Source organism: Astatotilapia calliptera, chromosome 10 (assembly GCF_900246225.1).
Source record: "Astatotilapia calliptera chromosome 10, fAstCal1.2, whole genome shotgun sequence".
NCBI lineage: Eukaryota > Metazoa > Chordata > Actinopteri > Cichliformes > Cichlidae > Astatotilapia > Astatotilapia calliptera.
The window spans coordinates 31,945,503-32,089,681 of record NC_039311.1 but is presented as its reverse complement, the minus strand read 5'-3'; the positions used below and the strand labels follow the sequence as shown (position 1 = coordinate 32,089,681).

The 144,179-nt window shown below is 42.0% G+C and overlaps 2 protein-coding genes across 12 annotated transcripts in view; one reads left to right on the top strand and one right to left on the bottom strand.

Moving 5' to 3' along the window:
- The window catches only part of nipal4 (NIPA like domain containing 4), a 14,073-nt gene extending 176 nt beyond the window's left edge, over positions 1-13,897 (top strand). Inside the window, exons 1-11 of one of the 3 annotated variants that reach the window (XM_026181286.1) lie at positions 1-57; positions 3,976-4,074; positions 6,360-6,497; positions 8,717-8,773; positions 9,651-9,741; positions 9,862-10,022; positions 10,617-10,784; positions 11,155-11,234; positions 11,860-12,072; positions 12,990-13,203; positions 13,694-13,897. The exon at positions 1-57 is cut by the window's left edge and continues 176 nt beyond it. In XM_026181286.1, coding sequence (XP_026037071.1) covers positions 18-57; positions 3,976-4,074; positions 6,360-6,497; positions 8,717-8,773; positions 9,651-9,741; positions 9,862-10,022; positions 10,617-10,784; positions 11,155-11,234; positions 11,860-12,072; positions 12,990-13,181 — 1,239 coding nt within the window. In that variant the 5' untranslated portion in view covers positions 1-17 and the 3' untranslated portion in view covers positions 13,182-13,203; positions 13,694-13,897. Of the gene's footprint in view, positions 58-3,975; positions 4,075-6,359; positions 6,498-8,716; positions 8,774-9,650; positions 9,742-9,861; positions 10,023-10,616; positions 10,785-11,154; positions 11,235-11,859; positions 12,073-12,989 lie in introns of all 3 variants that reach the window. The other 2 variants (XM_026181285.1, XM_026181287.1) reach the window with 2 other exon arrangements.
- A 23,247-nt stretch (positions 13,898-37,144) lies between these two features.
- Positions 37,145-143,278, bottom strand: LOC113030115 (glutamate receptor 1-like). Of its 9 annotated transcripts, none has more exons than XM_026181255.1 (18): positions 142,980-143,277; positions 134,110-134,244; positions 97,927-98,166; positions 83,628-83,812; positions 77,356-77,409; positions 76,760-76,918; positions 71,832-71,999; positions 71,194-71,298; positions 69,951-70,061; positions 69,362-69,568; positions 65,824-66,039; positions 65,434-65,554; positions 65,195-65,336; positions 57,381-57,579; positions 57,023-57,270; positions 50,514-50,628; positions 43,560-43,694; positions 37,145-38,014 (listed from the first exon to the last, which is right to left on the bottom strand). In XM_026181255.1, exons 1-18 carry the CDS (start codon positions 143,071-143,073, stop codon positions 37,802-37,804), a joined length of 2,847 nt encoding a protein of 948 aa, XP_026037040.1. In that variant the 5' UTR covers positions 143,074-143,277; the 3' UTR covers positions 37,145-37,801. The 9 variants fall into 9 exon arrangements, 8 of the variants coding, with proteins under 8 accessions (XP_026037040.1, XP_026037041.1, XP_026037047.1 ...); XM_026181256.1 differs by lacking the exon at positions 50,514-50,628 and adding an exon at positions 48,624-48,738; XM_026181262.1 differs by lacking the exon at positions 142,980-143,277 and adding an exon at positions 138,506-138,577.
- Positions 143,279-144,179: the final 901 nt, after the last annotated feature.

Sequence of the window (144,179 nt, the reverse complement as noted above, 5' to 3'; positions counted from 1 at the left end):
CTCAACAAAGCAGCACGATGCGAGATGTTCACCTGAGCAATGAGACGTGCACAAACGGTAAGAAGTCAGAAAGGTGTGTGTGTGTGTGTGTGTCCGGAAAACTGCTCCTTCTCCTCAGCCTGATGGACAGGGGCGTTTCCACGAGTGTTTGCTCTGTGTGTGAGAGAGACAGCGGGAGAGAGAGATTGACAAATAGTTGATCAAAAATAAATCCAGCGTGTAAACTTGCTGTGGAGCTCAGTTGTAGTTTAGCTGTCATCATCTCTGGTGTTCTGTCACAATTCTGAGGAGCTTGAGAAGAACAGCCACAGATATATTGAAGTTTCTTGAAGATTGTTCTCCTCTCCTCTGAGGAGCTTCTTCACTTACACTGGGACAGCACTATCATCTGTTATGTAGCAGGTTAATCAGAGAAACTCAGTGTTCTCCAAACACGACATCCCAGTGTACCTCAGACCCAGCCACACCCTCAGACCAGAACTGGTGGTGTATCCTGTAGGGCTGCCACGATTTGTCGACTAGTCACGATTACGTCGACTATCAAAACCGTCGACGACTGATTTAATATTCGACGCGTCGTTTGAAGCTTTGTAAGATCCCAAAAGACGCAGGAATAAGTAGCAGGATTTAAGAGTGTAATAACGGACTGAAACAGAAGATGGCAGCACTGCATGTACAAGGATGCCAGCTGCTGTTAAACCCCGAATAAGAAGAAGCTGTGTCCCAGAATTCATAGCGCGGCCCAGCGCAGTTTCCAACAATGGCGGCAGCTAGTTAGTTTTAATATTACTCGTATTATTCTTTCTGGGTCACAAAATAAACGTTTAACGTGTTTTCAGGCGAGAATGTAGCTGTGTAAACCTCAAATATCTGCTCAGTTTATCAGGACACCACATATTTTCAAAAGCGCTCCGACGTTTTCGGAGACGTCTGTTACCCACTAGCTCGATAGCTAGCCGGGGGCTAGGCTAACTAGAGCCGTGAGAACACCGGACCGGCAGATCGTTTTCAAACCCACCGCCGTCTTTCACTACTCAGGTTAAACATGATATATGAGTCACTTAGATAACTTACAAATGTTATTGTTTGGCTTTTTTTCAGTATTTTATTTGTTCCTGAGTAAACCGGTGAGTTTATTAAACTTCACCGAAACAATCTGCACATTTAATTAAAATTTAATAAACTATCATCTTGTCTTTATTTTTAGTTAGCACAGACCTTAAACACTTCAAGCTGTAAGCTAGTGATGGTTATATAAGAGCAGATACATGCTGGTGCAATAAGCTGTACATTTTAAGTACAATGGATGATGATCTGATTAGTCGACTATCAAAATAATCGTTTGTGGCAGCAATAGTATCCTGTGCAGCGCAGCAAGGAGCGCTCAGACCTCTACAGAAGCCAAACACTTCATAAACACATGGGAGAACCTAGAAGAGCCACCTCGGCTGTACATCTAAAGGTCAAAGGTCACTCTACGAGGATGTTCACATTTTGGACAGAGAAGACAGGCGGTTTTGAGATGCCTCCCAGACGCCTTAACGCCCACTCACATCCTGGCTCAAGTGTTCTCAATAAGTCACATGACAGAGTGAGGCAAGGTCTCACAATAGTTTCACCTGAAACCTCTGCTGACAATGACCCACACCCATTTTCACACATTGAATCATTTGATGAATCACTCTTAAGGGTCAACTCCCACTCAGGCTTAAGTCCCTGGGACTCTGCTCCATTTGGTTTCAGAACTGAAGAAGCTTCTGGGATGAAGCATCTCCAACAAACTTAAAGAATCTGATCGCTTTTCTTTCCCGGCTCCTTGGATTAGTGACCTGGAGATACTCGGTCACAGATATATTTGAAGGCAATAACTGACATTATCAACACTGCAGGAACACACTTTGTGTGTTAGCTGGGTAATAATCGGCACACAAACAAGCAGCAGTTGTACTTCTGTTTGTTTTCTATGCTTCAGCTCAGCTTAGTTCCCATCATCATGTTCAGCTTGAGTCATGGAGGCTGCTGTTAATGATTTCCAGCCCGTGCTGAGCTTTTATGATGCAAATCTCAGAAATATGATGGAAGACTGAGCGCACCTGCTCTGATGAACATGAAATTTATGTTCTCGTATTTCCTGATGAAACTCTTTGATTATATCTCACAGCAGCTCGGTTTGATCTCGCTGTTTTCACACATTTCTCTGGGCTCTATTCAGATGGATATTATCTTATGATAGATTTTAGATAGTAGATGTTTCCCACTGTGTGGTCTTTTAACATCAGCCCATAAACAGCTGTAGCTGAGGAGAGCAGCTGCTGGACTTTTATGAGTAAATGTTGTCCCGTTCCTGTGTGGTGGAGGAGTCTAGCAGTCCCGGCTCATCGTTGTTACATTTTGGGTTTCGTCATGCTCCAGATGTTGGCGAAAGCACTGAGCCGTAGGCAGCCCGGTCCAACATCTGGACTCTTCTACTGTGAAGCCATGGGGCTGACAGAGAATCCACACAGCTTCCCAGTAGAAGAGTCCGGACCTTAAAATCCAAGCAGCCAGCTGCTGTTCAGGGATGCTGGCCTGCTCCTGTAATTCAGGCCAAATTAGATAAAAGTTGCTGTTTTGAGGAAGCGCCATAGAAACAGACAGCTTGGCATCATGTAAAAGCATCGTAAGATGGACAATTATTTTGTTTAATTCATGGCCAACAGGGAAATGTGAATGTTCGTGTGGCTTTTAGCTAAATTTCTGCCTTTTTTTTTTCTTTCTTTCCTGAAAATCAGTTCCGTTTTTCCATAATTTGGCCCGAGTGTGTTGTGAGGATTTGACCTTGACGTCCGTGTTTCTCCCTCTCAGTATTTTTGATTTTGTTGTATTTAATTGTCTCTTAATTACATCCTGAGTCTAAAATCCAAACACTGTTTTTCTGCACTTGCTGTTAATCTGTCATAAAGCTTGGACTTAAAACACACCCCACACTGCTGTGGGGTGTGTTTTATGGTGGCCCGCGTGTACGAGCGCTCACTGTTGACAGTGTAAATATTAAACTGCTCTGCCTGGTTTTACTCGTCCTCTCCGCTGCGTGTTGTTACTGCAGCAGCACAACGGTCGGGTCAGTGTTACACGCCTGCAGCTGCGTCTTCGAACCATACGCCCCGGAGACGCTTCCTGATGTGAATGCTGTTTAAAACAGAGCTCCTGTTGTCCTGTAAGGAGTGCCCGATTATTCACACTATCCATCTGTTTTCTTCTGCTGCTGAAAAATCCCCCCGTTTGGTTTTTGCCTTTAAAATGTAATTCATTTAATTTATTAAATTTATTTATGATGAAAACTAATCGATCCAGTGATAGAAACACCCAGGGTCATGTGCTGTCACAGTCTTTCTTTGGGGAGTCATACATTTCTCCACAGCTTCCTGAACACTTCAGCTCAGACACAGCAGCGTCCTCTCTCTGCTGTGTTTTGTCCACCGTCTTGTTTTGTTTGAAACATGCTTTGAGGAGTTCATGTGGAAAATTGAAGTTCAGAGCACACTGCTCTGTATTTATGAGACTCTGTATTTATCCAAGAATTTTACTTTGAAAGTTCAGTCACAGCCGACTAGCTGGTGCTGGAGCAGACTGTCTCATACTGTCCCACCGCTGACCGCTGACGTCTCCGCTGAGTCTTTCACGCAGACAGAGTCAAGCTCCGCCATCTTGGACTGGTGAAAGTCACGCCTGTGTTTTACCCCAGAGTCGTGCAGCTCCCAGAGCTTTGGGAAAGTTGTTTTCAATGTTTGTTAGCAGTGTTTAAATCTTCAAAATAAAACGCATTTGAGTGTCTTTTTAATGATGTCACTGTTGCTAAATTCAACAGGACGCTCCTGCTTCAACTACCTTTGGTTAACGAGAGTGCTTCCATGGACGCGGCTGTAATCAGTAAAAAATAAATAATTAGCTGAAACATAAAGGATGTAAAAATGTGTCGCGTTTGTGTCTCTGCAGGGTCGGCGGTGAGGTTGTGGTGTGGCTCTCAGTTCACAGTGTGTTTGGTCACTGGAGAAACGCTGATTAACACACACCTGAGCAATGGCACACAGACAGGTATCCCCCCCCCCCCCCCCCCCCCCCACACACACACACACACACATTCCTGTGTAAGTGGGCACGAGGAGTTTGTTTAGGGTTAAATATCAGTGTGTTTAAAGATTCGTTGTTGTGTGTTGATGATTGTCAGGGCTCACGTCAGTCTCATCCATCGAGTCTTTCCTCAGAATAATAATCTGATATCTGACACTTTCACATAGTTCTTAGTTGCCCATGACTACAGTGTTGCTGAGTCAGCAGTGCTGTGCCGGAAACCTGAGACAACAGGTAAACAACAGCTGCAGGTTAAATTAGCCGAATGAGGCGCTGATGAGTGGATTTTCCACTCATCAGCCAGTGTTTAAGGGGGGGAGGGGGTCCACAAATAATCTGTTTGTCTAAAGGAGTTAACACACTCTGTGTCGTCGGCCTTTTTCTTTGTGAGAAAAATAAAAATGCACTATTTTCTCATTGTAGCGTTTCCACCTCAGCACTCAGTCTTTTATACGACACGCCTCCTTCACCCAGTCACACTCTGACGAGCACATCGGAGAGAAACTCGGGGTTCACCAGCTTGCTCAAGGATACTTTAGCACGTACAGGACCGAACCACCAACCCAATGATTGGTAGAGCTGCGCCCACCACGGAAATATTATCATTGTCTAGAGTGAATCAGAATCTGTTTAAAAAGGGTAAAGCCTCCATGTTTAGTCATGTTATGTATTTAGCTGTAACGCTGTTAGTTTATGAGTATTAGCAAACATGATAAACTAACAAGCCCAAATAAGTTCAGGTATGAGAATCCTGATTACTGCTGACAGACTTCAGGTTACACACAGACTCGAAGGATGCAGTGGCCAATGCTTGTGCTAATGTTTATATGCACAAGTGTTTCCAAGATGAAAAACCTTTATTGGGAAAGAAAAAAATCATTCTTTATTTGTTGACATTGTGGATGATGTCATTAGAAGTTTCCCCTACAGGAAGCTAATGAGCTGCAACTTTAATGACTGTTTGATTGTGTTGTTGTCTCCATTGTTCTCCGTGTCTCTGGAGACGAGTTCCTGAAACTGTCTTTCCAGGAAGTGATCGGTTCCTCGCACTATCAGGGTTAACTGTGTAGCAGATCAGATGTAACACGAGGAACAAGGAAATGAACTCCACAGGACGTGTGTAACTGTATCTGTCACGTCAGTGTTGGCATCGTGGTAGCCTGACAGGCAGGATGTGTCCAAGCACACCGAAGCACAGTTGAAGATGATGAGCAGACCAAACATGGAGTAGATCAAATAGCAAGAGAGAAGCAGAGAGAGGAAGGTTACTCCACACTTCCTCAGTACAGACAATGGAGGAGGAAGACGGACGCAGCACAGACTCGTTCAGGTGAACTAAAGCGTGACCATCACCGCTGTGAGCGAGATCAGGTGCACAAGCAGAGGCCACATATGCATATCGGTGGTTGGGGGGTGGGGTGTCTTTCTGTATGTGTGTGTGCGCGGTACAGGTTATTTTTCTAAATGAAACAATAGCATCAGTGTCAGCTCTTCATCTTTGAACATTCAGTCACCTCACAGCTGAAATAGCAACAGCTTTTAGTGACGGTGACCTCCATCAGAGCCAGGCTCAGTGAGCGGGGGGAATGAAGAGCACAGAGATGCAAAACTTACTGACAGAGCGAAGCGCCGTAAAAACACCTGGGGACAAAGAGACAGGAGCGTAGAAGAAATTCCCAGTGCATCATGGGAGGTCCCTTAGCACTCTAAGCCCGCTGCAGCATAACTGGTTTAGGGTTCACGGTCACCTGATTCAGCCCTGCCTATAAAACAATGAAGCCTCAGAGAGTGGAGGGGGTGTCGCCTGAATCCAGACTGGTTCCATGCGAGGGGCCTGACGGCTGAAGGCTCTGCCTCCGTTTCTATAGAAACTTCAGGAACTGTGAGTAAGCGCTGCTCTCTCAGACGGCGGGCTCTGCTCGGATAATATGACTCTGCCAGGCTTAGGAGCTCGTCACATGAGCTAAGGTGTCCTGTTGTGTTCACATGATGGAGTGGGGCAGTGTGTCACAGAGGTCTGATGGGTAAAGTGGGTTAATGACCCCAGGGCCACTTCTTATTGGACAGCCACCACTAGTTTATTAGCTGGAAATTCAAGAGGCTTCCCCACCAGCTGTGGTGCCAGTTTACCTCAGACCTGTATGTGTGGGGCAGCATTTGCGTGGTGTGGTAACGCTGATAAACACACAGTCTGAGGTTCACACACACCCTGATAAACACACACTCAGTGACGTCGTGTTTGTCTCCAGATGTACAGTCAAACAGCACCTACAACCTGTGGCTGGGCCTGACCCTCGCCCTGCTGTCGGCCTTCTTGATTGGTGGGAGTGTCATTCTCAAGAAGAAAGCCCTCCTCCGATTGGCCAACAACGGACACACCAGAGCAGGTGAGCAGAGTCAGGTGTTTCTGATGTTTGACTTATGAGGTTTATCTGGGCTCAGCCCTGATGCTATCAGTATTCATGGCAAGACCACATGTGGATTCATCCAAAATTGAAAATAGTTCCCAGTAAATGCATCGGTCGAGGAGGGAGGGGCAGCTTTGTCTGTTTAATCTTCGAGGTCAATATTATATTTGGAGTGTTTATTGATATTTTAGATGAGACCGTTGACCTTTACCACCACTACAGGAACTCACTCACCTCCCACTCTGAGTCGCTGTTGCTTCCAGTGCTCTTCTCCCTCCTATGTAATGACTTTCTGACTTTCCAGGAAGTGACATCAGTTTCAGGTGCTCTCGGGGTGGATAATACTACTACTACTACTACTACTACTACTACTACTACTACTACTACTACTACTACTACTACTACTACTACTACTACTACTAATAATAATAATAAGGGCTGTGCGATATGACCGCTTTTTTCTTTGTGAGTATTTATTACACGGCGTGCTGCGGGGAAAAGCCTGTTCTAACGTTTGAGTCTAATGTTTACTTTTTAGCACCTGACGGCTCTTTTTTGCTTCTCCTCTGTAAACTCTCTGCATGCTCTTTCACGTGATTATTTTTATTTTGAAAAGTCTCAACAGGATCTTGAGCATTATTGTGAAAGGTTCATGGGGAAAATAAACAAGTGGACACGCAGTAAAACCATCGCGTGTGAAAAAATATTGCCGTAAACAGTTTATTTTGTGACACCACGAAACAAACGATAGCATAAAATGAAACGATAAATGTTTTTATATCGTCATCCGATATATATCGTTATATCAAACAGCCCTAATAATAATAATAATAATAATAATAATAATGACGATGATGATGATGATAATAATGGATTGGATTTATATAGCGCTTTTCAAGGCCACTATTCATTCACTCCCACATTCACACACTGGTGGAGGCAGCTACAGGTGTAGCCACAGCTGCCCTGGGGCAGACTGACAGAGGCGAGGCTGCCATATCGCGCCATCGGCCCCTCTGGCCAACACCAGTAGGCGGCAGGTGAAGTGTCTTGCCCAAGGACTGTGCAACGACTCATGTATAGCGTGACAGACGAGCTCATGAGTATCACAGATCATGTCTGAATCATCACTCTCAGAGTTTCTGTTATTCCCTCGCTGCTATCTGTGTCACACTGTGGTTGTTTCAGGTCTGCTCGCCGCCACAGTGTTTTAAAAAACACAGAAGGTTCAGGTTCTGTGACTCTGAAAATTCACAAAGTACATGTAGAGTAAATCTGCCAGTAAATTAAATTTTATATACTGGAAAAAAAACGCGTTAAAAGCAAACATGAAGTCTGAGAACGGCATCTGACATCTGCAGGTCTGAGTTTTGGGAACTAAACTCATTTTGGAAGAATCGATGTTCATTAGAATAATTAAGACTGTGGGTTTGGTGGGTTTTCTCTTCTATGAAGAGCTTGCTGATGTTTGTCTCTGAGAGTGAATGAATGTTTGGAGGATGGATCAGGCTAAGGTTTTAAAGCCGCACATTTGTCCTTGAATTTGTTCCATAGCCTGTAAAGGAGGCTCGCTGTGTGGCAGATGGGATTTTTAACAGACTTCCTGTTTACAGCCTCTGGTTTATGGACGTGCTGATGCTTCCTCCCTGAACTGGTTCCAAGATTTTTATATTGCTCCTTACACTGCACCTGCTCTTTTATATGGCATATATAACTTGTACATATCTGTGTAGATACTTGCGTCATTACACACATTCGCTGTTTAGGTATGTATGTACCTACAGACTGAACTTTAAGTTTATTTTTTGGTTTCTCTTATTCTAAAGGAATTTTACTGTAAAAAATCTACATGCTGCTTACGGAGAGATGCCAAACTGTTTCGTTGTTCTTGTGACAATAAAGATCTATTCTATAATTTAGTGATGAAATGTGTTAAAGGTGGAAAAAAAGGAGGAAAACAAAGATTTCCTGACTTGGATGAGCCAGTTTCAGACGTTTCTATGTTTGATATATTTATAGGAAGGTGTGGGGGGACAGATTGTCGACATATTTTTATAGTTTGTAAATTTACTTTAGGACTGGTATCCTAGTCTCTCTCTAAATGCGGATATAATGGTCTCTAAATACAAAGACAAGTTTCGGTTTTCAGGTAAATGAGGTGGAGCATCGTGCTGATTGTGCTGTGTGTGTTTCTGTAGGTGACGGAGGCCATGGTTACCTGAAGGACTGGCTGTGGTGGGGAGGCCTGTTAACCAGTAAGAGTTTCAGTTCCATCTAATTTTCTGATCCACAGTTCTGTGGCTGGAGTACAAGCACAGCCAACAGCTGTTAGTTTAGGATGTGACATGTATACAAATCTGTCACGAAAGTAAACGGCTACGATATAAATCACAAAAATGTAACATTTTCTGTAAATTCTGTGAATCTCAGGCAACTCGACTTGCATGTTTTTTTTTTTTTTCCAGCTGGGCGTCGTGTAGCTGCAGTCGAGTGTTTTAACAGATGCATGAAACGATACAGTTTTAGACATAAGTTGTAACGGCCGCCGTTTTCTTTCAAAGTTTGAGTCTAAGGTTTATTTTTTAGCACCTGACGGCTCTTTTCTCCTCTGTAAACTCTCTGCATCCTCTTTCACGTGACTCAGTTTATTTTGAAAAGTCTCAACAGGATCTTGAGCTTTATTGTGAAAGGTTTACATGGAAAACAAACAAGCGGACACGCGGAGCAACGCAATGGTTTTACCGTCGTTGTTGCTAACGACGACACGTAAAAGCAGGCGCTTGTCCGTCCGTAGTGTGGTTATTAAATTAAGAGAAAGAGAGAAATGAATATAACCACTACAGTGACCATCAAAACGGTGAAAACATTGCTGTAAACAGTTTATTTTGCGACACCACGAAACAAATGACAGCGTAAAATGAAACGATAAATGTTTTTATATCGTCATCCGATATATATCGTTATATCGAACAGCTTTACTCTGTTCTGTATTTTTCTCTCGTGTGATGGAGCTAAACAGCAGTTCCCTTCAGCTAAACTCATCCTGGATCTTATTCAAATTTCGGTTTATGTTCGAGTGATTAAAAATAGTTCCTATGTTGCTGTCAGCAGTGATTTTCTTTTCCTCTGCAGTGGGAGCAGGAGAAGTCTGCAACTTCGCTGCCTACATGTTTGCTCCGGCCACGCTGGTGACTCCGCTGGGCGCCCTGAGTGTCCTCATCAGGTAGCTCTAGTTTGTAAATTTAAATTCCGTTATGTTTGTGTTTTAAAGCAGCATGTTTGTCCTTGAATTTCCTTCTGTGGCCCGTATCAAGGCTAACGTGAAGTCCTGTGTGCTCTGCAGTGCAGTTCTGTCCTCCTACCTGCTGGGGGAGGTGTTGAACATTGTGGGGAAGCTTGGCTGTCTGCTGTGTGTGCTAGGAAGCATCCTGTTGGTTATCCACGCCCCACAGGAACAGGAAGTGACATCACTACGGGAGATGACCAACAAGCTGCTGGAGCCTGGTGAGAGGGGTCGCTCTACTATCTCAAACTCAGAGCGTTCGGTCGTCGAGCTTCAGTTAGTTCGTTTTTTTTAAGGAAACTTTGGTTTAAATCATTGTTTTCAGTTCAGCACTTGACCCCCACAAAGACTCATATGAGGACTGAATTACTTCAGGATGCTGCCTCAAGTGGACATTAGAGAAACTGCAGTTTTTGTATTTTGACGTCTTGGTCAGCCCCAGAGGTCACTGCGTAGCCTTCTGTAAGGCCACAGAGGCGAGCTGGAAGGTTGGACGGCTGAAAATGACAGCCCGGTGATGTCATTTTACCATGATGTCAGCAGTGTTATCTCACTGATCCAGAGTCTAGATGCAGGCACACTGATACAGATGTGAGGCTGGCTTATCGTCATAGTAACACCTGAGCCTCAGCTTTGGTGCAGAGCAACTTTTTATCAGTTCAGATGTGAAGTGAGGAGCAGAAATCGATGTTTCTGTGTCAGAATCTGTTTTCTTATCATCCGTCCTGTGTGTGTGTGTGTGTGTGTGTGTGTGTGTGTGTGTGTGTGTGTGTGTGTGTGTGTGTGTGTGTGTGCGCGTGTGTGTGCGTGTGCAGGTTTTCTGGTGTATGTGGCGTTGGTGTTGGTGCTGTGTGCGGTGCTCGTGCTGTATTGCTGTCCTCGCTTCGGTCAGTCCAACATCCTCGTCTACATCGGCATCTGCTCGCTGCTCGGCACGTTCACTGTCTCCTCGGTGAAAGGCCTCGCCATCGCCATCAACACAGGTAAGTGAGAGAGAAGCGGGCGTGCCTGTGCTGCAGAGAAAAGCGTTTTTCCTGCTCTGTGAAAGACAATGCTGGTGTTCTGATATTCTGCTTCTTTTCTTTGCATTTTATTTGTTTCCTTTGAGTCACATGGCTCATTCTCAGGAAAATCAATTCAACTTTTTAAAAACCCTCCCTCATCACTGTCTTAAAGATGAATACACAGTATCACGCCTCATACACACATGAACAAGGATGTCTCCAAATTCAGACTTTTTGTTTTTTTCTGGATCTGTATTTGATAGAAAAATATCACTGTTTAAATAAAATGTCTCCTTTGTAAGGCTGCTGCTGTTATTAAATCACGTGTGCGTTCTCTCTTTATCTTCAGTGTTTTATGATCTTTCCGTCCTTGCTAATCCTCTCACCTGGATCCTGTTGGCAACGCTTATCGTCTCCATAGTAACACAGGTAAGTTTCACAGGTCTGTTTGTCCGGCCCTTATCTCTGTTTCTCAGCTGTATTATTGTTTAATGGTAAAGCACGCAGTGATGAATGGCTGGGCCGGAGATGTTTGGGCTTCAGCTGCGTCCTCCCTTTAGATGGATCCCTGTTAATCTGTGTTTCCACAAAACAAACTGTTCATCTGAAAGGACTCTTCAGCATTTGGGCAGAAATCTGTAACTTTTTGGATGAATACACATGAAGTAACTTTCCATCAGATATCAGCTCACATCCAAGGCACAATGCAGGATTTCTAGTGTTTGCATAATGAAAGTGAGTAACAGCTAACAGCGTCATCTCCATAGAAATGTATACATAAAGAAACACCAGCAGAGAAAATGACCCTGAAGTGATCAAACACCCACTGAAGGACACCAAATAACTACACACACAACATAAACACAAGTGAAAAGAACCTAAACATCTACACACACACCCTGTCCATGATATATTGAAAAACAGAAATTTCCCACCCTTCAGTGTGTTCTCAGAGGCATCGCTGACATGTATGGATCCCAGGACAAACACAAACATGCTTTATGTTTCTGCCACAGGACTTGTGTGACTTCCCTGTCCTTGTGCCTGTCTCCAGGTAAACTACCTGAACAAGTCTCTGGATATCTTCAACACCCTGCTGGTTTATCCCATCTACTACGTCCTCTTCACCTCCGTGGTTCTATCCACCTCCATCATCCTCTTCCAGGAGTGGAGAAGCATGTCGACCATCGACATCGTTACAACTCTGGGATCCTTTGTGGTCATCGTGGTGGGCGTGGCCATGCTGCACCTTTTCAGAGAGCTGCAGGTCGGTGGTCCGTCTGCATTATTGTTAAAATTCCGATCATCTCAGTGAGATTTTGAACAGCTCCTTCTTCAGAGGACCTGTCACACATTGAATACATCCTGCAGCTCTGCTCTGCTTTGACGGCGATGTTCTCACTTTGGAACTGTAATAAAATGTGCATAAAAAGGACTGCAGTGTTGAGTTTGTCAGTGTCAGAAACCTGGCAAACATGGATGGCATACATATATGTGTGCCATATGTTGCATCAACTGAAAAAACATGAAATGGGACCAACTGATTGTTCAGTACATGAAAAACTAACACAGACCCCTCAGTCTGAGTCTTACATCATTAGCGTTCTGTAGCAAATGTTTCGATGCTAAGACTACAAGACATATGACAAGTGTACAAGACGTACAGCTGCAGATCAAGTCCACCCCTGACCTTTGACCTAAGCTGATACCTGCTTCCCTTACAGCCACCTTATTGTCGAGCAGCTAATCTGTGATGACACAAAGCCAATAAACACAACCAGTTCTGGTTTAGTTTGAGCAGGGCACTCCTCCAGTTCTATCCATCGTCACCCACATCAGTGTTAAAGTCTCCTCAGAGATGGAGACCCCAGCATCACACCCAGTGGCTCCAAGAAGACTATCAACATCCCAGAAACAGTTCTAGCCAGTTTGCCACTAATTAGTGAGGTTCTCCAGATCTTTTTCAGACCCTTCTTTTAGCCAGCAGCTCAGCAAGGCTCATTCTGGGCAGCTACATGAGCACGCCTATGAAACAGGAAGTTGGGGTTCCTGAGTATTCAGATATTTTCTGTTGGTAAACACGTTAGCGAGGCTGATGTTAGCATTTAGATGCAGTAACACTTTTACATGTTTCAGCCTCAAAGGGTTGTTGAGGTCACTCAAATACTTTGTCTTTTGATGCAGATGACGATGAAGGAGCTGACCATTCAGCTCTCACAGCCAGTGGAGAGGGAGGAGCTTAACCAGCAGGTTGTAACCAATGGAGGAGGAGGAAGGAGTAAAAAAGAAGACAAGTACGGGCTGATGGACAACATGGTGATCGAGAGCCTTCCCCCAATGAGAGAGGAGGGACCGAGAGTCTTCATCATCAGCTAAGGAAGAGGAGGAGGAGACTCAGGTTCAGACTTCGCTCTGACTGTTACTGTAATGATCTGCACTTTAAAGAACGTTCTAAAACGGCCTCCAGTCTGACGGCGATCCAGCTCACACTAAACTCACTGTTACTCTTCAGATTATCACAAACTTAACGTTTAGATAAATATGAAAGATCATTACTGAAAACAGAAGCTGACTTTTAGTCCATTCCATTCTCTTTGCATTAGCAGAGTCACTTTAAATACAAAGAGCCACAAAATGCAAAAAGATGCAAAACAGCGGCTGAGATACAAAAAGCAGTATAAATACTGCAGACTGCCCACAGACATGTGAAAAGTACTCTGAGCAGCTGTTCTCTGCTGCTTAGTGTTGAGTAAATGAAGGTCAATCAATGAAGTTACTGCATATCAGAAACAATATTTTTCTGAATTTACAGTCAAATTCAGCGTCTGAAAACTTGAATGGTGCCTTTGTGCAGGCGTTACGGTGGGTGTTGTTGTGGTTTTTTGCAGACAAATCCATGAAAAGAGGAAAACCGGCCATCTGTGAGACGCTCCTCGTTTTAAAGCTCAGCGCCCGAGCTGGTCATCGCTTCTCAGGTGTTTATGTTGTGGACGTGTGATCTGACACCGAGCTCTGAATAAGTGATGACACACACAGAGCAGGCTGAAGTGTGGCGTGTGAGAGAATCTGTTTTTATTAAATATGAAACGTTGGGCGTGTCTTCATCAGAAATTATTTACTTGGAGATGAACACACTCAAGGAGATTCTCAGAATCAGAGCTGCTGTTCTGGGAGTTCTGGCCTCTGAGTCTAATCATTTACATTCTGTATTCACAGGAAATTTCTAAATTTGATCCTGATGTCAGATGTTTGTGTGTTTCTGAGTTTCTGTTGCTCCCAAACAAAAAACCTCTTATTGCATCAAATAAATCATGAGAAACATTTCATCAGAAGCACATAATCCATGTTGTTCACCCGTCTGTGGCTGTGATGCTGCACAAACCACCGTCTCCCCCTCCTGGCTCTGACAGTAATTGCACAAACACTGTTTCTACTTTTTTTTTTTTTTTTTTTTTTTTCCCCTTCTGAGTACCTGGAACTCCGCCCACACACTGTTCAGAGAAATATTTTAAAGGGTGAGTAACCGTGGCAATAATACGTCCACATCATTTTATTCACTCTTTTAAAAACTCCATTTTAGACAGTTAAAAATTACACATTTAAAATGTAATGATGATTAAACATCTGCTCACATGTTAAAGCTGTCTGAATGTTTCCACCACTTTTATTTTTTTCTTTTTATCTCCCGTTGTCATCCGGTTGTTCAGTCTGACGTCACTAGCCGTGTCTGGGTCTAAACTCCGCTGCAGGTCCATATATCAAACGATCACTATGGCATTACTGAGAGTTGAAAAACTGTCTAAAGTCTTTCATCTTTAATAAAATGATCAGCGTTCTGCTCTACCAGGTGTAACAATTGAGTTTAACATCCAGGCATCCATGAAAACGGAATTTATGACATTTAACGGAGTTAGAAGTTAGCAGGAAGTTAGCTCGCTAGCTTCTATCTAAATACAATATAGCATGTCCTGACTGCGGGGTTTTGGAAACAAATTCAAACGTACAGCTCTGCTATCACTTCCAGCATAAATGAAGACAGAAAACTAAACAGCAGTGACGTTTGTAGGGTTACTGAAGTTGGGCTAGCTGGTATATAATGATGTGCTACGTGACCGCTAGCGACACAGCTATGTTAGCATAATATAAACAAGCTAACTTTTTTTCCACTCGATAAAAGTTAACGTGAGTGTTCTCGGTGGTCAGGAACAAATGTAATCGCATGGCAGGATGCTGTAAAAGGACCAAACTTCAGCCAGGAGAACAACTGAGATAATCCATCCACAATACGAGGTTAGTCATTCATATACTGCTGCATGGGCTGGGCTGTAGCTACATCCTAAGGTTTTAAAAACTGAGCTTAAATAAATGGTTAGCGATAATAAAAGCCGAGGGAGGTCAACAGTGATCACTGACTGTTTTAGGAGCTTTTTGAGATTAAATAGAAGAAAATACAAAACATTAAACATGTTAACAACACAAAAGCCATATTAAACGCAGACTACTTTAGGCCCGGAAGTAGGATTCGTCACGTCATCACTTAACGACCGGATTGTTAGTAAGCGGAAGGGTTTCGCTCTTTTGTTTGATGGAAAATTTTCTGACTGAGTGCTGGATCCTGTCAGACTAAAGGCCTCTGAAACCAGAGAGACTTTTGTTGTTTTGTATAAATGTCTTTTTTTAAATATTGAAGTAGAAACAACTCCTAATGTTAGCCGGGTCGCTCCTCTGCAGGGCGACATGTGCTCTCTGGTTTTGAACTCCTCTCTGCTGACGGCTGATGTCAATGAAGCAAACAAACAAGGTGTTTGCGACTGTCACTCAGTGTGTGCTTTAACTTTAACGTAGCGCGCTGTCATTCAGTACCCCAGCGTTTAGTTCTCCTCCTGTGGGTTAAACTTCTGAGGTGTCCTTGAATGCCTCGTCACAGGCGTTATGCACACACTGCCTGATGATCCGTGAAGCCCTTGCTGCTGAAGACGTTTCAGCTCGTGATGCTCAGAAGAACAAATATCCAAACGCTCTGAGTGTTCAGGTATATGAACTCTGATAAAGGGACACACCACTGCTTTTATAATCAGGTTTTATTGTTTGTATTTATTGATTGTTTTACTATGAATACACTGTTTTTGTGTTCTCTGAACATTTCAATAAAGAACTGTGACCAAAGGATCGCTTTTCTTTTTGTTGTTTTTTTTTCCCTTCACCATGATGTTAATTTATCATCCAGACTCAGGGTGGGTGAGTTGGTCCTCATGTTGGATCAGAGCTTCAGATTGTGTAAATATAAAAGGAAACGATGCCATTCATGCTCGATGGGCGTGTTTGAGTCCAGCGACCTGCCGTGACATTGTCTCACCAACCACTGGTCATGTTTTGGAGAGTAGATGTGAAGACTGAGACTACTCTCATGTCTGCAGTCTCCCGTTAATAAATGAGCGTCATGTTGGATTAAAGTGAAACTATAGATCGAGGCCGTGAACTCATCATCAAAGGGTTTAACGAGTAAAACATGGCTCAGCTGTACAAAAGTAGATTTAGCATTTGATTTAGTTAGTTTCTGTAACTGTGTCACTTTGGAGAAGCACGTGTGGATCCTCTGAAGCTGCAGTCCAATGTTTTTGGACCTGTTATTCAGGAATACAGAGTTTGGAGTGCTGCGTCACTCCTGAGACCACCGTGGACCACCGAAGCTTCAGTGCCATCGCTGAACATCACATGAGCAGGGAACGGATTTCATTTTGTTTTCCTGTGATGTGTCATTAATAACTGTTAAAATTTAAAAATTGCATTTCAGGTCATTTTTTTTAACTAAACTGCAAAAGTTGTTTAACTCAAACCTTTTCCCTACGAAGGCCTGGTTCTCTGAGCAGCAGCACAGTCACCAACACTCACGAGAGATATTCGTGAGTGTTGGATCCCTTTCCATGCCTGTAAATGAAACAGGCCCAGCTTTACTTTAGAATGATTTCTAAAGGACTTTTTTACATTTTCAGTTTGGTTTTACGGGTTAAAACATGTCACATCATTTAATTGTAAAGATCTGCGACACAAAGTTTGTCTTTCAGAAGATAGTTTCCAGATAAGGGGGGCAGCCGTGTTTCAGTGCATGAAGCTAAATCCAGGAGTCGCTGCTAAATGTTACACTGTGTAACTATAACCAGAGAAAACAGCTGAGAGGCTGTTTTTACTTCTTTGAGTGTGATGTGGGGAAAATGTCTTAGACAGTTCGTGGTTAGTGTTGTGCTTTTAAGGTGAAACCATCTACAGCTGCTCTGTAAACTGTGGCAATGGATTTGAAATGAGACGTTGAGTCATTATGAGCACAGAGGGAAGGTAAAGCCTGCTGAGGAAATCTGGGAGGAACCGAGGACAGCAGTACATACACTGGTAAAACATTGCCCCCTAGTGGTGACAGTTATGCAGTGGGTTATAAAAGCATCTTAAGTTCAGCCTTGTTGAAAACACGCAGTTCTTTGAATCTTTGGGCTGAAGGAGGGACAATACTCGGTGTATAAATGCTCAATCAACAATCATTTATTTGCATACAATTCAACAATAAGAGCATTAGAACGTCCGGACGGGAGAGATGCTACCAGAGGGTCAGGCACATGTCTCAAAATGGTGACGGGTTGCTCAGCTTTTTATAGTCTCTAGTGGCCCCCAGCTAGTCGTAAAAGCCAAAACATCACATTTTTTCTCTGTTACAGCGCCTAAGTTATGACCTCGGCAGTTGTTTCTCTGCTTTCTGTAAGGTGGGGGTGTGGAATGTAGTCTATCTATCTCCCCTGTCTTTAGACACAGAGTCTCCTGCTTACAACCTTCTCTTCATGATTCAACAATTAAGCATGTCAAGAAAACAGTGTAACACATTCCCAGCAGATCAAGGATACAGAGTGATGCACATTTATCTAATGAACTAATATGTGAATATGTTCTGTTAACTCAAAAGTATAATGAGAACTAAACTACATACCGATCACACACTCTATTTTAAAGGGTATAATATGATCTACAACAATATCCTAATTCAACTATTTTGATTACATCTATAAGGTAACATATAATAACACATGAAGACAAAGTGCCCCTGTGTGTTTTATACTCATCCTTTAATCGCATGATCGATGCTGAATCCATCACCTGGTGTGTAAACAGGCCTCCTCCACATGATGCTGCTCCTCTGGGAAACCCTCAGCGAGGGCGCGGCGGCCAATTATCCCACACCAGGAGGACCACACAGGAAGCCAGCCACCTGCAGTCAGAGGGCTCCTCGCTCGTCCTCGCTGAAGCTGCACAGGAATTTAAATTGCAAAGCATAAGCTCAGATGGTTTATGATGCTGATAGATCAACCTGTGCATGTTTATACTGACAAGAATTTATTATTTAGCAGGATTTCCAAAAATGGATTTTTATTTATAATTTTTTTTTTTGATGGTGCATCAGCAATACATACAGCTCTGTTAAAAAAGGTAACGGCACTGAGGCAGGGAAAAGCATGAAATCCCATTAAATAATAATAATGATGAAATATCTCTGCTGGTTCCTGCTGGGAGATCCACGTGCAACAGGACCAGGACAGCAGAGCGTCCAGAACTCTGGAATGTTTACAAGTCATAAAGTCCTGGCTTCTTTCTGTATTTATTTATTTATTAAATATCATCATGTTAATGTGTCTCAGGGTAGGATTGTGAGGATTTTTTTTTTTTGCCTTTTTTCCATCCATTCCAACCACGTCCACTTGGTGTCGCTGTGGTACAAACTATGAGCCTTAGGCAGGCAGCTGGGAAGAACACAGCAGTGTTTGAGCATTCAAATGAGTTTTAATCACTAAGCCTTTCTGAAATTTCTCTCTCATTCTTACACACACACACACACACACACACACACACCTGAGCTGCAGCACTGTTAGAAACACACACTTTAGATTAGTGAGAGCTTGTTTTATCTCCTGCTGCTGCTCGCGGCTAATTCGCATTCAGAAATTGAATAAAGGGAAAATGTGTTTTACCTGGATTCACCTCATCACTGAACGCTGACCTGAATATTCAGGAGCCTCCCCGAGAAGCCTTTTGTCTGCTCCACAGTAAATGTTGGAAATGTTTTGTGGCTCTGAATTCATCACATCTGCATGAAGAGTTGGCGGGAACTGTACATCACTGATGATCACGACACAAACTATTACAGTTTTTTCTGAATGCTTAAACCCTAACTGTGATTCCTGTAGCACAATCTCTAAAACTATTCAGACTTATAGCAAAACCACTCACTGAGTTTGCAAAACTAAAAGCACAAAAACTGCTTTGCACTCAGTTTGCAATTTTGTAACACACACTTTGCACAACTGTAGGCACAATTCACTGCACAACACTCAATTACCACATTTCCAACACACTCCTAGCAAAAGTATACACATGTATGGCTATCATTAACACTAATTTGCCAACTGTCTGGCACACTTTCACATGTGAAAACTTTTTTAGATAATTAGTTCACTTTGCAATCAGCCTAAGCACTATAATACAGGTAAGCTGTGTGTGCGGAGTACAATGGAGGGAGCAGGAAGAGTGAGAAGTAGAGGAGGCCGAGGAAGAGGACGTGGAGGTGAAGAAGTAGGATGAAGAGGACGACAAGGAGGAGCAAGAGGAAGATGAGGAGGGGGGAGAGGAAGATGAGGAGGGGGGAGAGGAAGGGTAGGAAGAGTAAGAAATAGAATTGCTGATGACATCAGAGCTACAATAGTGGACCATGTCATCAACCGTGGAATGACCCTGAGGGTAGCTGGCCAACGGGTCCAGCCTAACTCGAGCCGCTACACTGTAGCAAGCACCATAAGGACATCTTGAAATGAGAATCGGTGAGTACAGTCACTTCGCACAAAGATTTGTAGCACTGCCATATGCCAATGAGAAACACACCAATACCATTGATGTAAAAATACTGAAATTGTTACTTTACAGAATTGCTAGATGACCAGATGCTGGGGGCAGAGGAAGCATGTTCACTGCAGACCAAGTAACCCATATAGTCATTATGGCGATTGCAAATACTCCTATACTTGGAAATAAACACTTGTGTTTGTTTTGATGTGTTTGAATAAACAGCAGTACTTGAAGTTTGGATCCCTCTATGCTTATGGATCTATGACAGAAGTATGAGCTCACACTGACATAGCCTACCTTGTGCACAGAGAAAGCAAAAGCCAGATGTGTTTTGTATTCATACCATCAGTGTGCAGTTGGCGCATTGTGTGCTTAGTAGATGATGGCTTGTGTGTACTGTTTGATACGGAAACACCATTTTTACGAAGGTGTGAAGAGTTAATCTAGCTGTGTTTGCTTTTGCAAGAGAACTACAATGTTTTGATGATTGGGTGACAGGTTTTCTTATTTGTGTGAAGAGTTTTGCAAAATTAGCCAATAGTTACAAAAAATGTGCTTAAGCAATCAGAAAAAACTGTAAAGCACATCAGAGAGCTGCTGCGGGCCTGACGTGCTCCTTCATCGCCACAACCACACACACTGACAAAGACTCACCGCAGCACCTAATGTGGATAAATCCACCTCTGAAAATAGTTCCAAAGAAAAACGGTGGCCAGTACTCATCAGCCTGTGGACGTTTCTGAGTCCTGATTTTTACTGTAGAATGTAAACATCTTTGCGTTGTGTCGTGGTTTGATGTTATAAGACGATAAGAAGATTCATAAAGGACTCAGAATCAGAAGCTCTCCGGAAGATTTTTAAAAGAGTGAATCATAGCAGGAAACCCATCACATTAGAAAGCTTGCACAACCATCAGTAAAACCCTGTTTAAAGTGGTGACGGTGCTTAGTGCTGTGGTTTAGAACTGCACTGAGAGATGCTGGGCGCCAGGACAGCTAGCCATCACTGGTGGAGCATTGAATTCAGAACATTTGTCACTGGACGAAAATGTGAGTCATGCAACAAGAAAATGATGCAAAGCACAAAAGGAGTTCTGCCAAAAACTCTGATTAAAGAAGAATAAAGTCCATGTTTGGAGTCTGGACCTGAATCCAACAGAAATGCTGTAAAACGGCCCGAAGCGAGCGGTCTGTGGGAGAAAAACCACCCACATCCTGGAGTGGAAGCTTTTCAGGGTTTGGAGGTGTGGAGCGAGGAGTGGATCTGACTGAGAAACGCCGCCTGTTCATACTTGACAGAGGATAAACATTGTGCTGTTTGACATAAATGAGCACAATGTTGTTTTATCTAAGACTGAGACCAGAGACAGCAAAGTGTTTACTGAGCACATAAAAAGAACTTTAAACTTTGTCACTGGCGTGTAAACAGTCAGACTTTTGGGGACCAGATGAGTCAATCCCTACTGGCCACTAGACAGAGTTTGTCTTTACTTTTTGGACCCCGACTGCCTCCATCAGGTTTTCTTCATTGCTTATTGTATGTGTACGTTCTATATACTCATATAGGTAAAAACAACGTACGTTTTATCATTTTAACAATATTAGACTGATAATTTCAGCAATTCAGGCAGTTATGAAGTGAAAAAAATCTCCTGCATCCCTCCGCGAATCGCTACCTTATCATGGTGGAGGGGTTTGTGTGTCCCAGGGATCCCATGTTGTCTGGGGGTTTTTTCCCCTTGGTAGGGTCTCCCTTGGCAAATTGGTCCTGGGTGAGGGACCAGACAAAGAGCGATTCAGAAGACCTCTATGGGCATGTCCCACTGGGAGGAGGCCTTGGCTTTCCCCTGGATAAGCTGGAGGAGGTGGCTGGGGAGAGGGAGGTCTGGGCTTTTCTGCTTGGGCTGCTGCCCCCGCAACCTGGCCCCGGATAAGCGGAAGAAAATGAATGGATGGATGGAAAAAATCTCCTGCATGGATAAATAATGGGGGCATTTACTGAGAATGTGGGGTAAAAATATGCTTCAGACTACACAAGAAGAGAAGATCAGATGCCTGATTTCTAGCGTCCTCTGATCACACTGCTCTTCCATCATCTCTGCAGCACAGTAATTACTTATTCAGCACACGGCGATAAGAGTAATAATCACAGCTCTATCTGCTGCAGCTGATAAAATTTCCCACTGTAACAAACTCTGTAAACCCAGAGCCATAACTACATCATCCACACTTTGACTGTCTTTTTGTTAATTCCCTGACAACCAATCAGCTCGCCTCCTCTGTCTGAGTTGTTAAACTTCCGTCCATGTTTTATGTTTGATGGTCATTTTAAAGCCACATAATCCTCTCTGAGAGTGTGAACCAGCTGCCTTGCAGATGCAGCCGTCAGCCGTGCGACAGCTTCATCTTTGCTTCTGCACTTTTCTTCTTATCTGACAGACTTCAGCAGCTGTTCGTCGGTAATTCCTCCATAAATCGTCCATCTGCTTCCATCACTTTTCCTTACGTTGAGTCGTGTGTGATTTTCTGGATCCGTCAACACGAAGCAGAGCGTCATCACTGAGCTGTTGTGTCCATCCGCCGGATACGGATGAGTGCTTTTGTGCTCCATACTGAAGAACATGGACTCAGTTGGAGAACCTCGTCTTATTATTTTAACCCTGTCCTAAAATCCTCACATGCTCATATTAAATTTCCGTAACCAGTTATTCTTCCTCAAAAGGGCTTTAACTGTAGAAAGCCAACGCTATCGTCTTTAGGGCCTGCTGTTAATAATTGCACAAACTAGTGGGTTACACATAGAAAAATCCCAGATTAATCCTGGTTGTGTGATGAAGGGCCGCTGATATAAAACAGTATAATCTGATACTACAGATCACAATGTTGTGTGCAAACATCAGGTCCACAGAGACTCCAGCCTGAGCCCATCTGTCAGCCGCGCACCTCACCACTGCCTCGCTGTTCTCGTGCAATGAAAAAACACTCTACAGCAAATAATCAGAGCAAAATATACTTAAAGTGGAAGCAAAAGTATTTATAAATAAGTGATTAATAAACACGGAGCTCAGATAATTAAAATCTGACAGGTAAAAGCACAATGCTTCATACTGAATAATATAATTACTGCCTTTAGACTCCTGTTTCTTTGGTCTTATTTCTGATATCTCTATTGTCTCCCATTGTGTCAGGCTGTGTTTCCTCATTGTGTGCAGACCAATGAGAGTAAAAGTGAACCTCCCGTCACGCCACCGAAACGCTGCCCTCTTAGTGTCTCCTGTGATTTCACACTGTCTGCAAAATGAAAGGTAGGAGGATCCTGGTTTGGCTCCACTTATAACAGCATATCCACCCATTTAAACCCCATAGGGGGGCCGGGTTGTTTTGATTCAAGCGCAGCCACTATTTCCCCAGAAGGCAGACCGTGACAGAAGTTACTAGAAACTGACAGAGATCCTGGATTGAGGGGGTGTAATGTGTGTAAGCTTCCTAAAAATGCCCGGCTTCGTGCAGACAGAGACGCCCAAGGAGGCAGACGATGGGAATCAGTTTCTGCAGGGCATGCTTTTTTAATTTGAATTTAAACCCACCAAACGTTAATCATATTCCTTCAGATCTTCCTCCTACAGTCCTGGGCTGTAAACCTAGAGAGAGTTTGAGAAAGGAGACATGAATATAATTTATTATTATCATCATTCATTGTTATTTAGTCTATTTGTCAATGAGCGCTATGAGAGCATTGACATTCTCTGCAAGAAGTTAACAGATGTGGTCTCACAGAGAGTTACACCCACTCTTATTCTGTAAATTCAAACTCATCATCAACAATTTAGTGCGTTACTTTCTAATTTCTCTGATTCTCTGAGCCTGTCAGCTCCAACCACAGTGGAGAAGAATTACGACAAAGCTCTCAAATAACAGGGACTATTTTCAGTGGTGGATTAATACAGCTTTGATGCTGTAGTGTGGATGGTGTATGTGGGACTAACTGAGAGTTTACTACAGTTGGACATCACAGTGGTTGAGCGGTTAGCACTTTTATTTAAAATACATCAAAAGTCACCAACAAAAAGGTAGAAAATTCCAATTCTGGGACTTGAATCCACAGTTAACTGACAGCTGTTAACAGTTACTGGTCGTTTTCTGGTTTACATCCACAAACATTTCTCAGAGCTATAATATCTCAGCATGTGCACTAAGTTTTAAGTGCTGCTGTGTGAATCTTGTAACCTGCTGAACTGGGTAAGTTGAGGCTCACACATCCTGATAATGATTGCCAAATTTGGATAAATATTTCTGGTGACTGGATTTACATCAGTGAGGACTGAAAATTGAGGAATCTCACCAACTACAAGTGAGATTCCTACAAAAAACATTCCTAAAAAAAAAAAAGAGAGAGAGAAGCTGTCCTGGTTCAGTTTAAGCCAGTAACTCAGGCTAATTCTGGACTTAGCTCATAAAAAGTGCTCCACAGACACCAAAAGCACGAACACAGACCATTTCAGTGACACCAATTGGTGGAGAGAGCAGACTAGTAGGAGCCACCTGTTAATTAAACTAGATGCTAATTTTAAGCATTTACAAAATCCAAACTGTAACAAATATATAAACTTGTCATGGTGAAATTAAGCTATTGCTTTCTTTGTAACCTTATTTCTTCCTACATTTCTGTAGCAGTTGTCAGGGTGTTGGGTCAGACCCAACGCCATGAGTTTATTGTTTTTTTGTGACTTTGTTATTTTAAAGATGGTTTAACCCTCATAATGTTCTCCCGATTTCCATACACCTGTGGTCCTCAGGGGTCAAAAATGTCCCCATCAGGTTTGATACTTAATTAATATGAAGTGGATTTTTCCCCCACTTTTAATTAAAACTTAATTCAAACATTTTGACACTATTTCTTTATTGCATTTCAAATCGAAGTCTGATAAAACCTGATTTATACCAAATGTTTCTTTGTTTTCGGGTAAAAAATAAATTGAATCATCAGTTATTGTGATTATCGTTACACAACCAGAGTCGGTTACTTTAATAGATGATCACAGACGGGTATATGTCAAAGTTAATTTAGGAAACTGTTTTTAAGATTTTTACTGGCAGCAAATAATCACATCTGTTGTCCTCTGTGCTCAAAAATGACCCCGTCTGCTTTGACTGTTTATAAAGCAACAAGTATAAAATATCATCCATCTCTGTGTTTCAAGGTTTTATTCAACTTTATTCCAACTCATTGCCTGACAGTTTTCTATATTTTGGCATGGTAGGAACACCAGGGCATGAGTCTGAGTGAAGGCAAACTTTCATGAGGACAAAGGCGTGTCCATATTTGACACAAGGGCAGGAGGAAGCTCAGGTTTATTCCTCTGCACTGGTCCCATCATGGACAGCTTTCTTTCTGCAGTTGCAGGCCAAGGGGCATATACAGTAAACAAGCTGTTACAGGTGATTGTTTTCTTTTGGAAACCTGCAATGTTAGGGACAACTCGTGTCCTGACTGCAGGACAGACGGTTTGCCATTGTACACGATGATCATCTATTGTGTCTTTATCAAGAAATTATAACCTTTTTGGGATTCTGTGGTTAATCTTGTGTCAGCATGAAAACTTCTCTACCAGACTCAGGATGTCATAAACTGGCCGTAGCGACTCTACTGGATGCACGGCAGTAAGAATCAACACACCCACATATGCCTACAGCTGCATTCGGTCCATTTTTCTTCCTCTCTTGTTGTCCCTCCTTGTTCATCATTGAGTTGGCTGTAGAGCAGGTCATCTGCTAATTGGATGGTTGTTGGTTCAATCTCTGTGTGCTCTAGTCTGGAGTTCTTACCAAGGTGTCCTTGGGCAAGTTACTGAACCCCAACTTGGTCTCTGATGCATCCATTGGCATGTGAACGTTAAAAAGCAGAATACAAGCAGAATACACTGTGTATAATGCTTTCAGTACTCGAGTAGAAAAGCCACTGAAGGAGTATGGGACCTGGCACATGTGCTTGGACTGTGGTAGATCATCTTTCTCTGAGGCACATGAGAGAGTCAGGCATCGTCTGTCACTGGGAAGGTTAGAAGACCAGATCAGTGTTTCCTCACGTTACTGCAAATATTCCTCTGTCTCAGCTGATTCCTCTTTCCTGCTTGATTCTTTGTCTTCATCATCATTGAAATGGATGATGTGTAGTCCTCTGACACATCTTCTATTTCAGTTTCACATTCTGAAAATTCAAGAAACTTCAAGAAGCCCAGTCACTTTCTCTCCAAGCTCCTCAGACTACCATGTCCTGGATGCCTGAGAACCTACTTGAACATAGTTCAGATTCTTCATCACTTTTCTTCACTTCATAGCCTTCTTCCACTTCTGCAGGTGGCTGATGTGCTTTTTCAGAGAAAGGGTAGCATGTGCTCTAAATATTGACAATATTTTCTATATCTTCTAACCCTGGATCTTCCTGAACATTGATTCTCCCTCCTCATTATACTAGAGGACAATATCTGCTTTGTCCTACTGGTCATGGTAAAAAAAAAAGTAGCTCACAAGCCTCCAGTGCAGTGGAGGCCTGTGAGCTATTTTCTGTGTATGTATTATTGTAGGGTCGACCTTACAATATGAAGCACCTTGATGCGGCTGTTGTTGTGATTTGGAGCTGAGTAAATAAAATTTCATTGAATATAGAGCACCTGCCTCCTCATTGTGCTGCCTGTTGTTGTTGTTGTTGTTGTTATGACCAGTGCTTGACCCCACACATCAGTAATCCAAGATCAAAGAGGTTTGAAAGCAGTATGGTGTGAAAATACAGCTCCTTGCAACACTTTGTACTTTGGGGTCATTTTTGTCCACGAGGACCACAGGTGTTATAAAATCCAATAAAAACCCCATAAATAAATCAAACTACTTAAAACTTATTCCAATCATGTGTAGCATAGTAATGAATAACTTCTGTTATTTTCAGACCATTTGAGGAATAAAAAACACATTTTTGATTTTTCTTTACAGGACAAAAATTGCCCAAGGACAACACAAGGGTTAAGTTCTACAGTTAGACTCCAGTTTATGTCCATGTTTCTGAGTTTTCTGTGTCCCCAGTTTATGGTTTCTTGTCTGTTCGGCTCCTGTTGTGTCTCTGTCTCACCCCTGTGCGTCTCTCACCCCTCCATGTGTCTTGACTCCATGTTTGTATCTCTCAAGCACTCTTCTTAGTTGTGTCACTGTGTTTTTTCTTCCTTACCTGTTTCTGTCCTTGCATCTCATCTTTTGCCTCCCTGCTCGTTTATCCCATTGCTATGTCAATCCCGTGTGTCTTAGGTCTGCATCTCAGTGTTTCCTGTTTTATTTTGAGGGCCTTGTGTCCAATGTCGAGTGTGTTCAGTTTTGCTTCCTCCTGTCCCATTAGGTCTAATTCATTCCAGCTGTTTTCCAAAGTGTTTCCACTTCCATGATTCCCTACTTGTGTGTGTATATATTGTGTAAGTTTCCACTTGTCCTTCATTGGTGCGTCTGTAAATCTCCTGATAGTCCTTCCTTGTGTTTTTACAAGGAAGTCCAAGTCATTCTAAGTTTCCTAGTTTTCCAGGTTTTTTGTTAATTCTAGTTTTCCCAAGTTAAGTGTTTCATGTTTTTGTTTTTGTTGTTGTTTTGGATTTCTTGTTTCAGCTCATGTTTTCTGTAATCTGCCTTAAAGATTGGCACGCCCTTATTTAAATACAGTTGTGTAGAGTTGTGTTCTCCAGCCAGCACAGCATCCTCTGGGCTGCTATTATGTTGTTGTTTATTTTTCCCTTTTCGCTCAGGCACAGCAACACTGCTTGTGCCTATCGTCAAAAGCACTACATACAGCACTCTCAAAGCACTCACACACACAACACAAGTGGAGATCAAACGATCACCGGTGTCACGGCTGCACAGCTGTTTTATACGTGAGCTGTAGGGCGTGGCCAGGCGAGCTGGAGTGTCTTAAAGAAGTATCCACACGCCACGACCAAGGGGGGGCGTACCCCGTACATATGGAATATGTAACGGTGTGGAGAGATAGTCTCGATATGCTAGAGAACTATAGTTTTTAACAGCTTCAGTTTCCACCTCAGAGGTTGTTAACTTGGTTTTCAACCTGTGCCCAACAATCAAAACAAAGATTGTCTGTCGGGTTCTCAGCCCTGCGAGCTGTTTAAACTGTGCCTCTGTTTCTGAGGAAAATCTGGTGCTTATGAGAAAACTTCTAAATGAGGCTGAAAGCACTTTCATCACATTTCTATTAAGACACTCGAGTCCCCATGATACAGACCCATAAAAGCCTCTCCTTGCTCCTGTACTTGTTCAATATCTTTCGTGGTCTCTTTTTGGTCGTTTTGCGTCCCGTGGTTATTGAGCAGCCGTTCTTTTTGTGGTTTAGCATCTGTTTATAGTCGTCTTGGGTCTCTTTGCCGACGTGTTTCTTTTCTTGCTCATATATTGTCTGTTTGTAGACTTTTTGAAAATCTTTGTATTTTGCATCTTTGCATACTCATTTTGATTATGATCATATCACGAAGAGCCATATGCGCTGGTGGGTTTTGCCACTTCAGTGTAAATTCGATGACTTAAGCTGTAGTTGTTTCAACTAAATGTCAGAACGGTTAAAGCGTGCAGAACATTAAAGACAGTATGTCCTTATCAGCGCGCTGCAGGCTGTCTCATATTGGGAACAATTGACGACGACTGCATTACTGCCAGGCTTTAAGATGATGATGATGGACTATTGTCTGTTTTTAATATTCATGCTGGACTGTTAGCTTCTGAATGGAGCTGAATCTCACACTAATAAAGAAAATATATTTGTAGCTGCAGTGTCTGTATTTCTAAATGACGACAGCCTGTGTTCACAAACGCAGAGTCCTTCCTCATGAATCAATAATTTGATCAATAACAGCAGCAGGATTTATTGAAGCACAGATTTTTGCCCACATAAATGCAACAGAACACAAATATAAATCAAGCATAATTGTTTTGTTTTCACAGCCAGCGAAGATGTATAATAGGACCCATTAGTTTATTGAATTAAGTATAACAATAAAAACAAAGCAAACTGTTCTCCATAAGGAACGCAGTGTCTTTTTTTTCTACCCACATAGAGTTTAAAGAGCATCGCCACAAAAAGCATTTAAATCCTCAGTATTTATTTATTATTTAGTTTTGCCGTTACAGTTACAAACCACCCCAAACAACAAGCACAAAATATGATGAATGATATTACATTTAAAGATAAATATAACTGTGGTAAAGGGATGGAGATGGATAAGAACACCACACCAGGCAGTGGCACTTAAATTCTGGGCCAAGAATATATTTCTCACATCATTCATTCCCCCAGCAGTCTGAACCATGGTTACAGTGAGATGGAGCCTTTCTTCCATGTTTACTTGAGACTCTGTCCCGACCATCCAAATGTTTGAATAGAAATCACATATTTTACTCTCTTCTATTTTCCAGTTTTCATGCGCCTGTGTGAATTGTAGCCTCAGTTTCCTGCTCTTAGCTGACAGGAGTTTTTGCCTCTCTGTGTTTATGCACCAGTTTGGATTTGATCATTATGATTAATATCTTTCGCTCTTCCACAGTGTGTCTTTTGTCCCGTCGTTTTCCTCCTCTCATCCCCAACCAGTCACAGCAGATGGCCACTCCTCCCTGAGCCTGGCTCTAAAGGTTTCTTCCTGTTGCAAAGTGCTTGCTCAAAGTTTGATTGTGCATGATTTATGGTTTCCTTCCTATTAGCTCAAAGGAGTCTCCTTTGACCTTTGGTATTATAACCCAGAGAACTGCCATTCACCGGATATTTTCTCTGTAAGTCCTAGAGATGGTTGTGTGAAGAAATCCCAAGAAATCAGCAGTTTCTGAAACGTGGGAGGTGGCTGTAGCTCAGGAGGGCGAGCAGGTCACCTACTGATCGGAAGGTTAGTGGTTCAATCCCTGGCTCCTCCAGTCTGCATGTCAAGTATCTGTGGCAAGATACTAACCCCGAGTTACTCTCTGATGCATCCATCAGAGTGTGAAGGTGTATGAATGTAGTTAGGAAGTGCTCAGTTGAACGAAAGTTCTTGTGTGACTGGGTGAATGTGGCATATTGTATAGAGTGATTTGAATACTCTGGGAGAGTAGAAAAGCACCTCCACAGCTGCTCTTTGCGCAGTGCTTTGTGACTGACAGTTAGTTGCTGGTAGATGTTTCAGGTTTTGGTTGCTTATGTAACCCTATAATGTATTTACCACCACCTCATGTGTCAATCAGCTGTATACTTTTTACTTTTAGCAAGCTAAAATGCTAAGAACAATGTCAACTTCTGAATTTCAAATGTCTCACTATTGGAGCGTGTTAGCATTCTACCATTAACACTGACTTCTAAGCACCTCTATGCAAACACTTGTAGATAGCAAAGTCAACCTCCCAGCTGTGCTCCAGCCTGGACAAGGTTACTAGATCTGGCTAGCTTTCTGTTGTGTTCATCTAGTTTGGTTTGAGAACTGGGAATTCACCTAAGGGTGGCTGTAGCTCAGGTGGCAGAGCAGGTCAGCCACTAATCAGAAGGTCGGTGGTTTGATCCCATGCCGAATATTTTTGGGCAAGATACTAAGCCCATGTTTTGCCTACTAGTGGTGGTCAGAGGGCCCGGTGGCGCCAGTGTCCGGCAGCCTCGCCTCTGTCAGTGCGCCCCAGGGTGGCTGTGGCTACAATAGCTTGCCATTGCCTATGGGTAAATGACTGAATGTAGTGTAAAGCGCTTTGGGGTCCTTAGGGACTGAATCAAGCACTATACAAATGCAGGCCATTTATCTGTGGACCATGTATAGGTTAAGTAAATTTTGGTTTATTTTGAGCCAGTGCACTTGGGCCAGCTCCGGGCTGTCATTAATGCTATCCTTCATCAGAATGGGATTCGGCTCTAAAAGAATCCTGAATCTAAATCTTTGGAGAATTTTAGCAAAGGTGACAGTAATCAGCAAAAATTTTCACCATTTTTTAAAAATCAGATTTGATGGTTTAAAATTATATATAGTTACAGTGTTTTGCTCCAGTGACCACCACAACTAATGTAGATGGTGGTTCAAAATAACTCTGTATGTAATGAGATTTACTTCTAAAGGGATTTTGGTATCATAAGAGTTTGCTAGCCATTGGAAAAGTTATTTTTGTTTCAGACTGTACCCTACATAGTATTGCTAGAGTATTGTAGTTCCGTCATTCTGTGTAAAAAGGGGTTAAAACACAGCAAATATAAACAGCTTTTGTTGCATTTTCATTCAGAGGACTCCTTTTCTTCTTCTTCAGCTCATTTGCACTTGTGTTGTTTTATTTCAAACTCGTTTATTTGTCTCCAGTGAAGGATGTGCAGTTTTGCCAGCAGCCCCTCAGGGAACCAGTCCTCCTCCGCCTCGCAGGTCTTCCAGAAGTTTCCACAAGGGTGCACAGTGAAAGGTAATAGGCCACAAACTCCTAATCATGGGTCTTTCTGGGGCTAATTGTCGGCTCCTTCTGTCTCATCCTCCCTTGCAGCAGGGAGAGTAATGAGGTGTTACGTGATATGATGTACCCCTCAGGACAACAAACCATTCATTGAGAAGTCCTCAGAGATCAGAAAAGAGCTAATGGAGAGAAAACAAGGACAAGAGATAAAATCATAGGAAGAACAATGGGATAGAAAAACAGAGGTTAGAGATAGTAGTGGGTGTTTGTACAGGAAAGGCAAAGAAAAGTTACACTTACAGAGAGAAGAGGAAATTAAGACACTGCACCAAGAGACGATCGATAGAGCAAAGAAATAAAAAAATAATCCAGAGAGAAGAAAAGGTGAAAGAACCAAAGGGGACTGACTCTGCAGGACACCAAGAGAACCAGAGGAAAAGATAAACGCACTCCATTTACTGAAGTTTCTTGTATGAACCACTTAATTTTAAGCAGCCTGAGGTTTGCCTCCAACTTTAAAAACTCCACAAAGAAATTCTCCTGCAGCCTCGTTTTCTCCTATAAACTCAAGAAACATTTCAGCAATTAAACACCTTCTGTTTTCCACATCTTCTGTCATCTTTTATAGTGTGCAAATGTGAGATTCATTCCGAGTGAGTGTCTGAAGGCAAACGTCTACCATCGGACCTTTTCTTTGTGCAGATGGGAATATTATTGTCAAAGCAGCATTTAGAAAGGTGACTTCTTGGAATAAAATCAGTTCATTTTATGGCTTTGAAGTTTGATCTGCCAAATGTTGTGTTGATCGATCTTAGCTTAAATCAAAGATAAATTAGTTGTCCTGTTTGTTTCAAGACGATGTTCTTTGATTAGTTTCTGTCAGGTATTTACAGGCTGCAATAATTATGTTTAGATTTGAGTTTCTGATAACGTAATGCTTTGAAGAACCTACACACAATCATATCCCTTCATTGATAAGGTTTAAGGTTTGTGAGAAAAACACAGTGTAAAACTCTACTGTATGAAATGATTTCTTATCACTTCTGCCACCATAATAGTTTTTGGGATATTTGTCTTGTATTGATTTACTTTATCATAGTTTTAGGTTTTACTTTGAGTTCATTTTCAAGTTTATGCCTATGTGGATATGTAGTATTCCGATATTCCTGGTGTGGAAGCTATGGTCGCACGAACATCCTGGTTCCTGCATATTGTCTGAGCCAGTGATATCTGTTATTTCAGTAACTGATCATCTTAAGATTTGAATGGCAGGTGGGTGGGGCTTCTATGCATGAGAATACCATATTGGAAATCCCTTTTTTCTACATCACAAAAGGGTGAGAGAAAAAAAATTCTGTTGTCTGATGTCTTTAGCTTACAAGGGTTACTTGTACATATACTGACCTCATTATTAGAAACTTTGGCCATGTCTAATATGAAAATCCACCACTGCAAGACTTTTTATGAGACAGGAAATAAAAGCATACAATGTTCCCTTTGATAGACATCGGCTTCAGGTAGCTTATAATGAGTCTGGTATGTTTGTAAAATGGATTGTTCAGATGCCTCGTGCATCGAGCAGAGGGCCTGCTGTTCTCGTTTCCCGAGTTGCTGTCAAATCTTTGAAAACAAGCTTTCCGTGTCTCACATTTAGTATTGATTGTGCTGGTGAGTCGTGCTTCCTGCAGGGTGATTTTCCTCAGAAATGTCTGCTGAAGTGACGCCTTATTGAGCCTCTCTGGTCACATTATCAGAGTGACATTCCTCTGATCTGCCTCTGCTGTCAGCCAGCTCTACAGTGGATTTTGGAGTGTTGGTCATCAGAGTATCTCCTGCTGTCTAATTTCATCACAAAATGTTTTTTAGCCTGATGTCTTTACAGCGGCTCAGTTACCACATTACAACATTACAGCTGCTTGTGGATATTTCTGCAGAACGCATACAACTGTCATTTCTACCAATTGGTCATGCCAGATAATGGGAGATAATTAAAGTGAAGAGAGGCTTGATATCACATTCCTTCATCTAACAGACACATACCCGCCTATAGAAAGAATACATACTATAAAAAGACACAAGATTAAGAGTTTCAAAGAGCCTCATGTCGAGCGGGAAATAGGACTCTCGATCTGATTTAACCTCCCTTCTGGCATTGCCCTGTGGCTTCAGAGTATCAACAAATCATTTCATAATGTTCTATAACATGATAGATGAGGAAAATAGTCCCCACTCAAGCCGCAAAAAATCGTTTTTTTCTTTAGCGGCAAAACTCTGCTGGGTGTAAGTCAGGTCTTAATTTTAGCACCATCACCAAACAACACAGTTTCAGCAGAAAACCAAACACAGACACGCTCAATAAAATACATTAACCATATATATATACATACATGAGAATATTACAGTTTATGTTGGCTGAATGATGCTAATGATAATAAGAGCTAGTTGAATTGTGTAAATAGAAAGAAAGGATGCTTCAGCCCTTCCTTTATTACCTCCTTCAACAAAGGATACAACCAAAGATCCTTTTTAAAAAGAAAGGAGATGATGTGTTCACATATTACACAGGACATGTCAACAGGGTGGGAAAAACCAAAGGTCTGAGAGAAAACCTGCCCAAGCACCTAAAGAACATACAAACTCGTCACACTCAATGCAAGCCACTGTGAACCCACAGTATTAACCACTCAGCTTCTCCCACAATTGACTCAGTCAACCATCTAAACAAAGATGCTCTGATCTGCCTCTCTCACTTTTAAAAACCAACATTCAGTGCTAATTGACCAAGTTCTTGAACTTGTCTGTAAGGCTGAGCTCAAAAACTCTTTGGAGAAAGCTCATTTCTGCTGTTTGTCTCCTCAGTCTTAGTTTTTCAGTCACCACCCACAGCTCATAGCCACAGGTGAGGGCAGGAATATAGATTGACCAGTAAATCAATAGCTTCACCTTCAAGCCCTCTCTTCACCACATACAGGTATAACATCTACGTCACTGCAGATGATGCATCAATCCATCATGAAAACCAAACTGAGATACTCAAACTCCCCCACTACAGGGAACAACTCCTCAAATCAGAGTGGGCATTCCACACTTAATACCATGGAGGTGTCAAGGGTGGTTTTCAAATCAAAGTCATTAAAGAATCTTAGAAAATTGAAACGACTTGATGATGAACAAGCTGTTGAAAATCATGCAATGTAGTTTTAAGCAAGCACTTTGACATTCAGTAAAAATCTCTAATCAAGCGTGAACCCATGGATTTAATTGATTTGCCAAGCCCTAAATGAAAAAGTGTAAAGTGCCAGAACAAGCAGGCAAATTAGTCCTGCAGAGACTTGGATCTGTTATCATTTCAACTCAAAAGCGGGAAAAAAAAAGGAAAACTTCAACAGTCAAGCTTATAATGTAAGTTTTTATTAAATAGTATTAGTGACAAAAATCAAAAGATTATAAATTCCAAAATAAATGAAAAAGATTATGCAGACAAACAGGCGAAGCTCGGCACAGTATCATTCATATACAACTGTGAACACCTGATTTTTCAGTTTCAGAGTATAAAACATTTTGCTGCGGTGCTGCTTGATTGCTCGTGTAGTCCAGAAAACACTGGGGAGGAAATCCAGGAGTAATGTGAGGAAACAACCTCCAAATCAAACCGAGTTGTCCTCTTTCTCAGGATTCCTGATCAGAGAGAAATTTTGAGCAAACTGAAGGAAAACTCAGCTTCTTTATAACACAGAACACACTGAACACCTTTCACATGACCCTAACACCGATCAACATCAAGTCCTGAAATTATATGAGTATATGAGATTATTGACATTTATGGGAGAGTTTAGTGGATACTTAAAGTAACTGTAAGATCCAGTATTATAACTCACAGCATGCTGGTCACAGTCTTGTTTCTCTTGTATTTAATTTCGAGAGCTGAATGACTTTTGGTTTGTGTGTCCAATAGTCCAGTGGATACAGGTGATGTTGTTCATTTCCACTAGTTAGAAATTTTGTTCTGATTGGTCCCTTTGATGGTGCCTGTTTCCACATGATTGACTACACCAGACGTAGGAGTGTAGCTAAAGCCCAGCAGAAACTTCCATGTGTACAGGAGAAGCAGCTGGTTGTGTTGACTGAAGGTGGTGCTGTCAGGAGGCTACTGCTACAAACTCTCTGCTGTGTGTGAGTGAAATCAAAATGGTGACTCTAATACTCACAGAAAAGTATTTTACTGCATTCCTAACCTGTAAAAAATGAGCTACATCTATTCTTTCGATGGCTTCTATCTATAACAGAACGTTTTATCCAGAAAATGGTAATTCTGGTTGACCTTAAAAAAAGATCTTCCATAGCTGATCAGATGGTTCATGGTGTCTGCTGGTTTGGGACACATGTTACAGTTTGCATACTGGAGTTACTGTCTGAGACAATTCTAGGTCATATCTTGACTTATGGCATCATATTTTTGGATCTTAGATGTTGTTTTTTCCTGTAGCACATATTACTGGCACCTGATTTAACCCCTTGACATCCTCCAGGTCACCAGTGAAGCCCTTGGAATTATGGCTGCACTTTAGCCACATTCTAAATGTGGATAGTTGTTACCTTTCAAATTAACTGTGTTAAAAGCATGTTGGCCTTTCAGTTCCTCTGTTATATTAGTTCCATTTGGATATGACACACAGGTGAAAATTCTGTATAAAGGGGTAGACTCGAACTCAAAATGGATTACTGGTGACTTGCTGGATGTTAAGAGGGTAAATTTATATTTGAGTATATTAAAAGACTCGAAAGGGGGGAAAATCTTTTAAACCAAAGGTAAAATATTGGAAAAAAAACACTCACTTAAAAATTTTATGTGTGTCACATCAAGAAAGGTTCAGTGTAAATTTACCACAAAACACATTTTCAGTGAGTGTGCTTACATGGCTATGTAGCGTCCTGCTATTAATGATATGGAAACTATGATAATACGAGCATCCTGGCTTCTGCATATTGTTCAAGCTGGTGATATCTGACATTTCAATAACTGATCGTCATCAATTCCACCGTTGACCAATTTGCTGCAGGTGGGGTTTTTGACAGTAAGGGAGTTTGGAAATTGCTTTGGAAGTTCAGGGCAATGATTGTTTGTGGACATTTTTAGGCAGCAAACAGAACGGATTAGAAACTTGTCATCCTTGCATCCTAGTCAGGTGCTTGAAAAAACTCAACTGCCTCCTTTCGATGTGGAGCTCCTCACCTTGTCGCTAAGGTTGAGGCCAGCTACCCTTCATAAAAAGCTTATTTCTACTGCCTACTGTCCACTAGCCAGAGTTTGTGACGTCTTTATACATTTTCTGGAACCCTAAACGAATGCAAGTAAATTCCTGTGACATTGCGGCGCACCATTAGTGCTGCTGCAACTAGAAATCAGGACTTCTTTCACTGGTAGCAGTTATGTATGATGAGGTTTGTTTGTGTCACCTTCATAGCAGAAAAAAACACTCTTTAATAAGCTTGAAATAATTTGCTGACTGATTAAGCCTGCTTCATATTGAAGACGCTCTGAATTTTTGAAATGTAGGTGTCAATAGCAGGACACTTAAACATAACCAGTAAACATATCTCCACATAAACACGCTCACAATTTCAAAGCATATGACACATCAGTCTGTATTCCTAAACTGCATTAATATGAATATAACTCTTGGGGCAGATCACAGATCAGAGCGCTGTCAGCTGTTCTTCCGCACATCCATCCGCTTCCGCTTGTCCTTTTCAGGGTCGCGGGGGGCACTGGGGCCTATCCCAGCTGTCATATGGCGAGAGGCGGGGTTCACCCTGGAGAGGTCACCAGTCTGTCGCAGGGTTAACACACAGGGACAGACAACCATTCGCGCTCACATTCACACCTATGGGCAATTTGGATTATCCAATTAACCTATCCCCACTAACTGCATGTCTTTGGACGGCGGGAGGAAGCCGGAGTACCCGGAGGGAACCCACGCAAACACGGGGAGAACATGCAAACTCCACACAGAAAGACCCCGGCCTGATGGTGGAATTGAACTCAGGACCTTCTTGCTGTGCGGCAACAGTGCTAACCACCGTGCTCCTGCTCTTCAGCACGTTCCTGAAAAAGGTCTTCATGCTCAAACTTCTGAGCCCTCTCTGATCTGGACATGGTGTTCTGTGTGAATGTGACGAAGCACAAAGGAAGAGGAGGGGACTGGAGTGAAGGTCAAGAAGAGGTTTAAAAAAGTTATTCCCCCCAACCAAAACGCTGGTCAACCCCCTCTGCTGCTTCAGTTTAAGACAGTGCTCATAGAAAAAGTAATTCCAGTTCATTTAGTTAGAGTTTGTTAAGCCCCGCTGCTTGTCTTGATTTCTCTCAGGTGTTTTGTTCAGGTGCTCTCTGTTCAGAGTTCTACAGTATTCAGTCATTCACGGTGAACATGAACACTTCTCCTTCTGCCTGCCAAATCCCTCTTAATCTTTTTCTTTTCTCTTCTGAATTCAACACTTTTCCCATTCATCCATTTTTATAGTTCTTCCTCCCCTTTTTTCACTTCCCTTGCCACCCGACATTTCATCCTTATTCTTCTTTTATGCTTCCCTTTTTCTCTTTACTTTGTACCTTCTATTTCTCTCCTCACCAACAGACTGACAAACAGGTAGATGGATAGAAGCGTCTTGTCCAATAACGAGCCTTGGCTAGGATCACATGCCTGTGGAGGAGAGTCCCAGGCCGGCTGCTTTGCTCATGCAGGGTAAACCCTGAGCTCCGGCTTTTGGGAAATCGTGGGCCACCACGCGGCCATTCTCCCCTCCAAGTCCTGACGGTCCAACTCCTAACCCACCAGCAACCGCTCCTCCTCCTGCCACCGCTATCCCGCCAAGGCTGGTGCTCATCATGGCGGCATCAATAAGCTCCTGCAAGACAGGGAGAGATGAGACAAAAGTTATTTAAGCACACAGACTCACACAAAGACAAGTCTTTATTAAATTCAGTTTAAATAGTTAAATTGTTTGGCAAAGAGGAAAAATATCTCAAAACTCTTTCATTTAGCAGATGAAAATCCTTCTAATAGTTTCAACAGTGAGTTTTTCTCTTGACCTCAGTTTCCAGTTAACAGAATTAATATTACCTTTTTAAGGCCAGAATTAATCAACCACATTTCACGTGAATTTACTTTGGATATCCATAATGTAGATATTTTTATTTCCATCCATAACCAGATAGCAAAAAGTCTATTTGGATCTTATCGACAAATTCTTCGAGTCCATGTTGTTTCTTTTATTTATTCAGTTTTTATATTTCATATGTTGAAAATTTTACTTTTTGCCAGTGTACTTTCCAGACTCTTCGCTCTATGTGAAAGATGTTCTTTCTGCACAAATCAAAAAGATGTGATGTTCATGCTCCCAGCATGAACAATAACAATCACCAAATATCAGCATAGAAATGTATTCTACTAATCACTTACCTTGATTCATTTGATTAATGGAGGGATATTCTTGTTGTTTTTGGCTTTCACATCCACCAACACAGAGTGGAAACCTGGTGGATGCTGAGGAAGTTCATGAGGTATCAATAATAAATGTGTGTGTGTGTGTGTGTGTGTGTGTGTGGGGGGGGGGGGGGTTAAAATGATGTTTTAACAAATTAACAACAGTAAACATTGCCTAGCGGAAGAGGATGGATGGAGGAAGTATTACCTCCTATTACACTAGATGGTTTTTCCACTGAGGTTCTTTAGTTTCTTTATTCCTCAGATTTCTAGTTTGATTCATAGACATTCAGTCGGCTGAAGTCAGAAATAATGACGCACTTTATATATGTTAATATTGTTCACAGAGTTATGACTCTGAGAAGTAAGACTTTTGGCATAAACTACAGTGATCTGGTTGAAGGCTCCTAATTGCCTCCATGAGTTGTTTCACAGCTGCACATCCAGTTTTTGGATAAATGATGCTTGAATGAGTGTGTACCGCAGTAGACCGTGTGTGTGTGTGTGTGTGTGTGTGTGTGTGTGTGTGTGTGTGTGTGTGTGTGTGTGTGTGTGTGTGTGTGTAAAAGAGTCATCACCAAAAGTGATCAGAGTAGAAGTTGTTTTTCAGTAGCAGAATGAAGCTCTTTCCCTCAGCCTCACCTCTCAGTAAAACTAATGATGTGGATCCAAAGTTAATATCCTGCATCGGGCCTCTGAGGCTCCCACGCTCCCTCTCTGTTTGCTGCAGAGTGCCGACAGTCGTCAGGCAGATTGGTACAAATAAATCCTGGATTTATTCACTTACTGAAGCAGCTTCAGCGCCTACAATGCCTTGGAGCGAGCGTACTTACGTCTGAACGCCCGACACCGAGCACCATGGGCATCTCCCCTCATGTCTCTGCATCTCCTGCCCATCTTTTTCGTTTTGATAGAAGGTTTTATTATGATAGCAGCTCTACATATGATGTCAACAACAAAACAGCATCTGTCCCTGCAGAGTCAGACCATCACTGCTGTTGCCTGCAGATAATAATAGCCACCTGTTAAACCATCGTGAAGCAGACAAGAGATTTTTGTGTCCTGAATATGAAAATGTCTCCTTCCAACACTGTGGCCCCAATGACGGCCCTGTTGAAGCTAAAACTGAATTTTAAGCATCACTTGTCGATTTGGCCAGTTTTTAAGCAAAAAAAGTAAGAATCTGATGATAAGTAAAAGACATTATAGAACTTACAGGGGCATTTTCATGTAGAGACTTGATTCAAAATAAGTCTCAATGTGAAGAGAAGTAATAAAGCCACTGAGTAATAGGTGGAAAAACTTAAAGCTGGTGTTAAACAGGTGGAAAGTTTCAAACAGATGAATGCAAACAGGTTGGAATATAGGTGGGAAGGATTCCTTTTTTGGAGACCATGAACTTTTCTAACCTAATACACAGTTGTTGTTATGATATCTTAACTGTCATAAAGTGAATGTACAAACTTGACTGGACATGCATGTCTTTGGACTGTAGCAGGAAGCTCGAAAATCTTGAGAAAACTCTTGCAGCAACACAGAGAGCATGCAAACTCCAGGAAGAATCATCTGTCCCAGGAAGATTAATCCTGATGTCCACTTCTATGTGACAAATTAGTATCAAGGTTTGCACAGATGTTACTAATGAAGAACAAAGAACTTTAATGATCTGCAGCCTCATTAGGACAGGAAGTTGTGTCAGAATGTGAGCATGGAGCACAAGGTTTATACTGATCATATGCAATTAAGCCACAAAGCATCTCACGCCACTTAATGCAAAAGTAATGCAACAACTTACTTTGTCCAGGACACAAATGACAAGTAACGTGTAATGCATTTCTTTTCTTGAATGAACATCCCAACACATGGCAGATATTTGTCATGTATGGGTTTAACACGATCAGTATCTCTGCTTCTAGCGCGTTCTCATCCCTCGGGTATTACTTAATGCAGTTTTGTCGCTGTCGTGTCTCTGTTGAGCACAGGGTGTCCTTTAGTTTCTGTGCCTTGACACAGTAGGTTATGAGATCAGCGCGAGGGGTCTGTCCTCAAATCCCATCATTAGTGAGTGTATGGGTTATTGTTGTGAGCTGTGTAGCCCAAGCCACAATCTTCTCGTAAACCTAACTGCAGTTTTCAGAAACCTGAAAACTAGGACTACTTCACAGCACCTAAATTTAACCATTATTATATGAAATATAAATAAATAAACCATTTGGGTCCTTTGACTAGACCTAACTAGTCCTGATCTTTGTCACGTATACCCCCAAGTGCAGGATGCTTCTTAAACCCAAACCACAAGCTCTTCCTCAAGTCCATCAAGTACTTGTTAGTGCTTCAGTCTAACAAAGTTCTTTTCAGCTTCTAAACCTAATCCCGAACGTTTTAGTGTTTAAACTTAACCAGTTACTTTTGAGCACATAAACCTGACCAAGAAGTTTGAGTTCTTAGAAATAACCAACAAGTGAAAACTAAAGGAAAATAGGACACAGACTATCTAGACCTCTAATATGGGACCATTATCTCTCAGTATCAGTTAATGCCACAATGACAAAGAACGTCTCGCATCTAAGAAAAAGCCATTATATTATGGGCTGGGGTAAGAAACTGCTGGTGCCTTAGACGATGGTCAATCTAATCGCAACTTGGCACCGAAGTTATGTTGGAGCACAAAGACACATGCAACCAACCTTAAATAAAAAGAAAAGCTACAGCTGCAAAGACCAGAACAGCTTCACAATCCAAACGTTTAGTGCAGTTAAAAACCCTTGCTTCTCTGTTACGGGAGACTATGATGCAATATTAACAGCCTAGTTTCAACAATGTATCAGAAGAGAATGCATCATGGATATTCCTTTATTGATTATCAGTCCCGTGTGTGCTGTCGTGCTCCTTCACATTCCTCTGCAGCAGGTAACCGTTGTGTAGCCCTGCTCCGTATGTGCCCCCATCTGCTCTTACTGATGAAATCTTGGCCACATGTTGTGTCACCACTGCAGAGTTTTTTAAGTCCTCCCTTTGTGCTCAGACAGAAATGTGAAGTGAATGCAAAGTCCAGCGGAGAGGAGACCTGACACACTGGTGCCTCTGCTGTGGAAAAACGACTCTAATGACTTGTTTGTTCCTTCTGAGCAGCCCATCAAAGTCTCAGTATTAACCAGCACAGTCAGTAATGAGGCGACCGCAGTTTCATCACATACGGACGCCGGCGATAAAGAGGAGCTCGAGACCCGAGTGGCAGATGAGCAGAGTTCAGTTGATGTACTTTGAAATGGCAGAAGTGTTTTTGCTCCTGCCCTGTGGCTCCATGCAGAAAAGGGCAGCAGCTCATGCACATGATTAAAAATAAAACTGCACCCATGAATGAACGAACTTTGAGTTCTCTGGTGTAAAAGAAACATGCACTAAAATTATGTTTATCTATTTGACCAGGCTTAAAACACCCACTTAGCTGGAACGAAGGTTATATATCACCTACAGAGATGCTGTACTACTACTACAAAAAAAAACCTAGTACAAAATAAACAGGAAATGTCTGTAAATTTGAGACTGGGATGTTTTCATGACTGAAAGTTCTAAAATCTTTTAAATCTATTCAGAAATTCTGAAGCCATCATAATTAAGCCTATAGACAGAAAACTGAACTACCACAGAAACCAGTAAGTACTACACCAAACTGAAACAGTGGAAACGAAACTTGACTAAAGCAAACCTGAATCTGTTGCACTCCCCTAAATATATGGCTAAAATACTCTTTTCTTCCTGTTAAGTACCACCTTTGATTTGTGGTGGCCTGACTGGAGTTCTATTCTTTTTTCTGTCCCTCGGATCCATATAGACACATGAGCCGCGCACTGATAATATTCAGATATACCTACTCAGTTCGCCCTTACGTATGTTCTTCAGCATATATTACCCATCTGTCTCCATCACCTTCATTCACTAATATTCCTCTCTATCTCTGGTTGTTGGTGTTGCTTCTGTGAGAACTTTTATGTTATTTTTTTATTCTTCCTAACTTAAATTTGCAAATCAAATCTGTTGCCAGAGCCAGCTTTGTTTCAAAAAACAACCTTGAGAAGGTTATCCGTGCTTTCATCATGCTCAGAATGAATTACTGCATTTTTATGTGGACTCGGGCTCTTCCAAAATGCTCCTGCGAGAGTCCTGACTGATGCACACAAACAAGTAAATGAGTACACATCACCATCCTGGCTGCAAAATTCCAACATGTGTTTGCTCCCAAGTGCTAATCACACTTGTTTCATGTACCATGCTACTCATTTAGATCACATCACCAGCAGCTGTTTAAACCACCAGATTGTATTCAACAGAGAAATTTCAAGCTGAAGCTCAGAAATGATCTGGAGGAGAACAACCTCTCCTCCAGATCATCTACCTCTGTAACTGTTAACAAATCAGTGCACAAGTGCAAGAAACGAGGTCTGTAAAGACATGGACGAGTGAGTTTGGTGTGGTTAATCTTGACTGGCCTGCACAGAGTCCTGACCTCAACCTGACAGAACACCTTTGGACTGAATTAGAGCAGAGACTGTGAGCCAGACCTTCTCATCCAACATCCGTGCCTGACCTGGCAAATGTGCTACTAGAGAATGATCAGAAATTTCCATAAAGACACTCCTAAACTTTCTGGAAAGCCTTCTATAGCTGCAAAGTTTTAAGCATATGAATAAAAGTGGGATGTCACTAAAGTTCATATGTGAGTGAAGGCAGACGAGCACTGCAGATTGATACTTTTGGCAATATATTGTATGTTCACGCTGGCCAGGACAGCCCAACTTCTGACAGCTATGTAATAGACATTTGTGCTTCATTTGGATCAAAAGAAGCTAAAAAAATTACTGCAACATCAGATATGTGAAATATCCAGCTAAAACATTTCAGGCTCAGCGTTTAAAAGCAAAAATCGCAGACTTGTTTTTACAATTTTACCATTTCTCTGATCTCACCTTCATCCTTCTTGACTCAATCCGAGACTTGTAGCAGAACTCGACCAGAGCCACCAGCATGGCCAGGCCCAGCCCACCAATCAGGATGTAGAAAACTCCAGCTACATTGCTCAGACTGAGCGCGCTAGTTTTGTCCTATCAGCACAGAGAAGTGAGGTTAGAGACACCGAATCATGGTGCACAGAGGCATGACATCACTATGGTTTGAATCCAACTGTAAGCAAAAGGACAAAATTATTTTTAGAAAGTTTAAAATGGTCTAAAATCCCAAAGCTAAATACAAGTTTCTAACTAGGAAGACCATTATGCAGCGTTCAAAGGCTGTGATATTCTGACAAATGGAAATATAAATCCCCTCAGAGAATGTCTGAGATCCCCTGAATTATGGAATTTAATATGAAATTACTTTTGGGCGACATCCACTCAAATTTGAAATTTGAAATTTACTGCCTAACTGATAAGTTTGTAGTTTCCATTCAAAACATAAAACCTAATCGGTGACACCTGCCAGGAAAGTAAGTTTTAATTGTGCTTTGATGTTTTTGTACATCAGAGTCTATTTTGAGATATGAACAAACTCCTCTTTGTAAAAAATCATCACTTTTTCCCAGCTAATCACAATAAGGAAACAGTTAAAATAGTTAATAAATGCTAACAAATGTTAACAAATAACAAACATTAAAACTAATTAAAATGAGAGTTTGTCACTCCAAGAGTCCAATTCAACCATCTAGTCTTTAGCCCAATATTATCTGATATATAAATGTATTTAAAAGTCCAAATGTATCTGACCCTACTGAACAGGGCAAAGACCCTGCTAATGTTCATCTCCTCATGAAAAGAATGACCCTCCGTTGCCTCAATCATAGCCTTTGAACCTCCACATCTATTGATCGGTCACATGCAGCTTCATGCACGAAAATGCAAACAAAATGAGGAAAAAAAATTATCTTGAAATTCTTAACAAAAAGGTCTTATACTTCAATTCAGAGGTTCATTATATCTGTGCTGGTCTTCACGGTCATAGAAATGTGTCATTTATGAAAAATAGCTTTATATCACAATCTTTTAAAAAACAGACTCAGTTGGCGAGCTCTTGAATTTTGCACGTTCTTTCCTCACATGCATCGCTTGGTTTTTGGTGGGTGTGACTTAGCTTTTTCATCCAATAGCATGCAGCCTGTTAGAAAAAAAGAAAGGAGGAAATAGTGGGCGGGGCCTCCCTTCAACAGTAGGAAGTGGTGTGAGCCTATCAGTGGGATTTCCTCTCCACACTGTCATGTTAACCTCAACCAATCAGCTTATGGGAAATCCCACCAAAAGACACTAAAAAAGTCAGACTTCTTAAAAACAAAGTCATCTGAATTTGTGTGTAACATCTGATGCAATAGTATAGTTCATTGATGCTTTATAGTTGTTAACCAGTTAGCTAAGAGATTATGTGAATGATAGTAGAAATCAGCTTGTTAACAGAGATCTTTTAACCAAATACACTGATTAGATACCAGGTAGGTTAAATTTTCTTTTAAGAATTGTTTCTGGGAATAAACAGTCACGGGTCATTTTTAAAGTTGTCCCTGCCATCACCCTTGTATTTACAAGTGTTTTACAGACTGCATCAATAAGATCAACAGCCTTTATAGGGACTTTTCTTTGTCCGTGAGACTTGTACATAATCAGTTGTCCTACGTAGTGGTGTTAAAGTATAGTAGTATAATATGTTACTGAAAAAACTCAGCAGCTGAGCTCAGTGAGCTGTGAAGCATGATCACTGCCATTACTGACAACGTGTAAACAAAATGTAGATAAACTCCAGAATTAATCATGTCACATTAAACATTTTGAAAACTTGAGGGCATTTTGGGTTTTTTTTACATAATGCGAAAGCCTTCTGAATACAGCCTCTGATATGAATGGCTTCAATAAAGAGATGACAAAGATCAATTTTAGTAAATGAATCTCTATTAGTGGACACATCTTATCATCTCTGTATATTTTTGTTATGGAAAGTTCTCTCTACACTAAACTAATCCATCGGCATGACTCTCAGTGCTGCACTTTCAGTCTGACATTAAAAGTGTCTTTTCTCAACAGATTGATGAACGTTTTTCCACCATTTGTTAGTCACGGTCTGTTACTCAGCGAGTTCAGAAGAAGCAGGAGGTACATGACAGATTGGAGACAAAAACATCAGCATTTGTGTGTGGGAAGGAAAGGGAAGGAGGGAGGATGGGTGGGGGCAAAGCTGTGGTCATTTGCTTCAATTTAATCAAAGTTGGTCAGCAGCCATAAACAGAGAGAGAGAGAGAGAGAGAGAGAGAGAGAGAGAGACTCAAAGAGCGAGAGAGGAAGAAACAGGCAAATATATCTGCATTTATAAAAATCGGACATTTTACATCTGACCTGTGTGAAGGGAACGCAAACCTGCTTTAATCTGGAGCTTATCTTCCGGGCCTGATTATGTCTGTTTGACGGCTTCTTCTTTCTTTTTTAGCAGACAAAGTGTCTTTTTCAAAACTCTGTGACACTGTACAGCCACGAGCAGAGACTAAAAATACACATGTAAAAGTGGCACCTAAAGGCAGTTGGATGTGCGATTAAAAGTGATGTAAAAGGTCACATTTTTCAGCAGAGTCACTCGTCTGTCTGTCTGCGGCTGCTTCCATTGAACTGTGCTGACCACCAAATATTCTGGAGAACAGAAGGAAGGCTGAGCAGAGAAAAGCCTCTGAAGAAATCTGATGGATTTCCACTGATCTGGACTCATGAAAACCCCTTATCTCCAAAAAATGTCTGCTTTGTCAGAAATGGCTGAAGCCCCGCTCGTTTGCCTCCCAATTTGCATAAATTTGTCTTCGAGCTTGAATCACGTTTGGTAGGAAAGAAGTTCATAAAAAATACTCAGCACATTTCAGCGGCCTCTCAGTTTAAGTCAGGAGTACAAATTGGAGTTGTGGGGTTTACACATGCCATCAGGATATTAAAATGTTTTCATGTTTTAATATGTTTATCTTTCAGTTCTTCAGAATGGTCAACTGAGTAGCAGTGATACACTGTAAAAGCAAAAACAAAAATCCTCAATAAACCAAAAAAAATAATCAATTAAAAAATGACTTTATGACCTTGAATGAAAAGTTTGTCACTTTGCGACCTGCTTTCATACTTATAGGTGAGAAGAGACCGTTCATGTTTAACCTTCTGAGGCTTCAGTCACAGGACATACCATTATTCCTCAACCAGTTGGTGAGTAGTTGCTGGCAGTCACTGGTTTGGTTTCAAATAGGTCTACAGTGATGCGCCAAAAACTTTGTTGCAAATGCTTTAGCCACTTGCAGGTTGCTGTAATCACACATAGATTGTATGAATTTGTTGGGAAACAAACAGAAGCTGTTTCTGTTCAGTGTGAAATATGTGCCTTTTGAAATGTGTTGGCACAACTTTTGTTGGCAGCACCATCTTTGTGAATGATTTCACCCAGGAACAGTTAGCAAACTACAGCACTACTTGCCAAATCATTGGAAAATACATATTTTTCGCTGTCAAACAAGGTTTTCCAGGGCAGGTCCCTTGGCCTGTATTACTGAGCCCTTACTTTAAGGACTTGAGACAAACAGTCTTTGTGAAGGGGTAACAAAATATACCCAATGAGCACCTTAAATCTCACTAAAACATTTACTCTACTGAAAACACGTTTCCTGTTGTGTCCACTGGTCATTGTTTACAAGTGTAGTTTTATTGGAAGATCTAATACAGTAACCTTTCCATTAGGACCTACTCGGATCGAGTCATCACAGTTCGCCATGGTTTTCAGGGTTTTCCATTAGGTCATAGTGAGAGTACCTGGTACCAGGATCCCTTGGAACCCTGCTTGGCCAGGGTTCCAAGGGATCCAAGGAGGTACTAAAATGTGACTTTGTTAGACTGTATTCCACCAATTGGCTGGTCAGTAGTGTCACTCAGTGACTTATGAGAGTGTCTTGTTCAGGAAAATCAAAGCCCCCATTTATAAGAGCTGGCAACGAATGAAACGGCTACAAGAAACAACCCTGTGGTCCCCGAGTCTGACGAAGAGGCACAGCACAGCAGGTATATTTTTGCCTTAACATACACCTTTGTTGTAGCGCTCATGTCGCACATTAATTACATAATGGGACACGTGGACGCATTGCTATGGTGACAACCACACACATCAAGTAGTACTGGATCGTAATGGAAAACCAGTCGATCTGAGTCGAGTCGTGGCGAGTTGATCCAAGTCGGTACCAATGTAAACGAGACTTAAAAGGTTAAATTATTGTCAAATGCTAGCAAAGGTTTTAAGAGTTCGTTTTGACAGGTGCTTTTCTTTTTTGCTCTTCACAAAGATGTTTTACCTGCATTATTCTAACCACAAACAAGTACAATCAGGCACGAGAAAGCTTGCTGCTGATTGTTCACATTCATCTGCTGGTATCTATTTGAGTTTTGAAGAAGTTATCTACAGGTTAAGAGATGTTTAAGAACTTTCATTTTAAAAATGTATTTTCTTCCTCATGCAGGATCCTCACCCCAGGTTACCTAAACGAATTCAGTCACTGTGATGTAGTATGTATAAAGTGTAAAGGTCATGCTATATTACTGCTCAAGGCCAAGGGACAGTGTTGGTCCCCAGAAAGTAGTAACATGCTCTGTTATTGGTTTTGTCTTACTGATATCTGTTTATCTCCCTAAATGTAAACAGAATTTTTACAGGATTCATATTTTGAATTTAAACTGACTTTAAAACTAAAAAATACATTTTAATGCAGGACAATAAACAAACATTTGCTTTCTATTTAGCTGCAGACTATTAGCGGTGCCTTCACTTATAAAAACACTTTCTTCCAGGTAACTTTTAGCTTAAAGCATACCAGTCAATAAAAATGTGGAATAAAGGATCAAAAATATGAATTAGCTCAACTTTTTGTTTTTACAGTGTAGCTGCTGGAGTTTCAGAAACTAATAAGGGAAGGGGGAGGGGATTGGGTGGGGTGGTGTAGGGGGTTAACCAACACATGACCTTGGGACCAGGCCTCAAGAACTGACCTTTCTGCCGGAGTCCTTGTGTCCACACTCCCCCTTGTCATACCACCACTTGTTTTTCAACTTGTCTAAGACGGCTTGTTCATTGAGCTTCAGTACTGCTAGGTTTACTGGGATTCTTCAAAGAACCATAAGAGGAAGGGAGGGGAATTGGAAATAACATAAATAACATTATGCACCTCCATGTTATCTTATGTTATTGTTCAGCTGCACAGCAACAGGGCTGCGATAGCTACAGCAGTAGCAGTGGTGGTGGCAGCAACGTTTTTAGCAAAAGTGACTTTAGCAGTACAGTAGCTGTGGAACACTACAGAAAACACCTCAAAAACAGCAGAAAGAAAAACAAACAAACAAACAAAAACAGGCACAATCACACGGAAAACTCTGGAAAATGTCAGCATCAAAGTGATATGCATTAATACTCCATCTAGCTTGGTTTAGCCTGACTCCCTACGTGCGAGATGTGTATTACTATATCACTTTGGGTAACCGGCAAGGGCTGAAAACACTCCGGGAACTTTGGGTTTTCTGAGCAAGAATGCGTCATAAGCTGTCTAAAAAAACAGACTGCATACTATAAACTGTAGTCTCTAGGCAAGGAAGGCTGAACAGCTAACTTTTTCTGGAATAAAATTGAACTGACAAAACTGACTGAAGGGGTATTTTATTAAGTAGGTTTAGTACTTATCAATTCATTGCTAGTTAGCCAGGATTTATTTTCTTCAACTCCATGAACAGACTAGATTTGTATGCTGAACCAATCAGCCACAACCTTTGAACCTTTGGTCACTAAAAGGCATTTATTGTCTTACAATTCAGTGTTGTTCCAGGAAACCCCGGGTCCTAGAATGGCTTTCCTCTGCTTTCATCAGCCCGACAACCTGTACTGCCACACTACAAAAACAACTCTAGAAAGCCTTAAGAAACCCAGACAGACATTGTCTAGGCAAGTCTAGATCCCAACTCAATCCAGCATCTAAACCAGGCATATAAACATGTTGAATCTGGGGAAGTCGCACCTTGCAACTTTTGAGTACTCTAATTATATACTGCCTGACGCCACAGACAACCTTCTGCCCATATGACATGTCACAGCAACCAGAGGTAGAACCACAAAAGTTGGTTTTAGTGTCAGGCTGTATATTTATATAGGTAAAACAGTCCACCTACCTATCTCTGAAATATTGTTCTTATCCATATTAGACTTGAAACACCTAAGACAGACGGTTGGGACGTATTTCACCAATCTTTTACTTTTGTAAATAAATTTACAGATAAATGTCCTATAGTACTATGAAAGACTACAGTATTTAAGCAATCAACTCCTAGACTTTAAATATGTAAATCAAGTTTTGCTGGTTCCTCTGGTATAAATGCAGGTAGACAACCTGAGTTTCCCAAAGGGTTCTAAAGCCCCATTCACCTATAAAGTGGCTGGGTTCATTGTTTCTCAAGGCTGGTCACTGGTCCAGTCTCTGGTTGCCCAAGTCACTTCTTTTGTTCAAGTCCAGGGTCGAAAACCTTTCTGTCACTGTGTAAACCTGGAGAAAATCACCATCTTCCTTCTACACGACTAAAAGTACTAAAAAGTACTGAAAGTAAGGTGGATGTTAGTCTTTTAGTAATGAAAGATTTTCTTTTGTAAAATACCCCATCGATCAGAAAGTAAGAATTCAAAAATGTCTTTGACAAAGAAGGTCACAGTTTTGATGGCTCTATCACCTCCTACTTATCTGTAATAATTTTCTGAGAAAGACACCAAATAGAAGGTTCCTGTAGCATTTCATTGGTGCCATCCGGAGTGTTTTAGTTAGGTAGCGAATTCTGGGTTATTGCCGGTTACCCTGGTGTGCCATTGCCTGTCGTTACCCGTTGGGGTTACGGTGATCTGACCTTGGAGTCCCCTCCCCCGGTGCCGCACTCTCCCTTGTCATACCACCATCTGTTTTTCAATTTGTCCAACAGGCCCTGCTCGTTCAGTTTTAACACTGCCAAGTTAACAGGGTTTCTACGGGGATGATAGTAACAATAAGGGATAAAAGGGAACCTGGTGTTAATGAACAGACGACTGCCACAGTGAAGATAGCAACATTAATACACATGTGTACCTATGACAGGCATGATATTATTAATGAATGGTACATAAAAACAACAGATTCACTGCTATTCAGCCCAGACCTTGTAACATGCTGTTTTCCTGCATCTTCCTCCTGCATTGTGAACATTACAATGCAAGTAGACCAAATACTTACAGTTAGAGAAAAATGCCATCATTTTTTTTAAATCAAATTTTCTGAACTGGGAAAATCTTCAGGTAATGCACACTAGTGACTGTCTGTCTGTCTACTTTACAGGACTCATGCAGTCTCTTTTGAATCTCCGAACACTGTGGTCTTTAAATGGAGAAACACCGTTGTCAAACTCAATTAAAGGTGTGATGCCCATTTAAATGTAATTAGTTAATAACCTCTGTCTCTCTTCCACAGCATGTTTTTATCCTGTTTTCCTTCTCTCACCACAACCGGTCACAGTAGATGGCCCCGCCCCTCCCTGAGCCTGGTTCTGCTGGAGGTTTCTTCCTGTTAAAAGGGAGTTTTTCCTTCCCACTGTCGCCAAAGTGCTCGCTCATAGGGGGTCATATGATTGTTAGGTTTTTCTCTGTATGTATTATTGTAGGGTCCATCTTACAATATAAAGGGCAGCTGTGGCTACAACTGTAGCTGCCTCCACCAGTGTGTGAATGTGAGAGTGAATGAATAGTGGAATTGTAAAAGTGCTTTGGGTTCCTTGAAAAGCGCTATATAAATGCAATCCATTATTATTATTATTATTATTATTACAAAGCGCCTTGAGGGCACTGTAGTTGTGATTTGGTGCTGTATAAATAAAACTGAATTGAATTAAATGTCATAAATAAGTATGCAATACTGAATGGAATATCAGTGCGGTGTCTATAATACAAGAATCATTTAGACTTTTAAAGTAAATAACAATCAATAGTAAATGTTTGACAAACACTTTAATTTCTGTCTCTAATTATAAGTAAAACTGGTAAAAATTCCTGTTTGTGAGCATCTTTTCAGTGGTAGCATATGTTGACAATGGTCTCACTGGTTGGATCCCAATCCTCCAAAACAAGGCTAATCACTGCATTCATTATTTTATGAAACAATGGCACCACGCCGATGCCAATATGGCATCAGCTTCTCGGTTTAATTTGCATTGTCTATAGCTCATTCTTGGCTCTGACTTGTAAATGGCTGGCTTGATTCACTCATTCAACAATTGCTTCAGTGGATTGTGTTAAACTCAGCCATTAGTTGTAGCAGAATGACAAGTTTCTCAAAACCAAAGGAAAGGTAAACTGCACTTTAATATTGTCTGGGTCGAAAAAACAGAAAATGATTCCATTTTACTACTGTGCAGCAAAGCGCCACTTGCATTTACTTCTAGTCAATACCTGATAAATAAAGGCGGAACACCAGTCAAGTATTCAGGCGTAAATCAGTTCAAATTAAAGGGTAAATGTCTTTTAAATATAAATTTTGTGACATTGTACATGTCCTTGTTGTTCCCCTTTACATACCATAAATGATCAAAACTATAGTGTGGCAGAAGGCAGCAGATGATGTTGAACGGTACATGGTAAATCAATAAAATGATCAATGAGCAGCAGTAATTCAGTTTGAAATGTCAATAACAGATGATGTGATGAGTGTGAAAGCAGCAGAAGAGTTTTGTTCTAAAGTGCATAATTTAATTTAAAAAAAGATCTGTATAAAATCAGTGTGAAAAAACTCCGATTAAATTCAGATTAAAAATGTTTGTGAATCAGATGCTGAAAATAGTAATTTTACAAATTTGACATATCAGGAGAATCACTTACGCTGGGTTCAGACTAGAGAATACTCGTTTTTTATTTTGAAAAATCGTTGCTTTTCATGACTGAAACAGACTAAACATTGTTTCCGGATCATGAATGCTACCTTACTTTCAAGGCGTGCGTAATGGAAGGAAGTGCTGATAGCTGTATGTCTTGAGTAATGGTGTGTGTCCACAGGAGCTACCCATTCTGCTAATTAATGACTTGTGGAGCTAGCTGTGCAAAGCTGAAAACTAGCTGTGGACTATCTAAATGAATACATATTTACTCCTCCCCTCAAATGTTTTCAGGAAAATGTATGTATTTTTTCGAGGTTTTAACCTCTCTATTTGGTATGGTCTCATCATTCCCAGTGGCCAGAACAAAGTTTATCTTTTATTCTGATGTGGTCAGAACAAAATCAAAAAGTCTGAACCCAGCGTAACTGTTCACAGAAGTGATGCTTGAGTTCACACTGAGAAGATTCCTGCTAAATTACATTTCATGTCTACACACAGCTATGTTTGGTCAGATTGGTGGTATTCCTAATTGTTCAGGATTATCTCAGTTGGGATATCAAAGAAGCCAGTCCTACAATCCAGAAATGAGTTAGTATTTGTGCACTTCCAATTCCCTTGTCGCAGTCAGCAGGGTTTTTAAATGGGACTGTGGTTGATATGAACTTCAGAGATTTTTATGTTTTGTTCTATAACATCAAGTACATAAGTAAATATTCATTTCATAAATTTTGAAGGTTTTACTTTAAGTCTTTGAAGCCTATGGACCTCATTATGCCCACCAAAATGTGTAAGTATCCAAAACTTTTATTTCCCACAGAGTTTATTTAATAGTCTAACTCAAAAATCAAAATCTGTTTTGCTTTTTAGCAAAGGAATCAGGGTGACGCTCACTTCCAAGTCAGCCTACAAAAACCCATCATCCCCGTGGCACTTTATTGTAGAAAATCACCATTTTGGCACAAAAAACTACCATTTGTTTGAATCCTATCAACCAGATTCTGTGAAAACTGTGAGAATGTCATTTGGAACAAATCTTGCAGAAACACAGTCATGGTTAAGGCTCAGAAACAGTGGCTGGGAAACAGCAGAAGGATGATGAGCAGAAAGCAGATTGAATGAAGTCGACTGATGATTTTTTTATTGTCATCTGTTCGTACTAAGAGCCGGTCAACCCAGAGCAAGAGAGAGAGACTGCTCACAGAGAACTCAAGAGCTCATCTTTTTGATGTGTAAAGTTGATTATACAATATGCTCAGCATTCAATGGGTTTAACACAACTGTGTTGCTAAGCAACTGATGACAAAAACTCAACCCTTTATATTTTTAAAAAAAAAATGTTGATTTGGTGCTTCCTGCATCTACAGCAGGGAGCAGAGGTAAATACATACCACCTTCTCTATGCAAGCTGCATTTCAAAGTGATTTATTGATCCATCGATTGATTGAGTCGGATCATACACACAGATTATTTTCAGGGATTAAATAGATTCAAAACTCAAAGGGAAAAAAATATCACATTCCACATGGTGCAGTCTTTGTTCTTCTAGTTCGTCTGCCTTTCTCTGACTCTGGGTTGGCCGTAAATTGCTGACATGAAGCAGAGAGAATGAGAACAAGATGTTCTTTCACTGAACATCTGATAAAAACATGGACTGAGTTCATTCATGTATGAAACAAAGAAAAAGGAAGAACGTGACTTTATGCTGCTGTCAGGTATAATTAAAACTCACCAACTCCACCTCAGGTTATATTTTTCAGCTCAATTTCTGTTTTGTTTTCCTCTTCTGTGGACAAAAGCCATGTTTTTCAATTCACCTTAAATGGCTCTAAACCAGCAACTCATCTGTTATCAAATGTAACATTTATATGGGAAAAAATTCATTAAAATTTTACATGTCAGGTTGGGCTCATTTGTTCAAGAGTATTGCTTGTTTTCCTATTTATGTATTTATGTATTCTTTACTCCAATCAGCCTCACAGCTGTAGCCCTGCTGTCCTACAGTAGTGACACCATCTTGCAGTTCAAACAGCACACGTCACTTGGGTCTCTTTCAGTGATACTCCTTGTGCCTGGGGACCCAGCTCTCCTATGGGAATTACACAAAACACATCTGGGACTCTGCTCTCTAGCAACAGTAATCTCACTGTAATACAGGAGTGATAAAACCTCACATCTGGGACCCAGATCACTGGGGGAGGGAATATTTTGATTTCTATCACAAAATTAGGCAGTGATGCTCCTTATGGATGGGAATCCCATTGCCCAGAACAGAAGAATCACCACAGCCCTAATTTCTAATAGATGTGATGCTCTTCATCTACAGGAATTATGCTTATCTGCAGGACTGACAAACCTCAAGCCTACAAAGACCACTCTCTGACAGGAGTGATGATGTCCTCCCTGATTGCTACACCTTACATCATGCTTTGCAGTGGAAGTGACACTCCTGACAGTCTGTAATGAAAGTGAGGAAGGCCAGCTCTAGGAGCAGCCATGTCTGATGTGAGTATGGCTCTTCATGCTCAGAAATACTGGTCTGCAACAGGAGTGATACGCCTCACACACTGTAATGGGAGCAATGCCCTTGATACACAGGAATTCCACCCTTTAGCAGGACGGATGCTAGTGGGAGTGACAAACGTCAGAGACTAGAATGTATGTGACTCCCTGCATGATGCTAAAGAGTAAATGGAGTAATTCTTTAATAGCACTTTTCTACTCTTATACACAGGCCTATTTTTCAAGCATGGGAACTCTACAGTCTTACAGGAATAATACGACTTACATCATGCAAGGATCTTGCTTTCTAGTGGACGTCATGGAAAACTTTTAAGTGTAAGAATACTGGTTTGTAAGGGAGAGACAATCCAAACCAAATGCAAAACTTTAAACTGTTCATAGTTCAATATGAGACTTCAGTTCCAGAATAATCCTTATTTACTTCAGTGATCGTCAGCAAACTGCCATATCTGATAAATAAACATGAATGAGGTTCATCGAAGTGTTTATCTTAAAGCAGCGTTTTACCTGACAGCAGCAAAGCTCAAAGCCTGATCGACAGACACAGAATGAGATTCATTAGGATGTTACTTTAGATGTCAGGATTCTGGTGAATGTAGAAGCAAAGACGGGCAGGTAGGCAGTCGGACGGGCATAACAAATGACAACAGACAGCAAAAAGGCCGACAGGGCAGCATCAGGCAGACAAACACAGATACTGACAAAGACAAACAAAAAGAGAGAGACAAGACAGACAAAAAGACAGATTAAGAGACAGACAGACACACAGACACACACACACAGACAGTAAACAAGTCTAAAAGTCTAAAAAGCTGTTCTCTGGGGTTAGACTAGTTTTCATGTTCCAATCATGAATACCAATTTTGACATTTAATTTTCATGTCTAAACACCTGGATCTGCTCTGTGAATGCCAGCCAGTCATCAGGTTTCTGCAAAAACAGCATCCAGGTTGATGAGTTTGAAACAGCACTCTGTGCTGTGCAGAGGTCATTTTGTCCCCAAGTCTCCTCAGTCTCAGTTCCTAAGAGTAAATTATAAAGTAATTCCACTGATTATATAACACCAATATAGCCATTTATTTTTATTTCCCTCTTCTGTAAAACTTCTACTTAGCCATACTTCAGAGTCAAACATTGACATTTCAGTCTCACTATGTGTATCACAAGCTTGTAAAATTAATACATTACGAAGATTGAAGCAGAAGCTCCCAAGCTTTTAAGCTTGTGACCCAAAGACAATAACATAAGATATATGAAAGTTGTTCCATGAAGAAGCTATTCTTCTGCTTGCATTGTTTCATTTAAATAGCCATGCGACGTTCAAAGAGGATAAATTATCCAGTGATTCACAACACAAGCAGAAGGTAAAAGTTCTTTACTCTCCAATTAATCATTTCACAATCCCTCAGATTAATCTTGTGACCCTCTAAGCAGGGCTGAACTCTTGATAAGTAGCTCACTTTATACAAACTAATTAAAAGTAGCTCCAAACTGAGAAACTGTCACAGAAAAATCTATTGTGCTTATAGCCAGTCAGCAAACTATAAATAGATCCTTTAGTGGACATCTTCCAAGTTCTTCCACCTCTGATACACTTAGTGGGTTTTGCTTATAATTCTATAAGACTTTGACAAAATTGTCTATTATTGTGACAATCAGACAAAAGCAGCCCTGCTAACTAAATTATTTTAGCTATAAAACAAAACTTTAATGCAAACTTCAGCTTTCCTGCCCTTTTTATTTTTCCCAGAGGAACTAGACATGCCGGCATCCACACACCAGAGAGTGCTGGAAAGACTAAAAAAGTTTTTAATAGTTGTAATTTGTATTTACTACATTCCAATATTATGAGAAAATGATATATAATGTTTTTAAAAATACACCCCAGTGTGATACGTTTGCATGCAGTGACCTAATTTCCCCACAAAAAAAGCAGACAGAACAAGACACCGACATTAGTCCCGCACAGACTATCCTCTATCTGGAGATTCAGAGTCTACCTGAGGGGGGATCCTTTAGGCGTGGCCACTCCATAGCCTTTAGAGTCCAGGTTGCCTCCTACTTTCATGGTGTCACAGGGCTTCCTCTGCTCGATGTACTCATTCATGGAGGACTCCAGCAGGTAAGCATATTTCCCTTTTGACTTTCTGACCCGTATCATGCCTTCACTAGTGCTCTTGACGAAGACCGATGGGTCTGCACTCCGCATGTACGACCACATCTTCTCGAACACTGCAATCTTTGACCGCTGGTGGAGGAGCAGAGAATATCTATGTGTTATTGTGCTTGTAGAAAAACATTCCTTCTCAGACTGCTGCCTTGACTACAACGTCTGCACTTCTAGAAATGTGCCCCCACCCTGAAGAATTCTTTAGTGGAGCCTCCATCCAAGGTACCATAGGCAATCTCTGTTTGCTTGGCCAGGTCCTCTGCACTCTCTATGGGGGACACCATCCTCTCTACGGTGAGGAAGGCTGCCAGGTTGGCTGTGTAGGAAGAGATGATGATGAGGGTGAAAAACCACCAAACTCCTCCGACAATTCGACCGGAGAGAGACCTGGAGAAGACAAGAAGGGGAAGAAGAGCAAGGAAGATAAATTTTCCATTTCAGGCACAGCAGGCAGGGTTAAAGGGGTGTACTGGGGATATTTCAGCGTCCTTCCCATTTTCTTCAATTATATTCACTGTGACTGAACCAGGAACAAAGCCGACTATTCATTGAATTTTCAGAAAATGCAATAATAAGTGATTCTGCTTCCACCTCACTCTGTTTTCCAAATCTGTTATAACAAATTATTTCAGTTATGTAGATGATACACAAATGGTGTCTCCTAATAACATTATCAATAGCAATTGCTGGCACGTCTCTGCGCAGAAAAAAATCTGCGTTGCGCACAAAAAAAAAAAAAAATCTAACCTGAAATGAAATTAAAATAAAAACTTTAACAATTCTGTTTTGCAGTGTGAGTCAGTGACTGGCTGCTCCCGTGTAGGATTAGAATGATGCCACCTTATCCCATAGTCCAGCCAATGATGCGATTCACATTCGTATATACGCAGCTGATCAACGTCATTGACAGGCTATGACAGCGTCCTTATGTGCCGACGCCGGTGTTTTAGCGAGCAAAGCGGCTGATGTGGAGTGAAGCCACGTTAATGACAGCGTGTACAACCATTGGAGACGTGAGCAGGACAGACGGAACAACTGATGGAAAAAGTGTGGACTTTATAGCAGTTTTTAAATTGTGTTGATCGGCCACGTAAAACCAGAGTTATGATAAAATATCTGCAATGTTTGTTTTTCTTCCTGAATACTGTCGTTGTTTCTATTTACTGCAGGAAGAAACGGTAAAAACTGTGTTTTATAAGGAAAACGCTCGAAAGCCTGTGAACAAAGACAACACCAAAAAAACCCCAGCCTTTCCTATTGGTCAAAAAATGTACCATGTGGACCAATCAAAAAATGATATGGCAACATGGCATTTAGTTGTTTAGGAAGGGGGAAGTTTTAGGAGTGACGGCGGAGTTTTGAGATGTGAGAGATTTGCGATGTTTAGCGCAAATCTTGTGTAGTTAGTGTGTAGTTAGTGTGTAGTTAGTGTGTAGTGTAGTCAATAGTGTTGTTGTGTGTGTCAGAACAATGAGGCGACTGCTGAGTGTTACAGGTGTTACAGCAGTGATACATCTGCTGCTGTCAGGCCTGCAGGTATCAGGCTGTTGTTCTCCTTCATCTCATAGTGGACAGAAGTTATTTTTGGAGTGGCACAAATAATTTGTGTGGCATCAGATTTGATGCAGAACAGCTGATTGTTCTGCAAATAGTTTGAAATGTTTGTTTAAAAAAACGTCTTGGCTGTATTTTTAGGTAAACAGCTGCAAAAAACTTTGTTTGCAAAACTCAGTTACTTTTTTGAAGAAGTAACTATATAATTAATTGCCCAACATTGGTCATTATTTACTGTATTTTCCAGACATAGTTACAGACACTACAGTTGTGTTTTCAAAATTGGAGTTCAAGTTATTTTTACTTCCAATAGTGTTAACATGCTACACAGGTCATGAACAAGATTTTTTTAAATTGTCATTGTAAGTGGGCTAAAGCAGTTAATTAAAAGTAGTCTAACATAAATGCTGTAATTTGATTATTTTAATGAACCATGTAACTTGGATGGATTGGATGCTGGCGTGACCACAGTGCACACGTCTGCTGTCGCTCACAGTGGTCCAAGGGACGCTCAGGGAGTTTGTGTGTTCGCTCAGACACATGAAACATTAGAGAGAACAACATTGGTTGTAGCTAAACAAAAAAAAGACCATATGGCATAAAAGCTCTTGTCCCAATCCTTTACCGAACCAGACCAGGTTAAAAACACAAAATAAATTGCACTTTAATATATTCTGAACCTTTCAAATCCCAAAGGTAAAGATCAGTTCAATCATTAGCGGATGATAGTTGATGCTTGTCTGATGCATTTAGCAGAAAAATTAAGCCAGACTCTTTCTCATCAGCCTGTGTACACAAAAGCCTGTTTACATGTGATTGTTCCTGCAAACCATACATGCTTCTGGTGAGAATGGCCATCATTTTTTAAAGTTATTAAAGTATAGAAAACAGAGTTTATGTAGCTATTTCTTGTCAGAAACATATATTTTCTCTAGTTTTTACCAGGGCCTGGTGGCTACATTACATTACTACATTACAAGCCATCTGCAGAATGCAATTCATCAAAACTGAAGAACATGCTCCTAGATGTTTTGATAAAACATGTATAAAACAAATATGAGAAAGCTCCCAGTAAATATTTAATAGCATAATAATTAATAATAATTAATAGCAATTATAATCATATACAGAATGTACTATAGAGTCTGGGATTAGGAAACTTGTAGTTACTACAAAGACCCAGTCACTTTTAAGTAATCCACCTACTGAATATTGACATTTTTCCAATATTTGGGAGTGCATTTTAGTCTTTTTTGTTGTTGTTTATTTTATTTATCTCTCTAGTGTTATGTAACACCCATACTAGTACCCGGTTGATCTGCTTTTGGCTTTTTGGCCACAGTGATTTGGGTCCATATTGACATGATACCATCACACAGCTGCAGTAGATTTGTAGGCTGGACATCCATGATACAATTCTCATGTTCTCATGAATTGAGCTCTACTGCCTCTGGGGTCCTTCTGAAATGAATTTGCTGTTTTCAAGAACCTAGTTTGAGTTTGAGACCCTGCCATCCTCAAAGTTACTTAGAAAACCTTCCATCCTCATTCTGTACAGTTTGAACTTCAGCAGGCTGTTTTGACCATGTCTACATATCTAAATGCACCCAGTTGCTCTCATGTGACTGGCTGATTAGACATTTGTGTTAACGAGCTGGTGAGTGTGTTTATGCATGTTTATGCATTCTCAATCACGACAGTTAAAACGGTCTCTGCACAAACTTTTTCTTCTTTAACCAATAGTATGTACCTCTAGAAAATTGGAAACAAACCCCTGGAGCATAAGTGCCACCAGATGGAATGCCTGTTCTAATTTATCTGTCCATGTGTTTTATATTTATAAAGCTTCTTTCAAATAGTATCTGTCTCTGCATATTCATGACTCATAGCTGGGATCAAAAGTCAGCATTTAAGAGCTGTGTGTAAAACATAACTTGACTGTCAGAGTTAAACAGATGCTGACATGCAAACAAATACTCTAGCTTCAACACTTGCATCGCAGATGACAGTCTGGCATAAAAATGCAGGTCAGATGTTTTCTCTCTCTGTGTAACTCTGGCATGCATCACCTTAATGAAACAGACATGAAAAAGAGGAGGGAAGAGGTTCACACATTTCAGTTCATAAGCTGAGTCAACAATAGTGAATCAGTGGCAATCTGAGACCTGGAGATATTTGCATGGGTCAGATGACAAAAACTAACTCATGCTGACAACACAAGCAGAAGGTTCAAAGGCATGTGGACCAGGACCGCAGGCCTGCTTACTCCTTGAGAAGTAAGCAGTACCTGGCCCATTGTTGCAACCGTACTAAGAGCTACATCATCATTAGGTTTGTGCCAGGGTTTTCCTTTAATATTAATTCTGTCCATTATTTTTTGGGACAGTCATAGCCAGGAGGACGGGTCCTTAGAGTCACCTATCTATTTTTTGCAGATGATGTGGTTCTGTTGGTGTCATCTGGTGGTGATCTGCAGCTCACGCTGGCACAGGTGAGCAGAGTGTAGAGCAGCAGGAATGAGAATTAGCTTCTCCAGTGTCTACTCGAGATCAAGGATCAGTTTCAGAACAAATCAGTTTAAGCACCTCAGAAAATTGTTCATGAATGAGGGGAGAGAGGAACGGGAGACTGAGAGATGCCTTTCTGTTGTGGTAAAGAGCAAGCTGATTGTAAAAGCAAAGTTGTTGATTTACCGGTCAGTCTACATTCCCACCCTCACCAATAGTCACAGACTGAGACTTAATATTCAAAATAATACTGCATATACAGGGAGTGCAGAATTATTAGGCAAATGGGTATTTTGTCCACATCATCCTCTTCATGCATGTTGTCTTACTCCAAGCTGTATAGGCTGGAAAGCCTACTACCAATTAAGCATATTAGGTGATGTGCATCTCTGTAATGAGAAGGGGTGTGGTCTAATGACATCAACACCCTATATCAGGTGTGCATAATTATTAGGCAACGTCCTTTCCTTTGGCAAAATGGGTCAAAAGAAGGACTTGACAGGCTCAGAAAAGTCAAAAATAGTGAGATATCTTGCAGAGGGATGCAGCAGTCTCAAAATTGCAAAGCTTCTGAAGCGTGATCATCGAACAATCAAGTGTTTCATTCAAAATAGTCAACAGGGTCGCAAGAAGCGTGTGGAAAAACCAAGGCACAAAATAACTGCCCATGAACTGAGAAAAGTCAAGCCTGCAGCTGCCAAGATGCCACTTGCCACCAGTTTGGCCATATTTCAGAGCTGCAACATCACTGGAGTGCCCAAAAGCACAAGGTGTGCAATACTCAGAGACATGGCCAAGGTAAGAAAGGCTGAAAGACGACCACCACTGAACAAGACACACAAGCTGAAACGTCAAGACTAGGCCAAGAAATATCTCAAGACTGGTTTTTCTAAGGTTTTATGGACTGATGAAATGAGAGTGAGTCTTGATGGGCCAGATGGATGGGCCCGTGGCTGGATTGGTAAAGGGCAGAGAGCTCCAGCCCGACTCAGACGCCAGCAAGGTGGAGGTGGAGTACTGGTTTGGGCTGGTATCATCAAAGATGAGCTTGTGGGGCCTTTTCGGGTTGAGGATGGAGTCAAGCTCAACTCCCAGTCCTACTGCCAGTTTCTGGAAGACACCTTCTTCAAGCAGTGGTACAGGAAGAAGTCTGCATCCTTCAAGAAAAACATGATTTCCATGCAGGACAATGCTCCATCACACGCGTCCAAGTACTCCACAGCGTGGCTGGCAAGAAAGGGTATAAAAGAAGAAAAACTAATGACATGGCCTCCTTGTTCACCTGATCTGAACCCCATTGAGAACCTGTGGTCCATCATCAAATGTGAGATTTACAAGGAGGGAAAACAGTACACCTCTCTGAACAGTGTCTGGGAGGCTGTGGTTGCTGCTGCACGCAATGTTGATGGTGAACAGATCAAAACACTGACAGAATCCATGGATGGCAGGCTTTTGAGTGTCCTTGCAAAGAAAGGTGGCTATATTGGTCGCTGATTTGTTTTTGTTTTGTTTTTGAATGTCAGAAATGTATATTTGTGAATGTGGAGATGTTATATTGGTTTCACTGGTAAAAATAAATAATTGAAATGGGTATATATTTGTTTTTTGTTAAGTTGCCTAATAATTATGCACAGTAATAGTCACCTGCACACAAAGATATCCCCCTAAAATAGCTAAAGCTAAAAACAAACTAAAAACTACTTCCACAAACATTCAGCTTTGATATTAATGAGTTTTTTGGGTTCATTGAGAACGTGGTTGTTGTTCAATAATAAAATTATTCCTCAAAAATACAACTTGCCTAATAATTCTGCACTCCCTGTACAAGCAGAAGTTAGCTTTCTCTCTCCCGTGGAGATGAGGAGCTTGGCTATTTGGGAAGTCGTTAGAGAAGGGCTACCAGTCCTCTACATCAACAGGAGTCCGTTCAAGTGGTTTGAGCATCTGCTTGGAAATCTCCATTGGGAAGAGGCCCCTGTGCAAACCAAAATTATATCTCTCAACTTCTTAGGGAATTAAAGGTCTTGGCATGTTTGCTTAGACTGCTGCCTCCACAATCCATAGAATCCAATCCAAGAAGCAAAAGATGGGTGGATGAAACATGACCAAATGTAATATGAACAACAGAAGGAGAAAGCTATTCCTTAAATTTATTTTGAGAAATGTCAGCAACTATTTTAAAGCATCAGGTATGACTGGCGATTTAAGATTCCCATGACCACTAAAATGAATGTTATGACTCTCTAACCATTCATTTAGACAGAGGCTTGAATTAAGTAAGGCAAAATAACTCATTAGGGGCGCTGTTAAGATGATTGTCAACCACAGGATTTCATTGGCAGCCTGGATCCAGAACAGAACTGGTCCTAGAACAGCACAATTACCCACACATATACTGGTACGTAGCCCTGAATTGCCTACCCCCAACAGGGAACTAATCCCCACCCAGGATTACTCCAAAAATAAGAAAGGCAAAATAATAAAAGAGTGCCCAACGGAAAAACTTAAAAAGCTCAGCTGGACACTCACCTAACTTAACTGGGAAGTTGTGGTTCTCAAAAGGTGACAAAGCAAGATAATCAAAACCAAATCCAACTTGAAACTCCCTTTTCAAAGATCCCGGGCGAGCCCCCACTTGTTACGTTCCCCTAAAAGGGTCCAGGCAATGAGGGGGAAGTAACAAGAAGTGTCCAGGTCAGAAAAAGGAGTCAAGGAGGCAAAAGGGTTAAATTAAATAGTTTTATTAGAATTAGCTCAACTAAAGGAGACGGACAAGCCGCTATCACCATTTAAGGAAAACAAACAAAACTCAAGCGTTGGTCAATAAAGTAAAAAGTAAGTCAAAAAGAGAGAGCAGCTCACTAACTGCAAATACACCAAACGCACAACTCACTAGCTGCAAACACACTAATGGCACTCTGGCCCAGAGCTCACCTTTTCCTGGGCTTAAATCTCCTTGATTACTGACAAGAGTCAGCTGCACAAAAGGGAAAGGTGGCACCTCAGGCAGAAGAGGTGGTGGGACACGCCCACACAGGCACTTTCAGGAGGAGGCCCTGCTAGGGCCGTAACATTATGGTATTATTAACGGACATCCAGTGAGGAAGGTCCAGCCCTCTCATAGGTCCATGTACACAGCAAGACATGCTAAAGGTAATGCCAAGAAGAATCGTCACAACTGTAAAAGTCTGATTGAGGCAAAAGTGCGACTATAACTGCCTTCTTATACAACATGTATAAGATGTTATCTGTATGCAACATACAGATAACATCTCATGAAATCTGGCTTAGGGATCATGAGGAAGACAATCACTGTAATGGTTCAAAATACACACACAGTGACACACTTACATACATATGAGGACACGCACAAGCGCACAGACTGTAGCAGATCCAAAATAGAAAGAGCCTCAGGCCTTAATGCAGCGGTAACATACAACAAACCCGGCAGCATGTCACACAGAATCGGCCGCATTTCATGATACATGTGTGCATTAATAATGCAGCTGAGAGTGTATCATAAAGCTGCGTGTGTGTTCTCGTGTTTGCGAGGTCCTCTGTAACAGCACTCATACAGATTTCACAGAACGTCTTTGTTTGGTTTCTTTTCAATTTTTAATTCTTAAAAACGTTGCACTCTCCACTGACACCAGAAAAATAGTAAAGTTGCTCCAGTAAAACAGACACAAACTGCTCCCGTGTGGGATACCCAATTAATAAGTGAAATTAAAATTACAGTGATCATTGAGACCTTTTGGCTGATCATAAAATAAAGTAAAACAAAAATAAAATAAATGTGTAATACAGAAGTTAAGAAAAATGAATTACAGGAACCGTTTCGAACATTTTGGTTTACAATAAAATTGCATCATTGCATCACAAAATGGCAAAACCCCAATATTTCACAAAAGCATGTAAGGCGCTAGAAGATAAGTAATTACCTGGGAGAGATGTCACAGCCCTGCTGCATAAACGCTCCGAGTGAGAACCACAGAGAATTAAAGATGCCAAAGTCATTGGTGTATTCTGGGGTCTCCTTTTCCTTCTGCTGGTTCTGGTTCTGCCCCTGAGCCTGGGAGAACCCTAACAGAGGAAACAATCAAAAATATAAAAGATGAAGGTTCGGTTTCTGTTGTTACAAGAATAAACGTAAAAAAAAAAGACATATATGCTGAGATACCTGGAGAGTGGGTATGTTCTGCGGATGAAGAGGCCTGAGCTCTTCGAGAAGAAGAGGGAGCAGTTTCATCTTCATCATCAGACTCCTCACCGTTCCATTCGTAAGGACTGAACCGACTCACCTGTTTAAGATAAAAAACAAAACAAAAAAAAACAAGGATCCTCAGTTTAACAGTAAACTTAAAGAATTAGATGTCACTTACTCTTCTAGTCCTAACAGCCTTTGGAGTCATTTCTACAGTATGTGAAGCAATCAAAAATCATTTTAATGTCACTGACTAGGCTTGCACCAGCTCCGTCCACCCATCCATCCATCCGTCTTTCACAAAGTATCATGTTAGCTAACATTAGTTAAAAGAAAGCTTTCTTTATCCAGTCTGCCCAGTCTTACCAGGAAGAGCACCACGCTGACCCCGATGTAGGCAAAGACGATGCACATCCAGATCTCGTACGCCAGCGGGTCGAGGAAAGAGAAGACGCCTGGTTTGGACTTGGTAGGTTTCTTGATCATGATGGAGATTCCCAGAGACATGAAGGGTTTTGTGAAGTCGATCACCTGCTCTCGCACCAGAGTGATGGTCAGCGGGGCCACTGCCATGTCCGCCTTCTGCAGGAGGAGAGACACAAAACCCTTTTCTAAAAGAAAAGCATCTGTATGTATGGAAGCACATTATCATATGTCCACAACAGATATCCAAATTTGCAGTTTTTCTCGATTGCTTAAACACATTTCTTGAAACTATGCCTCGTATTCCCAAAACAGTAAAAACAAATCCATAACGTCTCACCCAATTTCCCAAACGTATTTTCAGGTCAAAATGAAGCTCTACACTTAAAACCAAAAACCATAATGTTTAATGTGATATTATGGTTTTTGGCGCAAGAGCCACAATGTCAGATTAAACTTAAGTCCGAGGCGCTCATAACATAATTTGGTTTTCTGTGTGAATTAATTTGCCAATTGTGGATTGTGGGTTCAAGGTGTTATGGTGAGAAAGTATATTCTATTTTCGCTTAAGGTTTCTGTGACATAATTACTCACACAGGCCACCTTATTAATACAACTGTGAAATCCAAAATCTGCCATAGGTTTAACTTATACCTGTATATATTGTCAGAAAGGTGATTACTGGACTCGCATTAATGCACACTTGAAGAAAAATGAGGTTGTAACCTGTGTGTTGTGGGGTTGCAAATTCAAAACAAACATCTTAGGATCTTTTTAATCCCATAAGATCTGGAAACACAGGTTTTATTTAACAAAAAAATTACTGATTAACCATTAACAGTGCCTGCTGTTATTTTAAAATAATTTTATGTGATTTCAGATAAAATGCAGCATTCAAGTCCATCCCAGCCATGCCTTTATAGTCAAGGTTTCTGCTTGAGTTTCTCTCTGAAAGTCTGCTGAGAGTGTTTGCAAAGTGATCGGGGGAGCAGGGCACAAAGCTAAAGGATGTAGCTGCCATGATGACATTAAGAACTTCAAAATTCTTTAACTACAAAGTGTATATGTATTGCATTAGGTCAGTAAAAGATTTTTATGCTGCATCCATTAAAACAGTCAACTATTACCTGTGAGTACAGATTCCACTGAAGGGATGCCATAATTTTCATCATGCATTTACTGGCCTACTGTGAGAAATTGATCATATATATATATATATATATATATATATATATATATATATATATATATATATATATATATATATATATATATATATATACCCACACCCAGCACGCCCCTGCGGGCGGTTTATCCTTCAAGCTCGGGTCCTCTGGGAGCTTGAGGGTCCTGCGCAGTATCTTAGCTGTTCCCAGGACTGCGCTCTTCTGGACAGAGATCTCCGATGTTATTCCCGGGATCTGCTGGAGCCACTCGCCTAGCTTGGGAGTCACCGCACCTAGTGCTCCGATTACCACGGGGACCACCGTTACCTTCACCCTCCACATCCTCTCGAGCTCTTCTCTGAGCCCTTGGTATTTCTCCAGCTTCTCGTGTTCCTTCTTCCTGATGTTGCTGTCATTCGGAACCGCTACATCGATCACTACGGCCGTCTTCTTCTGTTTGTCTACCACCACCACTATGTCCGGTTGGTTAGCCACCATCATTTTGTCCGTCTGTATCTGGAAGTCCCACAGGATCTTAGCTTGGTCATTCTCCACCACCCTTGGGGGCATCTCCCATTTTGACCTCGGGACTTCCAGGTTATACTCGGCACAGATGTTCCTGTACACTATGCCGGCCACTTGGTTATAGCGTTCCTTTTATGCCCTGCCTGCTAGCATCTTACACCCTGCTGTTATGTGCTGGATTGTCTCTGGGGCATCTTTACACAGCCTGCACCTGGGGTCTTGCCTGGTGTGATAGACCCCAGCCTCTATGGATCTTGTACTCAGAGCTTGTTCTTGTGCTGCCATGATTAGTGCCTCTGTGCTGTCTTTCAGTCCAGCTTTGTCCAGCCACTGGTAGGATTTCTGGATATATATATATATATATATATATATATATATATACAAGCTCTGAGCACAAGATCCATAGAGGCTGGGGTCTATCACACCAGACAAGACCCCAGGTGCAGGCTGTGTAAAGATGCCCCAGAGACAATCCAGCACATAACAGCAGGGTGCAAGATGCTAGCAGGCAAGGCATACATGGAACGCCATAACCAAGTGGCCGGCATAGTGTACAGGAACATCTGTGCCGAGTAGAACCTGGAAGTCCCGAGGTCAAAATGGGAGATGCCCCCAAGGGTGGTGGAGAATGACCGAGCTAAGATCCTGTTGGACTTCCAGATACAGACGGACAAAATGGTGGTGGCTAACCAACCGGACATAGTGGTGGTAGACAAACAGAAGAAGACGGCCGTAGTGATCGATGTAGCGGTTCCGAATGACAGCAATATCAGGAAGAAGGAACACGAGAAGCTGGAGAAATACCAAGGGCTCAGAGAAGAGCTCGAGAGGATGTGGAGGGTGAAGGTAACGGTGGTCCCCGTGGTAATCGGAGCACTAGGTGCGGTGACTCCCAAGCTAGGCGAGTGGCTCCAGCAGATCCCGGGAACAACATCGGAGATCTCTGTCCAGAAGAGCGCAGTCCTGGGAACAGCTAAGATACTGCGCAGGACCCTCAAGCTCCCAGGCCTCTGGTAGAGGACCCGAGCTTGAAGGATAAACCGCCCGCAGGGGCGTGCTGGGTGTTTTATATATATATACATTTTTTTTTTGAAAGGTTACTGGTGGATGCCAGCAACTATCTTGGAAGAGAACAATACAATCTGTTATAAGGCCTCCATTTGAAAATAGCGGATTTGATACTAGAATATAATAGCAACATGTAATCTGAAGATAACATGTAGTATTTAAGTGAGCAAGTAATATTGGGGTAAAAGTTACTGAATGGTGTTGGGATAAAGTGAGAAAATTGTGCAGGATTAAAATATTCTAAGAGCTCAAATTACTTCATCAAAACATGTTTAAGTCACATTTTATCAACACAAATTGCACAGGTTTATTGAACATGAATAAAGTGTGTTAATTTAACTCAATTGTTTAAGTTGCTGCCAAAGCAAAACATCTGCGTGCAATCAATGTCCACTACTGAATCAAATTAATCCAACATATTTTTTTCAGTGTGCTGAGTCTCCACCAATAACCAGCAAAAGACACTGTCTGAAGCTGCATAGTACTGGGGGGCATCTGGGCTTATGGCATTGGCAGCTTGCACATTTGGAAAGGCACCATCAGTGCTGAAAGGTATAGAACAACATATGCTCAACATGATGATGTAATAAAAGCTGAGAGTTTTTAGCCAAATACAGAAACTGTTAAGATATTCAAAAATGTGCTGTTGGTTTGTTAAAAATAAGATAAAAATAAGGAAAAGAAACATTTCAACTGTGGAAATGAGCACTGCTCACACTCACCCCATACACCAGCTCTCCCACCATGCCATTCCACATCTTTGTTTCAGCGTCTCTGGCACCGTACTTGCCGTCACCTACTAGCTCAAGGCGGTACGTGAACCCGACGTGTTTGGCGATCTCTGCGGCGAGCTCGGCACAGTAACCTTCATATTTATCGTTTCCCCAAAACTGCTCGTGGTTCTTCTTTAGCATCATGTAGGGAGCTTCCTGTGAGGAGGCAGAAGTGTGAATGTCACTGCCACTCTACTCGAGTATGTTTAACTTAGATTATTTTACATTGTGCTTCTCTAGTAAAAAGTGCCTCTTCTTTTCTGAGGAAAATGAAAAAACCCCACAGCTGATAAGATGATATAAAGTCTGTGCAAACATCTTTACAGAGTGATGTTAAAGTTGAGTGTATGCTGACTGCAGTCAAGCAGCCAGAGCCTGAAGTTCAACAGGTAACAGGAGCAGTCAGAGATTTGTGACTGTGTGTGAGAACGTTGCCTAATTTGCACAAAATACTTTACTTTTTTCCAAACATAACAAGTAATATATTACTGCACTGTGTGAAATATTTGAACTAATCATCTTGCCTTCCCAAACTTACCAGGATGGTAGTGACGATGTAGGTTTTGTTCTGCACATTGTAAAACTCCTCCTGCATCGGCCTGTAGATGGCAGTGTTCACATATCCTCTCTTCTCATTCCAGAAGCCGATCTGGACACAAAACAGCACCGTTGGACCACAGCTCTGTACTTATGTCATCATTACTGAGCCTCCTGCTTACCTTCCTGCTTATTTAACGTATTTGCTATGCTGATTTTGTGATTAATAAAATGTTTTTCATTTACATGTTTATTATGACACTTCAATACACTGTGGCCCATTTCACCTGAGAAAGTTTAGTAAAGTGTGACAGCAGATGGTAGCATTAGTGTGATATCACCTTCATGTGTAAAACAGCAGCACGGATCGTTTCTTCTTTATTAAATAATATTCTTTTAATTAATTATGAATGCTATTTATTTATTTTATTTAATTAAATAAGCTTTTAATTAATTTAAATAAAAAATCTCTTTCATTGTCACTGCTGTGTTAACTGTACTTTGCAGCAGTCACGATAAATATGAAACATGAGCTAAAAGAACAGAGGGTTGAAATCTAAAAGAAATCCCAGGGAGAATTTTGTGTGTATGAGTTGGGAAAACAGACATTTGCATTTTTGCGTTTCCTTCCTCAACAAAAAATATGAGTCACATCTCTGAACTCACTTTTACATTTCATGTCTGCATTTTGCTCAAGTTTTACGGGCCTTTTGAGTCATTTTGTTTAATTATAATTTTGTTATATTATGACTATATTTATTTCTTTGCATCGCTTGTGTTGGTTTGTATCAGGTTTGAGTACTGTTTTTTGTAATTTTGCATCCATTTGCTGTTGTTTTGTGCAATTTGGTGTCTTTTGGGTGTTGTACACTATAAAGTTCCAGGAGCCTCCGGCAATTATTGGAAACATTTATGCATTGGTTTCTTCCATAGCGCCCATCAAACTTTAAAATATCCCACTCTGATGTCTTGTAAACCACAAAGTAAGCAGGACTAAGCAGCTCATCACAATGATAAGTCGTTGTGTGATGCACTGTTTGACGGAATTTAATAGAAAACTGAGAGTCGGCAGATTTCCGCAGCAAACAAACGCAGCAGAGGCTGATTTCACTGATTATCGCAGCTTTAATCTGAGGAGAGGGAGCTAATTACTGGAAGGAGCTGATGCAGTGAAAACCTGCTGAGTGCAATTCCACACAAAACCCGCCTGAACTGAACAAAACAACAAGCGGCGGGAGCAGCACCTTCCTGGGTCCAATGTGGCTGAGCTCCATCACAGTCAAAGTGTAGTTGGTTCGATGTCCGCGCTCATCGAACTGGACGTGACCCGTCAGCCCCTCCAGACGAACCTGTCAACACAAAGAAAAGCAAAGCAAAAATGAAAAACTGCAGGATTTCATAACCAGAAGAGCTCGGCAGCACTGATGGAGAGAGCCCGTTATTTCTGCTTTTAACACTTACATTGATTTTAAATTCCTCTGTGTTTAAAGTGCTTCACGCTCCGTTTGTCTGACATGTTTTTCGATCTACAGACTAGGACATTTCTGGGACATTTCAGGACAAAACTTTCATTTTTCATTTCCTCTGAGCTGCTGGAGCAGCCTGAGGATCTGAGAACAGCTCGGAGTTAATATTTACTTTCTCAGAGGACCTAAAAATATTGGTGTTTTTAAAGAGGGAGTATTCTCCTCATTCCAACCTCTATATTTCTATACGTGATTTACAGTTCAAAATAATCCTTATTTATCTCCCTTTAAACTAACTTTTCTGATTGGCTGTTTTTCACAAACACAAGCTTTGAAGAGCAGGTGGGTGGGGCTTCTGTGGCAGCTGCTCCCTCTGGACCCACTCTCAGTTCTGCCTGTGTGCTGTTTATGCATACCTGCTGCAGGGCTCTCTGGATATCGATGCCCTGTCCCCACGGAGCGGGCGGGTTGGCCAGGCACTCCCCTGCGTTGCCCCGGCGAGAGATGTCGATCCGTTGCCTCCGCAGATTCTGGAATGCCGTTGCCATGACGCTGACACCATCATAGGTCAGAGCTCCTGTGTACTGAGTGGTCAGGCAGGAGGAAAGTGGTTAAAATCCTGATCCTGTTCACAGTTTTATTGGTGACACAATGAGACAAGATTTTGCTTTACATACACAGAAATGTGGTTTTTTTTGTACTTTCCTTAAATAGATTCAAAATAGAAGTAGAATAGAAGAAACAAGTGGGAATAAAAGCAATGGGGCAGATGGAAAAGTATCTGTGAATGATAGTTTGTATTTGTGTCACTGCTGCTTTAGCCTGAACAACGCCTGTTAATTCCTTTTGCTTCAGGAGAGTGACGATCTTGAAGTGCAGCTACAAATGACCATTTATCTGTCCTCTGGGAAGCAGGGAAAGCTGTGATGAGAGCTAAAATAATTTCTTTCTCATCACTTAAGAAGAAAGAAGAAAACAAAAATGTTCAGGAATTAGAAAAAAACATCAAATCCTTAGAAAAAGCCTATGTGTCCCACCAAGATCAAGAAATTTTGAACAAAATACGCAAAACAAAACCAGAATGAAATGAAATTATTAATAAAAAGACTCAATTGTTAGTACAAAGACTTTGGTTCCAAAATTTTGAACACGGTAACAAATCCGGACAATTTCTAGCTAACCAGTTAAAAATCAATAAAGAAAAAACAACTATATGAGCTGTTAAAGATTTATCTGGGAATACAATATATGACCTTAAAAAAATTAAACAAAAATTTTAGGGATTTCTATGAAACTTTAAATACACCACAAATAACCCCATTTACAAACGAAATTGATCAATTTCTCGACAACGTAACTCTTCCAAAATTATTAGATACCCAAGCAATGGCACTGGATTCGCCACTGACGCCAGGTGAACTCCAGGAAGCTCTGATAAGTATGCCCAATATAAGGCTCCAAGTCCAGACGGCTTTCCTGCAGAATTTTACAAAGAATTCTGGACGATTCTGGCACCAGTTTTTCACAGAATGTTGGAGGAAATCAAAGAAATTGGCAGACTACCACCAAATATGAACTCTGCAAATATTAGTCTCTTAGTAAAACCAGGCAAAGACCCTGTATTTCCTTCAAGCTATCGTCCAATATCCCTTATAAATGTAGACCTTAAAATAATCTGCAAAGCTCTCTCAAAGAAATTAGAGAAAATAACCCCCCTCTTAATTCATCCTGACCAAACTGGTTTCATAAAAGGTAGGCACTCATCAACAAACACATGTAGATTACTTAATTTAATAGACTACTCATGCAGTAAAAACATTGAAACCATAATATTGTCTCTTGATGCAGAAAAAGCATTTGACAGAGTTAACTGGAAATTTCTATTTGTAACTTTACACAAATTTGGTTTTGGAAACTCTTTCATAAGCTGGTTAAAAATATGATATAATTCCCCAACAGCTTGTGTCAGAACAAATGACCAAACATCCTCCAGCTTCTGTCTCCTGAGGGGCACCAGGCAGGGATGCCCACTCTCCCCTTCACTGTTTGCAATTTTTATTGAGCCACTAGCAGCAGCAATTAGAAAGGCTACAACAAGTACGGGCATAAAATGTAAGAATGTAGAACATAAAATCAGTCTCTATGCTGATGATGTGTTACTTTTTCTCCAAAACTCACAAACCAATCTCTCTGGGGTAACTGCATTGATAAACTCTTTCTCAAGAGTCTCAGATTACTCAATTAACTGGTCAAAATCTACAGTTCTTCTGAGTATTTGCTCCTTCTATAATTCTTCATCTACCCGACTGCAATCTGGAAATATTAAATATTTAGGTATCAATATGTCTCCTAAGCTTGCAGAATTAACTAAATTAAACCACATCCCACTTTTAAAGACAGTAGAAGGCGATCTAGCTAGATGGAAATCTCTACCCATGTCACTCATGGGAAGGGTCGCCGCTATAAAAATGATGGTCTTGCCAAAAATAAACGATTTTACAGCCCTATGCATTGCCAAGAAAACAGTCCTCATTAACTGGAAAAATAAAAATAATCTTAATTCTAGCAAATATAAAAACCCTCTGATAGATCACATTAGTCTTGAGACAGCCTCTGCCATCACATTTGATCAATCCCTCTGGGCTCCTTTGATCGGCTTCATCACCTAGTGGGGGGGGGGGGGGGGGGGTCATAGTTTGGTCCTGCCTTCTCTAGTGTGGTTGATATGGGGGTAGGGAAGGCCTTAGGGCGTCTGGGGATTCTCTAGGGACGTTTTCCCAGGAGGGCCTAACGCGGGGGTTGTGGCCATGACCTGGTTAGGGGCTCTGGTGGCGAAAGGGTCTGTGCTGGTGGACGTTGGTTACTGGCCTGGTAGCCTGGCTGCCCCAGGGTGGGTCCGGGATGGGCGTGGAGGCTTGAGGGTTTGGGGGTGCTCTGCCCCTGGGCTGGGGCTCTGGCTGGGCCTTGGGTCCTGGTTGTTGTGTCGCCAGGGTGGTGGACGGGTGGGTGCATGGGGGCTCAGCCCCAGTGCGGGGGACCTCTGGTGCATCTGCCCAACTGGAGGGCTCTCTAACTGGTGGGGAGGCTGTTACATCTTTGCAGGAGGTCTCCTCTCTACAGGAGCTCACTCTGCAGGTGGGGGAGAGATATTGGAGAGGTGGAGAATGACTCAACCTGAGTGTCTATTGTCTTGTGTAGTCTGGGAGAAGATTGGATGATGGGGTGGGTGCAGTTTTCTCTCTGGTGGGGTCGGGTGGGCTGCCCCGGACTTTGTGGGGCCGGGTGGTGCTGCTGCTGTGGGCCCCGGTCCGGATGGGCCTGGGCCCCCTTGCCCTGGTGGATTCCAGAGTGTGGGGGTGCCTACTGGGGTCAGTGGGAGAGCTGGCCCCAGAGAGGGGCCGCTTGCCCCTCCTTTTCTTCCCTCCCCATCCTCAGCTGCCTCACTCTGCCTCACTCTTCCTGCTCCACCACACCCACACACAGGCAGGGCTTGGGGTGCAGGTGTCTCACCAGGGTGCAGGGGAGGTACTCCCCTTCTGTCCCCTTCTGGCTGCCTGTGCCTCAATTTAATTCCGCAACCTAGACACCTAGACATTACTCATATTCTCATAACACATACATATAGGGCTTTGAGGGTGGGCACGTTATACAGTGTCCAGAGGATGGTCTTTGTATTCAAACCCACCTTTGGCGCTGGTGCCCTACCCTCAATTTTAAATGCATATAGACATTAAGGGTTTTCGGGAGGAGCCGTGCTGCTCTCTGGCTGGAAGCACCATGCCCTCCTGTGTTTTAAATGCACGTTAGAACAGCACGCAGCAACACTACATATGAGCGGGCGGAGGGAGGTATGGGGTCTTCACTCACCCCCGTTTTGTTAGCCGTCGGGGCTGGGGGGCTGGGTGGAGGTGCTCTGGGAGCAGGGGTATCTGGACCTGGGATTTAGAGTATGTTTGGGGAGTGTGAATGTGTGTACAGTGTCTATTTGTGTCTGTCTCCACATCGGGTGAGTGCAAAGTATTTGTTTGTGTATATGGGGGTGGGAATACACGTTTATGTCCGCGTGCACCTGTTGGTCTGTGTCTATATGTCAGCTTGGGTCTTAGACTCCACCTCGCTGGGAACATCTCAGGCTCTCCAAAGTACGGAGGTCTATCTCCCCTCACCACACTCCCCCTGCCAGTGGCTGATGCCCTCAGACGTTGGTGTGTTGGTGGTTCTTGTCGACTGGGGCTGGGCACTCATGTATGTACTGACTCACTCCTGGTGGCCGATTGGCGGGACCTGGCGCCTGTGGCCCGGCAAGGCCCCTTCCGGGGGGTGGGGTGCCCTCAGGCCTCTGGGCCTGCTGGCTGCCAGCACAGCCCGCGGGCGCGTCACTGCAACCCCCTCTGGCCTCTGCTCTGTGGCTGCTGGTTGACCTTTCGTTTGAGGCTCTCCTCAGCTCTTCCCAGGAGGGTGGCACAGTTGCCCCCCTGGTGGTCCTCCTTGGGTCCTCGTACTCTGGGGCCTCTGGATGTCTGGGGCCTGGATCTCCTCCATACCTGCTTCATGCCCTGGGGGACGGGGCTATGACTCCCCAGACCCCCTAGCAGATCGTTACATGGAGAAACCTTTGGAATACAAGCGTGCTGATCCACACAGGTGTACACAGACACAAACTACACCTTTCTTGGCTGCTACCTCAAAGCACATTGTGCGCTGTCGATCTTGTGTGCTGCACAATAACATGTAATATTCAGTATCTACTGTTAGCTAGTTTATTGTGATGGTGTTGTATTTATTATGTTGCTCTTTTTTGTTTGTTTTCTCTTCTGTTTTTTCTTATCTCCATACAGGTGATCCAGGTGTTTTTTCTTTCTTCCCCCTTCATCACCGTCTCCTCTCTCCTCCTCTATTTTTCTTTCTCTCCCTCTCTTTCTTTCATTCTTTCTCCCTGTCCAATCCCCCAGTCATGTCTGTCCCGTCTATAACAACCGAGAATCAAATAAAAGAAATACTTAAAATAAAGTATTTAATAAAAATAATGGACCAATATGGCCATGATGATCCAATCGGTAAAGTAAATCCACTTGGCATCTTTCTTGACCTTCAGACAACAATTCTGATGGCTAAAGATCCAAACAGGACAGGCAAAAAAACAAAACAAAAAAAACCCAAACCCAAATGACCATTTATATCACACCTGTAAAAAAATGTCAGAACAACAATGTCAGGATCATTTATACTGGGAGGATACAATTCAGATTTCCTCACAAAGAAAAAGTATGAAAACACTGTGTGTGTGTGTGTGTGTGTGTGTGTGTGTGTGTGTGTGTGTGTGTGTGTGTGTGTGTGTGTGTACCTTGAGCCTCCTGCGAGCCACTTTGAGATCTTTGTTGTCGAAGTCCAGCCAGTTCTGATTGATCTTCTGCACAGCGGGATCCGACCGATTCACCAGTTGGAAGCCGGTCACGTTCGGTCCGAGCTTCTGAAATTCTGTGACGTTCAGGTCCAAGAAGCCCTAACACACACACACACACACACACACACACACACACACACACACACACACACACACACACACACAGGAAAGCAACAGGTTTCACTGCCTGAACTTTCACTGCATCCCATAAAACCCTGTCTTCGGTATAGATAAACAATGACATGCACACTTTGGTGTTGAAAAATGACATCATTGTCTGGAAGTTATTTGCACTACTCTGTGTTTCGAGTTTAGTTTAGTGTTAAAAGAAAGCCTGCATATTTCCAAATGTATTTGGAAATTTCTAGCTCTTTAAACTTATGAACTGAAATGCTGCAGTTTATTTGGAAACAGCTCCACATGCAGACAACAGCGAGCACTTTCACGTCTCTGGAAAGTTTGTGCAAACTGTTAAAGTCATCTGCATACGTCCTTAACCTCAGCCCTGTGTGTGGGGAAGCTGAGCCTGAACTCACCAGATTGGCAAGGATGTAGTGGTAGTTCTTCAAGTTCCTCTTCTGAGCAGCAATCTGAGCAGGAGCGAGAGGCACAGTAAATGATATGCTAATTACATTTTCCTGATGTTTCTAATGATGATAAAAAGCACCAATCACACATTCATCACAATCATCGCCATGTGTGTGTGTGTCCTCTCAAACAGCTGCTAAATGGAAGACTCGGCTGCTCTTTGAGGAATTAATTGCCCATCTTTGCCATCAGGAGGAGCTGGAAAGAAAGCAAGAAGCTCTCCTCAGATTCACGACTCCACTGACAGACGACAGGAAGGAAGGAAGATGGAGAGAAAGGAGAAAGTTTATGAAGAGGAGGAGCAGGTGTTGTTTGACGCCTTCCTCTCAGGTCCGGCTTTTAATGAGCGGCAGTTGAAGAGCGTTCGCGAACAGCTGCTCTGCATCACTGGGCACTTCTGGAGGAGGAAGGGAGGAGAACGCTGCTGAAGCGTCCCTCCTCTTAAACCTCCTCCTCTCCTTTTGCTTCCAGCCAACACTTCATTCCTCTGGTTTCTTTTGGTGTTCATTCACAGCAAACACATTCAGCTGATAATAATTTTCATATTGTGATCAAACACTTAACAGTTGTTATAATAAATGTGTACAAAACAGTGAAAGATGCACGTTGCAGTTTTACTCAGTCAAAGAATTGAATATCGAACAGCAACAGCAACACTGTCACCAAAACCTGCAGTTCATCTGATGGCCACAGTCCCCATAGTCTCACCTGTTTAAACTCTTGTACTAGAGTCCCTGACCTGGACCCGTGGACCATATCTGGAGCTTTTGTAATGCAGTTATCTAACACACCAGGTTTATCCTTGCTTTGCTTGGAACTTTGCTCTGATTAGCAGAAACATGCATCTGTTAACTGAGCAGGAGCTAACTTAGCCTTCTGTGTGAGCTGCTTTAGTTTAAATGATACGAGTGTTCAGAAAAATCCATCACTAGATGAGGAAAAAGGAGAAGAAAATATGACATTTTCCTGAGTTAGTAGGAGTGAAAAGTGCTTTTCTGCCTGTTTAGATTTATGGCCTCAGCTCAGAGTTTTTCTCGGTTGTAAAGAAGGTTAGCGTTGACTGCTCAGCTTTGTACTGGGAACACAACACATTACCACACCTGACCTGGACGCACATTAGTGAACACCTTCATAACTTCTTAGTATGAAGTTGAGATGATTTTTAACTGGTTTTTACTCAGGTATAACGATATAACATACAGGCTGTCTGGACTTAAAAAATTATTTTTCAGGAGTAACTTGTTTGTTCTCTCATGTCCAAAATGGTTTTTGAATTATGTTATTGTAAAGTTCACATAATATGACCCTGTCTGTGTGCAGACAGCAGTACACTCTGCATGTTTTGTGCGACTGTGATACCAAAGATCTCCCTAAAGCTCGAGCACGAGTTACGGTCATTTACAGGGTGCTGGTGCAGTGGGCCCACAGCTGGACCACAAGCTTGTGAAAGCTGTCAGTGTTTTGTTGTTGTTGTTATTTTTATCACCTTGTCATTTATTGATTTATCAGTCCCAGTCGGACCGTTATGATCTCCTGACTTTTGCCACGTCGTGGAGCTGAAAGAAAATGGATTTTGTTTATCTGCATGTTGAGTTTTCAGTCGTTGTTATGTGACACATCAGTATCAGCTGCAGTCACTGGTTTCTCCCACTGAAAACTCTGCGTCCACATGATTAGAATCAACTTTCTGTAAAAATCAGTCTTCCATCTGAAGTCACCGACGTCATCCACTGGAAACTTTCACCCCATCCAGCTGGACTAAATGAACCAATTTGAGCCAAAGCAAGCGCCACCTGATCATTTCAGCCAAACTAAACGGTGATGCTGAAGCCAATGGCTTCATTTCACAGATCCAACAAGCCACCTGATACTTGAGTCTCGTTCAGCCAGCTGGAGCTCAGCAGAAAGAGGAATTTCCCAAATGACAGCTGGTTTCTGGCCAGAGTTCCCACTGAGCACCTTTGGCTTCTCGTCTCTCTCCTGCTGCCCTCTTTCATTCCTCTCTTACAAACTGATCTCAGCTGATACCAAACGTTCCTTCTTCCTGAATTTTGAAGTGTCTCTCTGAAATCAAAGTGTTCCACCAAAATCTGGACAGTAAAGCAGCTGCAGCTGAAGACACTGAGCACGAAATCCAGCTGCTCTGAACACCGAGAGGCTCAAACAGAACAACTCTGTGTTTGTGGGGTCTGTGATAAACATGTATGCATGAAAAGATTATAAAACAACATAAGGACACGAGCCACTGACTTCCTGCTTCATGGTTTTGTTCTTTTACTCTGCCGGAGTAGCTCTGCGTGAATCACAGCCCAAAGCAATCTTTATATATCTCACACTGATTGGCTGCCTCTCGTAAACACAAAGCTCAAAGAGGAGCTGGTTGGGATCAGAGATGACCATATAAGGATTTCCATCCACATGACATCTCAGACATTCACGACTGATGAGTTTATAAAACACTCGTTCCATAAAACCAATGAGAAATAATTAACAGGAAAACACAAAGAAATACAACCACAATTAACAGCATCATCATCATCATCATCATCCCTGTGGATAATAAAGCATCATGTCAATACCCTCAGAGTTATTTATTATCTTTGAGGGAACAATTAGTAAAAAATAAACAGACTGATTCTGAAGGTTCTCAGTCATCCAGGTCATGGTAGTCTACAGAGCTTGCAAAGAAAAGCGTCTGGACTTCTTTAAGTTGCTTGAAGACGTTTCACCTCTCATCCGAGAAGCTTCTTCAGTTCTAAGGTCAAATGGTGGAGAGTCCCAGATATTACTCCCACTAGGTTTATATCTGGGACTCTCCACCATTTGACCTTAGAACTGAAGAAGCTTCTCGGATGAGAGGTGAAACGTCTTCAAGCAACTTAAAGAAGTCCAGACGCTTTTCTTTGCAAGCTCCTTTGAAAACAGACTGATTAATATAAAATGTGCTTGGTGTTATAACCAGCTCTGAGCTTCAGTATTATGGGATGTATCATAACTGCACTACTGTAACGTCGCTGAAGTAGAGGAACACACGTCGGTTGTCTTTGACTTCTTTTCTGATAAATCACTGCAGGAAACTTCAAAAAGTCCATTTTAGGTAAAACCTCGATCACCATGTCAGAGAGAGAGCTGCTTGAAGCAAGTCAGAACATAAAAAGCTCACGTTCTAGCTGTGAGTCATTTTCTAAAATACCAGCCTTCGGTGCTTGTTTGAGAACTTTTCCAGTCTGATAGAGTGAAGTTTTTATCCTGCCAGCTGGGACCTGGGCCTGCTTCTGTCACCAGACTGTGAATGATGATGATCTTCGTATATAACGCCCGCCTTTCTATAGTACCAGGAAAATGACTGTGCAGAATCCGTCTGCTACATTACATTTAGAGGGATATCTTTGTCCTTATAATGTAATATTGATTTGTTTGCAGGTTTTAACAGATCTTAAACGTGTTTTTCAGTTTCATATTTCTATCTTCTGTGATTAACAAGTTATGAGGCTTTAAAGATGCCAAAAAATCATTTGAAAGCACCAAATTGAATCCACCTCAGGTACGCTGAGGCCTGAAGCTCTGAAAGTTTTTACAGTATGAAGATGAAATGCCTCAAGTTAATGTTTTATATATTATTGTGTTTATTTATTAAAGTTATATAAAGAATAATCCACAGATTCTGAAAGAGTCACCTGGGAAATATTTTCACATTTGGTTATTTTATATAAAAGAACCAAAAAGCATAATTATTTCTAAAAGCTGGAATATCTCTGTGGGCAGGAGCTCCGAGCACCGCAGCCAAATCCGGCCTCCTGGAGTCTCCCTGGATAAGCTTTCCCGCCCCCCCGCTCTTTGTGCTCTTATGTGCTGCTATTGGTTGGTACGATCCGTGACACAGGAGTACTGGTTATCACTGAAAACACTTGTACTGTGAAATTTATGACTATAAAATACTTTGTAAATGTTGCTAGAAAATTAGAAGATATAATATGGAATCCTGTGGAAAAAGAAAGTTTTGTTTTTTTCGATTTTAGGAACACTAAACCTAAAATATAAATTATTCAAATTTCTCTTTCCCAGGACTTTTTTCTCACAAATGAACCAAACAGTTGTCAGTGCTGTAACGATGTTAAAGAGGCTCATTAGGAGATCATTTGGGGACGATTCTGCTCTTTTCCAGTCCCATAATTGAATTCTTCAACACCAGCAGCTGTGTGTGAGTCACAGCGTTAGCAAAAACAAAGACAGCTGAGAAGTCACTGAAGAAATCCTAACCGTGAACCCTTCCACCTTCAGGTTCACACCTATCTGTGGTGCTCTGACGACGCCTCTTCAGACTCTACTGTCGCACTAACACTGGCTCTAATGGGCTCTTAACAGCTGGCAGACAACAGCAGCTTCCCAGAGGGAGCCAAGGGGATGAAAAGAAGCACAGTAACAGTGCCAAGCTGAGCCGAGCCGAGCCAAAACTGTGCCGAGTCTCGGGGAAAAAAGCTGTGCTATGTGGTGAGTTTTAGTCATGCAGAGTGGCACCTAATCCTGCGGCTCCCTCTCCTAACAGCAGACAGGTTGTTGAGCTTTTTAAAGCCTGATATCTGTTGAATCTTCCAAACAGAAACTGTCATTAAATTTAATACATGAGGTCTAATTAATCTTTGACTGCCATCTGGTTATTACTTTCTGCGCCACGCTGAATCTGAAATCTGTTTCTTTTTCACACACAGTCAGTATCAGCTCATCAGGGCCGCATTGTTCTGTTCACTTTAGCTCCGCTGCTCGTCGCGTCGAGGGTTTGCTTACACACGAGCTTCTCATTAACCGACACCGAGAATGGGATCATCCCAGACGAGTCTGAGTTAAAGTGCCGCTGTTATTCTCAATAAAGGGGAAAATACTCTGATTCAATACAATGCAGTTGGTGTCTGTAATCCCTGCAGGCCAAAGCACTCCGGTTTCATAGTATTGGATCTGTATGATGTCATGAGGGGCCAATCAGAAAAATACTGTAACTGTCTTGTTATAGCAGTGGTATGGTTTCTAATCACTAATATGGTAGCAGTGGTTAGAGGGTTGGTGTGTACTGATACAGCAGCTTGGCCTTCAAGCCTGCTCACATCAAATGTTATATACAAAAACATGACATTGGTCCTTGTTGAGTTTTTAATGTCTCTTAGAATCATTAACTTTCCTTTTTAGACTCCTCCAGGGCCGAAATTTTCCAAAATGAAAAATATGCACATATTGAACAAAATGATTTCCTGTTAGAGCTGGAGTACCATCTGGAAAACTCCAGAGCTGTGTTTGAATTGGATTAGACTATCTACTGGTGTTTTGTTTCTGTGGCACAACTTCTGATATTTCACATCCATTCATCCTCTTCCACTTATTCTTGTCAAGTTCATGGTGCTGGAGAATATTTGATATATGAATCTACGGTTTCAACGCAACCATTCTTTAGCTTTAGACAGTCGAGCTGGAGGCTCATGTTGATTTCAGATGGAATGCCTCAACATAAAACTGTTATCATTTTCCACAGGTGATTAGAGGAAGAAGCTAAACTCATCCAACATTCAGTTTGTTTCTGCCCTTAAATAACACTTACATGAAACTATTAATTCAATTTAGACTGACCAGTGGATAAAAACAAACTGAAACCACTGGCTTTTAGTTGGGTTCAGCTTCACTGTAAAGGCAGGCTTACAGAAAAAAAACAAATCGGGGATTTTCCCCAAATAATTGAAGATGGTGAAGAGCGAGGGTGAAACCAAAAGAGCTTGGAGACTTGGGGAAAGCTCCAAGGCAATATTGAGTTGGCTGTATTTCCACAAGATCAGGAAGAAACATTACCTGCCCAGTTATTAGTGCTGCCACTCAGCAGCTATTTGAGAAGTTATTTACAAGAACTTTTTTATTATATGAATGGAGAGGGAACCATCCATCCATGCACTTTCCGAACTGTTCATCCAGTTTAGGGTTGCTGGAGGGCTAGAGCCTCTCCCAGGTACCACAGGGCGGGAGGAGTTTTTGTACTTAACAAAACAAATTATCTACTAAAAATAAAAATACAGAAATTATAATAATAGTTACAATCAGCATTTCTGACTTCTCACACCAGAGCGCTGATAAAATTTCATGCTAATTCACAATATCATTACTGTAGGCCCTCAGAAGTATCAGGCAGTAATTCTTATGCAGACAGAGTGGAGGCCACTGGTTTGGTTTCAGAGTGTTTTACCAGGTTGAGGATGTAGTTGAGGCGTTTCAGCTCGCAGTCGATGATGATCTGGAAGTCCTTCTTGTAGTCGAGGTCAGCCAGCAGCTTGATGAAGGCCGGCTCTGTGAGACTGTCCAGGTTAACCGAGGTGACCTGCCAACTTCGTTCTGCCGCCGTGTCCAGGATCCTCTGCAACACTGCCAAACCTGAGGGACAGCAAAGTAAGACGGGAGCCGCCTCAGCTGCATTTAGTCATAGACAAGATGACATGATTTAAATTTGGATAATCTAATTTTTTAAATAAAATCTGTATTCATTATAAGCTTTATTAAGCTTAACTTAACATCAGCATCCAATAGCTATTTCACCTGACACAGTCCCAGTGACTGATCAGGTGGACTCAAGTAACCCCCATCATCATCTAGTATTCATTTAAACTTCTTTAAACTGGATCTTGGTTACTTTCAGTTTACCATTTACTTTGATCAGTTTATCAGCTTACCAACAATCAGCTATGGTCAGCAATCGTATCTAATCATTCATCTATAACAGCTGGCTTATTAATCCAACCATGAAGCCACTGTTTTTAGCTTCTACTTCCTTTAACAGCTATTCACTGTTACACGACCAACATTAAAACTAGAACGGACACAGGAAGTCATTTTGAGTTGATCCTGTTTAACTGACAGCTTTTCATCATTTAATATTGTTTGTACCTAACAGATTTATTTTGGGATTTTTTTCATGCCCATCTGTGCTTCATCACTTTCACTTGCTAAGCTATATTTTAAGTTTCAGAATAACCAGTTTGCGCTGCTAAATATTCCAGTAAGAATAAGTCATTTTTATTTCAGCTCTATATTATACTTTATCAAATAGATTTGGTTATCTGCAACGTTAACTAAAATTATTACTTACTGCAATATTTTTAGCCAATGGTTTCCAATATTTTATTCCTAATTATAGAAGCTCCTTGAACTGTTCCTGTATTATAACATTTTTAGCTGTTTTAACTATTTTGTTTCTCAGCTATCTAAGCTACGTAGCAATCCAACCATTGTTCAGCACAGCGGGAGGGGGGGGGTATAATTTCTCCTACTCCATGACTTTTAACTAACTTAACTTTTCTGCTAAACCTGTTCAGGTTCATTAACTTAGTGAAAGTTTCAGTGTTTCTCAGATTGGTTAGGCTAATCTTTTGCATGCTCCGTGACTACTGTACAAGTGACTCTTGGGCTATTTACTGCCGATTGGGAATCACCAAATCCGGGGTTTTCACAAGGCAGAAATTGTTTTGACCATCAAACTGATTTTCAGCTTCACAACTTGCAGACCTGCAACCTGAAAAGTAGACGAGTAACAGGCGTTTGAGGTAGTGATTAAGATCAGCGGACTCATTGAAAACTGTCTCTGACTTTTACAACTTTAAGTCAGAGCAAGACAATAAAACTTATTTTTCATTAGCACATTGTATGTCGTAATTATGACTAAGAAGTTTTTTACTTTTTTTTGAGAGCCAGGTCTCAAAAAAAAAACTTATAATGAGAAATATTATGAGAAAAGTTTGAGTGAGTGGGAGATATAATCGCTGAGTCACTTGTTTGAAATGTTATCAGCTCATTGAATGAGCCTCATTATTTGTTATCTATCCCATATGTTTAGCTGCTGGTAGGCAGTTATCACTGAATTACAACGGTGACCCAGCTAAAAGGAAGTACAGAGTGTTTCCAGATTCAGACTGCATCAAAAGTCCACATTAACTCGAATCTCAATCAAGTATGATTATTCTGAAGAGGATTTGTTGAGTATGTTTTCATGTTGATATGAGATACAGTGTTTATGACCTTCAGAATAATTGTCCTACGTTGAATACAATATATTTGTGTAAACCTGCAGCAGTCCAACAGTTTACCCGGAGAGTCTGACTCTGAAACTCATCCCAGCTGTATTATAGAGTGACCTTTCTCTTTACTTAGAAATGATCTCTGCTTCCTTTGATCTTTGTTGGCAGATATCTTTTCTCCAGCTCTTGTTGCCATTCGTCAGCCTGACGGATTACTTTTCAAAGACGCTTTGCTCCAAACTGCTGAATGAATGCAGAGATATGTTTTCATGTCAGCTGCTGAGGACTGGATTTGAAGAGGCAGTGGCTCCTCTGACTGAATGTCAAACTGTTTTGTAGTTTTGTTTTGTTTTTTTTGTTTGTTTTTTTTTTTTGGGGGGGGGGTTAGCGGAATCAGCCTCATATGATGTCTGCTGTAGGGCTGCCACAAACGATTATTTTGATAGTCGACTAATCAGATCATCATCCATTGGACAACGTACAGCTTATTGCACCAGCAGCATCTGCTCTTATATAACCATCACTAGCTTACAGCTTTAAGTGTTTCAGGTGCTAACTAAAAATAAAGACAAGATGATAGTTTATTAAATGTTAATGAAATCTGCAGATTGTTTCGGTGAAGTTTAATAAACTCCTTGCTATCTAAAATATAACAGGACACCGGAGTAAATTCTGGAGCATCTCACACTTCTGATAATCAGCTGTCTGCTTGACGTTTATTCAGCTGTGTAAAAACTATAACTTTAATCTCAGCCAAACCGATTTACTCAGGAACAAATAAAATACTAAAAAAAGCCAAACAATAACATGTTTAAGTTATCTAAGTGACTCATATATCATGTTTAACCTGAGTACTGAAAGACAGCGGTGGGTTTGAAAATGATTTGCCGGGAGTCCGGTGTTCTCACGGCGCTAGTGACCTAGCCCCCGGCTCGCTATCGAGCTAGTGGGTAACAGACGTCTCCGAAAACGTCGGAGCGCTTTTGAAAATATGCGGTGTCTTGATAAACTGAGCAGATATTTGAAGTTTACACAGCTACATTCTCGCCTGAAAATATGTTAAACGTTTATTTTGTGACCCAGAAAGAATAATAAGAGTAACATTAAAACTAACTAGCTGCCGCCATTGTTGGAAACTGAGCTGGGCTGCGCTATGAATTCTGGGACACAGCTTCTGCTTCTTCGGGGTTTAACGGCAGCTGGCATCCTTGTACATGCAGTGCTGCCATCTTCTGTTTCAGTCCGTTATTACACTCTTAAATCCTGCTACTTATTCCTGCGGCTTTTGGGATCTTACAAAGCTTCAAACGACGCGTCGACTATTAAATCAGTCGTCGACGATTTTGATAGTCGACGTAATCGTGGCAGCCCTAATCTGCTGTCTGCCTCAGGCTGGACTTGACCCGTGTGCCACTTCAAAAAGCTGCTTCACATGGAGATGCCACAGATGCGAATTTATTTTTGTTTAAGAGATCGCATTTGACTGAGAAAATAAATCAATGTCTGTGATGGTGTTGAAGTATCCAGGATAATACCTGAGAAGCTTATTCAGAGCAGCACAGACTCTCTTATCTCTCACACTGCTTCATCTTCTGTGCTGTGATATATTATTTAAGCAGAGAAGCCTGACCTTAAACAGTCAATGGTCAAAGAAACATGATACACCAGCTGGCCTCGGGATCAAACCTGGAAGATACATACTGGATGTGATTTTCAATTCAATGACATTTTAGAAATATAGTGGTAAATCACAAAAGCAGTCGCCTCAGTGCATGTAGTAAAGACTACAATGATACAGAGAAAGCTCCAACAATCAGACAACTTTCCCCCTTAAATCCAGGCTCAGGGACAGGTGGGTTGATGGGAGAGAGGCAGGACAAACACTTGCTAGTACTCATTCTATTGTAATTCAACTAAGTGCTGGAAATATTCCTTCTAGATTTTGCTCCATATTGATATAAAAACCTCATATATTTGCTACAGATCTGATCTTCATAACACTGAAGATCAACCACAGAAGGTTGGTCCACTGTGGTCACAAAGGGCTGGACAGAAACGGTACTCAGGCTGTGGTTTTTAATGATGCTCAGTTGCTACTATTGATCCCAGAGTGTGCAAATAAATTATCCCCATAATTACAATTGCTTAGCTGACAGGAATGGCACCCAGTGTGGTCTTTTGCTGCTGCCCACCAGCTTCAAGGTTTGATGTGTTGTGCTCTCAGAGATGCTCTTCTGCATACTTTGGCTATATTTAGTTATTTGAGTCTCCATTGGCCTGTTCTCTAACACCATTATGGCATTTTGTCACAGACAACTGCAGCTCACTGCATAGTTTCTTATTTCTGACATTCTCTGTAAACCGTAGAAATGGTCATGATATCCAGACCAGTCCACTGGGTGCTGCAATCCACCAGGGCTGCCCTTTGTAAATAGTTTTGGTCATACATTTACACAGGAACTGAAGACTGGGACATCATTTGTGAGCGTAGCAAAGCTATCCCATGATTCTGTTTTTAATCCCAGACTCAGGAATATCTGAATCCCAGTGTTTTCTCATATTTGCTGCACAGTTTTACAAAGTCTCTGAGAAACTGCTTTATAACACTGTTATTAAAGATGATGGTTTGGAAGAAAGTCTTGAAGCTAATGCTAAGCTGTTTGGACTTTATAATCACATCAGACTCAGTTCGATATTGATTGATTTCTTCTTTCTCGTCTGTGCTTCATCAGTGTCTGCTGGGAATCAGCTGGTCAAATCAACTGATGTGAAAACAGGAATGTGTGAAAATGTCCTGGGCGTGGAGCGACCGGGGCGAGAGAATCGATGAGTAAAATAGGTTTTCTGCAGTCGCTTAGATTCTTGTATATATATATGAACGTATTGTGTACATTTGTAATATTTACACATCACCACATTTAAACTGTATGTTAACAGGAAACAGGATCACCTTCAGCTTTGTTACCTGTTTGTATTCTGGTTCTTTGCGTCCCTTTCTTACCTGTGTGAGCGTCAGCGTCCATGCAGGTGATGCTCACAGCCATAAGTATAGTGGATTGAATGCTTGCCACAGCTTGCTACTAAATGTTTTTGCACCTATTTCTGCCCCGTGACCTACTTTTTCAACATCTCCTTTAAACCTTTCAGGGTCTTGAAAGGATAGAACAATTTCAGGAGAACAAGCCTGTGATTTTGCCCACAGCACAAAGCAGAAAATGATCCAGTTCTATTCAACTGTGGTTAAGGTGAGGGAGCTGCCTGGATGGCGAGTGCAGGAGGCAGCGCTCAAGACTACTGCAGTAGCAGGCTGGCAGCTGAAAAAGCAGCTACTGTACAGTCTCACAGTAGCAGTAAACCCAGCACAGGGCTGCAGTCCATGTGTGAAGAATGCTCTGGGGTGTATTCGATGTGAAGCTAGCATCCCCTTTTCAAATGGAGGGAAAGGTATTAGATCACTGTGCTGGTTTTCCTGCTCAAAAGAATCAAAACCTTTTTTATATCACTGCACTTTTCCTACCAGTGACCCTGTTACTGCTTACTCACCCCCCGCTCCTCTGCCTCTCAGCCGGCAAAAATAAAATCATTCAAATTCTCAATTAGTGCATCTTCACATGTCTTGTAGTGTGTTTCTACAACCTAACAGGGAGTTTTCTGCTCTGTGTTTAAAAACGCAATGAGTCAACACGCAGAGTAATCACATCAGCATTTTACAGTACACACACACACACACACACACACACACACACACACTGTTCAAAAGACAAGTCAGCAGAATTCAGATAGACTTCAAAGAGCAGAGAGAGACACACTGAAAAAGAGACTTCAAAGATACTGTGACACGTGCGCAGCAACACCTCCTCCAGCGTTATTACCTCAGTGTCTCACACTCAGAGCAGAAGATTAGACGTCGTTACAATCAGCAGACTCGCTCCGTGTGTGTGTGTGTGTGTGTGTGTGTGTGTGTGTGTGTGTGTGATACATGGGAACATTAGTTTCAACAGGGGGACAAAAGGCAATTCAGTGCTAACATCTGATGGATGAAGATCAAGTGCTGAGCTCCAAAACTTCTCTAGTCCTCTTTGACTCAGCAGGTTAGATAATGTCAGTTTTAATTGCTTTCAAACTGGGTTCTGCAAAGTAAACACCAACACTTTCCCAAGAATATTTTTACACACCTACATACTTTAAGAATAAAACTCTTGTAAATCAAATAACTGATTTAAACTGGCTCAAACTGCAAGACACCTAAAGTTTCAGGCATGGGGGGAAAAAAAGGAAAGAGAAATACAAAATATCTTCCAGAGGAAGATTATTGATCTGACACATGTCATGACAAACATGAATAAATCCATCCATCAATCCCACTTAATGCTTGGCTTGCATGGGACTAAATCCCTGCTGTTGGAGCAGCACTTCCATGCCTCTTGATCCCAGAAATGATTTCATCATAGCTTCAGCTACACCATTAGATAATCATCCATGATGGAATCACTGGACCAGTGGAATAACACCAGGGTAACCGGTAACCTAAGATACCAATAAACAATACCAGGCCAACTGAGGAATACAAAGGCACCACCAAGGGAAAATATTAGGCAAACCAAGGCCGAACAATAATATATATATTTATATACAGTGGGGCAAAAAAGTATTTAGTCAGCCACCGATTGTGCAAGTTCCCCCACTTAAAATGATGACAGAGGTCAGTAATTTGCACCAGAGGTACACTTCAACTGTGAGAGACAGAATGTGAAAAAAAAATCCATGAATCCACATGGTAGGATTTGTAAAGAATTTATTGGTAAATCAGGGTGGAAAATAAGTATTTGGTCACCTCAAACAAGGAAAATCTCTGGCTCTCACAGACCTGTAACGTCTTCTGTAAGAAGCTTTTCTGTCCCCCACTCGTTACCTGTATGAATGGCACCTGTTTGAACTCATCATCTGTATAAAAGACACCTGTCCACAGCCTCAAACAGTCAGACTCCAAACTCCGCCATGGCCAAGACCAAAGAGCTTTCGAAGGACACCAGGAAAAGTATTGTAGACCTGCACCAGACTGGGAAGAGTGAATCTACAATAGGCAAGCAGCTTGGTGTGAAAAAATCAACTGTGGGAGCAATCATCAGAAAATGGAAGACATACAAGACCACTGATAATCTCCCTCGATCTGGGGCTCCACGCAAGATCTCATCCCGTGGGGTCAAAATGATCATGAGAACGGTGAGCAAAGATCCCAGAACCACACGGGGGGACCTGGTGAATGACCTGCAGAGAGCTGGGACCAAAGTAACAAAGGTCACCATCAGTAACACACTACAACGGCAGGGAATCAAATCCCGCAGTGCCAGACGTGTTCCGCTGCTGAAGCCAGTGCATGTCCAGGCCCGTCTGAAGTTTGCCAGAGAGCACATGGATGATACAGCAGAGGATTGGGAGAATGTCATGTGGTCAGATGAAACCAAAGTAGAACTTTTTGGTATAAACTCAACTCGTCGTGTTTGGAGGAAGAAGAATACTGAGTTGCATCCCAAGAACACCATACCTACTGTGAAGCATGGGGGTGGAAACATCATGCTATGGGGCTGTTTTTCTGCCAAGGGGACAGGACGACTGATCCGTGTTAAGGACAGAATGAATGGGGCCATGTATCGTGAGATTTTGAGCCAAAACCTCCTTCCATCAGTGAGAACTTTGAAGATGAAACGAGGCTGGGTCTTCCAACATGACAATGATCCAAAACACACCGCCCGGGCAACAAAGGAGTGGCTCCGTAAGAAGCATTTGAAAGTCCTGGAGTGGCCTAGCCAGTCTCCAGACCTCAACCCCATAGAAAATCTGTGGCGGGAGTTGAAAGTCCGTGTTGCTCGGCGACAGCCCCAAAACATCACTGCTCTCGAGAAGATCTGCATGGAGGAATGGGCCAAAATACCAGCTACTGTGTGTGCAAACCTGGTAAAGACCTATAGTAAACGTTTGACCTCTGTTATTGCCAACAAAGGTTATGTTACAAAGTATTGAGTTGTATTTTTGTTATTGACCAAATACTTATTTTCCACCCTCATTTACGAATAAATTCTTTACAAATCCTACCATGTGGATTCATGGATTTTTTTTTCACATTCTGTCTCTCACAGTTGACGTGTACCTCTGGTGCAAATTACTGACCTCTGTCATCATTTTAGGTGGGGGAACTTGCACAATCGGTGGCTGACTAAATACTTTTTTGCCCCACTGTGTGTGTATATATGTATATATATATATATATATATATATATTTAAACTAACATGAGTTAATATAGGGCCAACAAATGAATAACAAGCAAGGGGTGAGTACCGGCTGAACAGAGGGCCAAAACCAGGCTATGAAATCAACACAAGGCCAACCAGGGGCTGGAGTCAGGCTTACTACTGATAGCCAACAACATACCAACAACTGGAGACATCCAAGAGTCACAAACAAGGCTAAAAGAATCAATACCAGCCTGTTCTACTTCAGGAAACAGTAAATTCCTGCCAACACATCCATGTATCAGTATTAATACTGAAATAATTCATAGCTTCCTGCAGAATAACTACTGTCAGAGAGCCTTCCTATTGTGTTCTTGCCTGTTTTACTTAAATAAAGGATCCAAATGTTTCTTTCACTTCACCTCTTCCTCATAGGGATGTGTTAAAAATGGACATCAGCAGATATGTTGGCCATAATTGCTACTATCTGAAAGAAATTATGCATCTCCTCTGAAAGGTAGCTGTTCATTAAAGCCCATACGCTGTCAGTGTTTACAGCTGCTGCACAGGCTCAGCTCCGCAAGTCAAGTGTGTTAATGATAATGCACAACCTTCAATTAGACATACAGCAAGACACCCACGCTGACAGGCCAAGTGTCAGTCACTGCTGAGGACGGAGAGAGAACAATAGTGAGAGACAGAAGACTCAAATAAAAGAGCGAACAAAAGCAGGGATAAAAACAGGTGTAATGATTTTTAAAATCATAGACTCTAATCTGCCCTTTTATAATATGATGCCTGCATATCATTTACCTCTAAACAAGTGATAAACAGGAAGTAAAGATGAGGACAGAAAGAATAAAACCAGGTGATGGAGAAAGATGAGGTGAGAAAATATGAGGAAAGCAAAACCAGATATTTCAGAAGAAAAACTCAGGAATAGAAAAAAACAAAGAAGAGAGAGGGGAGGAGCAAAAACGGAACCAATCCAGGGATAAAACACCCGCCCTACCATCATCACACAGCCCCTAACCCAAAATTAAGGTGCAGTATTCTCCTGAACTATAGCTGGCGCCACTCAGACAATCCTGGCAGATAATAAGAGCTGATACAGCAAGAGAAGAACTCAAAATGTTTCCTGTTTTTTCCACAAAGTCTTTAGTTTTCAAACGACTGCAACATCTGTTTGTCATTGTAAACCAACACGATTGTACGCTCCTGTCTCCGACCCAGGTCCGGTGGCTGCGGTGGAAAATCGAGCCGACGAAAGAGCCACAAATACTGGCTGTGCTCTGGAGCACAAATACACAGTCACATGAATGATGAAGTTCTGCAGTCTGGTTATGTCAAACAAGTCTTAGCTAACACTAACCAACAAAACTGGAAGGCTAGCTTGAGGTCAACACTGTGCTAACAGCTGCTCCACTCTGAGGAAACAACAGGAAGTAAGACAGAAATATTTTAGTTTAAGAATAAATGCGACTGCATGACTCAGCATTACTGTCTGCGTGGTGCTCACTACCAAGTGTTAACATTTGTTGGCTGTCACAGTCTGAACTCTGCGCTCGTCTCTCCCTCAGTTTGCAAAAGTAGATGAAAAAAAAAAAGCTGTCATAAAAACACTTCTTTTTACTCCAGCAGAGAAGAAGAAGCAGCGCTCTCTTTCTCTGCTGCCTCAGCCTGTAATGTGTGTGCTGGTGCATGAACGTGCACATATTTGTGTGTGTGTTGGATATTAAACTGGCGATGCGGCAACAGTTATGTCAACGACACACAGACACACACAGTTTCATGTTCAATTACACAGAGACTGCTCATTTCTTCTCCGTGGTTTATTTCCTTTACAGCTGCTGCCCGTCCATATGTCCAGCTTTTTTTCTCTTTTAATAAGTGGACGGAGCTCCCCGCCGTCCGCTTTAACCACGTCGTTGGTGAGCAAAAAGATGAGAAAATAGAAAAAAATAAAGAAGCAGCACAAGATGAAAGGAACATGTAAAAGCTTTCTTGATCCTCTGGACAGTTCAGAGAACACAGGAGAGGAAGCGTTTATTGTCTCAGGTCAAGGATTTTTACCTTGAATGAGCCCACAGGAAAAAAATGGTCTCAGTGAGAGGACCCGAATATTAACCGACCATCTCCACCGGAGTGCAACAATCACATCCATCCACTTTCTGCTCCTCGCCAAGGAGATGTTCGGTTCGGTGCCCGAAACATGTCGACTGACTCCTTTCAATGTGGAGGAGCAGCCGCTCTACTGCGAGTCCCTCAAATGGCCGAGGTCCTCACCCTATCTCTGAGGGAGAGCCCAGCCCTCCTTCAAAAGAAACCCGTTTCTACTGTCAGTATCTGCGACTTCATTCCTCAAGTTTTTATATCTGACACATCAACTTCTTCCAGTTTAGCTGGCGCTGTTTTTGACTTATCAGAAAAAGTACTTATCATCTGTATAATCTAACAGTGAAACAATATTTAACAGAACTAAGTATGTGTGTTTAGAAACTATCAACAGGGATCAAATGAAAAGAAAATTGAATCAAATGTTCTGCTGGAGGAGAAATGAAGGAACAAAGAAGGACGGACAGCTGTGCAGTCGTAGCTCTTTCTTCTCCACAGTCTCAGCAGCGTTTTCCACATGGAAAAGATATATATAAATCCTATAAAGTTTGTTTCTGTCTTGTGTGAAACTTGCATGAAAAGCATACAAGAGTGAAAACAGATATAAGATCCCTTGAAAAATTGTATAAATGAAACTTATATGTTTTTGGCTACTTGGGGCGACCGTGGCACTGGGGGTTGGGAAGCGCATCTGTAACCGGAAGGTTGCCGGTTCGATCCCCGGGCTCTCTGTCCTGGTCGTTGTGTCCTTGGGCAAGACACTTTACCCCTGTCTTATCACGCCATCGGGCCGATGGCATATGGCAGCCTCGCTTCTGTCAGTCTGCCCCAGGGCAGCTGTGGCTACCACTGTAGCTGCCTCCACCAGTGTGTGAATGAATAGTGACATTGTAAAGCGCTTTGGGTGCCTTGAAAAGCACTATATAAATCCAATCCATTATTATTATTACTTACTAAAACAATATATGAAAGTAATGAGAAAGTGGCCACTTTCATGAGTAAATCATATAAGCCTTCTATGATTCACTATATGAAGTAGGCCACATCTGATGCAAGTCTTTTATAAGTTTTTTCTATTTCTTTTCCATGTGGGTTACTCTGATCAGCTTATTGAAGTTCTCTCAGACATTTAGAACATGTTCACTCATGCTGTATCAAACTGAGTAAATAACATTCTGCTGTGTATGGTTACATGTGGCCATCAAATCAAATCAGCCCTGTATGAGATCAGCGGCTGTGATTGGCCCTTCGCCAGCGAGGGCGGGTGGAAATCTGTCTAAATGGAAGGAGTGCAGGTCGGACTCTGCAGAGCTACAGCTCATAGATCTTTGTGGTTTTCCTCACTAGAAAAAAGTGAAAACATCTTCAGATCCTGGACAGAGACAAAGAAAACATTCCTAAAAATCCTTCAAATGAGAGTGAAAAAAACCCTTTACAACATGGAAGGACAGGACATGTCAGACTGAAGGAGGAAAAGGTGAAAGGAGACGAGGAGGGCAGGGCTCAGAGGAGGATGAAATGATGGAGGGCTGAAAACACTTCACTGTAACTACTCTGCTTTCAGCAGGCTCTCACATCTGTAAGTCTGTATCCATGGCAACAACACAGAGAGACAATTATGGGATGAGTCAGATTTGATAACTTTTTATCTGTCCATGTGTTGAATAAGGTTCGAACACGCCGGCAAGTTCATTTATGTAATAAATGGCGAGGTTAGTGAAGTCGTACACATGTGTTTGTGGTGTATACACACACACACACACACACACACACACACACACACTAAATAGGCAGAGCTGAGCCTGTGGCTGTGAGTCGTCCACCAGCAGCCAAGCAGAAAATAGGCTCTCAACACTGCGTTTACTGAGAGGTACAAGCTGAGAGTACAGAGAGCAGGAACAGAAGAAGAGACGGAGTAATGAGAAGTAACCCGACGACGAAGAGGGGAAAGGAAGAGGAAAGAACGAGGCAGGAAAAATAGGGAGAAGGAGAGCACGCTTGCACAGAAGCTTTTTCTCTCATGTGAAAGGTCATTCCAGTTTCCTCACATAACTTTACTCCAGGCCAACTTTTTAAATTCAGTCTTTACCTTAGTCCAGATTTCTTATAACATAAAATCCAACTTTTCCTCTCTAACCTTTCTTTTCAGTTTTTCTGTCACATGAATTTGAATTAGTCAGAACCATTTCAGTCCACTGCTGCTTAGCCATCCATTTTCTTCTGCTTTTTCAATTCAGGGTTGTCATGGTTGGGGAGGGGTGGAGCTTATCCCAGCTGGCATGGAGTGAGAGGTGGGGTAGACCCTGGACAGGCCCCGGCCTGTCGCAGGGCTTTGTAGTATTTAAATCTGTATTTTATGGAAAAGGCTGGTTAAGTCATTCGTTTCAGACACTTTGAGAATTCTTCCAGTTGCAGTATCCAGTCCTTCAGTCTGATTCTCCTCTTTTTCACACATTTCTAAAGAGTAAATAATTGAGCCTGAAGTCAAAAAGAAACGAACGAGTGAATTCGGATTTCTGAAAACCATTTTTCTTTCTAACTACTTAAACTATTACTGCAGTCTGACTGAAGCCTGACTGTTGATTGACTGTTCCATTTCATCCCCAGCAGGGACCCTCCTGTTTGTGCAGACGCTGAGAGTGGACGTAAATCAGAGCTGAGCTGGAGGCGCTCGGCCTCAGGAAATCCACTCTGCCTCCAACAGACAGCCAGTGTCCTCAGCAGATGTCGAGGAGCAATAACATCAGACAGACTGCACTGCCGAGGCAGAAAGCCATGCACTATTACACCACATAGACTTCCAATAACACTTCCCGGGTAGATGTAAAAGAGGCAATAAGATTAGACAGTCTGCTGCCGATTGCCAAATGGACTATAACAGATCACGGGCTGCGGGGGGACACTCGGCCTGGCGCAGGAGGGAGGCCGACCAAGCTAACAGACCTTTTTTGGTCAATTCTCCAAAGGTTGTTGTTTGCTTGAACCAAAGAGCTGGAGGTGAAGTTTTCAGGACACAATCCAAAGTTTGTGTCTGCACAAGTGAATCTTTCAGTAGTCAGACAAACACTGAGTTCATGTTCAGCAGCCTTAAGTCAACCACAGAGACGACTCCTTTTTTTGCAGCTCGTTATGATCAGCTGAAATTGCACACGTGGCAGATGTTGTTCACTATTGTCACGTCTACAGTTTCAGATGTTCTAAAGTCTTTGTCTGTATGAATGCAGAGCCTGAGGACGAGGCTGCAAGCATCTGCAGTGATCTTCTCCTAAAAGCGCAGGCAGCTGCAGCTAGAAGGCGGAGTGTGAAACTGTGTCACACATCAGAAGAAGCCATCGGAGCGACACGCTGATTTACTGGAATACACATCTGTAATTACAGCCATGGCGCCGCGTGCCTGGATGATAGCGCCGTGAAAGCGATTAGCCTATTAGCTTTCATTGAGCACACTGAGCTCTTTCCTTCCTGACTGTTAAAAATAAAACGCCGTACAACACTTCCCTCGTCACGCACACTCACACACTGCTGCTTTGACTGTTGATTGATGTCTCACATATTTTGCTAATATCACAGATTGATCTTCTTTTATGAAATCTGCTGCCAGTGGACCCGTCCGTGTTTGCGTTTGGTCAGAACGATAAGGTCTGCGTTAATTCATCGAGTTGACAACCAGCTTCTTCTTGTTTCTCTATCCTGGATATGCTGACCCTGAATGCTTCAGTGTCAGACCAACCAGACATATTTTCCCCTTTTTCTGTTTGCTGACATGAGAAAACTTCAGACTTACCGCAATGTTACCGTAACTCATTGTTTGTCATTTCTAAAGCTTTGGTTTTGTAATGAAATAAAATAATCTTCCAGATATCTATTTTTGTTTTTATACCCACCGAGAGCATCACGTTAACATTAGAACAAATTGATTTCTAAATCCAGGTTTCTCTTACTTTCAGTTCTCCACTCAGACTAAAGAGTCTGAGAACATCGAGAACGAACAAACACGTGCTCTTTAACCCCGCCCCCTCCTCAGACCCGCACACTTTGCTCAGGAGTAATGTTGCACTGCTTGCTGAACAGGCACTCCAACACGAAGCTTGATACAGAGAAACCATTTGTGCTGCATGCTGGCGTCCTCACCTGATTCAGAGCTGTACATGTAGACGAACCTGGTCCAGTAGAAGTGCTCGAGCAGGGCCATGAGGGGCTCCTGCAGCTGGGGCCGCAGCTGCAGGACGAACTGGTTGTTGGTCTGCACGGGGAAGGACGGCGTGACGAAGCAGACGTGCAGAGACCCGCAGAAGGACATCAGCATGTTGACCGTCCGCCGGTCGTACAGACCCATGATGGCGTACACTCCCTTAGAGAACTGTGAGCAGACTGGTACAGAAACACAGAACAAGAGGGTTTCATTAATGTTTATTTAGATCATTTTTGAATGCTTTAGTCCGTCTGCCATTTGGAGCCAAACTAACAAATCCCAACATCTACTGGAACAAAGTTTCCACAAGTGTGTTTATTACATGTCTGACAAAAAAAATCTTTACAGTTCATATAACTGAAGTAACATTAAACACATAGACGTGGTTAGATATGACTCCAACATACTGACGATGTTTAATATACCAAGATCTGAAAAGGGGAACAAATTTGACTCAGACCATGGGCCTTGAAAGGATGGGGGGGCAGTGGGTTATTGCCCCAACACCCCACTCCCACATCTTTTCTTTTCTTTTGTTTAATGAAACTAAACGTTGCTCAAAACATGTGACCTGATTTAGACTTCTGTGGGAAATCTACCCTTAACCTTCCACAGAACCTGACGTGCACCTCCTGAGAAATATGACCACACATCAGGTCGACGTGGTCGCCATGGAAGGTAACGGCGTATGCGGTAAAGGGGTTACATGTAGTTACATGATAACTAAGAATGTAGAGTTTCTGCAGAATAATCAGTCACAAGTGATCATGTCACTGTCGTTAGCATTTCTCTTCCTTTTTGTTGCTGAATATTAATCAGTGGACTCTTATTGTTATCCTCAGTGCCCCAGCATTTGTGTCTTTTCTGACACATTTACTCAAAAATAAAACAGGCCATTATTCCATTATTTACATCACCAACTACAACAAAAAAACTGTGTTGCTAGCTAACATCAGAGGAAAGTAATGTTTACATCCTGTCACATGGTCACAGCCACGAGTCTTTCGTTAGACGTAGTAACAGAAACGTTTCTCAGCAGAAGGAAAAGCCTTCTAACACGACGCTGCTCCTGGAGGTTTATGGAGTTTGTTTTTTTTACTTACTGGGTCACGATTTCTGGAAAGAGACAGCAACGCTGCCATTTTTAATTTTCGTCCCACAAGGCAATACCATTTAGTTCAATTACATTCAAGAGAAGACAGACATCTCTGACAAACTGGGCATCTCACATCAAAACAATCCAGAATAAACAGAAGTGAATGAAAAACACTACAGACCAGAGTGTTTGGGGAGAACTGTCCCTTTAAAGGCCAGCTGTCTCTCTCGTCCCACATCTGCTTCATTTTGCTTCTGTGCCTTCGGCCGGAGGTTACAGAGTGCCGGTGCTCATAGTAATGCCTACCTTCCTGTGACCTGTGAGTTCACTGGATGTTTGCAAACCAGCGTGACATCAACAGTAAAAACCTCGTCATCTGCCTCCATCCTCTGTCACTAGGAGTCCCTCCATCCTCTGGCCTCTCGCTCACCTCCCGTTCTCTTCCCTCGCACTTACTCTCTCTCTCTCTAATAATGCCATTTGTCTCATTGTCTGTCTTGTTTTTAAGCTCCAGTTGTCCATAAATCCAGGTCAACAAACAATCCACGAGTAAAATCTAGCTCGTACACTTTATTATGACTCCTCAGTCACACTGTGCTTCATTTTGACTTAATGGTGCAAAACCGTGACAGCTTTTTTCCTTCTTCTTAGCGTTATCTTGTCACATTCGGGTCGCCTTTCTTTGGCATTTTTAACAGTCTTCTTCAAACAAACATGAACACTTCTGAATATGCTGAACTCTGCCATTTTTCATGCATGTTTATTGTTTTATCAGCGCTTCCAGTGGGTTTTCTTCCTCCCATCAACACAGAACAGCCCAATCTCCATGTGGTAATAAGCTAACAGATGATAAAGTGTCCTTATCTTCATGGTAAACAGACATCATCTCTGCAGCTGACTTATCTGCCGCTGTGTAGCTGATGAAGAGCAGCTTCCTGTTTCACACAAAGCGCTCCCACATGCTAAATCCCCGTACACACAATAGCTCTAATCAAATTACTCTGAGATCCTTCACAGTCAGGGATTAAGTCTTAAGACAAAATAATACTCACTGCTGAGGCTCCAAAAGTCATTCTGTAAATCACTGGCTCATTTTATGGTCCTCCCGGATTTAGACTGAATCAAAACATGTCCATATTTGTGTGTCATCACCCAGAAAAATCCCCATTTAGGCTAAAACAAGTGAAACCTGAGAGGAAAGAAGGAAAGAAGGAGGCATCTACACCAGTGAGCAGCAATATTAAAACCACCTGTGCCAATGTTTTGTTACACCCCCTCTCTATGCTGCCAGATCAGTCCTGATCTGCAAAGGTACAGACTGCACAAAACTGTGACTGCATCATGACCTCTTTTGTACCAGCTTGGTGGTGGACCTTTGGTTGCCTCCATAGTTCAGGCTTGTTCATATACATCCCTTTGAGGCCTGATTTGATTGGAATCTGGGGAGTTGGAAGGCTTTTGACACTAATCGGGAGAGAGACGACTGCCATCGGGGAGTGCTGCTGCTAACAGGGCATGTAACTCAGCAGATTTACAATCTAAGTTAGGTCTGCAAGAAGCTCAGTGCTATGCACTTCTCACTTCTTTTAATGTTTTGGCTCATTCACAAAGCATAACTGCCAGTACACTCAACTTCAAGCTAAGCACTTGGACCCAGTACTTGGTCTTCCTACATTGGTAGCTATAGAGGTGCTTTAGGTGTGATGGTTATTAACTTCAAGCTTTCTTCCTGACATAATGATAATGATAATAATAATGGATTGGATTTATATAGCGCTTTTCAAGGCACCCAAAGCGCTTTACAATGCCACTATTCATTCACTCTCACATTCACACACTGGCGGAGGCTACAGTTGTAGCCACAGCTGCCCTGGGGCAGACTGACAGAAGCGAGGCTGCCATATCGCGCCATCGGCCCCTCTGGCCAACACCAGTAGGCAAGTAGGGTAAAGTGTCTTGCCCAAGGACACAACGACCAGGACATGACTGTTTGTCAGAGCTGGAGAGTATTTAATCATTACAGGCTTTTGTCTATGGCGCTGACACTGATCAAGTGAAAACCTGAGACCCAAATGCATAAATATTGAACCCTGTATGACATTCAGCTTCTCCAAGTGTAAAAGGAAACTATCTGACCTATCAGTTGATTGGGGCTACAGCATTTGGCCAATCTACTGTTTGAGTTTGAGCTGAACTTTGTTGCCATGCTGGTTCCTCTGGTAGTGGTTCATTGATGTTATGTGTCAAAGTTAAAAACAGTGAGAGTTCAAAAGTTCATACACGGCAACAGACATCTGTTTGTAATTCAGTAACCTATTTTTTAGTGTTGGCCTTTTTCTAAACAGTTTACGATGATGACCTTCCAGATGGTTCTGCATAACAAACATCTGGTGCGTCAGGTTAGTGAAACATCAACCCCTCTTTTGGCAGTAATTGACCTATAAGCTTGTGTAATCGCTATACATTTACAGATATAAAGCAAATATGGTTAAATCTCCAGGTTGTCTCACCCACCCACACTGGAAGTAAAGCTATTCGGATGCATTCAAATTCAGAGAACAACTGTTAATTAATAGGTTCTTCAGTCTTTCTTCCAGCCGTGGAGCTGTTGATTCAATATGCTTTTGTTTCTCCTGAGTAAACTTCTTAATAAATGGTCCACAGACTGACCAAAACTCAAAAAAGAATCCACTTTTTGCAGTTTTAAAATCAAACTGCTGAAATGTACTTATTCATCTGTTTTTTTGTTTCTAAATTTGCTAAATCGCTGCCAAACTGCTAATCAATGAATCAGTATTGGATCAGACACATAGGTGCTGACAGATGTCCTCGTCTACTTTCTTTGTGAATGTGTGTGTGTCCTTGGTGCAGATCCCTGAGGCCAGCGCTAACATGCTAACAGCAAGACCATCTACCCTTAGCAGACTCACACTGGAAATAACCATCCCCTGTGGGGCCATGCTATCATGCTAACAATAGATGTTTACCCTCAGGCAAATGCTATCAGTGCTAACGAGGTATCTGTCTCTTAGCATTAGCGCTGCTGTCCAACTGGGACGACAGGCGGGTCCTTCATCAGAGGGGGTCGGGCAGCACAGAGTTGACAGATGCTGCGAGCCTTGGGAAGCTTTGTAGTTAGTTGTGTTTAAATTAAAGCCAACATGATGGGAGTCCAGATGTTTAACCTATGGGATTAGCCAATGAAGTGGTTTCTAATTTATGTAGCATTACATAAATAGCTGTCTTTGTTGATTTAATGAGCTCAGTTTGTGCTGTTTTTTTCCATAATGATTTAAAATTCATGTCATATTTTGTCTCTTTAAATGTATGAATATTCTTTTTTTTAATGCCTTTTATAAACTGTTGCATAAAATACCAAATGTGGTTGTCGTCAGTGTAACTATTTTTCCTTTTGTAAGTAAGTAACCAGGAGAAATGTCAAACGTGAGACTCTTTCTTGACCCGGTCATTGATTTCAAAGAGTTTGAGATTGAATGCACAGCAACACAACAATCTTTTTTCAGCTTTGTAGGGGTTAAAAATCAGCCTGCAGAGTGTTGAATAGCGGTGTGAAGACATGCTTGCAGTCAGATTCTTTAAACTTGGCAGAGCCAGGCACATTCCCTTTTTTTGGCCTTAATGTTGATGCTGCCTTTATGTCAAATGGGACATTTTTTTAATGTGAGTTTTGCCGTTTCAGTCTATTTTTTTTTAATATAGACAATGATCCAGTTTGAGAATATACAATGCAAACAAGCTGTCGTCGTTCTTTCCAAAACGATTCAGTTCCTCTGATGATCGAGAGGAGGTCAGTGATGTGTGACAGGATTTTGGTGAGACTACGGCGCATAACGTGCAGGTTTTAGTTAAACATGAGTTGCAACGATTTTCATGAAATCGTCCAGCTCGGGTGATTTTAATCGCACTTGAAAATCATTTGGAAAAATGTGTTATTTTGTGCAATTTATGACTTTTCTATGTTTATTTTAACTGTAAGCTTGAATCAGCTAATAGTTTCCAGCTATATCAAAGTCAACAACTCAACGTTGCGTACACACCCAAATACTCAAACACACGGCTCAACTCACCACCACTGAATTCTGTGCGTTTCTGAAGTCTCATCCAGTTGTGATGTCTTTGCGGTTTGGCAGCAGAATGTGTCCAAGAACAGCTGAGACAGCAGATAATTGGTTGAGTGTGTGCAGAGATCAACACAGCCTGGACCTGGCTGTGTGTTGCCTGGTTGTGCTGACAGATAGGTGGAAACTGTATTTGTGTGTGGACTGGTTCATAGGCACTCTGGTAACTTGGGTGCATTAAACACACATAAAAACAGAGGAAATTGTTTTCACATTAGTCAGAAGAAAGTTCGAGGGCCTGGCAAATAGAAACCACTATTGGAGATCACTGGAGATGTTCTTAAAATACAGGAGAGTGCAGGTACGTGTGATGCTATTAGTTATACTTTTATTAGACCCTGTTCCCATCTTTGTGTTTGGCACTTCAGTTTATTTCCCTCTTGATGACTTGTTTCATTTCCACTCATATTACTTTCACTTGCTGTTTAAGTTTAGATGCTAAAAACTACTAAAAACAAGGCCAGGACACATTTTAACCACAGTGCGAGTGCAACCTTAAAGCTGCTAAATAAGATTCATATTAGATGTACCTCATTTGCTGTAACACCAATCAAAAGTCCAGTATGGGTTCACTACGTGCTGGACTTCCTGTCTCCACCACAGATGTTTAAACCACAGCTGTCCTGATTCAAGCCACCTTTAACGTTCGGGAGCCAAACAGTGAATGAGGACATCGATCACGGCGTCTCAGCGAATGAGCTGACCTCGCCTCGTACCCACAGAGGCTCCTCCAGTCAGACAGCTCGCTCCTCGCCACCTAAGGCTTTTAGACAGAGCTTTATTTAAACACAGCCCACAGTCGACGACGCCAAGTGCCACGGGGCCCGCAGCTGAGACCGCGTCTACCCACAGAGCCATTCATCCTCCTGACACGCCGGTCCATCTCTGCAGATCTGCCTGTCTGTGATGAATAATCATCATCACCCTCATGTTTGCAGGGAGAGAGAAGAGGAAGAAAGGACTCTTCCGCCCAGGGGAACAGGCGGGTAATTGTGAGGACATCTATTAACCTTAGGCTTTCACCGTCATCCTCCTTCTCGACTGTTTACTCTCCTCCACCGAGCAAACAGGCCGGCCCGGAGACACACAGCCGATGATCAGGTCACTGTCTCGGTGCGCCGTTCGGCATTCTGTCACTCGGCCAGCACGAGTCACTGTCGCTTCTAACAGAGTGACATCGAGTCAGGTCGGAAACAGAAAGAGGAGTAACTCCAGCACCAAAGCTTTCATAGTGACATTTATATTCACCGTTTATTTGATCTGAGGTGACGTTCAGGGAGAGATTCAGCTGGAAGTGTGTGACATTATAAAAGCCCAAAATGGGAACTTCAAAGTTCACAGACAGTGGAGTGGTGAAGACATGAGCCCTCTGTCTAAATACCCTTTAAATGTCCATCTGAGTTTATATTCTTAGACTTTTTAAACTTGGGTGGTTTCAACGTATAAATCTCAACAGTAAAGTCCAGCTGTGTCTAATGTTAAATTGTCTGACTTCACAGCAGAAATAAACATGCTTACAGCCCACTGCAAACAAACAAACAAACACACAAAAAGTATAATAGCTCACTTCCATTCTGCAAAGGGGGGGATGCTTTTATAACTAAGCTTTAAAAATGTACAAATGTAAATGTAAAAATCAACAGGTGTGGATACGAACGTGAGGAGCTGTAGGTGCTACTTTAGCTTCAGAGTGCTGTCACAGTGGCTACGTGTACAGTGTACGGCAACTACACGTCATTTATTCGGTGTTAAAGGCTCTGGAAGCAGGTGTCCAGGACCGAGAGGCCAACAGTGAGATCTTCAGTTCAAATAAAATTAGAAGAGATGAAATTTTAATTCTGACTCGCAGTGATCTGAGCGGCACTATGAACCCAGCCCAACCTCAGGCTCTAATTAATGTGTTTTGTAGCAATGCTGAATAATGAATTAAATGACTGCCTTCCTCGGGGTGATGCAGCGCACACACACACACACACTAAAGTCATTTAGGCAACTGCTGCCTCTGAGGCATCAATGCAATAATCTCCTGCTGAGAACGCAGCTCTGACACACACAAAGTTACACAGACACGCTGATCTAGAGCCTCTCTACTTGTGTTACCCCCCTACAGTTGTAGGTTCAAACCCCATCTGTCAGCTCAGAGCTCAGAACCTCTACATTTACATTTCAATCATCCACAGAGATTTACCCACAATTCACTGCAGAGATAACAAAAGCTGCGTGAACCACTCAGCCTTTATTTAGCAGAAGAAGACAAACCTTGACCTTGCTCTTGTCATGGTCCCTGTGCCTCACCAGCTGATCCTGTATTAGGCAACATGTGTTTTGTTGTTTTTTGCTCTCTCCTTCTCTCTCACCTGTAGGGGCGGTGCTCATTATGGGCCCCCGCCCCTGGCCCACGCACCTGCCATCTCCACACCTGCTGGGTGATCGCAAGGTCTATTTAAGACGGCAGCACTGTGTTACTCGTCGCTGGATCATTGGGCTATCAGCGTCAGACACTCTGCCGTTAGTGAGTTAAATTTCCGTCAGTTCGTCGTTAACTCTAGTTTCTGTGTACAGATCTACCCCGGACCTTCCCCTGCCTGCCTGTTACTGTGTGGACGAGTGAGTGGATTTGTGTTACCCCACTGTGGAGAAAGGAGAGAGATTCTTTGGAGTGTGTCTGATTTCCGTTCTTCCCCTCACATGCCCTGGACCCCCATCCCCTCCCTCCAGCACGTTGCAAACAGTGTCACCTGGTGTCGTTGTGTTAATAAACTGACTGTCTACTCTGCAAGGATTCCCGGCCTGCGCCTGAGTCCATTAACTACAACCTGACAGTTGTTGGCATATGTGCAACTAAAATGACTGATGAAATGTGTCTGATGTCAAAATGTTCAAAAATGAAAAGCTCAAAGTTTTCATGGTGATTTAATTTCTTTGTTATTCTGGAACAGTGACAATAAATTCAAACAAACTAAAAAAAAGGTTGATATCAGTTAAATTATTGAAAAAAAAAAAAAGGTCCTTATTTAGGTGAATTCACTGAATCTCTTATAATAAAAAGCTGAACCAAAACTTACCACGAAGTTAAATCAACAGAACTCTGCTTTCACTTTAAATAAACCTTTATTAATTGATTTTCCCAGGCAACCTGCTGATTCACATGGCCTAAGTGCATTTCCTGGAAGCAAAATCTCAAGTTTTTTCCTCATACCTGCAGGATGGATGCAAAGCACCCAGTAGCTATGACACCCAAATTTCTGAGGCTTGACTGAAGAGGAGAAGATTTAGAAGAAGATATAACCCCTAATTTCTAAAATCTCACGATCAGGAGCAATAATCATAGTTTCTCTTTTATCTGTGTTTACATGAAGGAAGGTTTTATGTAATAGTTTGAATTCTTTTAGCAAATACTTAAAGTAGACAATGTAAAAAACTATATATAAAGTCTCTGACTGAATGTCATTAGCATGATAAGAGGTATTAATGTAACGTCTAATAATTTGGTCTTCAGGGAGTTTGTAAAGCCAAAATGTAAAGCCCCGAGAGGCAGAACTCACTTAATTCATTTCAACAGTAAAATATCTCCAGGACATATTTATATTTTTGATCACAAACAAGTCATTAAGCCTGTTTATCATGATGCTGTGAGCAACAGAGACGGACTCCAATAAAACTAAAACTCTGAATTCTCTGGAGTCTGCTGCTATCAACACGTCACCAGAAACAGTAAAATGTGCAAAACAGACTGAAAAATGTCTGCGATATTATTTTTCTCCATCAAATAATTAAGTTGCTCAGCTACTGGTATGTTACAGCCCGATGTCCTCGTCCCTAATAGCAACGGAGGTCAACTGAACCAAATCCAAACACAAGAAGATCAATACTGAAAATTATAGTTTTAATGCAGTACAGCTGTTTCAAACACAAGGAAAACCACACGCCCGACTGCGACCTTTGAACTCTCTGAGGTCAGGAACCAGTTCTTCACACATCAGCGTTTTGATTCTGTTGTTTAATCCAACATTTAGCGTTTGTCAGTGGACAGTGAGATGTTTCCGGCTCCTTCTCTAAAACTCTGCGCTTTAGTTCTCCTCTCTCCTCCTTTGTTATTTCCTCTCTGAACACAATCTGAATCTTCCTCTTTTATCCTGCCACTCTGCCATCTGATATCACTTCTGTTTGTCCGACATGAAATTAGAGATTAAGATTATTAATTAAAGATAATCCCCTCCCTCCCTGCAGCTAGCCCTCGTGTCTGACAGACGGCTTTTCGTTTCTGCCATTATTTGCCAAATTGTGTTGTTGAGATAAAACGTCTTTCCAGGCGATACACGCAGCGCTCTTTTTTTCAGGGCTGCACTTTATCCTCATTTCACATTTGAGGCATTCAACTGAGCGTGTAACTACAAGTGAGTCCTCAAGGGCGAAATGTCACCAGCAACCCAAATCAGCCCTCTCTCTCTCTTCCTGTTTCTCTCGCTCCTCTCTTTCCACCGGCTTCCTGTCTCAGTGTGTCCGACACGATGCGCTCTTTATTTTTTTTATTTTCTACACCAATAAACAACAAATAACACTAACTACGGGGAGCGGGGCAGTCGTGTTTCTTCCTTCTGTCGTCTCAATCTGTACGCTCCTGATAAGGCGAGTCCTGGCAGCGAGAATCACCATTTAATTTCTCCTCCGTCTCCCTCCCTGCCTCCTTCCTCCTCCTCCCATCTTCATCTGGCCCTCGGGGAGGGCGGTGAGTTAAAATGTGAGTGAGCGGGCTCCCATGCTGCTGCTGCTCAGTGATTACAGCTGATATTTAATGTGCAAAGTTAAACTGCTGAGGATTCAGAGGAGGAGCTGTGATATTACAGCTGCTCCGTCTGATGAAGTGTGAAAACTCAAACTTTAAAAGACCTCTGCGTCACCTCAGAACACCTTTGGGATTAATGGACTGCAGTCACACTCCACGTGTGCGCTAACACTGGCTGAAACAGCAGTGAGATATAAACTGTAATGTTGTTCTGTTGTATGCATAAGAGCTGAGAGAGCAGTGTGCTGTATATACTGTAGACCTGTGTGGAATGACAAAGGGGACTTTGTTACAGCTAGCTAGCTAGCTGCCTCCACACTGGCTTTTACGGTAGAAAGCAGAGAGGTCAAAACAGCAGAAATGTAGTAACCAGTACAAACACCAGCAGAATGCACCAGTGCCTGAAACTAAGTTTGATACCACGGTAATAAATAAATAAGACATAAATGAAAGTACATCATTTACCTAAACATAAAGTACTTTATTAAAAATAGTCATAGACATGGTGGAGGCAGACAGCTTATTTAAATGCACTGTTACTATGAGCGATAACATTACCCATGCTTATCCATACCATACAAACACTTAGCTTAAGGAACATAGTTGATTTCACAGCAATCTTTCTTATAAAAACCTTGCATAGCCAGCTCTTATGATAAGCTGATATGATAACATACAGACAGACAGCTTGGGGTTTTTGCTGAAGTTGATCAAATGCCTGTTTGGCCAAACAGTCTCCATAATATAAATCTGAGTTTCCGAGTAATATTAGCGAACATTAGTTCACCTAATTCTGGTGAGGAGTCCGTTTGGTGGTTAGAGATCTAACTTTGAGAAGCTTACAAATTAAAATGAGAGAAGGATGTATGGGTGGAGAACGGTTCAATCAGGGGTGAGAGCACTTAATGAAGAGGGTGAGGAGTGGAATGCTGCTGGTCCACATGACATACCTGTGAAGGTATGCGGGCATCTATGAGAGAGGGCAGTGGGCTTTTTTTACCTGATCGGTTAATGTGTTGGCGGAGAGGTATAAAGAAGGTCAAGAATGTCTCATTGTGAATGAGGACACAGAGTTAAAGGGGAGGTAGTTTAGGTAGATGAGGTTAAATATCGGCGGTCAGCCATCCAAAGCTACAGACACTGCGTGACAAAGGTGAGGAGAGAGGACAGGTAGGGTGGAATCAAAAATCAGGAGTCATTTCTGATGGAAGGATAAAAATATCAGATATATAACAAAGTCTGGTTTCTAGACGAAATCTTCTGTGATTGTTCATTTATAGACATTTGTCCTCGTCATTCTATGTATTTATTTTTAACACATTATTCATTTTTATTCATTTATTTATTTTTACCTTGACTTCATTGTTTGCTTATCTCTGCCTTGACATGCAGCTGTAAACTATTTGGGATCCGAGCCGATCATAAAGTAAAATAAGACCCATGGAATAGTCACTCTTCCTTAAATTTAACAGACTAGCTCAGCAATAGAGACGCTTCATATTTTCCCTTGAAATCAAACAGTGTTTTATACGTTTGCTGCAGTAAAATTCAGTGTGACACTTGTTTAATTTCACAATCCTGCAGGTGAGCGGTGTCGCAAAGCAATTTAACGGCCCGAAAAATTACCTTAGCCAAAATAAAAGAAACTTCATTTTCTGTGCTCGGAGTACTTTCCTCCACTTCATTTCTTCTCTGCTGACGGATGGATTTTCTGCCGCTCAGCCCCGAACCATTACTTCAGCCTAAGAAAAAATAAAATAAGCTCCATATTTCTTCATAAAACGGTGCCGTCGCAGATTTTCTAGGTGCAGTGGGGTGCGAGTTCATGGAGCCATCAGCAGAGTCTGAGCCTGCGTTAACACGGGGTCATGCTCAGGTTAAAGCTCCATTCACAACCCTGTTACATGCTCTGCTACACTGGGATGCTCGCTCCAACCCCCATCCCTCTCTCTGCCTGTCCTGACTCAATTCATTTCACTTCTATTCAGTCCATCTCCATTCAATTCAGCCCGATTTGCTGGCGTGAATGAGACATGGTGACGTATTGGCAAAGACTGCATTTGGGTTCCTTTGAAACACGATGTTTTTATTATTGCCGCAACATCTTTATTAAGATCCAGGCTTCTCTCCATCACCCGCTCTCCTCTGCTGCTCTGCAGTGACTGTAAAAGGTCACGACCTCAGTCCCACATATTTTGCTCTGTTCTCGACCTCAAGAGTCAACTCATTAAAGCTTATCTGCCGTCTTGTTGAGAGTGAGATGAGTCAGTGTGTCAGTTAAAGGCCAAAGCCAGAAGGCAGTTAGTGTAGCTTAGCAAAAAACAGGAAACAGTGGGGACAACTTATCCGGCTTTGGAGAAAGATAACAAAATCCTCTGAATCGTTCCAGCAAGCATGTCTTGAAGCAAGCAAGCAATTTATTTATATCGCACTTTCAAAACAACTCTCAGCTGAAAATAAAGTGCTGTACACATGACATAACAAATAACAATAGTGAAATAGTATATGTAAAAAAGTAAATAAATAAAAATAAATGCAAATTTAATTAGACTAAAAACATATAAAAAGTCAGGGTCAGGGAGCAAAAGTGAGTTTTAATGATGGACAATGATGGAGCCTCTCTTATGAGCTGAGGCAAATTGTTCCTGAGATTTGGAGCAACAATAGAGAAAGCCCTGTTCCCTCTGAGCTTCCTCTTAAACCTGGGTACCTCCAGGAGCAGCTCGTCAGCTGACCTGAGAGACCTAGGAGGTGAAGAAGCATGAAGAAGCTCAGAGAGATAAGGTGGAGCAAGACCATTTAAACATTTAAAAACAAACATTAAAATTTTAAAATGAACTCTAAAATGAACAAGCAGCCAGCTGAGTGAAGCCAGGATAGGAGTTATATGCTCTCTCTTACGTGATAAAAACTGGACTTGACAGTAATTTGAGTGTTCAATTTAAAATCACTATCCATCTAAAAACCCAAGTTAGTGACAACATGCGTAAAATACTCTGCCAGGGTCCCAAATCAATAGTGGAGGGGTCACAAGGTCCACTAGGACCAAACACAATCACCTCAGCTTTGCTTGAATTGAATCTTAGAAAATTTGGGGCCATCCAAGTTTTAATATCATCTAGACATGTCAAAAGTGGTTGAATGGAAGAGGCGCCTTTCTGCTCCAGAGGCAAATAAATCTGACAGTCGTCAGCAGTGTTGTAAGTTAAGGTAAGTTACTTTAAAAAAAGTAATTAATTACTAATTACTTAATCAATATTGTATTTAAAATACTTATCTAATTACTGTGTCTGAAAAGTAACTTAATTACTAAATAAGTAATTTAACTAAATACTTAAAATCCCAATAAAACCTTGAGTGGGCAAACAATAGAAATTAAACTCTTTAAATAATAAATCTTTTTTTTTAAAGACAGGAGACTCCACAGCAGCGGTAGCATCTCTTCCACAGTGTTGCCTGCAGTTATTTTTAAGCTCACCTTCAGACGCTTTCTGTGCTGCTGAAGTAAAATCAGGTTTTGCTGCTCAGCAGGAGTTGCCGCGGTGTTATCCATGGATGATGAACAAGGATCACTCAGAAGTGTTCGTCTGTGCTCTGTGTCAGGCGCTTCGGCAGATTACTCCTGCTATTAACAGCCGCCGATAGTTTTTACATATTACTGTAATGTTCTTGTCTGCTTGTTTCAGAAAAGTGAAGAGACGGGAATATGTCCATGTCATAAAACTCGCTTCAGCCGAGTCCGGCAGCTCCTGCTTTAGAATACGACTGTGCAGCAAACTGACGCGAAATGACGAGCAGCTGCACTACAGCGATGTTAAAGCGGCAGAGTTTACCTCTACGTTTAGAAGACAAATGATTGAAATAAAATAATGATATTCAGCGAGTTTAATTATTTTACAATGTAACGCAAGCACATTGTAAGTCAATGTAATTAAAATACCTAAAAATGAACAGTAATCAGTTACTCTACTTTTCAGTGGAAAAGTAATTTAATTACAGTAACATGTTACACCCAACACTGGTCGTCAGCATAGCAGTGGAAGGCTATTCCATGCCTATAAGGATGGTACCCAAGGGCTGTAAGTACAATGCAAAAAGCAAAGGCCCTAAACCTGAGCCATGTGGGACCCCAAACTGAAACGTGGCAGAAAAGGACTCATACCCTAAAAAATTAACATTAAAAGTTCTGTCAGTAAGATCGGACCTAAACCAATTCAAAGCCGTACCACAGATGCCTGCAGGATGGTGTAAGTGAGACAATAAGATGTTGTGGTCTACGGTATCAAAAGCAGCTGTTAGGTCAAGAAGGACAAGAACAACATAATTACCTGGATCACAGGTAAGAAGGATGTCATTCAAAACCTTTAACTGAGCTGACTCAGTGCTGTGAAGGTTTTTAAAACGTCTAGAATACCATTCTCATTGAAAAAGTCCACCAACTGGGAGTACAGTATTTTCTCTAAGATTTTAGACATAAAAGGCAGCTTAGAGATAGGCCTATAGTTAGCCAATACAGTGTGGTCCAGGGCAGGTTTCTTAAGCAAGAGCTGTACTATTGCATGCTTAAAATTAGCAGAGACTACACCAGATCTTAAACTGCTATTTATAACAGTAAGAACAGCCTGCCCTATGCAAGAAAATATCTCCTTAAAAAAATGTGGCAGTAGAGGATCATTTGGAGAACCAGAGGGCCTCAGGTGCCCAACCACATCCTCTAAATAAGAAAGAGTTATGGGCTTGAACTGGTCGAAAACAGCAGAGCAAGGGATTAAAACAGAGGTCAGACTCAGGGGCAGAGATGAGGTCCTGTGTGGTTGCAACCTTATCAATAAAAAAAAACCACATAAAATCATTAGATAATTTGATAGAGGCGTCTAAACAGCCACTTTGTGGAGCATTTAAAACTAAACCAATAGAGTTAAATAACACACAGGGATTATGACTGTTGGAGGAAATGATCTTGGGAAAGTATTCCCTCTTAGCCTCTTTAACCGTATCACGATAGAGATGCCAGGAGTTCTTTAGGAGTTGTAGAGACACCTGTAAATTGTCCCTCTTCCATCTGCATTCAGCTCTATGACATTCCCTCCTCACAGCCCGAGTGGTTCATTAAACCAAGGCTCGGTTTTAGCATTGGGCTGCCTGGTTTTAAGTGGAGCCACAGAGTCCAAAATAGTTAGGCACGAGGATTCAAACCAAGAGCTAAGGACCTCTGTGTCCAGATCGGAAGGGACAGACAGCTGGCTAAAGGCAGAGGAGAACCGGGCAGTAGTGGAAGGGGTTGATGATCCGACAGAGGCAAGCTGGAGCACTGTTTTGACCTGTAGTGCGCGAAAACACAGTATCAGTAGCAGGCACGAATGTTAAAATCTCCCACAATGAGAACGTAATCGTAGTTGGGCATAACCCAGCTAGAAATTCTGAAAAGTCATTTATGAAGTCCTTAGTATATTTAGGGCAGGGGTCCCCAATCCCAGTACACAAGGGCCGGTGTCCCTGCAGGGTTTAGATCTCACCCTGGGTCAGCACACCTGAATCACATGATTAGTTCATTACCAGGCTTCTGGAGAACTTCAAGATGGTTATTTATCCATTTAAATCAGCTGTGATGGATCAAGGACACATCTAGAACCTGCAGGGACACCGGCCCTCATGGACTGGGATTGGGGACCCCTGATTTAGGGGGATGATAAATAACAGCAAAGAGCACTGAGTTAGAGCAAATAACTTCAAAACACATCAGCTCAAAGCTGGAAGAAGGCTGTAAAAAGCGTGGTTTACATTTAAAATCCTTTTTAAAAACAACCGCCGTACCTCCTCTTCCTGATGTCCTCGATGTGTTAAAATAAGAACAGTCTGCTGGTAAAAGTTCGGAAAACATACTGGACTCACCAGTGTTCAGCCAAGTCCAGACTCCAGAAGGTGAATAACTCCTTCAGAACAAAAGATTTGTTTATCAGCGATCTGGCGTTTACCAATCCAACCCTGACAGAAGCTGGGGCCTCAGCAGCATAGGGAACTCAGCACAACGGCCACAGATTGCGGAGGTTCGTCTGGCGCACCTTCAGCCGAGGAGGACAGGGGTTGCGAAAAAGCGGAGTATCATCCCAGTTGCTCACGGGGATGAGGCAGGCTTCCACAGGGTCCAAGAATCGTCGATGCACAAAAACGCCAGGAAATAATCGATGTACTCCTTGGGCAGTAGTGGGATGATGCGCCAAGGAGAGCTTGAGGTTAACCAGCCAACCACTGCGCCTACCCTGGCGCCTTCGCCGGGCAGGTAGCAAAACAGAACGGCATAAGCAAGTTGGTATTTGTGACAGCAGCGGACAACAGGAATTCTGTTTTCCATTAGCAAACGGTATTTTGACCAGAGCTTCGGAGATTGAGAAGCGATTGGCGATCGTACACCAGTAAAGACCCGACTTCCAGAGTGACACATAGCAGAAACAATATAAAAACAAAACCGACAGCGACAGACGAGTAGTAGTGGATGTGACGAGCAGCCACATCCACTACGGTCATCCTCCAATTCTTCAAGTAGCCATTTGAGGCCGGTCCTGAAAATGAATGAATCCACATGATCATCCCAGATTAAAACGTCTTTACTGCAGAAACTAAAATGTTAAGAAAAAGTTTTGTTCTCATGGACTGTTTATCCCAGAAAATACTCACAGGCATAAAGCAGGGCGCTTTAAGTAACTGACACGTGGCATCTATCTCGGTAACTGCTTCACCTCTGCTAACTGGTGTCCTTGAACTGGACCTCTGGATAGTATCTGTGGTGATGGTGCTTTTTTTTGGATATTACACAGTGAAACTCTCCAACTAAGAGTTGGTGACACACATGCAATTTATGGATTCAGTTAAGTTAGGTGCATCTAACACTAACACCAGGAGCAAGTACGAAGTTCAAAACCTCCTTTTTGCCATTTCCGTCTGTGTTTATACAAAATATACAAATATATACCAACATTATTCCTTATGCCTCAAAACCATTTATTAATTATTCTCAAACATTACATTCAGTGTTAGTGTGTCACAACATGCTGGGAAATGAGGATCAGCTGAGTCTACACTAGCTCCTCTAATCCTGTGTCACATGTTGTGGAACAGTTGGTGGCTGTAGCTTCATTGAGAAAATGCAGTTGAATGTAAGCTGAATAAAGTAGTATTTAACCAGTTTTGTTTACATGAATACAAACATCAGCAGGTGAATAAGAAGGCAACAAGGCTGATGAGGCACAAACATCACAACACAGGGCAGACAGTGAGCTGTCACCCATCATGTTTCAACATGCACTGGTCTCAAAAGCAGGTGTTTGACGACGTATACGTGAACATACTCAATGTTAGATACGCTAGAAACACAGTGATTAAAAAAAACAAAACAAAACAAAACAAAAACACACAACACTAGCATGCATTAGAATAACCGAGAGGAAAATAAATGCATTAGAGTGTAGGTGTATGGTCTGCAGGAGAGTCAAATAAAAACTGACGGATAATATCCAAAGCATGAAAAACATGCAAATGAAAATAATATGATGAAAAAATGTGAGGATGTAAAGAAATTGAGTTTCAAACTGGGGAGACAGAATCCTCTGAGGGTTCAGGCCTACAATAAACGCAGTCTGACAGATGTAAGCCACGTCGAGAGTGAGACACATCACAGGTTTTGTCACCGGCTGTCTGATGACCGAGACAGGAAGCTGGCTCTGCATTATTTGTATGCGTCAATCTCCATAAAGGACATGACTGACACGAAGAGCAGAACATATCAACTACTTTTGTTTATTGCTGATGTAAAGTGTGGCATTATATTCTTATTATTTGATCATTTGGTGGGTAAATCAGGTGTTCATAAGTGGTTGGCAAACCAAACAGTCAAAATTTCTCTTTCTCTGTGGTGACATTTTCTGGTCTGTGTTGATAAGAAGATTATATTTTTAGTTTATCTGTTTTTCTAAGAAACAGGTACTGCGTATTGTGAAGATGATATCTTTTGTTAGGAAGACTTGTTTTCTGTAAAATTAATAACTCAATTAGCCGGCATGTTTTCTCTAGGGGTCTTTGCTTGGAATGATTCAGATGGTTTAGAAGAGCTGGTTGTTTGTTAAGGTTGTGTTGGTTCGATAGAGTGACTGACGAGACGTGGGGTAGGTGGATTTGGTTGCATGGGGTGACAAAAGTGGATGTTGGTTGGTTGTGTCAGCTTGTTGATTGTGTTAATTAGTATCTGCAAGTTGGTGGAGATAAGTGCTGGAGGTAGAGTGGATAGGTGGGTTTGGTTTGATGGGTTAGTGTGGTGGGATGGTTGGTCGCATTGGGGGAAAAAGTTTGGTAGGCTGATCGGCTGGTTATTTAGGTTTATTGTCAGTTGCGTGGGTTAGCTGGGATCAGTGAGTGAGCTGGGATTAGGTTTAGCATTAGGTGGATTTGGTAACATTAGGGTGCTTGGCCCTACAGGTTAGGATTGTGGGCTTGGCTGGTTGGTGGGGTTTGTCATACTTGTATTCCACTAAAAATTACAGATTACAGATTACATGCCCCAAAATGTATTCTGTAACGTATTCCGTTACGTTACTCAATGAGAGTAACATATTCTGAATACTTTGGATTACTTAATATATTATCGTGCTTTTTACAACTACGTGAATGTACTATTGCTGTGTGATTTATTACTATTACTGGAGGTAAAGGGACCTCTGGCTAATACGTCGGGTTCGTGTCGGCTTGTAGCCGAAAACTAGCTTTACTTTGTTGTCTGGGTCGACTTTGCTAGTGAGAGACAGAGAGAGGCGTTGAAAGACTGCTCCAACGGAACTTATTGTTTCAGAGGAAAACACGAACACTGTGTACAGTCGAGTCTTAATAGCTTACTTACAGCTGGGCTCGTCAGGCTCTCTTCTTGGCCGCAGTGGTTATTATTATATTTACATGCTTCCAGCTCCCGTTTCTGCTCGATGACAGTACTTTGCCTTTTTCTCCCTCCTCGCTCACAGACACATAATGAGTATAACAGTCCATTCTCCCTGCAGCACGGACTACACTGCCCATCAGGCTACATTCTTTAGAGCTATGCCTGTAGCATTCAACAACAACAAAAAGGCACTTTCTCACCCAGGAAACACAGTCGCAGAGAGCGTGTCATCCTGTAACCATGGCAACCGTAACGCTGCCGCCTGGAACAACAGAACATCACAGCTGTCAAACAAAACCCAAACAGTCCTGACACGCCACAATATGAAACAGGAAAACACCACCGTGTAATCCATTTATTTCAACAAAGTAACTGTATTCTAAATACCACTTTTTTAAATGGTAACTGTAACGGAATACAGTTACTCATATTTTGTATTTTAAATACGTAACCGCGGTACATGTATTCCGTTGCTCCCCAGCACTGTCAGTTGGTTAGTTCAACTAAAAAGAGTTAGCCACATTAGTATCGCCTGGTGTTTAATAACACTGAGATTACAAAGCATAATAATCTAAATAAAGATACAGAAACAAATACTGAAATTATTTAATTTAACTTTTCAAGTTCGATGTTACACCACAGAGATCTCTTCTTAGAGATCTCATCTTTCTTCTTTTGTCTTTGAAGTTAAGGATGACAGAGCTTAGTTACTTTGTTGCCAACTGTAGGGAATTTATTGTGAGATTACATGGAAATACATCGCTGATATCACTGATCAATATCCATTGGCACCTATTTTCCATTTACAGTAACTGCAGAGTTGCATTGATGAAGCTCCAGCAGCAGAGGCGCAGCTGCAGGTTTTTCCGTGAAGCTTTTTTCATTCATACAGTCCCTGTGTTCACAAATCCCTTGTGGTGCTCAGCTGTTCTCCCACCATCCCCCTGCACAGATGCACCCTACTTTCTGTACTGTACACTGTTGATGTACAGGCAGCTGACATTGAGACTGTTCTGAAGGGGAAATGTCATCAGTGGAAAAGTAATGGGCACAAAAAACCAAAAAAAAAAAAAAAAAAAAAAAAAGAGACAAATGTCTGACACACAGTTTGTACTGTAAGCTTTTAAAGAGGCAATTTAATTACAGTTTCACATTCACAACAGAACGGACGATTTAGTGCAGAATGAGTTTTCATTCGCATCATATTTTTGTTAGCACTTATCAGCTGTAAATAACAACTACAACTTCAAATATGCCATTGAGTTAATTAATGCAGTGTGGTGTGAAAGCGGACAGATGGATAAGCTAATTAAAAATTCACCATCGACTGCTACAACAATCCCACGTACAGTTTACTGGTGTGTGACTTCTCCCAACAGTCAGCAATCAGATGCAGAAACAAATGAAAAGTATTTAGGACTTTCTGCAGATTTCCTGGGTTGTTAACACAAGCATAACCATTGAAAATGTAACCTGCTCAGAAATTTAAAGCTTCAGAGTTAGCATCTTAGCTACTGCCATGTTGATGTGTAAGTTACTTTAAATGGTTAGTTGGCAACCTGCATCTGTGAACTGCATCTATTACAGAGACATAAACATATAAGTAAGAGAGTAACAAACAGGCTTAAACACTCAGCCACAAACATGGTCCAAACGTCCAGGGCCCTATTTCAGGAAGCCGGTTTAGTGGAAAAACTGAGTAAGTATACCCTGAGTTAACGAAAACTCTGGGTTTTTGGTTTCACAAAGCGAGTTCAGATGAAGCCTCAGTGAGTCACTATGACGACACACTCCGTGAAGCTAACCTGCCCCCTAGCAGGTTTACTACAACTAACCCTGACTGTCTCCGCCCCTTTGTCGGAAACCTGACAGTAGGAAGTGTCGGACATGGCGTGTCCCTTCCTTGAAGAGCCAGTAGATCGTGAAGCCCAAATTCTCCGCAGAGCTCTCCGCCGGGAGAGAGTGATCAGAGCGCGTTTGGACATTTTATCATTTCCTGATGATTTTCTGTGCGAACGTTACCGTTTCTCAGCACAATCTATAAGTTATTTGAATAACATCCTCAGGCCATATATTACGCATGTGACACATCGCGGACATTCTCTCAGTTCATTACATATTATTTGTATTGCACTTCGGTTTTTTGCAAACGGGAGCTTTCTGTATAATATTGGTGACGCTGAGCACGTTTCCAAGGCTACCGTCTGTCGGGCAGTCAGGAATGTTACAGTTGCACTGAAACATCTCCTGTACTCGTTTGTGGTGTTCCCCGATCACAGACCCACAAGATTCATCAAAGAGGGATGCCACAAAATTGCAGGTGGCAGGATGAACAAAACTTAATTTATGATGTGGTGATACTTGGACTACTACTTACATTTTACATTTATTTCCAGGGTTCCCAGGCGTGATTGGCTGTATAGATGGCACTCACATTCCAATCATTGCTCCTTCAGTAAATGAAGGAGACTATGTGAACAGGAAGTCTTTCCACAGCATTAAAGTACAGGTACATAGTTCCCTGTAGCATTTCAAACTAACAAATTATTTCATTATAGTAATGGATGCTAATTTGTGTTCTCTGCACTGTGAAGATCATATGTGATGCTGCCAACATTATCACAAATGTGGAAGCCAAGTGGCCAGGCTCTGTCCATGACTCACAAATATTCCGTGAATGTACACTGAGCACAAAATTTGGACATGGTGAGTTGAGAATACTTTAAAATATATAAAGACCAATTGCTTCAGGGACATTTGAACTGAAGTGTATCCTTCTGTCTTAGGAGAGTTCACTGGCTACTTGCTTGGTGATAGGGGGTATCCATGTTTACCCTATTTGCTTACCCCTTACCCTGACCCTGAACCGGGCCCACAGCAGCGATATAATCTGGCTAATTGCAGGACAAGAGCCAGAGTTGAAATGACTATCGGAATGCTTAAGGCCCGGTTCCAGTGCCTGCAAAGACTCAGGGTCACCCCAGAAAGGGCATGTGACATTATTGTGGCATGTGTGATTCTTCACAACATTGCCACAATTAGAGGAGAACACTGTCCTTCTGAACCAAACATCAGCAGTGATCCAAACCATGAACATCCTGACCCTCCCACGGACATACAAGATGGAAGCGCAGTCAGAGACACCATATGTCACAATCATTTCCTTTGACCCATCACCTCAACATGTTGAAAGAAGAATAAACAGATTTTTTGTTCAACTGGCTTTATTGGTCGCCTGTGTTTCCTGTACACAAAGTATTAAAGGATGTAAACCTCATAAAGTGTCTCTGTTGCTTCCTCCTCTGTAACAGCTGTCAATGTTTCTTCATTATTTTCCTGTAGTAAAGAAATAAACAACATTGCTGTTCTACTGTACACTCATATAATCTGTGGAGTATTACTCACAACTGCATGTTGGTCTGGCTCAACAGGAGGCTGCACCAGATGCAGTACACCATCACCATCAACTGATAGAATATGAGGTTTATACAGGTCACTTATAACTTACAAGGGACCAAATGGCAATTAACAAACATACCAATCACCTTACACTTCATTGTCATTATGCTCTCAAAGACAACCAAGGCTGAGGGAAGGCAAAATCAGTAGGAAAATAACTTCACTACAAAATAATCCATTATGGTAAAGAGTTTATCAAATGAATGAGTCGCACTGCAAAGGTGACTGTGAAGAAAGGATGTATGCACATCATGTATTATTTTGAATTTACCCCCTATGTAGGCACTTGTGTCTTGCGGGGTTATTGACTCAGAGGATGTCCCCGCAGAGATGCCTTCAGCCACAGGGCGCCCACTGTTTTGGCTGAGGGCCAACTGCTCAGCCTCTGTGAGTGGTGGTGGTGGAGGACCCCCACCTGTTTTTCAGGCCTCCGCTTTTTTTCTGTTGGCTATAACGGGCCACATTTGAGCATACAGAGTAAGCAAATATGTACTTGTAATGTGCTCAGATAATTTCAATAAGTGCTTACAGACAGAAAATTAATGTAGCCTCTAACTGCAGTTGATTTACATGGGACAAACAGACCAAGCACTATGGCTCATAATACAATTACACCTTACCTGTTTGGACTATATTTTTATATTTCATTTTTACTTGCTGCCGGGCACGTTTGGGGCCTGTTGGGTTGCACCTGCGCTCACATCACATTGCAAAATAAAATGTATATAATAACAAATAAAATAACATATGATAAAATAACGTGTTAAATGGGTGGAAATCCCTCGATCAATGTTTATATTAACACTCACGCATTGACTCTGTCGGCTATGTTTTGCCATGCATGCTCTCTTTCTTTTGCAGCTGAGCCTGTGTTACTTTTTTCCGCGGAATTTGCATGTTATCGGCATATGCTGCCATCAGAATTTCGGCCTCAAGCGCTGTAAAATACATTGACCGCGCCTTCTTTCCCTCCGTCTCCATGGTGACTCGCTTAATCTGTGCTCCGCTTATCAGGGCTTTATGTATCCTCGTCCGCGTGCTTCACTTGGGGTTAAAGCAACTCCGCGTTGATTGAACTAATTGTTATCAGCCTTTCTGAAACCGAATATTCCGAGTTGGACAGTTCGGGATTACTCAACCCTGAGTATCATTTTTAACTCTGAGTTTTCTAAACCGGCTTCCTGAAATAGGGCCCAGGTCACTCACTCCAGTTAGCTGTGGTGGAACCTACTCCATTTTATTTTATTTGCGCAGTGCCAAATCACTACAACAGTCACCTCAAGGTGCTTAATATTGTGAGATTAAGACCCTACAATAATGCCTAGTACAGTCAGTAGTACAGTCAGCTACAGCCACCTGTGTCATCATCCACCTGTCAATCCAAATAGCCAAGTTTAAGCCTTAAAAAACTCAAGTTGATGACTCATAACAAATTCGTAACCTGTAGAGTTGATATAAAGGGAGGCAATAGCTGTGATCATCTTACATCTGGATATTTTCACTACTGAGTCTATGAGGACTGATTCACCTTCAAGTGGAGTTACAGGAAATACAGTTTATGGCAGTTACTCAGTGTTCTTCTGAGATACTTGGTATTCATGTGAATACCTTTGATATATGCCACCCGCTGAAACACTGCATGGCAGTGCACCACCTGATGGCAGCAGTCTCTGGCACCACATACACTACTAACCTGATCTGGAAGGGATCACTAACAAACAGCCCAAGGCAAGAATCAGATGAAGGTGAGCGTGAACTATAGAGGCTTTATCAAACAAGCAAAAAGCATCCACAAACAATGGCCCATACCAAGATCACATGATTCTCTCCAGATTAAATGTCTCAAATGTCCCCAACAGGATGAATGAGCAAAAGAAATCAATAGATCAAACTTCAAAATTAAGACCTTGGTTATAATAAACTGGAATTAACCTGAAAATGAAGGTGTGCCCTGATTCTGCTCGGTGCTGCAGGTTATTTTTCTAAACCAGACGTGAACAGAGTCTGAATAATGGAGCTGCAGCACCTGAGCTGATCCCCACTGCCCCCTGGATACTACCGAAAAACCCTTCCTCTATCTATCTGTCTCTCTCTCTTTCTCCTTCCATCCATCTCTTTGTCTCCCTCTTGTTTGCCCTTTTCATTATCTGTCCCCGTCTTATCCTGTGAAGCCACTTGTCTTCATTTCTCTCGCCCTCTCTTACTGCATTTCTGTCTTGTTTAGCTTCCCTTTCTGTCCTCTGCTTTATTCCACCCATCGCTCTACCCTTTTCTCTTCCACAAAGACTCAAAGCTTTGAGATCTGGTTGAGATTTTTCTCACCAAATGTTTCCACTCTTTGTGTCACGTATTGGCATGCTTGCTAGTGAACTATTGTGACTGGCTGTGGTGAGATTATCCCTTTATGTCTAAATTTGGCTGTAAGGTAAAAGTTAAAAGGCATCTTTTCATGCTGTTATAAAGACATGAATTCAACCTCATTACAACCATGAGCGCACATTTACCCACTGAGCAATTTTCTGTTGGTTAGAGGTCTAACAGATGACTTCATGATACATCTCAATGAAAGTTCAAATTAGGTTACATTTGATCCAGAACTGTTAGTTTTGCCCGTTTATTTCATTGTGTATTTGTAGAACTGGACTATTGTAATTCTCTCTACTTGGGTCTTCAATCTTCTCTTCTGCAGCGTCTGCAGCTGGTCCAGAATGTCGCAGCACGTCTCTTGACCGGCACTAGAAAGTTTGACTCTATCACCCCTGTTCTGAAAAATTTACACTGGCTTCCTATCAAATATCGAATTGATTTTAAAATTCTATTGTTTACTTATAAAATTTTAAACAATATGGCACCTGACTACTTAGCTGATCTCCTCTGTCTGTACAGCCCTCAGAGAGCACTAAGATCATCGGGCCAACTGCTCTTGGTGCAACCTAGGTCTCGGCTGAAGACCAGAGGAGGCCGTGCCTTTGCCGTTGCTGCACCCAGGCTATGGAATACTCTCCCTCTTCATATTCGCGCGTCAGATTCCATTCAGTCTTTTAAATCACGTTTAAAAACGTATTTGTTTGATCTGGCATTTAAGGCGAATTAGGGTAATTTACATCTGGCTCTGTATTTAGATTATGTAATTATCTTATATTTTATATATTTGTAATTTATATTTTATTGTGATTTTATTTGTACTGCAATTTTACTGGAAAGCACTTTGGTGTACTTTGGTCTTAAAAATGTGCTATATAAATAAATTTTGATTGATTGATTGATTGAACTAGAACCTGAAATTTGATTTTATGAGTTTGTTTCATGTGTTTCAAATGTAAAAACATATTTATGTCATATATAATTTCCCCCAGGGTTTAATGCCTTGAGCCACATAACCACCAATCAAAGGTTGGTGGTCCAATCCCTGGTTGCTCCAGTCTGCATACCAAAGTACCCTTGAATGTTACATAGAAAGTGTAGAAAAAAGTGCTTGTATAAATGGGTGAATAAAGCAGACCTTCCCAAAGTGTGGGGCCCGCCACCTCGGGGGGCAGGGGGCGCAGAGCCATTGCAGGGGGGGCGCAGGGGGTATGAAAAGGAAAAAAAAAAAAACAACAACACTTGGACACTGCCAGCACGGGGCTCCCACACAGACGCAAAGCAGGGGATGAAGCATCGCTGAATATGTTTCCAAACCAACTTCATTCTAAGACAAAGACTAGAAAATATGATGAAGCAAATCTGCCCTTTGGTTTACACCTGCACAGGTGCTGAGGGAGGTCTCCCTGCAGGATCAGTTTCCCCGTCTTCGGGAGCAGCGCTGGGCTGTTTAGATCACGGACAAACAGGATCCCACATCCTTGATTTTTAGTTCACAAACACTTGTTGTAATGACTAACTGCTCCTGACATGTTGGAGATGTTTGCTCTTTATACAGTAAAGTTGCAGCTGGATACAAATAACATCAGGCTGATCCTGCCACGATTTGTTCCCCCTGTCTAAATCACGGACAAACAGGATCCCTCAGCTGTTTATGTTTTTACACCCATTTTGCACAGAGAGGCATTTTTTGAAAAATGTATTGACAGCAATGTTGAATATTATTACACAGGAAAAAACAACTACAGTAAAATAATCACAGCGTGACGCCTCTGCCTTTGTAAATGGAGGGACAGTAACTGCGTGTAAACCTGCAGACAGTCAGATTAACAGTATTTTGTCTCTATCTCCATTCTGCAATTCCTCTCATGTAAGCAATAACGTGCACACAGCTGACATGAAATAAAGCACATACCTTTAATGTTTCATGACGAACTCTCGTCCACAGGTAAACACAAAAAAGGAATTTTAAAAAATCTGTTTCCGGTGATTCGAAACGCCGTTTATGTGCGGACGAAACAGCTGCATTTTCAAAAATACCCGTGTAGGTGCGGACGCAGCGTAAAAGAGTTTATTTTAACTACCTGTAATTTATTGCAGTTTACTTGCATTTGCTTAATTGTTTTCTAAATGTTTGAGGTGTGAAATAAACCGCAACGGAGTTTGAAAACAAAATATGGGCGTGTGTGGTTGGAGGGTGTGTTTGTGCGTGCGCGCGGGGGGTTGGGTGGGGGCGCAAACATTTTTTTGTAAAACAGGCGGCCTAGCAAAAAAAGTTTGGGAACCACTGTTATAAAGAATGCTTTGTGTTCTCAAGCAAAGCATATAAGAACTTTAAAAACCTTTAAAAATTGGTCTATTTACCATTTGTGTAGTGATGGGAATCGAGAACCGGATCAGAACTGCTCAGTTCTAATCAAACCCATTCCTACATCTGTGCGTCACAGTTGTGCGGCTCCGACATGCTGGGATGACACGGTGGTGACTCTGTCGTCTCATACGCTCTGAAGTCTCTTCTCTTTGTAACCAAACCAAATCTCAACTTTGATTGGACGTCTTAGAAAATAGTCTTTTTAAAGTCTTTTCAATCAGTTGTTGATTATACAGGAACAGCCACAACGTTACCCAGCAATCATCATCACTGTTATTTTTACACAGCCAGAGAAATGTCAGCTTTTAACTGATTTAATTTAAGGCTGTAACAATTGGTCCATTAATCATGTGAGAGCAAAACCAGTAGGCCACAAATCAGTGGGTGATGTCACAGCATCCTTTTGTGTGAAATCTTTGGGCTGCACTCACACAGACCTGCAGGGAGTGATTTCACCGTCAACTGGGGCTGAGCAATTCATCCGATTTTTTTTTATTTAATTACAAATTTGGTTTCCAGCTGTTACTAACACAATGCAACCTAGATAAAGAGTTTTGCATTAATAGTCAATCCAAAGCTCTCGTTTTGTCCTGTGATATAAATCAAGCGCATCACCTTTTTCCTTCCACTGATCTCGCTCACTGTTTAGTCCAGCTTGAGTCGAGACGATGGAGAGGGAACATTTGGTCAAAAACATCAACCAACAAAGATTTCCATCTGTGAACCTGTGGAAGAATCATTAATGGGTGGCTGCAGCTGCCCTCATCTCCAGATTGCCGCAAGTCTCTCACCTGATCCGCCTTCACTGACATGTGACAGAGGTGTGAGCTGATTGTGGCTTCATCCCTCCATCGCTCTCCCTGTGGCTTCTGTCCACTGCCACCTGGGCCTCCCACTCCCTCAAATGAACCCACAAAGATCCCACAGTGGAACCAGACGATGGTAGGGAGCCAGGGCTGGCGCTAACTCTGAGAACCCCGTGCAACCCACAAGCTCCAACTCTTTCAGGAAATCCTCACTTGTTAGCGCTCATGTTAAATAATGAAGCTCATATTCATGGTTATGATTTCTGCAGTCCTGCTGTCAGTGTCTGTTCACTTGCCGTTTGGCCAGCTCAGGACTGAAGCTGATAAAATGTCCTCTCCACAGCTGAACCTGAATTTGAAATCATAATTGCACATGAGAAACTGTCCTCTGTGCTTTTTGTACCAGCCTCGGTCTCCCCGTTTTCCTCTGTTCCTGCTCAGTCTCTCGCTTCTTTTCTCTCTTACTGTTAACCCCTCCCCTCCCGCTTTCTCCCCGGTCTGTTGTTGTGTGAAATGTAAAACAGACTGAGCTCGGCCTCCTGCGAGACAGACTCTAGAGTCGGCGCCGAGCAGCATGGCTGCGTCTTTCCAGCGCGCTCTGAGGCAGAAAAACAAACATCTCTCTGAGCGCTGAGACTCCGACACAAGCTGCTCACTCTCACTTTTATCAAGATTTAGTCTCGTGATGACGGCTCGAGTGACTGACAGCCGCTTCACTCGACAGCGTGGCCTGAGCTCAGGAAAGAAAAATAAATCTCGCACGTAGAAAAAACTAAAATGAAAACTCGACTGCACGAAGGTGGAACGGACAGCTGGCTTACCTCAGGATAAAAACAGCCGCCTGGTTCTGTTGACAGTATCTCCTGAGCTCACTAAACACAAGTTACATCTAATTTTTAAAGCACAGATGATTATATCACTTTCAGAACAGAAATGTTAACTCACGTTTTCACTCAACTCAGGTTTTTCTCTGAATATGCAAATACCTGCAGCATCATCAGATTATCTGTGTGTGATACCTCTGGGTCTGACTTTTGTTAAATCAGCGTCCTCCTAATGAAGCTGATTAGCTCATTAGTTAGCATTAACAAACACATCTGCCGGTACACATTCTCTCACCTGCTTCATGACCTTCTCCAGGTTCACTCCTGCTCTTTTGTTCTCTCATGATTTTCATGGCCTTCAGACTTTATTATGAATAAATGATATGAATCTATTAGTTTTTCCTGTCTGATGTCACCCAGGCTGCCAGAACATCCAAAAAACACAACCAACCTGCAACTGCTTACAGTCTTAATACAACGTTCTACACAAATGATAACCTATAATCCACAATCTGCTATTGACGTGAGAAGTGTAGAAAGCCTATTTTTCAAATGTTGTTTTTTTAGCATTTCTTTCGAGGAGATGATGCCCAAACCACAGTCTGCTCATATTCCAAGAGTGCAGCTCTGCAGTCAGAGTCTGGGCTGAAAACAATCAGAGCGCTGATAAAACAACAAAGCGGCTGAACCTGAGCATCAGCTGGCAATGGAATAAATCTGGCTACAACAGGTAACTTCCTCAGTCCTCAGACACTTAATAAAGTGCAGTTATCAGCTATTCTGGGTGCAGTTATACAAAAAAAAATTATATGTGAAAAGATATTTTAAGGCAATGAGTTAATATTACAGAAACAGAGTCAGAGCCTGAAGTGGTCGTATTCTGCTCAGATCCAGCTGCATATCTTTATTCTGGGACTCTATTAGAGAAGTTTTGCATGATTCAGAATCCAAAATAATCCTCATTTATACAACAGTTAGCTTTGGTGCAATCCCTCAGGCTATGCCACATCTGAAACAAGCCCCTCCCACTTTAAGCCAACTCTCTTCTAATTGGCTGCCCCTCAGAAAGTTTGAACAGCAGGTGGTTGAGGTTTCAGTGCCTGCGGTGACAATGTTACTGGTGTCATACACATCCAAGAGTAGGGAAGAGCTAAACAAATCAAAGTGTTTAAAGGAGTCTGAGATTACTTGTATTTATTCTGACCTCATTATCTGAAAGTAACTGAGGCCATCATTAATAAGAACCTCCGCCACTGGAGCACGAGAGCCAACAGGAAGTAAGGAAAAGCAGAAACCGGCCATTTTAAGAGCAACAGACAGGAGTCAGTGACTGCAGCCTGATTTTCCCACAGGACACAGAAACAGCAGCTCCGGAGCCAGTCTCTCAACAAGAAAACACCCATTGACCGGTGTTTCCATGGCAGCAATGGGCGACACCGACTGAGCGGAGTTTCCATGGTAACAATCGGTGACACCCACTAACCAGCATTTCCATAGAAACACTCAGAGGCACCTGCTGACCAGCAGAAAAGAGGAAACCAGGAGTTGCACTTTGTGGTTTCCTGTTTGCTCAGAGGAGCAAGCAGAGGACGCGTTTTTAGGAGAGCATCAGACACTGAGGCTGCTTTGTTTCACCCAAAGAAACTGGCCTGTCGGAACAGGTGGTAGCGCTGCGAGGATAAGACCCACAGAGGTCTGCTCTGCACTGAGCTGCCTTCACACAACTGTGAAACCTTCCTCTAACTGTTGGACTTTTTCTGGAAGCCACTTTGACCCTCAGTTTCAGACAGAGACGTCCTGAGATGGAGGACATGTGAATCCTTTGTGACGCCTTTTTTTCTATAAGAATTAAAATTGGAAATATGATGATAAACAAAACACTAGAGGTAATCAGAGGGCTAAAAGCACAGGACCCTCACTGTCCTTCCTCCAGGTCCAGAGGATGGCTTCCGCCCAGCTTTTGCCAACAAAGGCCTCCCTCAGGGCTGTCTCAGACGAGGCGATGTGATCTCTGGTTCCATCTTTCCTTGCAATCATAGCTTCTAACCATTCTCCTTGGCAGACTCTACGAGGGGGGGGGACTTGCAAACAGTAGTATGCACCTACAAAATGGATGGACTGATGGATGCATGGACAGCTATCCTTTTGGCCACTTTTGGTTTCACTGATTTTCTCTCATTAATTTTCATTTTAAAGAGATCCAGAGACTCGATGGACTCACCTTCAGGTGGAATAAGCCAAACCTAAAACACCAGCACAGACAAACTCACTATAACTGACTGAAAACATTTCTCACTCAGCTACAAACAACCAATAGGCTAACACTGCTTAGAGGCCTATGATACACTGGTTGTTTTAATTAGGTAATTGATAGGAAAACTAAGCATCTTAGTGAGGTGCTGAGTCACCAGAGCAGCGTTAGTGCTCCTCAGCATTGTTTCTCCAAGTCTTTGGTACCAAACTGGAGATAAAGATATTTATTTTGTACGTAAATGATAGTAATAGAGAACACGTTGGTTCAAAATCCTCACCCCTCTCAAGTGTCTAGAAACGTTCCTATGGACGGACGCTTTGTCTTCCTGAAACACTCAGATCAACAAATGCATCCAAGCCAGCAGGCTGTGCGTTTAAGGGTTAATAAAGATGAAAAACTGGGTGAAAAGAGATTGTGAATATCAAACTTTGAGATCCTGACTGAGCCCCGTCCAAATCAAAGCTAACGATTCTGTCAGATGAGAGAGGACGACCGGCTCTGTGCGGCTCTACGCATGTATAAAGTATGACTCAGCAGAAACACAGGCACTTGTTGCTTATTAACTACATGGCGCTGGTTCTAAAGACTTCACAATCGAACTGGAAGCATGTTTTTGGGATTATCTGCTCTGCTAGGCTGTAAAACATGATCAGTGAGGACGTTATTAAGAAATATCTGCCCTCATAACAACACTAACCTGTGTAATGTGCAGTCCAATTGTCTTTCACTCCAGATTTAGTTTTAATGCTGCAGAGCACAGCTGCACCACTGAGAGCTGATTTTATATTCCACTTTTATTAGCATTAGCATTTTTTTGTTTAGTATTCTGAGACTGGAGCTGCTAAAACTGCCGGTTTCAAGATAGAATATGAATAAATAAACTGATGTTAATACTTGAGCTTCTCAGAGATGACGATGAAGCATTTCTTATTCGAGTGTTGGTACCAACGTCATGTTTACTTCCTTATGTTAAGGTTCATCTGAGCCTTTTTTGCAGTTTGTGTCACTTTTATTTCTTATTTTAAAGTTTTCTGTCACTGATTTGAAATATTGGCACCAACACTGCTTGTCAAAATGCAACAAGCTCCTCCAACATTTTCTTTGTTGCCACAGTAATAAATAACATTTATTACATTTTACTCCTCAGCAACACCAGCAACACTCATTCCATCTATTTCAGAAGATCAGAGCCTCGTATTAAACATGTTTAAGCCGCGGTGACACCAACGGGTCATGTGATAAGTTGGGAGTGAGGACAGGTTGGATCCACAAAGCATCTCAAGATAGCAACGTTAGAGACTTTCTGCATTATGGAGGAGAATCTCACTGTGACACATTGGTCCGCTCCGCCGGCCGTGGGAAATGTCAGGTCCAGGTAAAGCACCAATCATCAAAGTGAATGTGCACCGTGATCAGTCCCTGTAGACTGCCTGATAAAATCTCTTTACAGCAGAAATAAACATGTTTATGTCTTACTTCGAAAAATGTTCCAACTCTCAGCCGCTTCATTACATCTGTGTATAAAGGGATGGGTACTTTTACACTCCATTTGAGCACTTAAAGCACTTTCTTACGACAAGCCTCCTTCACTTATTCACAGACGATCATACAACCATGTTTTTGCCTAAGTTCACACATTCACACTGCGACATCAGGCTCTGTGGACAACTTTTCAGGATAAACTTCCACGCAGGCTAAAGGCGCCGGGGAACCTTCCAACGCTACCTCCTGAACCTTAGCCTCCTGGTGGGTGAATTCTTTAATAACTCAAATACTTGGATAATGATGAATTTTAAAGTTTGCATTACTAGGGGCGTGGCCTCTTAGACTGATGGATGGATTGCAACACAGACGACTGCAGTTGCTAGCTGTCTACTAATTGGAGTCACTGAATTGGATCTCTGGATCATGTTTGTGTTGTTGATGCCTTTTGCAGTTTTTCTAATGCAGTTATCTGACAAATGGTGGAGCTTTCTGTGCAGCTGGTTGTACTAACTCATCGTTGAAGAAATTGTGGTCGGTAGTCTTTTACCTATTGCTGATTAGCATGTGTAATTTAGCTAATTTAGCAACAACTCAAATTTCAGACATAAAGTCTTGAGGATACTTTTCATGTCTGTGACCCTGCTGAGGTTTGCTGGGGTCTAACTTATACCACCACATGGCGAACAAGGATCCGTGTAGACTGCCTATTTTCTTGACTGCGCAGACTCATCTGCAGATACTTTAATTAGAAAACATCAGCTACAAATAAACCTCAGACAGCGGACTTCAAAGAAGTATGACAAGAATAAGAATTCATCCCTTTGGTCGAGACTGAGGCTTAAAAGTTTGTTTATCCAATTGTAAATTAATCATACTGTTGTCATAAAAACAAGATTTTTAAAATGTTTAAATGACTCCCCAAATATACCTGAGCAACTCATCGGTTTAAAGCATACAATAAATACGTTTATGTCCATGTTAAATAAGAATCATAGCTACTAGTCACATTTTTCTAAATAAATGACCACAAATTGTTGTATTTGTGTTTTTCTATTATTTACTGCGTTGGCCCAAAAACTTACTGGACCAAGTGTTTTGAGTAGCATCACCTTTCTGACGAGTACCAACATTATCACTTTTTTTTCAGGACAACTAAACTCTGTTTTTAATGCTAAATACTGAAGGATAAAGTGTTGCTAGGTTGATTTCTTAATTTAAAGAGTTGAGTTCCAGAGTGATGTATGTGAAATACTCAGTTTAAATAAGTTGTAATGACCTCTGTTGTCTAATGATGTTAAGTGATGACATGTGCTGTGGTCTGTACTCAGTGTGATTAAGCACTCGTACTGTAGCTCTTTAAACAGCTCATGTCACACATGAAGCCTCGTGTCTGAGGTTGAACTGATTCATTGCAGCAGCAGCTGAACATTCAGGTGGTAAATTCAGTGTTTTGGGGCAGAATGAAACAGGTCAGCACATTATTGTCTAAACCTGCTGCACTGTACAGAACGCTCCCCGGAGCCAGAGTCCATTTAGTGGCGAGCTCCCCATGGTCTGCGTCCATTTACTGCCGCAACGTGCCCTTTTGAACCCAGGCTCCATGTACTTGTGTTTACCCTGTAAATCCCAGGTCTGCTGAATGAAGTCTGGATGACGGGAGAATGATGCACTGACCCATGACGGTGAGTGCAGCACAGAGAGCCAAATGATACACTAACAATGCACAAAAGCATCCGAGCAAAAGCGCACATTCAGTAGCTACAAAAACCATGTGTTATATCATCAAGACCCAAAAATAACCGGCAGGAAATTTGCTTTGCTGAATTTGACACTGAAATCTTAAACATGTATTTGCTGCAAAATCCTGTCTTTAAAAATCATTTCAAACCTTCCAAAATAAAAAGTCTGGAAATAGAACTATGGCACAATTTGCTGCCTTGTAACTGCGGTCAAAGCAAAGCAGCGGGGCAGTTAAACTGACCCGAAATCTGTTTTCAGCCCTTAAAATTCAAATTCTATTTGTCCTTTGGTGAAGTTAAGAGGGCAAATCACCAAACACCAAATTTTAACATCGCTAAAATATACAGTGATGATGTAGAAGTCTCAGAAACTCATATAAACTCTTGACTTTAAAGTGTTAAATAGATTTAGCATGTGACCAAAAAATTTTGAACGTGTGGGACTAAAAAAGGTTATTTGATCTTATCTTAAAAATGCTAAAGTTACTGTAAAAACTCTTTTATACTCCTGGACTTTTTCCATTATTTTCTAACTCATCATTGGCTCTCTGATCAAGATCTCCAGTAATGTTCTTCATGTATTTTTTGACACTTTCTCAGTTCAGTGAATGAAGCCGGAGCAGCATCAGCTGCAGAGGCTGTTTGTTTGGTTCCTGAAAGCGAGCCCTCGAATGCAGCGCACTCCACTGTCACAACAATCGCTCTATTACTTCATACATGTAGAACGTCTCCTGTCAGCCTGCAACTCCACACACCAACATTAAGAAGCGCTGAAACCTCGGAGAAGTTGAGACATTCTTCTCTCGGGATCTAATAATGCCGCAGCAGAAGCATCGGTGCTGCAGGACACCAGCGGCATGTCTGACGTCGTGGGAGGAATGTGATTCAGATGTTTGGAGCACTTTGTGGTAAGAGACCGTGCGGAGTAAGCCGATGATGAAACAGCTGCAGTGTTATTCAAATATGAGCTCTGCCAGTTGTTTGGGCACGTGTAACCTGACAGATAAACTACATTTTTACATCCACATACAGCCGAAAATAAGTACATCAAAGTCAGGGGACTGGAGCACACAGGTCATAAGTTATGAAGGTACATTTTACATTTTCATATAAACAAGCTTTCTGATTGTTGCAAATGTCTCCGAGTTCTGCAGATGGTTCTTATTTTTCTTGTAATTGTTTCCTTGATGAGTTCACGCTGATCACCACAGGCTGAGCTGGATGATGCTTTAATGACGGCTTCACTCATAAATGTTGAGCAAACTCTGAGCGAAGCCACTCCTTTCTGTCTGCTGTTATGAAATAATAAAAGTACTCCACAGTGAGCGCTGATAATTTCATTACAGAGAAAGGAAACATCAGACTGTTTGTAGAGTTAATAAACCGTGTTGTTGCTACATTTCAGCAAAGCAGAGTGACCTCCAAATCCACCGGACCAGTGGCAGCCAGTTCCATCCCAAAACTGTTGAGCAAAACTCAACTTTGATCTGATCCAACTGCACCAGTGTGAGGTAAACATCCTCTATGCCCCGCTGCGTTTTGGAATCTGGGATATGAGTGCACAAAGAAAAGGAAAAAAAAAAGCACAGCCGGAGATGCTTTGTTTCAAAGATTTATGCACCAGGTCCTCCTGCTTGCATTCATTCATATCAATTCAGATATCTAAAAGATGAGCATGGCACCTGAACCGCTTTGTAAAATGAAATTAAATCAAGTAGAAACGCTCCATGGAAACTAACTGCTGAAGCACAGGTGCACAAAATGCTGTTTATACCAGAATTAAAAAGCTCAGTTAAAAATGTGGTAAAATACCCCAAACACCAACAAAGAGTCACCCTCTGGCCCGCCCCAGAGCGCCATTGGTCTATGAACTTACAGGCGTAGGTCATGGCGAAACTGCTGCTCGTGTCCACCATGTCCACCTGTGGCACCAGCTTGGGGATGTCCTGGTTTTGTGCCAGGGCGAAACGAAACACCTCGTACTCATGGGAGTCACCGGGGAAAAGGCCTCCTGTTGACAAACACACAGAGACACACAGAGGGTGTTCTTCAGTGTCCCAAAGCACAAAGGACAGGAAAGCCCCAGAGAGAGAAACGACCGCTCACCCACAAGCCCAAAAACACCGGTGTGCTTTACAGTAAGAGCTGACGCCGTTTGATTTAACATGAAATCAGATACAAGAGTGAAATCTTTATTGAGCTGTTCATAGTGATTGTGCTTTATAGGACCGCCCTGAAGAGCGCCCCCACTTTATGCTGTTCTTAGAGTATAAATGCAAACAGAGTTTATAAAAGCAGCTCTGTGTCACACTCAGTAAAACTTTAAATTAAACCTCAAAAAGTCAAAAGAAAAGGAAATCAAGGGTCAACGCATCGCCCTGCTTCCCTCTGCAGAAAAGCTAATGGTGTGTTCTGGATTATTGCAGGAAAAACGTCTCTCCGCAAAGCAAAAATTTTATAATAATGTCCATGACGTAACATTGTGCTAATTAGCTCGTGCTAGTTATTCATGTGGAGCTGTTTAGCACAATTAAAGCATGTTAGTCTTTCCCGTAAACGACGTTGATTAGCTGCGTATATACGAATGTGAATCGCATCATTGGGTGGAGCAGCCAGTTTCCGGTCACTTACTAACTTAAACTGCAAAACAGAATTGTTAACGTATTTGTTTTAGTTTCAATTCAGGTTAGATTTTCTGTGCGCAGAGACGTGCCAGCAGTGCGCGATTGCGCACGCGCGTAGCTTAGAGGGAACATTGCCTGCAAGTCATCTGCACCTTTAGCAGGGAGCTAATGAAGCTCATGAGTCTACTGTTAAGCTAGCTTCTCTTACTCATATAGAAATGCCTTAAAAAAAACCAATTGGAACTAAATGATGTAATTGTGGGGCTTCTCCTGTTTCGCCTTAAAGGACTGTTATTTAAAATATGTCTAACCACTTTTTTTCAGTGTGGAGCTTTAGTTACTCAACCATCTAAAGATTTTGTCTATAAAGTGGTCAATGTGGATGCCACTTCCTGCTGCTGATAGCCAGAAACAGCAGTCAGCAGCCGTGTCTCACTCCTGTCTGAACTTGGAACCTTTGTCCTGTTTAAGGCCAAAATTCCTCAGTTCCTATGAAGTGAAACATTTTCACGTGTTCAGCTCATATTAGTCTACTTAAGGCCGCTAATCAGGGTCAGGTTTCATTCTCTGTTGTCTGTAAATGAGGTTAAATGTGGCTCCTTGTCTTCATGCTGGGTGGAAATGAATAAACTCCCAGCTTCTCTCTCCTCCAACTTGCTGTTCTTAATTTGATGTCCATATAGTCGTGATAGAGCAGCCATGCTAACAATAGCAAAGAAGATTTCTTCCAATTTATTTCGCTTTCATGTCCCCAATAAAAGAAAAGTGGAGCTGAACTGTGTGTTTTCATACTTGCATGTAAGTGTATTCACACTCACTGCTCCTGAGCACCTCAAACTCCAACTTTACCCTAAAATAAGAAATGGGAGTAAAGTTAAGAAACTTTGAGATGCTTGATTGTGCTGCCTGTGAGCTGGCTGCTCACACAGAGTTTACCATTGTCACTAATAATGACGAGTGCCCGCTTTGCTGTAATTGCTGTTAAAAGCCTCTTTTCTCTGCTCTTACTGGAGCCATTTTACGGCACTCATACCCTCTCAGCATAATGGTTTCTAGGGTCACGTGGAAATTATCCAAACACTTAAACTCCGACTGACTGACCCTCTTCTGTTTTCTGTGCTGAAGGAGGAAGAGATGCTTTCATATGACTGCACAGCAGGGCGCTCCAACTTCCTCGATTCAAATGTTAATTTATGTTTTTCTTTCTTTTTGTGGTGAAGCTTTCACGACTCTTCTTCTCAGCAGGAAAGTAAAAATTGCTCTGTCCTCTCTGTCTCCACACAAACAGATCTTTGAATAAAGCAGTTTAATAAAAAGTTTCAGTTTCCAGCTTTTTTCGCAGTTATGGTTGATTTTCTGCTGCTGGGTGGTGACATTTAGGCACAAATTTTCTGCAGTTAAAGAAAAAGGAAGGAAACCATCTTTCTTCTGCATCGAGCTTCTCCTTCATCTTTATTTAGCCAGTCAGTGCAGAAATTAGCATCGCCATGGTTTCCTCAACAGAAACATATTGAGATTTTTACAGAGCTTCTTAGATCATCACATAAAAATAAATGTGGGGAAATAAAAGTTTATGATACGCACAAATTCAGTTCAGCATCTCCACAATTTGATGCCATTTTTATTATTGAGTAAGTGGGATTTCAGTCACCAGAGGGGGGCGATATGGAGCACAAAAAATTCATACTTTTCACACTCCTACTGTATATTAGTTTTTCCAACAAAGCACGGTGCGGGTCATCACTTTGTATTCACATTTGAAATTGTTGATCAGTTTGTTTCAGCCAAGGCCCCCTAAAATAGACATGAGCACTGATAAGTACACTGCAGAGACACCAACAGGACATTAATCCAGCTGCACGGTGTCTGTCTCACTGCAGGACGCCGGCCCCTTGTGGATTCTGGATCTGACAGTTCGGTCAGAGACGAGCACAGAAGCTCACTTTGTTCTTCCTCACACAGGAGCAGATAAGGCTCCGTCCAGTTCTGTTTTTAATGACCCATCACACTCCTGAGAATGTGCTGGTCGATATGGATGTGCCATCCTGGAGGAGATGAACCCGTGCCCAGATCCAGCCTGAATGAGCTGCAGGTACCGTCTCATTCCACCAGCAGTGACAAAGACATGAACGGAAAGAAAAAAAAAAAAAAAGCAGCCAGGAGGGATGAGCAGAGCGCAGCAGTCTGTGGTCAGCACCTGCAAGACCATTCCCTTTATTTGGGGTTTGTCCAGCGCACCTGCTGCCACTTTCATCTGTAAAGCAGGTGAAACGGATTCACAGTTTATGCTTCCCAACTGGACACACTGTCTCTGAAGTTTGACTGTGTTATTCATTTAACCCAGTCGAGCATTTTGGAGACTTTTTCTTTGTGTCCTACCCAGTTACTGTTTTTTTAAACTGGTAGTTATACAAGTCAGTATCATATTTAGTCATTATTACCTTAGGAGAACACGAAGATATTCAAACTTTACAATAACTTTTTAATACAAGACAGCTGTTATGATTCATCACCTTCCAACCGCCTCCATGTCTGTGTAACCAGGTCATAAATTACATAATGTTATAATTACACAAAATGTGTTCTAGACCCCAAACCCCTCCTATCATACCTGACTTTTAGGACCTTCAAGCCTGTAGTTATGTTCATTATCAGTTAGAGCCCCTTCTCCTTCTTTGGTGCAACCCTATAAATACGGGGTACCCCTTTGGCCCCTCCCCTTTTCCACAGTTCCCCTGTGGGAGAGGTTGGGGTCATTTCTTTCCCAACACTGTACAACACACATAATGTATATTTAGCCACCCTGATGTTTCTGATTGTGTTTTAGTTCAGTTATTGTCATCACTGTGCCCGTCTTTGGTAGATACTGTAAATGTGTAGTATGCGTGTGCCACATGTGTTATAGGCACAGTTAATGCTATCATGAATAGATCATTTTTGTTAGCTTGGAAGTTGTGGTGGGTTGAGCTAACCCTCTTCCTTACGGTTTACATTTGGTTGTAGGAGCTGGAGTGGGCAAGTTGGAGGTCTTTCTTTCTTTTACCTTTCAGTGTCAGACAACGCAGGAACACACCAGTTACAGCTGCTTGTCATATATTTTACATGACCTTCAAAAAAGCTGGTTTCTCATGTACGCAACAGGAAACATGAGGAGACATTTTCACTTGTATGAATGCTCCAGTGCAGCTAACCCAGCTCAGCCAAAGCAAAGTTTCTGCCCAATGAACACACTGCACATTTAAATGCATAAAAACAGTGAAAAGATAATCATAAATAGGGATAAAAGTAACAATATCACATAACAGGAGTCATGACACCACAGGAAATATTTAAATCCCACATCAAGCACATCAGCCAGGAGGAACGCAAACACAAAATGGGACATTTTTGCTGTTTACAGTTTCAAAATAAAAATCTCAGTACACACACACACACACACACACACACACACACACACACACACACACACACACACACACACACACACACACACATAAATATCATTTCTAGCCACACTACTAAGGCATCAGTTAATACACAAACAGTGCTTGAACTCAATGGAAGATTTCGTGAAGGGAAGAAAAGCTGTGAAAGAGTATTTAATAGGTCGCAAGTAAAGAGAAGCTCAGAGAATGTGACGGCACTTACCCCAGGCTCCTCTGTCAGAACTATGATATCCAGATGGACTACAAAATGAGCTCAATGAGTTTTGAGCAGTTTGTTGCAAAATTTTACTTCATTGTGAAGGTTGGAGTACTTCTTAAAGCGGGGTGGGCACCTCCAGGCCTCGAGGGCCAGTGTCCCTGCAGGTTTTAGATGTGTCCTTGAACCAACACAGCTGATTTAAATGGCTAAATTAGCTCCTGCAGTTCTCCAGAGGCCTGGTAACGAACTAATCATGTGATTCAGGTGTGTTGACCCAAGGTGAGATCTAAAACCTGCAGGACACCGGCCCTCGAGGCCTGGAGTCCGACACCCCTGTCTTAAAGGAACATACAACCTTTGCAGTTTCTCATTTTCCTTCCTGATCCAGTGGAACTCCAGCTCTCGTCTTTGTTTGGATTTCTATGACAGTGTCAGGGCTCTGTGTGCGGGCAGGCGGAGGTGAGGATCCAAATGCAGGACTCAGAGACTGAGTGCAACTCAAAAACCACAGCTTTATTGCTGGCAGAAAACAAAACAGAAACCTAACTGGGAAAACCCACAAACTGGACACACAGGCAAAATCTGATGGTACAACACGACACTGGCACAAAGAAACATGGGGCTTAAACACACTAAGGAGGTCATCAAGGAATTAGAGACAGCAGGGGAACACAGCCGGGAGGAATGAGACCTAACGAGACAGGGGGAGCGAAGCTAGAAACACTGACATCAGACATAACCCTTCAAAATAAAACAGGAAACAATTCACAAAGACAGACTAAACATGGACTTTACACAGAGGGAACACACGGGCAGAGAAGACGAAGCACAGAACTAAACCTAAACTAAACACGAGGGCATAAGAACAAAACTTAAGAACTAAACCCTAAACCAGAATAAACTGAAACGTAGACTTATAATAATAATCAAAGCAGGATAACTAAAGAATCAGACATAAATCATAATACAGAAGAATACCAGAAACATAAGAAACTGAAAATGCTGGGTCAACATGACAGACAGAAGTCAAATTCCCTCCATTCGTCACTTATCACTGAAGCATGTTCAGTCACATGACTTAACTGGACTTTTTTCAGTCAACTGGGGTCACAATATGTTTGCCCATGAATACAATAATAATAGAATAAATTAATTTCTTCATTTCTGCATCTGTGTACTCCATGTCTCCATCTTTAAACTTTATATAACTTGAAGTCTCCTTTGCAAAACCTGAATGAGGCACTATGCTCGGATAAAGGTTTTGTTAATGATAGAGTTTGTTGTGTATATTTGACCTAGAATAAAATCTGCAATCCCTAGACAGTTTGTGAAATTTTATTAGAATCATTTATGATTTATTCATCAGAGAAATGAGGGCTGGAAGCAATCCATCTGCTGTGACTGAAGCTATGAAGACGTGCAGGAGTGCCGAGGCGCTCTGGTTGGGCGTGCAGGGTCACGCTGCAGGAGGGATTTTATTCCAGTAAAATGAAGGTTAGTTCAACTTGATGCCAAATGAGCATCCCACCTGAGTGGAAGCCACAGCGGGAATCTGGACCAGCGGCCTGATGAATCACATTTAAACTTCATTTTGGCAGCGTAACACGCGCTACAGCCCACAGCTGCCTCATCCACACATCGCTGAGTGTGAGCCGACCAGTCGAGGCTCGACATGGGAATAGACGAGGAGGCAGAGGAGTCCCCACTTCATAAACTCCCGCTGAACGTCTGTTTACTGACATCAGGACTGAGGGCAGAAAACAATACTGAGCCCCTGCTTTACTTGAGCTCGCTGCATGAAAATGGTAGCATAGAAATGTAAGTTACATAACTAAAGTCCTGAGGACGCAGAATATTCACTCTTGTACGACTTTGTTATAACCGCATGTTGGTATTTTTTTCCTTTTTCTGGAGCTTTATGCATCACTAATATCAGATGTTAACAGTTTTAATCACTGGGCACTTTTGCAGGTTATATATTTTAATTTGATCAATAACTTGAATGAATCACTGATTAAAATAACTCTAGTAATTCCATTTGAAGCAGCTGCAGCCTTGCTAACAGGATAGCGCATTTAACCACCAAGCCTGAAGCTTCCTCCACACTCTGCATCACCTGAGTCCTTGGATCCAGTTGTGATATTATTTGAGAACATCAGGATGATCTCTCCCAGATTTTCTTGTTCAAGCTAAATATGTATCTGAGAAGCAGCAAGAGCCAGTGTCCAACTCTGTGCTCCCACAGCAAGAAATCCTGCAAAACCTCCTCAATCCAAATCTGAACCCAACGCATCTAATAAAAGTGGGGATTCTGATTAAAAGGCACTAACCCTAACCTCTACTTTTACTTAGTAAAGCTGGATTTTTACTCCCCCAGGGGATGAATAGGTATATACTAAAGTATGACCACTTTTACTTGCATTGCATTGCTTCCATCACTGAGCTTGCAGTTTAGCCCCTTATAAGAAATGAATCAGTGACCCCTGTTTAATCTTATTTGGTATGCATTATTTAAACATCTGAACGTCTGTAAGCTGCTTTGCATCCCATTTAATTAGTCTCAACTTTGCTGTCACTGACCTGGGGTCTGCTCTGTAGTGGTCCCGACTGAATTAGCGTTAGAGCTCTATATGTAGAGTCTCATAGTGCAAGATGTTGAGTAATGGCAGGGTTGACTCCATCTGTCCCTAAATGAAAGTGACTTTGAGCAAGAGAACCACACCATCTATGTGAGCCTACATGAGAGGCACAGAGTGTTTTACAACCAGCTAAATAATAACAGTTGAACCATTAGGACACAAATCATAAGCTCTTTTCTCAGTTTTTAATATTATATAATGATGGAAAAAAAGGTACATTTAAAAGGAGAATAAATCATCAATAACTCCATCTAGTGATATAACAGCAAAGCACAAGTATTTAGACTTGACAGTAAAACTGTAAAGTGACCCGAGCAGACTGCGGTTTAACACAGAGCTGAAGGAAATCACTAAAGCCTCAGGAAATACTTCAGATTAATGAAAAGATACAGTTAAATTTAGAAATATGATAAAAATATGATAAAGTCATTCCAAAGAAAGATTGCAGGCTCCTCTCTGACAGTCCCATCGGCCGGGATGTCTCAGAGGAAATTATAAGAACCATCAAACAGGCAAAGTCAGGATTATCATAACACACCATCGTACAATAAAAACACAGTTAATACGCTAATGTGTGGCATTAGAGCTGCAATCATTAAATGATCAGTCCTCTGAGAGAAAATGAATCCACCCGCTCCGCAAACGGACATCTTCACGCATCTCAGCAACAAGCAGACTAAACAGCTGATCAGGTTCAGAGGTGACTGGCTCATAAATTAATAGCTCAATATGGAAAATCCTGTTGTGTACATGTAGCCTCGGGGCTAGCTGAGGGGATTAGAGTCTGGGACTTACTACTGGGATGTCCTGATCATGTTTATTGACATGAGAAATGGTAGCCCTATATGGCTCTGTTCATGGAGTTAATTCTTCTAATCCCTATGGATTAATATAATAACCATACTTCTCTTTAAAAAACACTTTGCGTTCTTAAGTGATGTTAGCCATGCTGTGGCCTGTCTCTCTCTCCGGCTCCTGAATTCCAGCCCATGTCTTTATCGCTCTCTCCCTCTAAAGTTCTGATTCTCTTATTTCAATTGTAAATTTAAATTTAGGAATTTGTCCATAAAAACAGACAATGTTCTTTCATGATTCTGTCCATGGTGCTGAATATTACCGTCTGACTTTCTGACCCCATAAATGCTGATTCTGAAATGTGTATGGCAGAAACCATATGAATCATAAAGCACATTAAGCTACTGTGACTCTGTCCTTTGTCCTAAAATAAGCCTGTAATAAGCTCTGTCTGTGTCTCTGTGACCCCCCCAGTCATGGCAACGTTTTAACTATATTTAATTTAAGGCCATAAAAACAATCAGTCACACCCGCCGTGACTCTGGTGCTCATGCTGGTCCACTATTGTTCGTATGTAGTAGTTCTGTCCGTGGTGCTGAAGCCGGTATCCCCATTTTCCCTCAATGATTCTCATATTTAACGATTTTTGAGCCATGTTTGAATCAACTCAGTTGTTGGTTGTTGAGTCTGTGACTCTGTCCGCGGTGCTGATCTCCATAATCTTCCCGCCGCTGAGAATCACCGTGAACAACCTCCGCCTCGCGTCACAGTGGTAAAGATGCCCTGCGTTTTGCAGCGATATTAAAGTGCTGCAGACACAAAAAGCGCCTGTCCTCGCGTGGAAATATAAACCCTAACTTAGTGTAAGTAAGGGAGTCCCGATCACAGAAGCACATCGACACAAAGTCACAGCAGGAACGTTCGAGACAGTCTGGAGGAGCGCAAGCACTCGGGTCCAGGCGTCCACGCATGAATCATGATATGAATGATCTGAATATGTGGGGGTCGGGCTGGTCAGACCCGGGTTCTCGGGGCTCACTCACCTATGTTGATGTTAGTTGGGAAACTTGTGCCGCTGCAGAGCCCGAGCAGCAGCGGGAGCAGTGCTGAGGGCAGCGGGCAGCTCTGCGGCCGCATGGTTCCTCCTGCAGTCCCGGAGGAGCCGCCGTAATCCCATTCACAGCTGACCGGAGAGACGCTCCGCAGCCCGCGAGCACACTCACGTCCACCGGTAGCGCTCCTCTCTGTGTGTGTGTGTCTCCGAGTCCTTCCCTCTTTTCTAACATCCACACTCGGAGCGCAGAGCCGTGCTGCCGCTGAGACTGTACCTCTCTCACCCCCTCCACTCTCTCACCCTCTCTCTCTTTCTGCTGCGCACATCAGTCAAGTGTAGTTACACCAAAATCAGTGCGTGACATTACTGTGAAACACATTTGGCCACACGACAAAAAGAGTTCAGCAGGTCAGATTTCTGTTAGTGAAGGATCGCCCGCTTCTCCCGCTGGTCACTGAGATTCACACATGTGCTAACTGTTTACACCTTTCACCGTCACGGGATCTGGTCAGTTTACAGACTTCAGTCTTTTCCTTCTAAACCTTCCCATCCGGTGCGAGCAGGCTTCTGAGCTGCGCGGGGAAACCCGGTTGGATTTCAAGTCCCACGCCTTAACCACTCGGCCATCACTGAGGCAGCGCCTCTAACTGTCCTCCTAAATCAGTGGTTATGGGTTCGAGACCCATCCTAGGAGTATATCAGCGTGACCGGAGCAGTGGCTGTTTGGTGGAACAAAGAAAGGCAACTGCAGCCCTGAGAACTTTTTTTTCTTGGACTGACCTTCACAGAAAAGCCTGGTGGTGACTTAGAACCACGAAAAGTTTAGAGCAAAGAGCAAAAACCTGCAGTTCCTCGAACGTCCACTTGAGGCTCCAACAGTGGAAATAACACATTTATATCTTTCTCCAAAACCAGTTTTGGTTTTTGCTGCTAATTTAACATGGCTGCTGCTAGTTCACAACACACCCGTATGTTCTCCTAACACACCTGCTGACATTGTTCACAATCTTGCAGCCCTGCTGTTCTCTTATGTGTGTGTTTGTGTGCGTGTGTGTGAGAGAGAGTTAACCTCACTCTTCAGCCTCACACAGCTGGAAGTAACGAGCTCACCTGAGGGCTCAGCTGATGCCTGAACTCACATCAGCATTGGAGAGGAACTGAAACAGAACCGTGGACCCAACTCACCAGA

Excerpts from the sequence above, each read along its gene's own strand:
- LOC113030115 (XM_026181255.1), bottom strand. The coding sequence starts at position 143,073 with ATGCGGCCGCAGAGCTGCCCGCTGCCCTCAGCACTGCTCCCGCTGCTG. Across the intron at positions 71,299-71,831 it reads TCCAGAGAGCCCTGCAGCAG|GTTCGTCTGGAGGGGCTGAC; the intron begins GTATGCATAAAC and ends TTGTGTTGACAG. Across the intron at positions 70,062-71,193 it reads GCCACATTGGACCCAGGAAG|ATCGGCTTCTGGAATGAGAA; the intron begins GTGCTGCTCCCG and ends TTTTGTGTCCAG.